The sequence below is a fragment of the Pituophis catenifer genome, unplaced genomic scaffold (assembly GCF_029215685.1).
Source record: "Pituophis catenifer annectens isolate HBS135680 unplaced genomic scaffold, rPitCat1.0.hap2 SCAF_1, whole genome shotgun sequence".
NCBI classification, from domain to species: Eukaryota; Metazoa; Chordata; class Lepidosauria; order Squamata; family Colubridae; genus Pituophis; species Pituophis catenifer.
The window spans coordinates 25,627,520-25,771,698 of NW_027256881.1; the positions used below are offsets into that span (position 1 = coordinate 25,627,520).

Here is a 144,179-nt window from a genome sequence, read left to right on the forward strand (position 1 = left end):
CTAGTTTCAATATAGCACAAGATTCTCTCCAGTATAATTTCTTACTTCAGTGTGACAACAGCTGTGCAGAGGTTGCTGAAAAGCACTTACTGCAAAGGCTAGGATTAAAAAGACTCTTTCTTTCTTTTGCTTTTATGTTTCTGGGGGCATTGAAACAGAATATGAGATTAACAATATGTAAGAGAGAGTGAAGCAGAATAATGGGAAACTTGCCTAATGAAGGAAACATTCCTGTTCCTCCATATCTGAAGTCAAGTTAGAATGTTTGGGATGTTTGGTTTAGGGGAAAAAAGTAAATAAATGGGAATTTATCTTTTTATCTCCAGGTGTCTCAGGACTATGGAAGTACCACGTCATAGCCATTTCTTTCTTTAGCCTTGTATTTTCTATCCCAGCTTTTCACCATCTATTTCTCTTCAGGTGTATTCAGTTTTTATCCAATCCAGGCAGCAGGGCCAGTACTCATACTGATTGTACAGTTTGGGAATGTTAAACATCTGAAAGGCTGAGAAAGAAACTCTCAGCCTTTTTTCTAGCAAAGCCAGTGCTCTGATCCTGAAGGAGCAATCCTCTGAAAATTCTGCTCTTTTTCTGCCACAGCTGTATATGGCAAGAGGGTCAAATAAGTTAAATGTTATGCTAGCCATAGTAGAAAGCCCAATTGTGAGCTGACAAAAACAAAATTGCTGTGAACATGCAATGACTAAACAAACCAATTTATGGCTTAATAATGTGCTAACCTGATTCACACACATATAAAAGACAGTGATTGGTCCCTAGAGCATGGTGAGTCTAGGTTCAAAGAGCCAAGATCTGAGCCTAAGATTTAAGATCTAAGCAGATGTGTGTTTCTCCAAAGGATAAGTATACCAAGTCCCATGTTAGCTTAGTTTAATATATTGTGCAACCTAGTGCTTATGTCTTAATCAGCCCTCAAATACACATGAGCCATGTGTGCAATACACAAATTGTTTTAAGTGGTTTCCTTGGGATTTATTGTATTACATAATTCCAACCAGCAGTTTCACAGTGGGAATTTTAATTAGTATAGCAGAGGGCAGCAATTTGACCAAAAGCTGGGGATTGATATTTTTAACAGTAACAGTATAACAGAGTTGGAAGGGACCTTGGAGGTCTTCTAGTCCAACCCCCTGCTCAGGCAGGAAGCCCTATATCATTTCAGACAAATGGTTGTCCAACATCTTATGAACAAGAATGAAATAACATTATAAATTAGACAACCCATGTTTGTATACGTTACCTGGAATAGGCACATGTGATTAAATGCTGCAGGTACAAAAGACAGGTGGTGACTCTTACATTGATGATGATGATGATGTTTCTAAAGCAACATAATTTTATATCTGCATTTACCAGTTGGACTTATACATTCTGATAAGTCATAATGTGGTTTGATTTCATCTTGACATAATGTGAACCTGACCAGTGTATTCCCTGAAATTTTCTCTCACATAGCTGTATAAACTGACAATTTATTATTAGACTACCTGTTGCTTTGAGTTAAGGAACTCAAAGCTGAGCTTCTTCAAGATTTGCCCCTTGGATTTTAAGCAGTTGTGTGTTTCTCCAAAGGATAATTAAACATGGTAGGGTAATAGAAGACTGTTTGTGTATCAAGGTTGAACTGTGGAGTTGTGGTGCTTTCTGAGGTTGTTTGATTGTATTGTAGAGATTTTATTACCCAACTAGGTAGCATAATATTATCTACTTAGGTAATAAAACATTTGCAAACAAACGAACAACCTCAGAAAGCACCCACAACTCCATGGTGGTGATAGCTAGATTAAAATGCTGGGAAATGTGACCATCCCTTTGGCTTGAAAAGTTTACTTTCTGCTCCTTCCTTTATAATGCATTATCAGATAGGAAGACTGGTTTCACTATCAACCCTTGCTTCTTTGAAGCAAGCAACCAGATACATTTATCAGAATAACAGAGTTGGAAGGGACATTGGAAGTCTTCTAGTCCAATCCCTTGCTCAAGCAGGAAACCCTAACCATTTCAGATAAATGGTTGTCCAATCTCTTATTAAAAACTTCCAGTGTTGGAGCATTCACAACTTCTGAAGGCAAGTCGTTCCACTGATTAATTGTTCTAACCGTCAGTTAATTTCTCCTTAGTTATAGGTTGTTTCTCTCTTTGATTAGTTTCCATTGTTTCTTGTCCTGCCTTCAGGTGCTTGACTCCCTCTTCTTTGTGACAGCCCCTGAGGTATTGGAACGCTGCCATCATGTCACCCCTAGTCTTTTTCATTAAACTAGACATAGCTAATTCCCAAATATCAGAATGGAGGCTTCTAAATCGGCCAGAGCGTATGGAGAAAAGAATGATTGTTATTTGCAAAGGAATGCATCAAAACTTATGTAAAAGAAAAAAAAAATATTTCAAACAATTGCCATTAATTGCCATTTATTTGGTTTTTGTCCGTAAAGTATTTGTGATATAAAGGTGCTAAGCCGCATGGAATTAATATTTGGGGCGGGAAAGTTAAGTTTCGCCTATACGGGGAAAATCGGGGATGAGGGTTCAGATTCTGAAAAGAGTCGGCTGTTCTCATTATCTGCCGATCGTCTTCCTGTTTCTTTTTCCTGTCTGTGGATTTCCCTCTTGTCTTATCTTCCCGTTCGGTAATTTCCGTTCACACTCGTCTTTTCCCGTACTCTTTTTCGTTCCCTCCCGACCACTTTTCGACTATTTCCGCTGTCGGCTTTCGGAAATGACCGAAGACGCTTTGAAGGAACCGGCGGCGGGCGAGGGAAAGTAGGGAAAGCAAGAGGGGAGCAGAGACTTTGTGGGTTGGATTGCTAACTCGGGATCGAACCATCTGCGGCTATCTTGGAGGTGAAAAATGTAGGAAATGTATTGACGAAGGCGATCGAAGAGGAAAACAAGCAGCCTCGTTCTCCCCTTCGAAAAAGCGATCGCTTCTTTATCGTGGGAGCCATTGACTTAATATTGCGGCGGCGTCAGGAGGGAGAGCTAAGCTCAAAAGGCAAGTGGGGCGGGTGAGAGGTGTCATACTATAACTGATGAAGGGGTTGTGTGCGTGTGTAAATATGCTACGTTTTGGAGACTGTCTGAAGAAAGGTTTTAGAGGAGAAGAAAGTGTTCCTCCCCCCCTTTCTTGCAAAATGGTACAGTCGAAAAGCAATGTTGCTCCCGTTTTAGGCAGCTCAGGGGTGCTACCTGGAGTGGTGCTGCAGGGACCCCCCCCCCCCAAATTGAGGACTGATGGAGGCATGGTTAGGACTCCGACGTTGTGAATCCAAGGGCCCTAATTGTGAAGAATCTGCCGAAGGAGAAAGAATTGGCTGTGTTCTTGACAAGTCTGGAGCCAGCATTGCAATTCAAAGAGCTCTCTTGGTCGTTTAATTTAATGAAGGAATTGATATTCCTTACCTGAAATGCTCTCAGGGCATCTCACAGCTCAGAATATATGCATAATATATATATATGTGTCTATGTGTGTATAAGCGGTGTTATGCAAAACACAACAAAGGAATAACAAATAGTAAACTGAAGAAGTTAAAGGTGTGGGATAAAGAAAGAATCAAAATCAGAATACAGCTGGAAGGGACCTTGGAGGCCTTCTAGTCCAGCCCCCTGCTCATGCAGGAGATCCTATACAATTTCAGACAAGTGACTGTCCAATTTTAAAAACCTCCAGTGATGAAGCACTCACAATTTATACCCACACCTTTTATTGTACTTCTACATATTTTTTTCATCCTTGCAACAATTCTTGCTTTGATTATATCTATTTTACCAATTCATACATTTCATTTTGTTGTTTTTTTTTAATTTCTCATCTTTTTTTCAGGAATTCATTGAGAACCTTGACTTTCTTGCTCTTTTTCTTTCTGTCCACTCATTCACTTCCTTTGCTATATTTGTTTTGCACTCTTCATTCATGTGTATATTTGCTTTTTGTTCCTCATTCACTTGCTCTACATGACTTCGAACCACCTCAACTTATTATTATTATTTGTACTGGTCCTTTTTTTGTTCAGCTATACATGCTTAAGTACCCAGCTTCAGACAGTTTTCTATTTTGCTTGACATATCTCTCATTTTCGTGTAACAAAACTTTACATTATTTTATTATTATCTAGTTCAAGTCTATTGCCTATATTGCATACTTTCTCCAAATCAGCAAATATGTATTTTCTTTCTCACATTTGTGCCTTATAATTTTTCCAAGCATTTCTTTTCATTCTTTTTGCTAAATAACACTATACGCTACTATGATAATTCACATTTTTTTCATTCTGTTCCAAGCAGTGTTGACATTTTTTTCTTATGCCCAGTTTGCACTTAATCTATTGAAAGATTAATCTGTTTCCTAGTGCTTCTACATGCCGAACTCATACTTTCACTTCAGTTTCTTTCACTTTCATTTTTAATGTCCATTTTTCTAATAATTTGGTTTGACAGCACCAAATCATGTTCTGTTCACATTCAGAACCCCTCATCACCTTTATATTCATTGTAATTATCTCTGTCCTTTATTGTAAACAGTCACATCAATCTGCTTTTAGATTTATCTTTTATTGCTTCACCAGATAACATATAAACAAACTTAGGCATTAAATCATGTATTTGAAACAGGTATTTTTCTAAGCAGATTTTTACTAGTCAACATTCTTGTTTATTGTGGGTCTGTGAATGGCCCAATTGCTTTTTCTGTTCTCTATCATTTTGTTTCTATGTATCCATTCATGTCACACAACACCATGTTTTCATGGATCTCATTCATTCAGAATGTTGCATTACATTACTCCAGACTTCCTTTTTAGTTCTTTTATTATCACCCTCAATAGCTCTGAAGACAAAGACAATAACGTCAGATTAAAAAAACATTCATAACTAAAACATTCACAGTAAAAAAAAAAATATGCCTTCTAGTTCTTTTTGCATTCAAAAAAGCTTTACCAAATGTAAATTATATATTGATACAATTTAAAAATGCTGAATCTGTCTTGTAAAAAGTCTTGTGCACATTTCAAGACTAATTAATTTATTGTGATTTGAGATTTTGTAGACTAGAGATGGATTGGCAGGTGACTGAGGACTACTGTGCATGCATGCCTTTAACGATGTTGATTATATTCTGAAAGTACTACTACTTTGCTATTTTAACATTGCTGTAACATTTGTTTTTATCTTTTCCCCCTACCAACTGAAGCTGAAATTAATTGTGTAGGTGTTAGACCAGGACTGGGAAAGGCCAGATTCAGGGCTGTCCTCACTGGGTGAATTTCTTAATATTAGTCACTCTCTCTCAGTCCAGCCTACTCATAAAATTATGAGAATAACATGAAGGAAGATCTTTATTTAAACCTCTTGAAGTGCATAGAAAGACAAATTATAAGTAAGTAAATAAATACACACTGAAGGGACTTTGAATTATAGTTGGCAGCACTGTATGTAGACATACTTGAAATAAAGAAAACATCAAATGCCGTTTTCTTTCCAAAGTCTAAATCAAAGAGCTTTTTTTTTTTTGTAACGAAGAATAGAAGCAGCAAGTAAATCTTCTTGGATAAAGTGATCATCAGACAATGCCTTTGCCCATTTCATCTGTCCATCTATTTTCTGTGAGGTTAATACAGAAAATGCCTTGGATCATGTATTCTTGGCAAACATATATTTATAGATGAAGAATTCTTAACAACTGTATTTGTTGGGAGAGGGAACATGGTTTTCTTAATCTAGGTTGTATGGTTAGGGTTAGGGCTAAGTTTGTTTTAATAATGTTTTGTTGAATAAGCCCTAGAAGAGGGCTTCAGGTAATATACCAGAGAAGAGACAAGGGCAAGATATACTTTCATGAAGAGCTCAGATACTGGCAGGCCATGGATAATCAGCCTGTCCTGGCAGAAGAAGCTAAGATAGTTAGTGATAATGGTAGCAATGCTGGAAATGGCAGTGACAGAACCAAAAGGGTTAGGAAGACTAACCACAGTATTGCCAACACCAGCGATAGCCATCCAGAATTCTGCCAGGTAAATGGCAACTTCTGAGGAAAAGCATATGGGCAGCTAGAAGAAACTTTGTGCTAGTGAAGGATAAATTGCCAGAATAAGGCTCTAGGATCAGAATTTTTACAGACTGACTTGTTTGCGGTGATTTTTAGGATGATGCAGACTTGAATCTTCATTGGGTTCTCACATTGTGATAAACCAGGGTTTGTTTGAAATGCTCTGAGGGTAAACCATGACTTTCTGAGTTCATATGACATGCTAAGTGAAAATCAGATAAATCACATTATAACTTACTATTAGATGTTGTGAGTATGTCATGGGCTGTGCTGGCGTTGAAAAGATATTTCATGAAATATGAAAACATTTTGTATTACTTTGTATTATATTAATTTTTAAAATACTGGTATGTAATTCTGTAGACTTTAGCTGAACATTTTAAAATTATACTGAAGACACTTGTTACAGAATAATATTCATTAAAGTCAGTAAGATTTTTTTCTGAAAAAAAAGGTGCACAGCTTTTAAATTGTTAAATTGACTGGCCTAGAGTTTAATCAGATGAATCTAGTCTCTACTTTATGTTATGTTATTATGCTCCTTTGAGTCTGAAGCTTTGCCTTGTATTTTTCTTAGGACTTATCAAATACTTTATTATCATAGACTTTCACTGCTGGATTAAATCAATATTAAATGAACAGATTCAGCAATTGTGGTGACAGCCAAAGGCCCCAGAGTGGGGAATGCTGCGTTCAGCAAGAAGCCTTGTGTAGGCATAACGATTAATATATCTTGTATTTACTGTAATTTTGTGTGTATATGTGTGCACACGCATGTTTGTGCACATACATTTTGACGCCTCTTCAGTTTCATCTTCAAGCACACTCTGAAAGACTCTGCATTCTGTGAAGTCTTGCTGAGTTCTTTTGTTTTGATCTACTTCATTTCTAGCAGTTTCTGTTATCTTCCTTAGAATTCAGCTCTGTACAGCCAAATTGACTTAGCAGTGAAAATATGGTGCCAAAGTCCATGCAATATTGAATATTTTCCTGTGCGCTGCTCCCACTATCCATGCATGGGTTAATCCTTCAGTGCTTGGCAAACAACTGAGTGAAAACAAAAGACCTTTCCTCCCCTTTCCGGCTCCCAAGCCACGCCTCTGTTCCCATGATTCCCCAGTCTTCACTCAGTTGCTGGCAAACACTGTAGTGATTTTGGGAGCTCCACAGTTTCCAGGAAGGTATTGTACCGCTGTGGGGATAGTTCTCCCTCTTTGTTTTTCCTTTCCTAGTTTCTTTAATCTTCCCTTTCCTTAGGGCGTCTAGGCTTTTGATTTAATTTTGAATAGATTGGTTTTTCGCGGCTCCTTTTCTCTATCTATTTTTACTGCTGCACGTGCATCAGAAGAAGGGGGGGGAGCGGAGCTAAGCTGCCCACGCCGCCCGATCGGCTGGATCACCTTTAAAGAAGCTCCTTTCCCGCTTTGGTGCCGCCGCTCTCGCTCGCGCTCCCCAGCTGACCGGCAGGCTCGTTGCACGCCCCTCGCTCACCGCGCGCCGCGCTCAAAGCGGCTTCGCGCTAATCAGCTGGGCGTCGGGGCCGGAGCCTTGGACCACGTGGCGCGGACCGCAGCGCTTCCTGGGGAGCCGCGCTGCGCCGAAAGGACAGCGGCAGAAGCGCGAAGAGGAGGAGGGCCCCAATTCAAGCAGCCTGCCCCTACACTACGGAAAAGGCTTGCAAAGGGGAAACGCGCGGCGTTTGGCGGACCCTCGGGCCGCCATTGTGAGTCCGACGCTGAAGACTGGCACAGCGGGTGATCGCACCACGTGCCAGCGCCATTTTGACGGGCCCTCGGGCCGCCATTTTGGCAAGTGCCTCAGGCCTACGCCTCCCTCATTTCCAGGGAGCCAGCTACAAATCCCCCCTCCTCTTTCACTCCTCGCCTGAAGGGAGTTCTTCCCCATCGGGGGACAAGCCTCAGCGCACCTCCACGCCGGCCCAATCGTCGCTAAAGCGGCAATGTCTCGCTCCCCCCCGTCTTCGGATATGGAGCTCGAGCTCACCCCCCCACGCAAAACCTCAAAAGGGGGGAAAAAGAAATCCAAGAGGAGACACGCGAGCTCGACCAGCAGGGCCGCATCAGAAGGCTCCCTACCCATCCGGGACAGGGACGCCTTAAGGAGGCACAATGCACTCGAGCGGCAGTGGGAGAGAGCGCACAAAGCGACTGCAGGAGCCACAGCCAGAGAGTCCGGGCCTTTGGGACCAGCACAGCCCCCCCCAGGGGAAATAGAGCTGGGACTTTCTTCAGTGGCTGACTTTGCAATCACGCCAAGAACCCCAGATGTGACGAGACCGGGACACGCAACCCCCCGTCTCGACACAGGCCCAGGGACCGGATCAGAGGCCGCATTGACTCCTTCCCCAGCCCAGCTGTTTCGGGCCAGGGAGGCAACCCTCACCCTGTCAAGGGCAGACCAACAGACCCAGGGGGGGGCAGGAGGAACAGCCCCAATGGATTTCCAGGCCATGTTCTCGGCCTTCTCGTCGTTCCTCACAGCAAGCATGCAGCAGGCTTCCCAGGCACAGGTACAAGCCGCACCGGCCCAGGCACGACAGCACCACTCGCAACTCCGTCCTCACCCAGATCAAGGGCAGGACTCGTCGTCTGAAGAATCAGACCAAGCGGAGGAGGGGCCTGAGGAGATGGAGCTATCGGAGGACGAGGGCCTGGCACCGGACACCCCGGCATTTACTGGCCTCTTTCGCCCGGCGCTATTCAAATCCCTACTCCACAAGGCGCGGCTTACAACCAACCTCGGAGTTCCAGGGGACGTCGCAACTACTACCCCGCAAACAGCAGGTCCTCATGACGCGCTTTTCCAATCGTCAAAACCACAAAAGGACTTCATCCCGTGCCCTCAGCTCTTTACGGAGGTCATTCAGAACCCTTGGGCGCAACCAGCCTCCCTGGCAACGCCCAGCAGCCTGGAAAGGAAACTCTACTGCTCAGCCCCGGAATTGGAGGACCTTCTGGCGCTGCCCTCAGTAGACCAACCAGTGGCAACGCTATCCTCTAGCTCCTTGGTCTCCACCGACCCGCTAGACACTCTCAAAGCAGAGGAGAAGAGAATGGAGGGGGCTTTCCGCAAGGCTCATCAGGCAGCAGGCTGGGCAATCAGATCCGCGACCGCCTCTTCCTTCTTCAACAGAGCGTCCCTCATTTGGCTCCGGCACCTCCAGGACAGACTCCCGCCGGAGGACACTAGGCTGCATCAAGATCTTAACAAAATAATAGCTGCCACCGAATACACAGCCGACAGCTCTCTGAACTCTGCTAAGTTCGCTTCTAGGGCTCTAGCCTCAACCATTACCGCTAGGAGGCTGTTCTGGCTTAAGCCATGGAAAGCTGACTTTAAAGCAAAGTGGAAGCTGACCACTTCCCCATACAAAGCGCCAGAGCTGTTCGGAGCGGCGCTAGAACCCCTTCTGGTCGAGGGGAAAGACAAGAGGAAGATCCTCCCCTCGACATACCGGCGCCAGGAGCGCAGATACACACCTTACCCGCTCCAGCAGCCCTTTCGCGCCAGCGCCGGACCCAGGGGGTCCTTCTCTCATCGCTCCCAATACCAGGGAGGAGACAGATTTCACGACAGGCAGCAGTTCCGAGACCGAGGACGACAACAGCAGCCTAAGCGCAACTTCCGTGGAGCCGGCCCTAAGCCCGCCAGAAGGGGAAAATGACTCCGGGCCCACGGGACCCATAGGGGGAAGGCTCATCCTCTTTCATCCACAATGGGCCAGATCGACGTCGGACTCCTGGGTAAGGCGTACGATCTCTTCAGGATTATCCATCGAATTTGCCGGTCTGCCGCCCCACCGGTTCGTCCGTTGCCCAACCCCTCGATCCTCGGAGCTTCAGGACCTAATGTCACAAGAGATTGCCCACCTCCTAGAGGTCGAAGCCATAGAACCGGTCCCGCACAATCAGCGGGGCTCAGGTTTCTACTCAACCCTCTTCCTGGTGCCCAAGAACTCCGGGGGTTGGAGGGCCATACTCAATCTAAAGCGCCTGAACCTGTCCGTTCAATACCGCAGGTTCAAAATGCACTCCCTCAGGTCCATCTTAGCGGGGGTGAGACAGGGCGACTTCCTTCAGTCGGTCGACCTCAAGGAGGCTTACCTCCATGTGCCCATTCACCCGCATCACCGGCGGTACCTGAGGTTCGAGTATGTGGGCCGGCATTACCAATATCGTGCGATGCCATTCGGACTCTCGTTGGCCCCGCGCACCTTTACCAAGCTGGTAGCGGTGGTGGCAGCCAGGCTCCGAGCCGTCCCGATCCGGGTTCTCTGTTACCTGGACGACATTCTTGTCCTGTCGTCCACGCCCGACCAGGCCTCCAGAGATATGAAGATGGTGATGAAGATCTTCCAGGATCACGGTTTCACCATAAACTTTGCAAAGAGTCAACTTCAGCCCACCACCAGACTTCTCCACCTAGGGGCGGTGATAGATTCGTCCAGCGGCCAGGTGTTCCTGTCACCGGAAAGAGTCCAGAGCATCCGAACTCTGATCCTGCAGACCCTGTCGGGGAGGAGAGCTGCACTGTGCCACCTCTCAAGCCTCCTGGGCAAGATGGTATCCTGCTTCGGCATCGTACCGTGGGCACGCAGACATTCGAGACCCCTGCAGTGGTTCCTCCTTCCCTTCCAGCGAACGGGAAGGGCCAACTCCAAGAGGGAAGTTCGTCTCACCCCCCAGGTCCGCCGTTCTCTCAGGTGGTGGACATCCCCATCACTCCTCAAGGGGTCCAGCTTCCTAGAGCCGGACCGCCTGATTCTTACCACCGATGCCAGCCTTCGGGGGTGGGGAGCACATCTCCACAACTTAGTCACGCAGGGTCAGTGGTCGCCTCAGGAACGGCTATGCAGCATCAATCTCCTAGAGCTGCGGGCGATCAAGCTGGCTCTGCGCAGCTTCCAGCCATCGGTGCAGGGGCATCACATCCTAATCCTGACCGACAACATCTCGGCCAAAGCGCACGTCAATAGGGAGGGGGGCACAAGGTCTCGTACCCTGATGCGGGAGGCCGCAGAGCTGTTCAGCTGGGCAGAGAGACACCTACTCTCGATCAGAGCAGATCACATTTCGGGCGCAACCAATGTGAGGGCGGACTGGCTCAGCCGCGAAACAATAGATCAAGCGGAATGGCAGCTCCACCCTCAGCTGTTCCAAGAACTCGCCTCGCGCTTCGGAAACCCGGCAGTAGATCTCTTCGCGACCCCAGCCAACGCCCAACTTCCCCGCTTCATTTCTCGCTACCCGACACCACAGGCGGAGGACCACAATGCACTACGCTGCAGGTGGCCCAGGGGTCTCCTGTACGCATTTCCACCAGTCCCGCTACTCCCACGCCTCATCCGAAAGCTACTGGCAGAAAAAGCAGACCTACTCCTGGTAGCCCCGAACTGGCCCCGGAGACCATGGTTCGCCGACCTGGTGGCACTGTCCGTGGAACAACCATGGGTGATCCCACCACAACAGCTCGTCCTGTGCCAGGGAGCAGTCACGCATCCAGAGCCTCAGTGGCTGCAATTAGCCGTCTGGCATTTGAACGGGTCATCCTGAAGAAGGATAACCTGCCAGACGAGGTAGTTGCCACTATCCAGGCGGCCAGGCGCCCGTCTACGACACGCATCTACGAGTCATCATGGCAGGCGTTCTGTCGCTGGAGTGCCAACCAGCACATTGACCCCACGTCAGCTACTACTCGGGACATTCTGCGGTTCCTACAAGCTGGTCTAGAAAGAGGCCTGGCCCCTGCAACCCTACGTAGACAGACTGCGGCGTTGTCAACAGTCATCACATGCCCGCCGTACCAATCCCTCGCGCACCATCCGCGCATCAAGGAGTTTCTGCATGGGGCCACCAACCTGCGACCCCCCACAGTGCACCGTTTCCCTTCATGGGATTTGCCGCTAGTGTTGCGGGCGCTGACCGAGGCCCCCTTTGAGCCCCTAGACTCAAGCTCGCTGAAGTACCTATCCTTTAAGGTGACCTTCCTTCTGGCGATCACCTCGGCGAGAAGGGTCTCAGAACTAGCAGCTCTTTCAGTCCGCAAGGACTTATGTATCTTCCACGACTCAACCGTGACGCTACGTCTGGATCCCGCCTTTATCCCAAAGGTCAACTCGTGGTTCCACCGGGCCCAGGAGCTCATCCTGCCAGATTTCTGCCCTTCTCCTCGTGATCCCAGAGAAGAGAGGTGGCACACTCTAGACGTCCGACGCGCCGTCCGCATTTACATTCAACGGACCGCTCCCTTCCGTCGTTCAGAGGGTCTCCTGGTCTCATTCAACCCGAAGTCCATGGGTCAGAAGATATCAACAGCCACGGTCAGCAGATGGATCAAGGCCTGCATCGCTTTGGCATATGACCTGTCCTCCAAACCGGGTCCCGGCAAGATCCTACCGCACTCGACGCGCAGCGCGGCCACCACGGCGGCTTGGGCCACACAAGCCTCGGTCGTGGACATCTGCAGAGCTGCGACGTGGTCGTCCCTCACACCGTTCATCCGACACTACAAGATCGATGTGTTCAACTCGGCTGAGGCATCGTTTGGCCGCAGAGTACTGCAGAAGGTGTTGACGGAGGACTCTGGAGGCAGTCAGCTTCCCACCCAGGGAGTTTAAGCTTGGGTATATCCCATGCATGGATAGTGGGAGCAGCGCACAGGAAAATGGACGTTGTCTTACCTGAACGTCCCTTTTCTGGGCGCTGCGTACACTATCCATATCCCACCCGTTAGGGCTGACTGCCCCTGCTTATGACTGAGACTAGCTCCTTTTTTCCATTACGTTAATTCGAGTTAATAAAGTTGAGTTTTTAAGTTACTCATAGTGTGGTTTCTTGTCTGCTGCGCCTTCGTTCAGACTGGGGAATCATGGGAACAGAGGCGTGGCTTGGGAGCCGGAAAGGGGAGGAAAGGTCTTTTGTTTTCACTCAGTTGTTTGCCAAGCACTGAAGGATTAACCCATGCATGGATAGTGTACGCAGCGCCCAGAAAAGGGACGTTCAGGTAAGACAACGTCCATTTCATTACAAAACAAATGTCAGACACCTTTTTTGAAAGGAGAACAAATACAGTGGGAAGAATACTGTGTTGCTTAGATATAGGCATATATCAGAGATAGGGAGCAGATAGAGAAAAAAACTGAATAAATGCAGAATGATAATGAAGTGTTAATTTGAGAACTTTCATCTTTGGATGGTTCTACTTAGCCTACATTTACAATTTCTGATTTTCTTAGATTATGAATCTATCAGAAATAACATTAACTGAAAGTTATTAGTCAGAAATAAGTACTTTTCTCTTATGCAGTATTCTAATTGGAAACTCTTTAAGCACAATTACTTCTGTTTTATACATCTTCAATTTTGTATTAAAATGCTGCGCAGAATTTGTCTCTTGTCTTCTTATCTTCTTTCTGATCAGGATATCCCTTGGAACAGTTTTAATTTTGGAAATCTTGTATTTATTTTATAAACTTTGTCAATTTCTGCCTCAGTACCTCTTCATCCCATTAAAAAAAATAGATAATGTTTGATAACCTTATCTCTAACATCTTTACCAAAATCCTTTGGAATTGCTCTGAATCTCAACCAAAATTGTTTCTCAATTCTAGGAATTAAGAAAAAAAATTAAAATTATGCAAGTTACATTGTCATTTTTTTTAAAAAAAACTTGATGGACAATTTTGAGCTTGGTATGTGGAGCAATTCAAGATAATACATTTATTTTTCTAAAATACACATATCTTTTCCCACAATATACGTGTTTTGATTTTGAAGAATTTGACTAATAAGGTGCATAAAGTAGAGATATTACCAAAGACCTTGTCAAATCCAGTAAGTTTGGTTTATAAATGAAAACCCAGTTCCTTCAGCTAGAAGTTAAATGAAATGCTATTACAGAGAGAAGTAATAGTGGGGGACTGTAAAAAGAAAAGAGTTTTTTGAAAATACTCTTAAGGGTGTAAGATGTAAGATGAATCCCAAACCATTTTGGGATTCAAGCAAAGCTTTCATAAGAGGCTACTTTATACAACATAATAGTGAACTCCAAAAAGAAGAGGCAAGGGAAAACATAAGCTGTTTTGGATGAGATAAAAAGAAAAAAAGAAATTAAAGTTGTTTCCAGGTATTTCTCAACAAATTAAGCTTCTAAAGCAACAATTATCTATGTTAATAGTAATCAATGGAAATAAAAATGAATTATGCAAAACAAAAAAACCCTTTGAAATAAACCAGAGAAGTGGTTGGTATACAAATTATGAAAAGAAAAAATGATATTAAAATTACAAGAGGATGTGAAGGTGTGTATAAAAGGCATAGTGTAGGTTGGGGAGCGTGTGACACAGGTAATGAAGGGTGTGCAAAAAATGCAGCCAGGACACATGCAGATATGTTCAAGAAGCTGGCATGGCACAAGCACATAGGGGCTGTTGTTGGTTTGGATTAAAGAATTAGGTGCTGCTAAGAAATAGGAGCCTTTTAGAGTTAGAAAAACAGGAGCCAAGGTTTGAGTGGCATGGATATTTGTGGTATGTGAAAACTAAGGTTAATATAGATTTCACAAATAACTATGTTAGACATGTCATATTGAGAATATGGACTACAGGTAATCCTCACTTAATGATGTGTCAGTTAGCGACGGTTTGAAGTTACAGTGGACCTGCCCAAAAAGGTACTTAATGGCCTGGCTCCTGAGTTCCAAAGGTGTCATCTCCCTGTGACTTTTTGTTGGAAAGTAGTGTGGTGTTCATTTAACAACTGCAGCATTTGTTTAACAATCACTACAAAAAACTCATAAAATCAGGTTGGTCTCATGGTGCCTCAACTTACAATTGAAATTCCAGGCTCCATTATAGCTGTAAATTGAGGACTACCTATAGATATAAACCCAGGTTGAGCCTGAAAACACCTTTGTGGCTTTCAGCACAAGAAGCATTCTATAGACAAGAAATAATCTGCAAACTCAAATGGTTAATGAATTGTGAGGTGTTAGAATTCTGTTAAAGGGAATAGAGATGGTTTTTATGTTTTCTTTTATCAAGATTTTATTTGCAACATCAGCACAGAGATTTTCACCCACATATTGCTGTTTCATGTTCTACTTTGTCCTTTCTTTGGATTCCATGAATACATCTTTGCCAACTCTTCAGATTAGGAGACACAACTGATTGTTATTAGCTATGAAATGATGCCTTTGGTTTGTATGCAAACTCACCATGAACTAAAAACCCAAGTTCTGGCACTTGACCATGAAAGCTGGAAGAGGAAGAGGCAAAGCAATATGGCCTGGAGTGGTGGGATGCCTTTCCAAATTATAATTATCATATAGTAATATGTGACTGTAGTCACACTGTGTCAACCTTGTTTCTTGATGATGTTTTTTGGGGGGTTTGTTCTCTAGACAGAGTCCCCTGGTGCTCCTATCCTTGTTAGGCTTCAGGAAATCATTAAAAACAGAAATGTTAAGAGAGTCTTTGATTGATAGATGCTATTAGTTGACATGAATGTTGCTATTGATTGTTTTATAATTTTATCTGTGTTTCAGTTTTTAAAGACATTTTTGCTTACTGCTATGTAATCATACTTACACCATGGATGTTTTCTTGTTCTGCTGAGAATCTCTGTTGTGGGAAGCTAAATAAACGAATACACATGCACATGCACATACACATACACACACACACATATATACACATATACAAATACATGCTGGTGGAGACAGTGCTGATGGAGCACATTTAACAGTCTCATCTGTATTTGTATAGATAATGAATGACTTAGAAGTTTTGGTTGCGGTCTAGCTGGATAAACTTATTTCAAAAGAAAAAAAGAGGAGGAGAGCTGATTTTCAACTGCACATCTTTGTTTTCAGAAATAATTGCTAATAAAAATCTCCCAAAGAGAGCAGCTACTATAGTAGCCTGGCTAATTGATATTGAATTGTGAAGCTCAATGAATCCTGAAAATTTTTATAGGAACTGAATAGTTCCTATAAAGGAGGCAATATATGAAACAATTGTATAATTCTGAGGAGACATTTGTCTGGCCTTTTTCAAGATAGTTGTGAAGTTTTCCCATTATTTCAATGTTCATGGAGGTGTAGCAGGTCTTTAAATATCCTTCCAAAATATTTCCTCAGGGGCACTTGCAGTATAATAGTTTCTTGAAGCAAAAGCAACAGTTTCAATCCACCTACCAGACACAAAGACTATATGATAATAAGTGTATTGGTTTTAAAGTGCCAGACTTTAAATAACCTGACCATTTGTTTGGAGAAAGGATGTGGGTGGATAATATTGCCTTGATTACTCAATTAATAATGCAAACTGTAAAGTGTTCCAATATGAATAATACGGTTCTTTTTAGCATTGTACTTCTTGCTAAATAGCTATCAGTATGTGTTGATAGCTACACAGATGTTTATACTTATATTGGCAATTATATTTTTCTTCTTTCTGGCTTTAACTGTCATTCCGATTGGTATGCACTATCACATCAAGAAAATAATTATAATCAAGCATTCAGAATTGATTATGGTAGGTAATTGGTGCCCTCCTAAGCATAAAGTGTATAAATAAATGGAAACATGTAGGTTTAATTCCTACCTTTTCCTCCTTTTTATGAGTCCCATTGAGTACCGTGGGAAGAAACTGCAAAGCGGTGTATTGTTAACATAGTTTTGGAAGGGTATTTCGTACTTGCTTATATGCAGTCTGTATTTTAAAAGTTTTAATTTGCAGTAGGTTTCATTCTTTAATATCAGCTTCATAATGTTGGAAGAAATATCCTTCTGGATTCAGTTCCAGGTGGGGAAAAAGACACTGGATTCATGGAAGTTGCTTGGAAAGAAGGTTTATTGGTGGACAGGATCACATGCCTTGGAGATCTTGGGCGAAGAAAGGGAAGAGATGCTGAGAGTCCCTGGGTTTTATACCTTCTCAGGAAGTTCTGGGGCACAGGAGGAGAATCCTGATTGGTTGCTGTCAGAGGTCAAAGCTAGCTTTTAGGTTGTTTGTGTGTTAAGTTTGGTTGAATCTTGCTGGATGATACAATGAAGGGCAATGAAATGGCTCTGCCTGAAGGAGGTAGATCTTTCTTATATAGAATAGACTGGCCCAGGCCTTAATGGCCCATTAACAAAGGGGGGGGGGAGTTTTTGCCTCCCTTTTAGGGGAAATATTCTCCCTTTTAATAGTTCCTAAAATATTTCATTTTCTAGGAGAGGGGTGGGTTTTAACTTCCTATAGTAACCTCTGCTACACAGTTATTTGACAAGGAAATAGTATTGCTTGTCTGTATGATTTCATAAAAGCAGGTTTATGGTTATTTCACTGGAGACAGTTACATTGTTACAATATTTTATAAGCAGTCCCATCCTCTAGGGATGCATTGTGGCATTTATCTGTTAAATGTTCCTTAAATTCCAAAAATGATGTGTAGCAATGATTGGCTGTTGTGCTTAAGGTATAGTACAGGCTAAAGTAGATAACATGAGAGGAACAAAGGACAAACAGGACTGTATCATGACACAGCATGACAGCTCTTCATTCATTCATTCATTCATTCATTCATTCATTCATTCATTCATTTTTCAATTATATCCTGTCTTTTTACCCAGAGGAATTGGGTAAGAATTTATATTAATAATAACAACTATAGCCATCTGGAGATGGCTATAGTTGTTATTATTAATATAAATTCTTACCCAATTAAATTGGAGGTAGATATTTGGTGAAAAACTGGAAAGGTGGAATTTGGTAAATGTAATATGTAATTGTAGAACACCATGAAGACTAGTTGCATGAACATAAACTCTAGAACTATGCAAGGTAAAGATTGCTAAATGCACGATGATTTAGAGATTCAGTTCACAATCTCGGGTGGTCTTTTGCAAAGCTTCTATTTTGCATGTCACTGTGAAGAGAGGTATTATTTCAGCAAGATGCATCACTCTTACAGTTCATTTAAAGAAAACAACAGCTGTGTTTTCTTTTAAAATTCCAATTTAGGCAATAATTCTGAACTCTTAAGAAGGATCCTGAAATTATAATAAAAGTGCTATGGGAACATCTTTAGTATGATTCAGTAACCTAAAAGAGATCTGCACTTGTTAGGCAATTTTAAAAAAAATATTACAAACTTTAAATAGGCATAGTTTGGAAAAGTTTTGAAAATAAAACATAATTTGAGTTTGCCTGGTCTTGAAAATAATATGGTACAAAAGAGTATTTAAAATTGGGGGGGGGCTGAACTTTGCCTCCAAATTAGGAAAAGTCATATGAAGTGCATATTGTGAGGATGAGGTATTTGGTAGGTTGAAAACACCTGTTTAACTTGCTTTAACTTCCTTTAACTTGCTTTTTAACCTTACCTGGAATTACGGTGTCCCAAAGATGCTTTTTCAGGAGGCAACTGGGCTTTTCTTGTTTTTCTTTTGAAGACATTTCACTTCTGGCCTTGTACTCCCACAGGTCTTCCCTCTGCTTGGAAAGCCGATGCTCATAGTCCTCAGTGAGGTGCTTCTGCTGAGCCGCCTTCTCGGTCAGATCCAATTTGAACTGAGCCAGCTGTTTTGCCAATTCTTTCTCATGGTGGCTGCTTAGCTCCAACCACTGCTTCCTGTTGGGGCCCTAAGGAGCCTGGGCAGGGAGGCAAGGAGTGCTTGGCAGAGGAGGAGTGAGTAGAGGCTGGCAAAGTGCCCCTCAACGCGAGTGACATCGAGTTGGCCATTTATTTATTTATTTATTTATTTATTTATTTATTTATTTATTTATTTATTTATTAAATTTTTATACCGCCCCCTCTCCCGAAGGACTCGGGGCGGTGAACAGCCAAGATTAAAGAACATATAATATAAACATTAAAATACATTTAAAAGAAAAATTAAATCCAAAATGGCTCCCCAATTTAAAACGCCTTACCCATAACCCTATAATTAAAACAAATTTAAAATTTCCACATTTAAAAGGGGGAAGATTTAGGCCAGGCCGGCTTGATGAAATAGAAGAGTCTTAAGCGTGTGGTGGAAGGTGCGCAGATCCGGGATCCTCCGTATCTCCGGGGGGAGCTCGTTCCAGATCGTAGGTACCCCCACAGAGAAGGCTCTCCCCCAGTCACATGACCATCTAGCCACACCCATCCAGTCATTAGGCAGATCATATTAGTGGTTCGCGGGATTTAAAATTATGAATTTAGTGGTCCCTGAGGTCCGAAAGGTTGGTGACCCTTGACCTGGGTGACTCAGAATCGTTACAGAATCAGAAATCATCGTCTCTTTAAGATAGTTTGCAAATCAGAAATTTTGAGAACCTTGTTGGACTCTTCTAACAAAATAGGTTGTGCCCACCATGAAACACTTATTTACCAGAAGCCAGGTTGCAGAACAGGTCTTCAGAATCTCCTTAAACCTGAACACATTTCCTAAAATGCTAGGTTTTTGGGGGGTTATTTCCTAAAGTTCTTAAGCCATTTCTGAAAAGACCATGTTCATTATTTTAAAAACTCAGAACATGTCAGGTACGATGCCCATGGGTACCATGTAGGAAATCTCCTCTAGAAACAGAATCTGGAAAACGTAAGAAGGGTGAGTAAATTCTCTTCTTTTGGTTATTAGTAAGGTTGTGGTTTAAGAAAAAAGTATGATTGGGGGAAATTATCTCTGCTTTTCATAGAGGATATAATAATGGTGGGCTACAAGTTATGAATGTGGTCTGTGGCTTAATAACTTTCAAAATCAGATGAGTTTGATTACAGAACTATAACAGCTAACATAAATGAAAGTTTTTGCCTTAATGTCAAATTTGGATTTCTTTTTCAAATTTTGGAATGATTTTGACTAAAATAAACAATACTTTTCTTGTTAATGCATCCATAAACTTTAATAATTTTCTTATTAATGCATCAGTACGGCAAAAGGAATGGCAGGGTGAAAGAAAAGGGGAAAAAAAGAAGCAGTCATTAAATCTATGTTGAATGTATACCTCTAGTAGCGTAAACTTTCTCTCTTGGCATGGCCCAAAAACTTTTATAAGAAGGGATCTTATGACAGATTATCAGACAGTGATTAAAAAGAGAGAGAGAGAGAGAGATAGGTCTGATTTGAGAAACAGAATTTGCAGTTCCTGACACAATCAGCTCTGAGATTGTTGAGGCACACTGGGGGCCCCTATTAAATAAAAGATAAGGGCCTTCCGGATATCCTCTTCCTAAACTGAATGAAGTTTTAACGATCATGGCTCTCCCTTTTAGTTGGGCCAGGAAAGCATATGGAGGGCAATGCTCTTTCCCATTAATAACTTGGCTGTTGCATTCTTAATAGATTGTTTAGCTGCCAACTGGAAGAGTATTTCTGCTTCTCTTCCTAGAAGAGGAACAGTAAAAATTTCCGAATGCAATTGATGCTCCTTAGATTGTACCAGGCTGTTCCAAAGCATGCCAAGGGATCACATTTTTCCAGTCCTATGGGTTGCTGTGGCTTTGATTGTTGACTTACATTAAATTTCAGTCTCTTAAAATTGTCTAGGGACCCCAAACATATATACAATACCTGGGTGGGGCAGCATTTCTAGGAGGGTTACATAAAAAAGAACTGTAATTTTGTGTTGCAAAGGCTTAAAGAAAGCCTTTAAGGTTTCTGTACTCCACTGCCTGAATTCTTTTCCATTACTAGAAGTCTGGCTCCAGGTCCTTCTGATTGTCAAGTTAGTGAGTTGGCTTCTTAGGGGCTTTCTCAATTGTGGCCCCTTGTATTTGGAATATTTCCTCTTTCCATGAAGGTTGCCTCTATTAAATCTTAAATTTAAATTTCTCAGCCAGAGAATTTTTATAAGTAGTTTTCAAATTGTTTTTATAGCTCTACTACATGTTATTGATTTAAAGATTACTGCTGCAGTTTGATACTAAGTTTTATTGTCTGTGTTTTAAAATTGCATGCTTGAGGGATTTGCATTTACAGGAGGATGTTTAACAAAATCGATTTAAATATATTAAGCCAGTTAGGGATAGATACTTTAAGAAACCAGCGCTTCTGTCTAATTTATATATATATATATATATATATATATATATATATATATATATATGTGTGTGTGTGTGTGTGTGTGTGTGTGTGTGTGTGTGTGTTTCTTCTAGCCAGGTTTTCCCTACGTAGCCAAGGTTTTTTTTGTAGCTCCAGCTACAAAAAAAAAAAAACCTGGCTAGAAGAAAAACACACATAGACCCTACGAAGAAGTAAGAATATATATATATATATATATATATATATATATATATATATATATATATATATATATATATATATATATATATATATTGTAATAATATGATGTGACAAATACCTGCTTCCATCGGATTTGTTGCAGAAAGCTGCGGTAGTGGTATTAATGTACATCCAGCAAAGAGTTCGTTTCTTCATATCCACTCTTTGCTGTAGCTTGCTTATTTGTATCTTTCAGTGAAACCTGGTCATAGCACTCTAATTTCAAGTTTCTGTTATTTTTTTTTTATGAATCTTGAAGCTTTTCCTTTTTAATGGACAGTAATGTTCTCATTTTAAAAGACACCCCTATAAATGTATATTTACATTTTCCTTTCGTTGTTTCCAAGTAGAAGAAATACTAAACAACATTGTAACACAAGGAAGTGGCCCTCTAATAATTCCCTCCTTTTTCTCATGGTACAAGTGTACTTATATTGTGTGTGGGTGGCGGCTGCTGGCCATTATCATTTTTACAAGAAGGATGGCAGAGAGGTGTACATGGAAATAATAGGCAGTGCTGGGCTAAGTGAGGAGGCAGATATAATTTCATAGTTATCTTCAAGGTTGGTGTTGGGACTGTTTTTGTTAAATCTACACATAATTCTTCTCCCCCCCCAAATAATTGTAACTCAGAGCATTAAAATAAACATTTGTGGATTGAATAGATGAATAAATACTTCAGCATATTCAATGGTGCTCTATTGTAATATTGTAAAGGAAAAGAACATGGAGAGTTCTACAATATTGTGGATTTCACACAGTAATCAATAATCAGATTTCACACAGTAATAATATTAGCCTTGTAATGAATTGCCATTGGGCCCTAAACCTCTTGATGCTAGCAGTACTTGAAGCAAAGATCAAGTAGCCTATTTTTAGACATATTTATTTGTCACATTGAGATGATGTATACTGTGTGGCTTCCATAGATAGTGGACTAAGCAATCATGTTTACTATTACATTTAATAATGATAATGCTGAAGAAACACTGGACTACCTGGTTAGCTGCTGCAAGAAGATCTCATAGACTGACTACAAACAACAGCATGACAAAGTAGCAACAATGCTGCATTGGAAGATCTGTAAGAAATAACATTTGCCTGTAAGCGAGAACTGATGGGACCATAAAATAGAGAAAGTCATAGAAAATGAAGAAGCTAAAGTACTCTGGGACTTTAGTTTTCAAACTGACAGGCATCTGCCAGATGAAACTCTAGACTTAACAGTCATCAACAAGAAAGACAAAAAAAGTTGGGATAGTGGACATGACAGCACTTGGAGACAGTAGAAGAGAAGAGAAAGAACTGGAGAAGATAATATAATGCAAAGAGAAGACCTGCATATAGAAATAGAATGACTGTGGCAAAAAAAGGCAAAAGTAATACTGCTAATAATAGGTGCCTTGGTTGCAGTCTCAAAACAACTGGATTACCACTTGAATACCATTGGCATTGACAAAATCAACATCAGTCAATTGCAAAAGGTAACTTTACTTGGAACAGCTTACATCCTGCGATGATACCTTTAACACCAACAAATATCCACATCTACTTATCCCAGGTCCTTAGGAAGGATAAAAATGCCAAATCTAGTCTGAACATCTGGCTGACTGTATAGCAAACCATAATAACAACAACAATGTAAAATCAACATGGGATAGCTTTTATATTTCAGCCACTTTAATTTGTGTCTGCTTAAAATTAGTGGTTTAAAGCAAGAGCTAAAACTTCCTTGAACAACAACATGAAGGCTTTGTTGTGGTGCACGGAAGGTGATGTGGTGTGGCTTGTTGGCAGTAGATTCAAAAGGGTTCATCTAAAACTTTCGCAGCATGAAGTGTTAGCATAATGAAAACTGCATTTGTGTTTTTCTCTTTCCTGCTGCGAATTCGATATTGTTTCTGGAGAATCTGAGCCATTAGCTACAGGCTGCTGCTCCAAAGTAGAAAACTGCAGGTCCACTCTAAGAACTTTGTTTTATTTTGCCTGATCAAAATGATGACCATTTTTCTGAGGTGTATTTTTATTTCTGGACAAAGGTTCTTCAACGTAAAATCGCTCACATTTTAGCAACATCTGTTTCCCCTTTGATCTCTTTTTGCAGTGTATGAGAGTGTGAATGCATTGTTCCTTTTCTTTCCCAAATTCACACTGAGCAGTGATCCATGGATTTTTTTACCCACTGAACTTTACCTCTTTCCTGGGGAGCCTTCTGCTCTAGGTAGGAGAGTTTTAATCATTTTTGCAAGTTGTTTGCTTTATACATTTTTTTAAGCCAGCCATTGGCATGTTTGGGATGATTTCTCACACTTAGAAAGAAGCAAAAATTGTATCTGTGCTCAACAGAACGTGCATAGATTTGTTTTCATAACAAAGAGGTTTTTGTGCTGACTTAGACAGGAGAAAGCACGGCTGCTTTCCAGTCTTTATTTTTTGTTGGATATATTTATGTCTTCAACCTGTAAGGAATTGCAATTCGTAATTCTTTCATTGTCTAAATAATCCCATATTTTAGAAAGAAATCAGGAAACCTTTCTGTTCTGTTTTGGGGAAAACAGGCATGTGACCTCCCTGATAACAGCATGCACTGAGAGTTTTGTTTGGAGTTTCTAAAACCAGCTGAAAAGGAGTGGGAATATGGCAGTGATTAATTACTACTTGTACCAATCTATCTAAGTTAACTGCTTCTCTCTGTGTAACATTACCTAGCTAGCTTAAACTTGTGACTGTTTAGATGTACAATTTTTCTTACACTCCCCTCCCCATTTGGAGATGAGTAAAGGGCTCATAAGGGACGCGGTGGCTCAGTGGCTAAGACGTTGAGCTTGTCAATCGAAAGGTCAGCAGTTCAGTGGTTCGAATCCCTGGTGCCGTGTAATGGGGTGAGCTCCCGTTATTTGTCCCAGCTTCTGCCAACCTAGCATTCGAAAGCACGTAAAAAATGCAAGTAGAAAAATAGGGATCACTTTTGGTGGGAAGGTAACAGTGTTCCGTGCACCTTCGGCATTTAGTCATGCCGGCCACATGACCACGGAGACGTTTTCGGACAGCACTGGCTCTTCGGCTTTGAAATGGAGATGAGCACCGCCCCCTAGAGTCGGGAATGACTAGCACATATGTGCGAGGGAAACGTTTACCTAAAGGGCTCAGAGAACCTATTCTTGCTTCATTCTCCCTGCAAGACCATCTGCTCTAAGAAAAGATACCCCCCCACCCCCCAATTGGTCTCTGTCATAGCCTTCCACAGAGCCTACCCAGGAACACTACAGAAATCTTACCTTATGCTCTCCTGGAATCAACATGCCTTCAGCAATTCAAACTTTCTTAAACCTAGATTGTTATCTGTTCTTCTCCACTAGCTTTCTATGGCTTTCTTGACTGGAGGTTCTCATAACAGGATGGCCAACTGTACTTAAGCTGTCAAACTTGCAACTTATATTTACATTCCACCTCATAGAATTCCTGAGTGGTTGTTGCATTTCTTATTAAACATTCCACAGGTGCTAAGAATATAAGCAGAAATAAAAGTGAGTCTTTGATACACATTGCTTTAGTAGAGAGGAAATAATGCCATTCGTAATTATGTGAGCAAAGGTATTCAAATAATTTTTTGCCAAGAAATAAATTTAATTAGGAAATCCAATTTTCTTCATCAGTTGCGTCAAAAATTCAATTTGCAATAATATTAAGGCTTTTGCTGCATCTAGTGATACCAGGATAATTTATTTCTTATCTTTACATAATGGTAATAAATGCACTAAATCTTTAATATTATCAGAGGCTTGATGCCCTTTCATAAAACTAGATTGTGTAGGAAATATTATTGAAGATAATACTTTTTGAATTTTTGTGCCATAGTAGCTGTTACATAAGCTCCACTGTTGATGTATTTCTGGTGAACAAAATTAGTGTTTTACTCGTGGTTCCTAGAGGCTGCATAGTTGTGTTTTAATCTTTGTCCACCAGTCTGAGATGAGTGAGCATATACGTAGTATAAATAAATTGGCATAGACGTTTAATATTAACTATAGTTTTCACAGTTTAGAGGTCTTCTGCCTCTTTTAAAAATAACTGTTGTATAGGCCTCAAAGTATGAAACTGGCAAATACTTTCAGCAAAATATAAGCCAAGCTCCTAAAATTTTTATAGTATTTTATAGGAATCACATCTGGACCTGGAGCTTCTTCAATTTTCATTGCATCAATAGTTTCAAACATTTTCTATAAAGTTGATGGGATGGCTAATTATGTGGCCACTTTTATTGATATATTTAGTTTTTCATGTAGCTGTCTAAATTATTCAGGATTACATATTTTTTTTATGAATAAACACCCTCCCTATCATGTCATGAAAAGATCTGGAGTGTTGATGGAACCTGGAACTGCAGCTCTTAAAAAATTCTCACATTATCCCATGGATCCCTTTGGAAATTGCTTGCTTGATTCTGTGGAGCCCATCCAAATAGGAGATTGGTGACACCCTCCACTGCTGTTGGGATATTACTCTGAAAGACCTCTTGGGCACATTGAATTGTATGAACCTCCTGAGAGATACTGTGTTTTTCCAGTACTATATATCCTAACTCTTTTTTTTTTCAGGCGAATACCCACATTTAATTTTACAAATCATAATATTTTCTTTATTTTGGGGTGCTTCACTCATTGCAACTACTGAGGTGGTAGATTAATTCTGGCCATTTTTATTTATTAAAATAAATAAAATTATTTATTAAGCAAATTTGTATGGTCTCCCCCCCTCAGAAAAATTGACTCTGGGCGGCCATACAACAATGTTATAAAACAGCACATACATAAAGCAATCATTATAAAAATATAAGAATCAGTATTAAAAGATAAATTTGATTAAAAGTAAAACATATAAGCTCTAGGCCAGAATTCCACAACCTTTCTGGCTTTGCGGACTGGCAGGGGTGGGAGAAGAAGGGATGATTCTGCACAAGCTGCGGGCAACTGCACGCATGTGCAGCTCCATTTGCAAATGGACTGTGTGTGCCCGCACTTTCCCACTGCTTTTGCAAGTGAGAATGTGTGAATGCATGTCCTCACCAGCCACTTTTGCGGCCCAGTTCCGAAGAGCTCAAGGACAGGTAATGGGCCACAGTCTGGGGGTTGGGGACCTCTGCTTTAGGAAAAGAAAAAAGAAAATATTCACCTCAGCAGTGGAGCCATTTAGAAATGTCTCAAGTTCCCTGGAGCCCTCAGGAATGGTGACACAAAAGTTTTGAGGGACTTTCAGAATGTCAAGAGGGACTGAGCTAATATAATTTTGAAGGGAAGAATGTTTTATAAGGTGGGTGCCACAGCAGACAAGGCCTGCATCCTGGAACCCACGTTCATCCCTAACAGATGGTACCCGCAGCATCCTTTCTCTGCTAGATCTAATGGGTGGGCTGGTGCAACTGGAAAGTGGTAGTCTCTCATATAATCTCTTCCCATGTCATGAAGAGCTTTAAAGGTTAAAATCAGCATCTTGAATTGAACTCAGAAGCAAGTGGAAAATGCAGGTTTTAGAGCAATGATGTTCTAAGTGCTGTCTAGGAGCACACGTAACTATTTTCTCATAGTTCTGTTTCTCCCCAGATCCTTCTGTACTGAGTTCTTACTCCCCCCTCTTTACTAGCAGAATCTGCTCCTTTTAAAACATTTATTTAGAGTTCCTGCATTACTCAGTCCAGTATTTTCTTATACCTACTTTCCGGCGCCATTTCCTAGCAATAACTGGCCATAGCTATTGAGCTGGGTGTGCATTTGGAGCAGACAAATGACATCAATTTTATTGTATTTCCTTGCTGTCCTAGTTACTTGTGGTCTTCACTTTTTATCTTAGCATGTCAGTAGGAAGTTGCTTGATCTTGTCTGTTTAAGAATGACTGTTTCTCTTTATTTTCCTTTTTCCTTTTTGAAAGTAAAAATATTTGTTTTTTTACTATTACTCTGACTTTATTCCATTAGATTTGGCTACAATTCTTTTAAGAGATTTTTGGGGAGAGAATGTGCTTGAGGATACAGTAAGAATGAGTGGTGACAAAGTTTGGGTAACTGTTTTGTCTTAATGCCTTGATTATATAAGAGTAGCAGCTTGCCTTGATTACATAAGAAATTCACCTTAAACAGTTAATAGTTTTGAGGAAAATCAGAAGTTTTTTTTAAACTTCCCCAAATCAACAGTCTGGTACTAACATGTTTTATTAAAAGGTATTAGTAAAATGTATTAAAGTCATTAATACAATGTGTTAGTCAGAAAAGATGCTATCAGCTCCTTCTAATTTTGGGCTACTATAGATTAATTTGACATGCCTATGGCATTTTCAAGTATTCATGTGTTTGTGTCTATTGATGGGACTTACCTATCCAGGAAACAAAATGCATATTTTATTTTATTTTTCCCCATAAAGTAAGCTGCTGCAACCTGGTTCTTTCCAAATGTGGTGGATTACAGCTAACATCACTCCCAAAATGGCCGCTAAATATTCTAGTTGGAACTGATCAGTATTTTAGTTGATTCCAAACTGAAGTTCACAGGTTGGGAATGCTGCTGTGACAAATGTATTGGAAGATAAAACTCAATTTTGTATCCCATCCCTTTCTTGTGTCTGCCAAGTGATATTATCACCAATGGGACTCCATTATCATGTATTTTACCAGCTGCTTGCAAATGCAGTACAAAAGTGTCAAGAAGCATTCACTAATAATAATTCAATAATTCCAAAACAATTCAGAAATGTTCTTTTTACAAACAATAAAAACTGAATGTTGAGATTCACAGGATCCAAATTTTACACTGAAACTTAGAGGCTGCTTGAACTTGTGAAATCCACACATCTGTGCATTTCCATTTTTGATCTTTCAACCCCAGGTTATACTTTTCAACAAGGAATGCTGTCATTCCATTTCTTTAAAAAAATATCACCCTTTTTTCTTCATCTCTCGTAAATCCACTTTCTGGCTATATTTTCTCATTGATCACATTTCCAATTTTGACTGCAACTTTCCTCTTGTTCTTTCAGTTGTCTATGGGACACCTGTTGCATGCTTCAGGAGCCCCAATAAATCCAGAACTCTTCTGCAGAAATGTTTGCTGGTTGCTGTAGTGGCATTCTCAGCTCAGTTGCAGCTGTTGGGCTTCTGGACCAGCCTGTACTGTACCTTTGCTCTTGATTACACTCTATTCAGAATTTGAGCCTGTAACAAATATTTTGCTTGTGACATTTGCTGATAGGGATTTGGAAACTGATTCTGCTACAATTTTCAGGATTATGAATGTTATTCTGAGCCTTTGCCAAAACAGCTGTTCCCCTCCCCTGGGAAAACAGCAGTTTTGCTTAGGGCTTTTAATTCAAATGTTATGAATGCAAGGGGCATGTTTGCCCTTGTGTTCTATACACTTTAAAGAGAGGAAGCTGAGCACATCATTTGCAACCCAAAGTGCCTCTGAAAATATATGCTAAGGTCTGATCAATTGAACTAACCCAGGAGGCAAAACATGCACTAACAGACCCGACAAAACATTGTCCTGATTGAGTGCAGTGATGCATTTTGACAGAATGAATCATGTTCCTACCACCATGGAATAACTTCACATTTTGTCAGATTTAGGGAATCTTCTCTATATTAGCTTGAATGTTGGTGAATGACATGTGTCTGCCACTGAACGTCTATTTATGGCCTCTGTCATTGGCACAGTAGGCTTCTAAATCGAGTCGGAAGGCCCTTTGATTTTCACCATACGTCTATGTGGACCTTAAAACACACTTTCTGTATTTGAATTTTCATTTTTCATATATCTTTTTCTCTTACTATAAATCAAAGATTCTAACAGACACATTTCTCAAAAAATAAGAACTATAAATCATATATATCTATGGAGATTCCATAAACCATATAATGAAATAAACCAAGACATACAGGTAACTCTTCTGGTTTTTCTTTAAGTGTTTCAGTTATTAAGAAGCAAAGACTGCATTCAGTAGAAAGCAGAAGTTAGTTTATTGAGTAGGATATTGATTTTTGCTTGATACTTTGTCTGGTAGGATAGACAGGTAGAAGACTACCAGAGTATTGCACGAACACATGGATAAAGGGAAAATAAACATGTTAAAAAGGAAATAAAAAGACCAGAATACATCATTTCCAATAACCAATTCCAGATAAGCAGAGATTAACACTAGACAAACAATTGAGCAAAAATCAATACTCTAATCAAGGAAAAAACCATAACCCTCATCATCACTGGCAGGGCAAGTTATCAATTACGATGGGCTGAATGTATTTCTGCCAGTATTTCAGGTGACAAATTCTCATGTGGGTTTCCATAGAAGTACCACCCAATTCCCATTAAGAATGCATTTTGGCACATATCCAGGAAGACATAACATAGTTATATATTTTGATTGTATTGCTCTTAAGGCTATTGTATTGTCAAAGATATAGTTCAAAGTCTTCTTCAAGCCAAGCTGGACTCTTGATGTTTTAATGAACACCTCCATGTTAATTCACAATATCTTCTCATTTTTGTACTTCTATTATAAAAGAAAAATATTAATTTCTCTACAAAACTCTTTCACCTGTATAATTATGTAAATAGCATTGGCTTCAGTCCCCCCCCCCTTTCTGTCCTTTGCTTTCCAAAGAGTATGGAATATGGTAAATTATTTTACAACCAAATTGCTGTATCATTCTGTGATTAACTATCTTCCTGACTGGAAGAATAGTGCATCTTTTAATATAATTGTGTGCTCATTTAAAAATGTAGTTGCTATTAAATTGTCCATAGAATTAACTAAGGGCTTCAAGCAATTCTCAGCTGGCAGTCTTTTGTGGCTAGTGAGTTTTCCTATGTCTTCAGATCCTCTTCTCTCTCTGGATGTCTGTATTGTGTAGAGAAATCCCAACCCATGATCTCTTTCTGTTTGTTGATCTTGAATCATTCTAAGAGGCACCTCTCTTTCAACACTTGGGCACTGCCTAATTTCACTGGTTGCTAATCATTTTTCTTCTTTTCCTCTGAGTTCAGCTTCAACCAACTACCTTACTTCCTGCCAGGTTTTTCACTCATTTCAGCTTTTCCTGCCCATGAAACTCTGTGTATGAAAAACTTGATCTGATTTCCTCCCACTTTCTCACATTATCACCACAAAGATGGTGTTTAACTTCTCCATTCTGTCCTACTGCTTTGTGTGTTGTCGTCTCCTCCTCCTCCTCCTGGCGTATTCCCACGAATATGCAGGGTCCACATACATACATATAGGGAAGGTTACAAGCTGCAACCATCTTTAGGGAAAATCAAATACACACACACACTCACACAGGCAAGGTTAGCAAGCTGCAACCACCTTTAGGGGAAATCAAAAGGTACAGGTGCACCAATTGACTATCCCTTCCTCTCTTTTTTTGGTCAGTCCAAACCTAAATTTAGAATGACAGCAGGAATTATCTTGTGTGCCCTTTTTCTGAACTTGGAATTATGGAGGAAGCTGAGAGCTAAACCATACAGTTTCGTTGTTCATGTTGTGCTATAACTGATCCCTTTTAACTATAATTTCTCTTCCTGCTTGAGCATGGGACTCAGTTTTCCTGTGATACATGAGGCTGGTTTTCTATAATCCTCTACTAAAATGGGGAGGGCTATAGAAAAAAAAAATCAATAAATGTCATATTGACTGATATTGACTGATAGTGCTGTTAATTTTAAGGGGGATGAATGGAACTGACACAAATTGTTACAATTTTATATGAACTTTGCTAAAACCCATGGTTGTAAATAAACATACTAATAACTAACTGAAGCTTGGAAATTGATTTTACCTGTTTCTTGGAATGCAATGACTGACAATCAGTGGTGGGATTCAAAATTTTTTACTACCGGGTCTGTGGGTATGGCTTGGTGGGCATGGCAGGGGAATGTTACTGCAAAATCCCCATTTCCTCCTTATCAGCTGGGACTCGGGAAGCAGAGAATAGATGGGGGTAGGGCCAGTCAGAGGTGATATTTACTGGTTCTCCAAACTACTCAAAATTTCTGCTACCGGTTCTCCAGAACTGGTCAGAACCTGCTGAATATATTCACATTTGCAGAAATCTCTAGCGGGAGCCTTAGTAATACAGTAGTTTAGGGTAATACAGGGGAAGCTAGGTAATATTTTGTGTGTTGATCAACATCACATTTGCAGATCAGTCTAGAAAGCAAATCAACTGCCTTTGCTCAAATGTCTGAGACCAAAGTAATCATGATATAGCTGTATTTTTAGTCCATATTATAATTAGTATAATAAGTAATTCAATCATTTTTTAAAATCTATGTAGGATTAGGCTTCCAAGTACTTCCTGTGCTGTTTGGTCTGCAATTTTAAAAACGTTCTTTGCTATCCATCTAGAATAGTGTAGCTTTTCCTTTCTCAGAATTTGCATTTAGATTGGCTACCTGGAGTGAGAGCAACATGGATGGTAAAAGAAGGTGCCAACCAGTTTCCTTTTTCCTTGTAATCGCCTTGCAATCAGGCTACCATTTGCATAAAAGCATCTCTCTTGGTTATTGATCAACATGAAAAGCATCCTTTTTATTTTAATTTTTCATGGAGAAGTCCCTCTTTTACAAACCCACAAAAGCTATATCATGATTACTTTGGTCTCATACATTTGAGCAAAGGTAGCTGATTTGCTTTCTAGGCTGATCTGCAAATGCGATGTTGATTCAACACACAAAATATTACCTACCTTCCCCTAGATTACAAAGAAGCAAAAAAGAGGGATTTTTCTCCCTTTTTTTTTTTTGCCCTTTTCTACAGTAATAATTCTGTATTGGTTAGGCACAATTGCAACTCTTGCTAAGAATCTGTGCTGTATAGGTGTAGTAGCAAAGCCTCAAGAAGAGTACTTACTTAGCCTTGCAGAATGTGGGTAGGGGAATATTTAATACCATGCTTTATGAACAGAGGTGCCTTTGGCATGTCAAGATTTATGATCTACGTGTAAAGCAAATGATTCTCTTTATCCTCAGTCCTGATGGAATTTGGTTAAAAGTCAAAGGAAGAAAAAACGTTCTTGACTTCCTTTTCTTCAGGGCCGTATTAAAGAACTGGATAAGTCCATAGACAATTAATTTCTTGACTTAATAGCCAGGGAAAAAAAAGGCTCAGCTTGCTTTTGTGTGCTTAATTTATATTTCATCCATGTTTCAGGCTTGCGGCAAGCGTGATTACCAAGGAATGGAGAATTTTGCTCGTGTGGGAGTTTTACAACCTGTCTTATCTGAGATGCTATGAAATAAAGTAACTAACATCTATGAATCAAGAAGTCCTTAAACTTTGCATAGATAGCTAACTGGAACAAGGCGCTCATTCTCAGCCCTTCTGCCTCTCATATGGGGATATTAAGACTGATTTATATAATGCCTTAAAGTGCTTTGAAGACTTTAGAACACAGTATAAATATTAAGCAATAATCTTTAATTCTTATGCTGAAATGGAGGGATTGATTGTTTTAGAAGTTAAATAGGAAAGATAAGGACTCTTCGGAGCAGGCTTCACTAGCAGGACAAACTTCAGTTAATTTGAGCTACGACAGCCAGTTATCAATACAACACTTTGCTACCTTCTGCAACCAGAGGTGTTATGTCTATATATTACAGGCTTTTCCCTGGATGCTATTACTGTAGTTGGAGGATAGGGCTCCTTATAATAGGTGCTGTTTGGATAGAGCAAAAGCTCCTGCATAGAATTCCAGAGTTTAATGAAAAATGATTTTCATTGTGGTCAGTAGTGGCCAAAATTATGGAAACCTTTTGGGAAAAGTGTATTTTCTAAAACTAGCTAATAATACCACTTTTTTTTTGGAGTAGTACCATAAAATTATATATCAATGGAAAGATAATTTAATCAAGAAAGTAATGCAATAATTTTTATGAAGATTTGCTGTTAGAATAGCAGTTACAGTATAAAGAAAACATAGAAAAAAACGAGATATACAAAAATTATCACCATAGAAAAAATGAGAAATACAAAAATTATCACGTCAGTTAATACTTAGTTGGGTAACCTTTAGCACGAATTATGGCCTTACAATGTCTTCCCATGGAATGAACCTAGTCTTTTAGTTCTGCAGCTGTTATAATGTGAAACCAAGATTGAATGATTGCTTCTATTAACTGAGTTTTATTGCTGGGTCGCTTCTGGCTAACACATTTCTTTAGTCGGCTCCATAGTTTTTCAATTGGGTTAAGGTCTGGGCTATTCCCAGGCCATTCCAGCAGTGGAATATGATCATTTTGAAACTCCAAAAAAAAAAAGTGGTTTTATTAGCCATCAAACCTCAAAAATATACTTTTCCCAAAAGGTTTCCCCAATTTTGGCCACTACTGTACATATATCTTACTGTAAGGTAAGTCATTAGAGACCTATTATGAAAAGCATGCCAAAAAGTGAAACCCAAGGACAATTAAAAGTTTATTAATGAGAAATACTTTTATGGCCCATGTCTGTTCATGTGGATTAGGAGCTCGGATAATAATGGCAGTTTTGTTATTGTCTTTTCCAGTTGCCTGCCCAGCTGTATTGTATTATAACTTGCACCCTTCCCCAGAGAGCCTAGAGGGAAGTCATAATCTGTTCTGTTGGGAATAAAATGGGGCTGGATCTGTGCCAGCATAGTACATTTATTGTCTACCAGTGACAACATTTTGCTGAAGTTGGTTAATTCCCCAGAGGGTCTTGAAAGAAATTTGAAAAGCCAGCAAGCCCCAAATGTGGATAATGGTGGTGAAAAAGAATGAAATGTTAGCATGGGAAAATTGTACTCTAATTCCTTTGCATTTCATTTTGATGACAGACTGATGGGCTTTTAACACAAGGCAGTGACATTAGAGCTTTATTTTAGTCACAAATAGATTCACGGAGGATAAGCCTGCTGGCAATAAGCCACAGAGGCTAGATGGAGCTTCCCTGTCCAGAGGTGGTATGTTTCTCAATACTAGATGCTGGAGATAAAGAAGGGAGAACAGATTCCTTCATGCCCCATTTAGGAACTTCTTGGATAAATCTGGCCAGCCAGGCTGTTGTTAAAAATGGGAAGCTGGAATTCTTATGTTTAGCCAAAGGAACCATTTACCATTTTGGATTTTCGTTCAGGAGCAGACCTAGGAAAATGATCAGTTGGATTCTAAATATTTACTTCCTTTTAACCCAGGGGTGTCAAACTTGATTTCATTGAGGGTTGCATCAGGGTTATGTTTGACCTCGGGGCCAGAGGTGTGGGCGTGGCCAGGGTGGGCATGGCCATCTCGGCATCATTTATGTCGGCACTTGCGGTGGCCCGGGTGGGACGTGGGTGATCCATTGTCTCCAGCGGAGGAATTTCTCGATGCCTCCTTGCCTTGTGAACAAATGCCACTTTTGCTAGTAGTTTGTTTTGCTAGCCCTCTGCTAGCAAAAATGGAGCTCGGGAGGGGCGTGAGTGGCCCCCCTGGGCTCTGTTTCTGGCCATGACAGCCTCCTGTAGCCCTCTGCCAGCGAAAACAGAGTGCTCAGAGTGCGCAGAAGAGGACTGCAGGAGGCCATTGTGGCTGAAAACTGAGCCCCGGGGGACCACACGCATCCCTCCTGAGCTCCATTTTCTCTGGCAGAGGCACCGTGGGCAGGTCCTTCACTGTTTCCAGGGTGGCCCCGCAGGTCAGATCTAAGTACCCCCGTGGGCCAGATTTGGCCCACGGGTCTTGAGTTTGACACCCCTGTTATAACCTATAAAGGGGACATAGTCTGTTGTGGCCCGCCAGCGGCCTGCGCGGATTGTTGCTGATCCCGACGTCGAGGAGGCTGGTGTGGTGTCGCGCCAGCAGCCTGTGCAGTCAGCGCTCGAATTGGATAGCGAGGAGGCTGAAGAAGATATGGTGCTAGAGGCAGGGATTCAGCCAGGGTCTTCAGAACCTCCAGAGGCTCCTTTAAGTGCAGAGGATGAAGAGGAGGAGCCTCTTCTCAATGCACGAGCACGCAGAGCTGCCAAAAGGCAGGAGTGGTTCCTCAGGAGGAGGTCTCCTCGAGAGTAAGGCTTGGGGCTAATTGGCCACTCCCTTAGCCTATTTAAGAATGCACACAGTTTGTAAAAAGCTGCAGGAAACAATGTGTGTTCGTTTGTTCGCTGATCACTGAGTTTGAATTTTCTCTGCAAACCTGGCTTCTGGGCTTTCTGCCAACTCTAGTAAGACTCTATCTTATCTGTGGAATTTCTGGCAGGTTGTTAAGAACGTTTTATTAACAGCCTGCATTTGCAAAAAACTGTGTTTTGAAGTAAACTGAGTTTTGTTCGGAGTTTGTGTGTGCTACATTCTTTGGGATCCGTAGCTGGGGCAGAACATAGTCTGAGTTGGTATGGATTTTGACAGATTGAAAGCAAGAAGTGTCGGAGGCGGGGAGGAGGAGGGATCAAAAACTGGAAGAATGCACAGCATTATGTTGCAGATCCAAAAGACATTAAGTTTAGATTATGACACCATACTCTTCCTCCTGCACATTGTAACTCTTTACCTCCAACTGCTGATGCTCCTGACTGAAGAGTTTGAAGGCTAATAAGCCAATTGCTTTTAGTTGTCGGACTTTTCTTTCATTTTCTCAGCCTGCTGCTTCTTTGTTAAGGATCTAGATAAAACAAGAGCATTTTTTAAAAAAGTATTGGAAACCATTTCGTCTCTAATTTATTGACCCAGTGACCTGCAAATACAGAATTGAAGCAGTTTGTCTAACTGACAAACATGTTTCTTGTAGAAACTAAATTTCATTGCTTTGTGAAAAAATGGGCAAGCTGTGAGCTGCAGGCAGCCCTCAAGGCACAATTGAGAGTGCATAGTTTGTGATCAGCATTTGGTAGGAACCTAATCATTGTCTTCACAGCCTGTGTTGTTAATATATAGTTTATTTGTTTTTGTATAGCATGTTACATGAATTCAGTAATTGTTTTGTTAACCCAGGTTTAAGATTTAGCATGCTACATAATCCCAGTCCCTGTGTGGTCCAGGGAACCAATAAATTCTTACTCATTTTTTTTCCTCTTATCAGGCTCAATAGGGAGCAGCAAATTTCTTTACTGGTATTAATATTAACATTCCTTGCTGTTTGTATCTATTAAAACTAGTATCAAGATTAATGGTGATACTAGCTGCTTTTTAACCCAGTTTTGGATATCTATGGGATTAATTTCTCTTTAATATAAAATCTTTCTCCAGTTATTTTCAAAAGGGTGGTGGGGTAACAATAGTCAATTGTTTGAAAGTATAGTTTAATATTAGACTAATATAATATTCAGAAGAAGGAGAGCAATTAGTGGCCATAGAACTTTCATATCTATGAAGCACTAGATCTGAACTTTAAATAGAAGGACTTGAAAACTCTCTGTTCTTAACTAGTTGCCATAAAACAGGCTACTTGAGTGAAGCAAACATTAAATGCCTCTTCTGAACCAAGTCCAAATATTAAATACCTCCTTTGAACCAAGATCACCATGTTCATAAACATGTCCATGGTGATCTCATGAACATGTTTATGTAATTTTCTCAGCATGATTATGAAACTAGTTGACCATTGTATTCAGGGATGTTCTAAAATCTTTCCAGGGTCCAACACTACATTAGTTTTCTATGGAGGAATCTCATCCAAGTTTTAACTGGGCCCAACCCTGTTTGGAATTCCTGCTGTGACAGTTGGCCAGCTATTACCCATAAATAGTTTATGCCTTGATCTATGATTGGTCTCAGCCATAGAATTCCTGCCATTTTTTTTTTTTTTGCAAAGGGAGGGGCAGGGTATGTTCATCTTTAAGTGTGATAAGGCTATACTGATTTTTGGTATTGTTGTGGCAGACTAAGTGTGTTTATTATGACATCAAGCTTCTTTTGATTAGCATTCATGCTGTGAGATGTGCCTGAAGAACTGGGCTTTGCTCATGTAAAGACTTTACTCCAGTTAATATTGTAATAAATTAATTGGTACAATTCCTTTCCTGAAAAAGCCTCTTAATATTTTTGAAGAAAAAGTATAAGAATGGCAAAAATGTAATTAAAAATGTATATTGGAAACATCAGTGTATTTACCAAAATCTACTCCCCTTTACCGTAAAAAGACCCTTTAGGTCACTCCCCATAGATGAAAACGGAAAAAATATGGAGCCCATTGCATATTTGAGTTCAAAGACGAGTGGAAGAGATTCTGATCAAGATTATCAAGGAGGTTGGTGATTTCATTCTTGCAAACTGCAATCACTCCTGCCTGTTAATTAAAAGGCATCAAGACAAATTAAATTGTTCCCCCTGCATAATCGACACAGTTATATTTATTTTACATTAGGCATTCTTTTGGGGGAAACTCAAAATACTATAGAAACTTTTTCCAATTTCCCTCAATCTCTTTAGAGATTTGTATAAGGCATTCCCTGTATCAGCTCAGATTTATCTTCTTGATTTTAAGCAATAAACTACTGTTTCCCCGAAAATAAGACATCCCCTGATAATAAGCCCAATAGGGCTTTTGAGCACATGCGCTAAAATAAGCCTCCCCCCCAAAAATAAGCTCTCAGTGAAATTATTTAAATGCAGAGCTGGAAATCAGGTAAGACAGCAAGAGGAGCCTCATCTTGCTCCACGCCCCCCAAAATAATAAGACCTCCCCGAAAATAAGGCCAAGCGCTTATTTCAGGATTCAAAAAAATATAAGACAGGATCTTATTTTTGGGAAAACATGTAGCTCTATCAAAAGAAACCAACAAATCTTTTTTAGGACACTGAGTTCCAATCTTTACTACTTTCTAAACTCGCACATTGATTACAGAATTGCCCAAAAGAATCCAGCAAAAAACCTATCTCCAGATTTACTTGAATTTGTTACTTCTTTAGCATCTTTTTTTAAAATATCACCTCAGTGCCATTACATTTCCATCTCTCAACTATGATTTTGAAAATGGGCCAGAAATTGGCTGCCAACTATTGAACAGCTGGGCTTTGCTTATTAAGCCTAAATTGGGAGGTTGATGAATTTGTCTCAGACACAGCACTGAATGCTTCCATCATCTTTAGAAATGTCTTAAAAGAATGCAGGTTTTTTTTTAAACCAAACAAACAGGAAAACAACAGCAGCAGCTCTATTTTCAGATTCCAGATTATTTCCCCAAGACAGGCTATGAGCATTGGAAAAACTACCAGTGTATCAATTTTGCTTTTTTACTTACTAGGTACCTGCAATCTTTAAAAATTGCTCTAGCATACCTGCTTGAAATACTAATCCTATTTGTCATAGGATAAGTTAACATAAAAAGAATCTGATGTTGTGTCACTGTTACTGTACAACATCCTAAACCTATCTGCAGAGCCACAGGATGGAATCTTTTGTCTCAAATAAAAATATCTTTTCTTTTAATGAATGAGAACCAAGTCTATTTGTATTAGGTCAGTGTTTCTCAAACTTGGCAACTCTTAAGATATATGGACTTCAACTCCCAGAATTCCCGAACTGGATTAGATCATGGGTGAGTCTCAGATCTACCAAAAAGGCCTAAATGAACCTTTTATAAATGCTTCATAAACAGAAAGCTCCAGATTTAGTCCTTCACATCTCTATTCAGTTCAAATGACCAAATAGGTAGGAAGTATTGAGAAAGGCGATCTCTGCTTGAGAATCCTACAGAGCTGCTACTTTCAGAGCAGAATATACTAGAATAGATGGGTGCGTAATCTGATTTGGTGTTCTTGGTATTGCTGTGTTCTGCTGGAATGCTTATTGGACGAGGAGCTTTGAAACACATAGCTGATCATTTGACTTGAGCTTTGCGGGGATAAGCCAGCTTCAAAGATCTTCAAGATCTCTTTTGTTTTACTCTTGATATGCTTTTACCAAATGTCTGAATGTAGCGGGGAGTAATTACAAGACGAGCGGAAATAAGAGACTTTGGATTTTAAAACAAGCATAGTGCCAAAAATGAGAACAAGAGCCGTAATCTGTTTCTTGGAGTTCATTTTTTTTCTCTTGCTCATCTTCTAACATTCTCCAGTTTACTGTGTTAGATATGCATTGCTGTAAATATCTGGATATTTAAAGTGCTGCTGCCATAGCTGTTTTTTTTAAAATAGGCAAATCAAAAGCAACCTCAGGACCCACAGAAAAATGGAATGAAAATGCTTCTCATTGTTAAATCCATTCCCAGCCCTCTAGCCTACCGGATCTTTCCAGATGAAATTCTATTGAGAAAATGTTATACTAGGAAAAGGAAATTGTAATATTTTAATGAAAAATCTCTGAGAATCTTTGCACATTCCCTAAGTGCCCACCATCAGTGGTGGCTTTCAAAAATTTTTACTACCAGTTCTGTGGGTGTGGCTTGGTTGGAGTGGCATGGCTTGGTAGGCATGGCTTGGTGGGCATGGCAGGGGAAGGATACTGCAAAATCCCCATTTCCTTCTGATCAGCTGGGACTCAGGAGGCAGAGAGTAGATGGCGGTGGGGACCAGTCACAATTTTTACTACCAGTTTTCCGAACTACTCAAAATTTCCGCTACCAGTTCTCCAGAACTGGTCAGAACCTGTTGAAACCCACCTCTGCCCACAATGTGCCTAGGACCTGCAAAGTTTGGGGATCCTTGGTAAACAGCTTCTTTTGAAATCAGTGTAGGAAAGATTGCAGCATATAATTGTAATACTAAATGCATAAGCACAGCAAGGAAGAAGCCCCCCCACCGAGTAATATGCAGAAGACCACAGTTCTAAATGTACATGGACCTTTCAGGTTCGGTAAGCAAAATGATAGATTAGTACATTAGTTTTTCATTATTGTTGCTTAATGGCAGGTTCTTTGTATGTATGTATATGTGTGTGTGTGTGTATGTATGTATATATATAGAGAGAGACACTTTGGAGATTGCTGTGGATCAGCATACTGCTAACAGATTTTAGAGAACATTTTACATTTTTAAACAACCACATGGCTTAAAGCCCCATTTCTGGGTATTAATGAAAAATATTGATTTTAAGCTTTTTAAAATCCCTGATGTTCAGCATTCCTTAAGGATTATATTCTCCCACACAAACCTGCCTGGTTGTTGCAATCTGCTTTAATTCCTCTGTAATCAGCTGTGGAAGGCTCCAGTTGAAGATGCTGCCTTTTTAAAGACTCATATTATGATTGTGGCTTGGTTTGCCATTTTTTTCTAGAATTCTTATATTTCTGTGTGAAAGTGAAATGACTTCAGATTTTCTAATAGAACAAATAGGAGCACTTGTTGATTTGTACAGCTTTTTTTACACAACTACTTTGCGTATTAGAGCAGTCATTTCAATAGAAAGGAATGGAATTTCTTGAGAATCAATATATAAATCTGGCATGATTTCAGTAGATGTGAATTTTTTTATTTAAACACATGTCTTAATACTCGCTTGCTTTTCCCACTTGAACATTGATTGATTGATTGATTGATTTGATTTATATGCCGCCCTTCTCTGGAGACTCAAATTTTGAGGGATTTACCCTCAAAAATTACTTCCAATGTTTTTCTTCTGCTCAAATTTATTTCATTGAACTAAAAAAATTAAAAGAGACTGTCAACAGAAATCATTCAATCCCTCTGTCTGCTTGCCAAACTAATCTAAATACATTAGCTGAATTTTAAATCAAGAGTATCATCTGTACTCCTCAAATTTGTCTGCCTAGTGATTGATGGGTCATACCTTTCATTATCTACTCTATGCATCCAATATCTTAGCTTCTTTTTCTTGGTACACAATAGCTGTCGGTTTTCTGTTCTTGAATTGCTTGCTTACTACTTATTTTTCTACTGTCCTCAGAATCCATTCTTTTTTGTCTGGCTCACTTCTTAATATCAATTTTCTAGGGTTGCTTTGTTTGCTTGGTTATTTTTTTCCAAACAGTTAACTACAGGTAATCCTTGATTTATGACCATAACTGGGACTGAAATTTTGATCATTAGGCGATGCAGTAATCAAACTGGTCATCACATGACCAGACAGATTTTATGACCATTTTTACTGCAGCTGTTAAGCAAATCTAATTAAAATGAGCAAATAGGTAGGAAGTGTTGGGAAAGATAATCTCTTCCTGAGAATCCTGCAGAGCTGCTGCTCTCCGAGCAGAATGCTCTTGCTTAGATGGCTATCATAATCTGATTTGGCATAAAGCAGATCTTGATGTTGCTGTGTTCTACTGGAATACTGTATTGTAGGTTGGCAGTTTGCCTGCTGGCATGGAAAATCTGGAGCCACCAGACAGCCCTTCCCTACTAGATTTGATAAACTAAGAACAGCAAGGATTAAATGGTAGACCAAACATGTCTGAGTATCTTTCCCACCTTCACAGTCTTCAGTGTCTGAAACTCACTGAATAATGAGAAAGCTCTAAGCATTTCTATTTTTGGTATTGCATTAATTTGAAGATTTAAGTTTCAGTTTGTCTAAATATTTCATAACGTATAGTGCATCTCTCATAATTGATTTTTCCTCCCCTTTCTGCTTAAAGAGTTGACTGATAGAGTTTTTGATTAAATAAATCTGATCTGTAAGGTTATTTGGCAATGACAGCTGTTCATTTTTTAAAAAATGGAAACATTCTTTTTTTAGACTGGGTGTATCTACTGGTATATAGAAATGAAATGAGTCTTGTAATGATCCTGGTGTAATCACAAAAGGTCTTCAGCAGTTCACAAAGATAAGAAATCACCATCATCATATATAAGAACATCATATAAATACAAGTTTTATTTGTTTATATCCCATCTTTATCATTTTTACAAATAATAACTCAAGACGGTCAACATATTCAGACACACCCTCCTCCTCCTATTTTTCCCACAACAACCCTATGAGGTGAGTTGGGCTGAAAGGGAATGACTGGCCCAAAGTCACCCAGCCAATTTTCATGGCTAAGAAGGGATTTGAACTGATAGTGTTCTGCTTTCTAGCCTGGTGCCTTAACCACTAGACCAGGGGTCTGCAACTTTAAACACTCGAAGAGCATTTGGACCCGTTTCCCACAGAAAAGAAAACAACGGGAGCCACAAAAACCCTTCCCATGCCTGACTATTTCTTGAGCTGCCACAAAACTAGCATATGTAGTTGAATTAAACGTTCTGTTTTCTTCTGAAACTTTTCTTTTCTTGGATTTATCCATGGTTGGCCTACTGGAGGTTGAAAAGCTCAATAAATCATGTTGTACATTGGCAGTCGCGACACATATTTTGAGTGACAGGGAGCCGTAGCAGAGGGGTGAAAGAGCCACATGCGGTTCCAGAGCCACAGGTTGTTGACCCCTGCACTAGATCAATTAAAAAGCCCCTGAACCAGGGGTGAAATGCTCCCGGTTCGGACCGGATCGCCTGATCTGGTAGCGATGGCGGCGGGTGGTTCAGAGAACCGGTAGCAAAAATCCCTGCATGCCCTACACCACACCATGCCCAGCTGAGCCGCAGGATCATCAGAGGCTTTTTTTTTTACTTTTAAAAGCATTTTTTCTACAACCTCTTCCGATGAAAAAATGCTTTTAAAAGTTAAAAAAAAAGCCTCTGATGATTGTGCGGCTCAGCTGGGATCATCAGAGGCTTTTCAAAGCATTTTTTTCTGCAACCTCTTGGCCGAAGAGGTGGTAAAAAAAATGCTTTGAAAAGTCTCTGATGATCCCAGCTGACTTCCCTGATCGGCAGAGGCATTTTTTAAAGAGCCTCTCTGACGATCTGTTCTGTTCCCCCACCTCACATAGGCAGACACACAAACAAAAGACGTCTACCAGTAATTTATTTTTACAAGCCGACCTGAATCCTTTGGCAGATAAAAGTGCTGGCAACTACTTTCCAAATGCCTGCCAAGTTTCTTATCATCTCTAGAAACAGGAGTCAGCGTATCTATAGTCCGTTGCTGGGGCAACCAAGAGTTCACAAGGCACAAAAGAGTAGTCAGAAGTCATTTACAAAATCCAAGATATCCTATCCAAAGCTCACGATATGCAGTTTTTGTCCATCACAGAGCCTGCAGAACAACCCCATGCACTTTTATCCCCTGTGGGGCATGGCTCAGTGACTCAGCAATCTTTGACCCTTCCACACCTCTTCCTTTGCTGCGCACGTCACTCCCTCCGACACTGCTTGGGATCAATCCAAGATTGATCTTCATCACTCCCTATTAGTGGGTGCTCCGACATGCCTTCATCCTGGCCTTCAGCTGGAATCTGAGGTGTTGCCAGAAAGGAGGGTCCTGGAGAGGGAGGCCTTGTCAGTTCCTCCCCATCACTTTTAGAGTCATCTTCCTCCGTGAGGACAGGCTCGGGAGCCGGAGTCACAACATGATCCCAGCTGAGTTCCCTAATTGGCAGAGAGGCATTTCAAAGCATTAGAAAAAATGCTTTGAATAGTTTTTTTTAAAAAAAGTTGGTCACACCCACCCAGTCACATTACCCCCCCCAAGCCATGCCCACAGAACCGGTAGTAACAGATTTTACATTTATTTATTTATTTATTTAGTTAGTTAGTTAGTTAGTTAGTTAGTTAGTTAGTTAGTTAGTTAGTATACCGCCCTTCTCCAACAGGACTCAGGGCGGTGAACAGCCACAGTAAAACGCAACATATAAAAAATGTGCCCTGCCCTGAACAATACATGAATTATTACTTGATTTGTATGATTTTAAGTCCCCAATACTTTCAGGCTTTCTCTCTCAAAAGCCTAACTGATCTTGGAACCTGTGGGGCTTTTTTGTGCAAAATGTTATATGAAATATTCTCCTCTATTTTTAATGTAAAATATGTGAACCATGAAAAGGCAAAGATTTGGGGGGGGGGAGTTGTATATATAGTTGGATGATTTCTTAAATCATGAACTTTCTAGATATACAGTACATGATCTCTCAATAGTTTTTTATAATGATATTCCTTTTAATTCATTGGGATAATAGAACCAAATATTATTTGGGTAAATGATTTTGCACAATTCATTTAATTTCCGCCAAAAGGAGAAAATAAAGTATCAATTTTAATTGCCTCCATCCCATCATTGGACATCAACCAAACTTATTTTGCTCAGGGTTTATTTAGCATATTCCTATGCCCACAAGGACTATTGTTCACTTAAATGCTTAGTTTGCAAATACAATGAAAGAAGCTGTCATGCCTGAAAGATAATGCTCAAAATTGCAGAATGGGTTGGGAGAGGAAAAAGAGAGAAAGGCTGATTAGAAGAGGTGATGGCCAACAATGTATTTGCTTGCTTTAGCTCAAAATCAAAGATTTTAAAGTTTATAAGCAAACCCAGTGGATCCCAAGAGCATTCTAACACAATCTTTTTTGTTTCTCAGGGGACCGATTTCAGGTTCCATTTTGTCAGCAGTAAAATCCATTAGTCCTGAGAAGGCTCCCCTTGGTTCCTGTGTGATCCATTTCCATTTCCATTTCTTTTGAGAATTACAGAAGAGAGAATTTCCAAAAGTTGGAGAATTTAGCATTCTGATTACAGCTGCTAGGCTGACTGTCATTATTTATTTATTTATTTATTTATTTATTTATTTATTTATTTATTTATTTATTGGTTCAATTTATATGCCGCCCTTCTCCAGAGACTCAGGGCAGTTTACAATGCGTTAAGCAATAGCCTTCATACTTTTGTATATACCTGCTTAGTAGGGCTTTCAGCCCCCCCAGCGGTGTTCTTTTTTATACAAAGTCAGCTTATTGCCCCCACAATCTGGGTCCTCATTTTACCTACCTCGGAAGGATGGAAGGCTGAGTCAACCTTGAGCCTGGTGAGATTTGAACTTGCAGTAATTGCAGGCAGCTGGTGCTATTTAACAGTACTTTAACAGTACTTTAGTCTGCTGTGCCACCAAGGCTTGGTGGGCATGGCCTGGCATGGCTTGGTGGGCATGGCTTGGGCATGGCACTAAATACTGGAAATTCAGGATTTATTTAACCAGTGGACAAATTATTGAACAAATAATTATGCATGGGAGGCTTTTAATAATGGCAAAAAGATATGAGGAAGAACATTATTTTCCTAATAATACATCTGATCCAGAGGTGGGTTTCAGCAGGTTCTGACCAGTTCTGGAGAACCGGTAGCAGAAATTTTGAGTAGTTCAGAGAACCGGTAGTAAAAATTCTGACTGGCCCCGCCCCCATCTATTCTCTGCCTCCCAAGTCCCAGCTGATCGGTAGGAAATGGGGATTTTGCAGTATCCTTCCCCTGGAGTGGAGTGGGAATGGAGGGTTTACAGTATCTTTCCCTTGCCATGCCCAAGCCATGCCCACCAAGCCATACCATGCCACGCCCACCAAGCCACACCCACGGAACTGGTAGTAAAAAATTTTGAAACCCACCACTGATCTGATCCTGCTGGAATTGAAGATGCAATAGGCATCACTGCTAATTTAATTTCCCTAGAATGTTTATTTACATAAATTTGTTTCTTGCTCACAGAGTGTAGTTTGGTTTATATTTGAAGTGTATAATTCGGATTATTATCATTATCAAAAAATGCATTTGGGGGGAAATTTGTACTCAGAAAATCCATTAGTAGTGACCCTTCCTGAGAAACCCATACTTTGATTATGCTTCAAGCAATCAAAGGTCACAAATAATCTGTATATTTGCCTACATGTCCACCTGTGTATATTTGCTTATTTATAAATGCCTTCATTTGACTGATATTTCTCATTTATTTTGCTGTTCTGCAGCTGTTCTGCTCATCATCTGTTTATGTCTTTGTGGTGCCAAAAGAGTCAAAAGGGATTCAGATTAATCTTTCAGATTAATGGATTGGAGGCTAGTTTGGGGTCTTGGGCTGCAAAATTTGAAGGTAAGATGGTATTCTGTCATTGTTGGCAATTTCCTTTACTTCTTTTTTTTTTCTTTTTTTGCAAAATGATCCAAACTGTTGAATCTTTTGTGGGAAAATGTGTATACTTACTCGAAATGCATCTTTGCAAAAAGTGTCTTTCTTTTGGGTTCTCAGCATTTCTATCCTATTTGCTCTGCTTTTAATGATTATGGCTGCTTACAGACTGTATAAGAAAATTGCTCAGACTGCATTTGTATAATTTATCTGCTGGTCTCTCCTGTGCCATATAATTGTTGCTATGTTGTTTGGGTAGAAAATTTTTGAAAGCTAATGATGTAATTTTTAAAAAAGGATTTTTTTTAATGCAAGTCTTCATAAACAGCTGATTTGACAGATATAAAGTAAAGCTTCAATTTAATGGACCGTTTGTAAATAGAGACTGGATGTACATTAAGCCCAAATGCCATTAAATCTGAATTTATGTGAGTTGCAACAATTTGTTCATTTGAGTAATGACATGTGGCAGATTAATGCAAATACATAAATTATGTCATTTACATCAATGTTTGTTATGTATATAATTATGTAGTGAGGGCAATAATATAAATTACATTGTTAATGTGTACCATTGTATGATTTATACAGACAACATAAATTTATAAAAATGATGAAACTTGTCTGGATTACTGTAGAACAAAGAACTTTATATGTAAAATGCTGAAACATAAAACATGTGTTCATTGTTTCCAAAATTTACTAACCAAAGGTCCATTAAACCAAGGTTTACTGTATATGGATATATATTTGTGTATTGTAATTAACAGTTTTTAAAAGGTAATAGATATTATGATTTATAGACTAGAATATATTTCAGGGGATCCATGCACTAAGGAAAGAATTGAATAAGTATAAATGAATATAATTTGTAACTAATTAATTATATGAAATAATTAATTTTAAATAAATAAAATCTGGATATAATTGAACTAATCATTACAAATTTGAATCTCAAGGTACATTGCTGACTAAATTTATGGTTTAGGATTTTTTTTTAAAATCAAGAACTCTAGCAATACAATTATTTTGCCTTCCAAATCACCTATTCCTGTTTTATCTGTTCAGTCTTCCTTGTTGATTAACATTCCATGGGAGATAGCTCTTCCCCCTTTGGCTTCCTCAATCCATGGAAGAAGAAAGTTGGTTTTAGGGGAAGTTAGGAATTTACTAGGAAGATCATCCTTTGAAGAATTAGTGTTGAAGTAATTAAAATATGTGATTTATTGTGAAGGGCATCATCTATATCTTTTCATTTTACTTGGTTAGTAGTATATCAGAGCAATAGTATAATTTCTGCTCCTTCCACTTATTTTAATTCAGATCCTCTCAGTAGTTTTACCAGGTTCATCTCCTTGGATATTGGTGCAGCTATTTATAGGCTTTAATGCCACCTTTACTGCACTTAGGTAAAGGTTCCCCTCGTACGTATGTGCTAATCGTTCCCGACTCTAGGGGCTGGTGCTCATCTCCATTTCAAAACCGAAGAGCCAGCACTATTCGAAGACGTCTCCATGGTCATGTGGCTGGCATGACTAAACACCAAAAGTGCATGGAACGCTGTTACCTTCCCACCAAAATGGTTGCTATTTTTCTACTTGCATTTTTAGGCGCTTTCGAACTGCTAGGTTGGCAGAAGCTGGGACAAGTAACGGGAGCTCACCCCGTTATGCGGCATAGAAAGATGCAAATTGTAATCTTCGAACATGAGAATTTCCTTAGCAGATACCATATAGTCATGAAGTTGTATGTGCCTTATCTTATTCAGTTTTCATTCTTAGCTGCCTTATCACCTAACATCTATTTTATTCAAAATTGTATTTTCCTGAGCCTATATAATTGCAGCTCTACAGTGAGGGTGTCCATGTCAGATTCAAAGCACTCTTGTTTGCCTCAGATGAGAATACAGAGTATCATGCTCCGAATTTCATTCCATTTTCCTTTCCACTTGATTTCTATTGTTCCCCTGTTTCCCAGTGGTCAGTTGATCTTTGTAACAAATCATATAACATGAAACATCTCCAGCTATGTCCCTGATTACTTCCGTGTGCAGTTTAATGACTGAGAGCATTAGCAGAAAATATTTGCTAACACTTAGTTCATTTTTATAGATTTATATGTCACTGTCCATACAAAAAATTAGGAGTGGTGGCGGGTTCCTGTATACTGAATTCTTATTTGTTTGTTTGCTTTGTTTGTACTGAATTGTATTTTGAGAAATATGCAGCAGTCTAGTGCTAAGAGCCTTGGTAGTACAGGGGTTTAAGGCACCTTGTTATTAAGCTTATTAAGACCAGCTGCCTGCAATTACTGCAGGGTTCGAATCTCGCCAAGGCTCAAGGTTGACTCAGCCTTCCATCCTTTCTAAGGTAGGTGAAATGAGGACCCAGTTTGTGGGGGCAATAAGCTGACTTTGTATAAATATACAAAAGGATGAAGGCTATTGCTGAGCACATTGTAAGCCGCCCTGAGTCTTCGGAGAAGGGCGGCATATAAATCAAATTAAAAAAAAAAAAAAACTTTACAGAAGTGCTAGCTGACAGAAAGACAGTGTCATTAAGTAAATGTCAGCTGTGCTTGTTTGGTTTTGTGTTCCTTGTTAATAATTATAGAGAGGAAGCTACCTATTTCCTCCTCTTTGCCTCCCCCCCCAGTGGAAGTGTTTGGAAGCCAGATATTCTACTCAGGACAGAAGACAATGCTGGCCTTGAACTGCCACCTTAAAAATTACAATTGTACATATATTTCTCTTGAGGCATGCAAGTCATCCCAAGTCTATGGTTCAAAACAGAAGGATGAAGTTAACTAGAATTACTCTCGTTTTCCAATTTGTTACAACAGTGGAAGACCTATTGTGTTTGTAACTGTCATAACAATATATATTTTAGAAATAATATAATACAAATAAAAATACATTTTAGAAAACAGACGAAGAAAAAACCCTGTATAATGTATACACATGCTAGACCAGGGGTCTGCAACCATAAACACTCAAAGAGCCACTTGGGCCCGTTTCCCACAGAAAACAAAACACAGGGAGCCACAAAACCTGGGTGGGAGTGGCCAACTTGACATCATTCACTCCCACCCAGTCACATGATCTCCCCCAGCCACGCCTATCTAGGTTTTGTGGCTCCCCCTGTTTTCTATGGAAAATAGGTATCCCCCTCTCTCTGTCTCTCTCCCTCTCTAATCTCTCTGTCTCCCTCCCTCTCTTTCATCCCTCTTTCTCCCTCTCTATCATCCTCTCTCTCTATCTCCCTCTCCCTTTCTTCCCTCTCTCTCTTTTCTCTTTCTCTCTGTCTCTCTCTCTCTTTCTCTCTCATCTTTCTCTTTATTTCTCCCTCCCTCCCTCTCATCTCTTTCTCTCATCTCTTTTTCTCTCTATCTCCCTCTATCTCCCTCTCCCTCTCCCTCTCATCCCCCTCTCTCCCTCATCACTCTTTCTCTCTTTCTTTCTCCCCCCCCCGTGTGTGTGTGTGTGTATCTCTCTCTCTCGCTCCCTGTCTCTGTCTCTTCTCACTCTCTTTGGAAAGCCCTGCGTGCTCTCCTTGGGGCTTTTCATTACCCGTTTTTCTTTCTTCCTTTTGGAAATCTGGGCTGGGTGAAGAATGAGCCAACCTGTGGCAGAGACTTCTCTCCTCCTCCCCCTCCTCCCCCTTCTCTTCTCGCAAACCCCTGGCCAGCTGTGGTGGTGCTCCGACCATGCCATTGCCGCACAGGACGATGGCTTTTTCATCCCTCTGCTGCGACAGGGTGGCAGGGAGCTGCAGCAGAGGGCCCAAAGAGCCGCATGCGGCTCCGGAGCCGCAGGTTGCCAACTCCTGTGCTAGACAGATCACATTTTCCATCTTTCATTCTCTCAACCATCTTGTCTTCCTAACCAAACTGGAAGTTTGGATTAATAAGAGTTTTGTTTTTCTTTTTAAAAGTCTGAATCATATAAGCAAAGGTTTCTAGTTCTCATGGCAGCAGGAATGCATCTGCCTAGGAAAGTCTCTGAATCCAGTGCAAGTGGGACTTCTAATAATGAGATGAGTAAGATTTGTTTGCTCAGCATGGTTTCTCATCTCTTCACACAACTAGCAACTGCACAGAATGTTTCTGCAGATCACATTGCAGCTCTATTATTTTGATCATATTTTTTTCCCAAAGAAATAAAGGTTCATTTGTATTCATTGGAGTTAAAATTACTGTGTTAAATAGCTGTTACTGCAGTCATTATGAGCTGGCCTGACTGCATCCTGGGGTCTAAACGAAGCTGGTATTCTTGTGAAACCTTTCATTCCTTTTATGGTTCCTGCTTACTTCAGAAATCCTTTCAGCTCAAAAGAAATGCCGGTCCTACCTATCAACTAAATAAAGAGGCTCTGGGCACAGCATAAAGTGCAATAGGGCAAGGACTCTGGACAAAGATCTTGGCTTCCCTTCAAAAAATTTTCTTTGAAGAAATCTTTGATTGAACAGAAGAAATAACAGAATAGAGTAAAGCAGTTTTTAAGACTTACATTTTAGTCATGATGCCCATTATGCAGGATATATACATGGGGATTAGAGAAGGCACAAACAGAACATAGGGAAAAGGCTTTAAGGAGTAGAGAGCCTCATAAAGATAATTTAATTAGCAGACCACCTGATATATGTAAACATATTGAGAGGTAACTTGAAACTTGACTTTAGGTCTGTCTCCAGCCAGCTAGTCACTAGCAGGGTCATTTATCACAGGTCATATTTCAAGGTTTGTAAAATAGATGGCTCTATTTCAGGGATTGGAATGACTTGTCAGATGTCCTACTGATTATTATTTGTCAGGCCCCCAAATGAAGAAATGTGCATTTGGGATTGAATTAGGTATTCATGTACTGTGGTGTACAGAAAGTAGTGTAGGTACATTATGAGAATTTAAAGGGAGTAAAGGGAATGTTATAAAGCCACTGTCCTTTCAGCAGCCTGTGAGTTTTTGTGGAATAGAGTAATTTTACTTGGGATGAAACACTACTGTACTAAACCTTGGCATTAGGACAGCATGAGAGATAGGCCTAAAAGAGGTAAAAGATAAAAATGCAGATGAAGTAAAATGTATTCTTGAACAGGATGAATTGGAGGAAAGGGAAGCATCTTTGTTCCTTTTTGTAATTCTCTCCAGAGTTTTGTACAATTTATTTGTTTATTTTCCCAGGATACTGTGTACTTTATCTCACAGGATTAATTTTTGATGACTTTAGAATAATGAGATTCATTTCAGATGGCTCAGGTTTTTGGAGGCCTTCCCACGCTCTTAAATCAACACTGGAATAGAGTTCTCAGTATATAGCACAACCTCGTCATTAAAATGTTTGAATACTTTGTCCCCAGTTGAGAGTAGTTCTTGTATCATCTCTAGGCAGTGTAAGGAATATGTAATACTGTATAACTGGAACGTTTATTTCAAAGGTAAGCTTTGAATCCCTTGAGCTTCATTTTACTTAGTGATTTTTAAGATTTGTCTATTGTAACATGAACTGCATGTACCTGCCTTTGAATAGTATTCAGAATCTTCCAACTAATCAAAACTGCTGCTGCAAAAGTTCTGCTAGCTAGTTTTGCTATCTTATGCTTGCACCATCAATGCTAGCTATCACCAGCAGCTGTGGTGGCGCACTGGTTGGAATGCAGTATTGCAGGCTTACTCTGACCACTGCCAGGAGTTCGATCCTGACCAGCTCAAGGTTGACTCAGTCTTCCATCCTTCCGAGGTCGGTAAAAATCAGGACCTAGATCAGGGATGGCTAACCTTTTTGCCGTTGCGTGCCAAAAGTGGGGGTCATGTGTGAGTGTGCCCATAACCATAATTCAATGCGCTCCGCTCCCCGCATATACTCCCTATGTGCGACCCTCGCTTTTGGCACGCAATGGCCCGGTGGGCCCATTTTTCACCCTCCCTAGGCTCCAGAGGCTTCCTTGGAGCCTGGGGAGGGTGAAAACTGCCTTCCCTACCCCCCCACCCCAAGGCCATCCAGAGGCTGGAAACGGCTCGTTTCCCGACTCCCGGTGGGACCGGAAGGCCGGAAAATCAGCTGGCCGGCGCACGCATGGACGCTGGAGCTGAGCTAGGGCAACACTTGTGTGCCCACAGATATAGCTCCGCGTGCCACCTGTGGACCTAGATTGTTGAGGGCAATATGTTGACTCTGTAAACCGCTTAGAGAAAGCTGTAAAACACTATGAAGCAGTATATAAGTCTAAGTGCTATTGCTGTAATATGTCAAGACAGGACTATCCCAGCTCAGTCTAAAGTGATGAGTTACCTGAGATGTGGGAACTTCTGTCTTTTCCAAAATATCTGAGGGTTAATGCAAGCTCATTTCAGTTTCCTAAAACATATATTAGGACAGTAATATAATAAGAATAGATACTCAGAAGATTCCATGAATTGTTTTCTTGGCTGATTAGTGAGAATAATTTTTCCCTAATTTATACATTGAAGAGAATGCTACTTTTGTTCCTACTTTTAATAGTAGGAACAAAAGGAGTCTGGGTCTTGTGAGCCTATAATCCCAGTCACAACTGGCAAAGATCCCACTAGCACACTTTGTTGTACCAGTCCTGAAACCTATTTAACAAAATTTGAAGATCTTAAACTACCAATTTATACAACTGAATTTTTGTATGAAATTAAGAGAAAAAGTTAAGGGAGACATTTGTAATTGAGCAGCAGAAGATAGAATTTGAATGTGCAAATGATGAACATGTAATTTAGCAATATACATTATCAAAATGTATAAATTTTCATTGAAATTTGAAACTGAAGAATAACAAATAAAAAGGTATAATAAAATGGGCTAAGAATTTTGGACATAATAAACTGATGGAATAGTGGGAAAATATCTGTTTAAAAGGATTGAAACTTACATCAGTCTATAATCTAAGAGGTTTTTGTATAAAATGATGTATTGTTGGTATATGACTTCAGAAAAATTGTCTAGAATGTATAAAGTTACTTCAAATTTACATTGGAAATGTGAAAAACATGGTCATTTTACCATGCCATTTGTAAAAATGCCAGAAATTTCTGGGTTCAAATAGGCGGAAAAAATGGACTGGAATGGAATATTTAGCCAAGTGGGATTAGATACACAAGGAATTTGTTTCTGGTGCAGAAACTCTCAGTGTGCATGCAAAGCAACAGAGTAATCATCATCATCATACCAATAAAAGGGGATAATAAAGAAGACAACAAGGATAATAATAATAACACTACATCCATACAACATGGGTAAATATACATAGATATTAGACACTATTGTGAGAATTAGATATTCAGCACAGTGATGGCATGAGGGAAAACACCGTCCCTTTTTCTAAGTGTTTTGGCATGCAATACCCTATAGTGGCATTCTGAGGGGAGGAGTTAAAACAGCTTATGTCCAGGATGTCAGGGGTCTATAGATATTTTCTGAGACTTCCTTCTAACCTGCACCATATAAAGGTCTTCTATAAAAGGCAGGCTGGTTGAATTGTTCTTTCTGCAGTTTTTACTAGTCAGAGTCTGTACCTGTCCTGTTTAGTTGCTGTACCAAACCAGACAGTTATAGAAATACAATGACAGATTCAATTTTAATGGCTCTGAAACACCCATAACGGAGGAACAGTTAGCGAAGATAACAGAACTAGCAAATGGCAAAACTAACTTGACTGATTAGAGAAAGATCAACATGTACATTTATCAGTGACTGGATACCCCTGAGAAAAATGAACTTGACATATATGGGTTTGAGGATTAGAAAGGGTAGCAACTTCTTTACATCAGTAAAGAAGAAAATTATGATATAACTTTAGAGAGAGAAGGCAAAATATAAATGTAACTATAACCATTGTCAAGAAGTTTGGCAGTGCCTGTTTATAATCATTTTTTTCCTTTTTAAAATTTTGTATTTTCACTATTTAATAGCTTTGTTTATTTTATTTTATTTTTTCCCTTATTTTCTATACTTTATATTCTTTAAAATTTCTTAAATAAAAATTATATAAATATTTTAATGTTTTATCAACCTTAGCTGGATTAAAACGGAAATAATTCAAAATCATTTTATAATTATTATAATTATATCAGTCTTGAATAATATTCATTTTAGTTAAATATACCTTTCCTGTTAAGCTCAATGAAATTTTAACTATATATTTACAGTAGTGTTCATTGTGATTAAAAATGAATGCTTAAAATCATGAACAGAATTTTGTTGATAATATTTTGGACTTTATATTATGTTTTTAACTGGGCATGTTAGCTACCCAAAGCCTTAACTGATTTGGTTGAGGGACTTAATTATGAAAAATAAACATTTCCCAAATATTTAAAGGAATTCAAACCGCAATTAAACCACCAGTTTTTACAGATTTCTATATTAAAACCCAAGGAAAGTAAATAAAGCAAATAGGATTGCCTCATTGACATTATTAAATAATTGCTGGATAATTATGTAAAATGTACATAAAACATATGTGTATATATATATGTATGTATGTATGCATGCATGTGTTATTGATAAAACGTAGTATATCATCACCATATATGGACAGCTTATGGTCATTTCCAACCATAATTATAATTTAAAATAGGCCAGTGATTCCAATATCAATTAAGTTAAAAATAAAAGATGAGTGTCATTCAGATATCATTATTTTAACAGGGGATATCTTAAGTGAAAATTCCATTTCTAATAAAGGTAGCACAAGGAATAGAATACCATTTTATTTCAGTCAATAAAAGCAGGAGGAAATCCGTATTTAGGAAAATGTGGAAATTCAGTATAGCAAGAAAATGCTATAGTTTTTTCCCCCCTTGAGCTTTCTCTTCCAGGCAGCTTCTGCATTTATTATTGAATACTGAGATTTCTAGTTCTTATTAACTTTACATCAAAAATGCTCTTTTGGAGCTGTGGAGCTCAGTGTTGCTGTTCCAGATGGTGACTGCCAAGAGATCTAAGGGCTCTTGAAATCAGATATTGATGCTCAGAGCAAACTGGCTTTTCAAAATTAAAGAAACAACACTTTTTAAAAACCACCTGTTTTATACTGTTTTATTCAAATGTTAATATTCTAAATACTTACATCACAGTAATATTAAAATCCTCAAAGGTAGCATTGAGAATAGTAATAGTGCAAGGCGATTTTGGCTTATTCTATTTTAAGATTTTCCTTTTGGAGGTGTTTGTATGTGCTGGTGCTACTTTCCTAAATTGCTGTAGAATTTTGCTTTTATTACTGTTTTTTGTAAGCATGGAAAGTGAAAGAGAACAAACAGTTTGCTAAAAATTGCATTAAAAATGTTGCTCGACAGATGGGCAACATATACATTTAATAAATAAATAAAAATATTTGGTTTTGCACAGTGCAGTGGTTTGAATTCATTTGCAAAGGGATGTTTTGGAATGCCCCGTTGCATGAATGTAGCATCTTTTTAAAGTAGCCTCATCTTTTTCCAGGCTTGCATGGCTGTTGTAGAAACTTCTCCCTAGCAGTCATATGTTCCTGGATATAGAACAGTGATGAAATTCAAAATTTTTTATTACTGGTTCTGTGGGTGTGTCTTGGTGCGTGTGGTGTGGCTTGGTGGGCATGTCTTGGTGGGTGTGGCAGGGGAAAGATACTGCAAAATCTCCAATCCCACCCCACTCCAAGGAAGGATACTGCAAAATCCCCATTCCCTCCCCACTCTGGGACCAGCCAGGGGTGGTATTTGCCGATTCTCTGAGCTACTCAAAATTTCCGCTACTGGTTCTCCAGAACCTGTCAGAACCTGCTGGATTTCACCTCTGATATAGAGGTTCCTGCTTTAATGAGTCACAGAGATGTTTCTATTTTCATGTATTATGGAATGCCTCTTTTTAATAAACTCTGAACTACCGCACAATCTTATGTATGGTTATAAGTCTGCTTCCAATAATTCTCATGCTGCATCAACCTTTTAATCTACCGAGATGGCTAGTTTAGATTTTTTTTTTTTTTGCAAGCCTTTGGGTTTTTATTGTTGACATAATTTATTTATTTATTTATTTATTTATTTATTAAATTTTTATACTGCCCCCTCTCCCGAAGGACTCGGGGTGGTGAACAGCCAAAATTAAAAACACACAATACAAATATTAAAATGCATTAAAACAGAATTAAATTATCTTAGGCTTCTCCAATTTAAAACCCCGTTACCCATAAAATTCACCAATTAAAAAATTTTAACCCAGCCCGGCTTGCTGAAATAAAAAAGTCTTCAGGGCCCGGCGGAAGGTCCGGAGATCCGGGATTAGTCGTATCCCTGGGGGCAGCTCATTCCAGAGGGCGGGTGCCCCCACAGAGAAGGCTCTTCCCCGGGGGGTCGCCAGCCGACATTGCCTGACAGACGGCACCCCGAGGAGACCCTCTCTGTGGGAGCGTGTTGGCCGGTGGGAGGTTATCGGAGGCAGAAGGTGGTCTCGTAAATAACTGGGTCCTAAGCCATGGAGCGCTTTGAAGATGAGAACCAACACCTTGAAGCGCACTCGGAAGACCACTGGAAGCCAATGCAGCTCGCGCAGGAGAGGTGTCACGTGGGAGCGCCATGCCGCCCCCATAAGTACCCGCGCGGCCGCATTCTGCAGCAGTTGGAGCCTCCGAGTGCTCCTCAAGGGGAGCCCCATGTAGAGAGCATTACAGTAGTCAAGGCAGGAAGTAACGAGGGCATGAGTGACCGTGCATAGGGAGTCCCGATCCAGAAAGGGGCGCAACTGGCGTATCAGGCGAACCTGATAGAAAGCCCCCCTGGCCACGGCCGTCAAATGCTCTTCTAAGGACAGCCGTGCGTCCAGGAGGACACCCAAGTTACGCACCCTCTCCGTGGGGGCCAATGTCTCGCCCCCAATAGTCAGCGATGGCACCAGCTGACTATATCGGGACGCCGGCAGCCACAGCCACTCAGTCTTGGAGGGATTGAGTCGGAGCCTGTTCCGCCCCATCCAGACCCGCACCGCCTCCAGGCACCGGGACATCACTTCAAGGGCATCGTTGGGGTGGTCTGGGGTGGAGATGTACAGCTGGGTGTCATCAGCGTACAGATGGCACTGCACCCCAAAACCACGGATGATCTCGCCCAGCGGCTTCACATAAATGTTGAACAGGAGAGGCGAGAGGACCGACCCTTGTGGCACCCCACAAACCAAGTGCCTTGAGGTCGACCTCTGCCCTCCAGCCAACACAGACTGCGACCTGTCGGAGAGATAGGAGGAGAACCACCGTAAAACAGTGCCTCCCACTCCCAACCCCTCCAACCGGCGCAGCATGATACCATGGTCGATGGTATCAAAAGCCGCTGAGAGGTCTAATAGGACCAGAACAGAGGAGCAACCTCTGTCCCGAGCCCTCCAGAGATCATCAACCAACGCGACCAATGCCGTTTCCGTGCTGTACCCGGGCCTGAAGCCGGACTGGAACGGATCTAGATAGACGGTTTCCTCCAGGTACTGCGGGAACAATGAACAATAGCATCTTTCATATTTTAAAAAAAAGTCTCTGTGTATAGACCCTTCATTTCAAATTTGTAGACTCATCATCCTCTATTCACTTGGAAACCTGGTTGAATTTGCCAAGATATAAAAGATGCAGAATTAAGTTAGAGAAAGTATATGTTATTTGAATGAAAACTTTAAAGAACAATAAAGATAGCTTTTTAAAAAAAAGCTATGTCTAAGAGCAGGGTTTCCTTTTCCCAGTATCGAATGATCTATATCTGTATTTATTTCACAGCTAAACATACCGATATAGAACCCAATACTGTAGGATGCTAACGCTGTAGTCCTGTTAACCTAGTAAGAGAAGCAAGGATGAAGGACATAATAGCTTGAAAAGTAATATTTTGTGGAATAGAATTGGGATGTATGTATGTATGTATGTATGTATGTATGTATGTATGTATGTATGTATTTACTTACTTACTTACTTACTTACTTACTTACTTACTTACTTACTTACTTACTTATTAGATTTCTATACCGCCCTTCTCCCGAAGGACTCAGGGCGGTGTACAGCCATATTAAAACACATATAAATATACAAAATTTAAAACAATTTAAAATTGAATATATAAAAATTTGGCCCATAGATTAAAACACACATACACCCATTCTAAAAATCGTATTAGGCCAGGCCGGCTTGTTAGAACAAGAGGGTCTTTACATAAATACAAATATGAGTTTGGTTTCATTTTTTTTCTAGGTTAAACTTTTATTACAATATCTAAGTAGAAAAGGAAGGCCTTCTGAACAATTAAAGAGATTCCTTTTGTTTTTCCAGTAGGATGCAGCGGAGGCTGACCCAAGAAAGACACTTGTTAGCCATCAATAACTGGCAAAGAATTTTCCCTTTCCTGGGATCTTAGAAAAACAATGCTAGGCATAAAGAGTGATATAACTGATGAGTGGTGGTTTGAAAAGGTGAGATCAATACTGAAGGAACAAGGAAGGACCAGCAAGTGAGGAAACTCTTGGGGTATAGTGGTTGGGCCACATGGCATCCTGTCATGATTAATGCAGTTATGGGAGCAGGGCAGTGTCAGGGGGAAGAAATAAACTTATTACAACGTGGTTTAAGTCCTGTAGTAACAGTGAAAGAACAGAAAAGGGCCAAGCCCTTAGGAATGGATGTTGAGAAAGCCATTGCAAGTGTTATATGTGAATAACTGCTAAAGTAATTGCCCTGGAAATCTGGAAGTCATTTTTCTGTTGCTTGCATACTAAGATAAGATAACCTTTACTGTCACTTTTTCTGTGTACACGCTGGCATACATTAAAAATGAAATTCTGATGCCCTCTTTCAAAAGAAAAAAATATATACTATATATACATACATACACAGACACACACATATCCATAAGCGGAAAAAAGTCTTGAGAGACTACTATTACTATTTTGAAAGAGAATTGAATTGAGCAACATTTTTCCTATTATGAATATTATCGCAGTGTGGTTATTCAGCAACTCTTTCAGATTAGTTCTCTTCCCAAAGAGGCAATAGATTTGATTTCTTATGTACTTGATAGGTGCAATTATAGAAGCTAGCAAGGAGAAATAGTAGTGCTCATATCAGGGATGACTTGGCTACAACAGCCTCCTCTCTAGTAACCTCCTGGTTAGTGTATTGCACTGCAGTTTATCTTGGTCTGCCTTTAAAGATGATTTAGTGACTGCACCTGTGCAGAATGCAGTAGCCAGCCTGCTGTCTGAAACATACTTTATTGACCATGTCATACTGATCCTATAGGATCAGTATCCTATAGCATTCAGGATTAATCAGTGGTGGAATTAATTTTTTTTTTACTACCGGTTCTGTCAGCAGGGCTTGGTGGGTGTGGCTTGGTGGGCGTGGCAGGAGAAGGATATTGCAAAAACTCCATTCCCACCCCACTCTGGGGCCAGCCAGAGGTGGTATTTGCCGGTTCTCCAAACTACTCAAAATTTCTGCTACCGGTTCTCCAGAACCTGTCAGAACCTGCTAAATAGCACCCCTGGCATTAATTAATACATGTGTTGTGCCTACATGGCATTCAAGTCAATACTGAGTTGCTTACCAACCTGATTTTCACAGGTAAGATTAAAAAACACAGCGATGTACAATGTACGTGATGATGCCATTGGGCAACTTGTTTGCTTTATAGATTTGCATCCCAACATGGGATGCAAATATATAAGTACAAATATACATTTACTTGATGATATTACATCACTTGCTCCTCCATGTGCCCCTCTCACGGATGGTCCACCTTTTCTGGCATGGTGTTTTAGCTTTGGAAAGAGAAATGCACAGGCTCTTTCATGCAGTAGATTGAAGACCTGACTGCACTTGTCACCTGTGAGCACATTGCCGATACGTGTAGAACTTCCGTACTTGTACGGAAAAGTAGAACGAAATATGGGACTCATTTGTACATAATACAGTATATTAAAAAATGATAGCTTATATAAATTATTCAAAATATATACATGCTTGAATTATATTTTCATATTTTAAAAGCATTTTCTATGTGGTTTTTTTTCTTTTATTTGGCAGTATATGTATTTCTCTCATAAGTAACTTTTGTGGGTTTAAAAATTTTTTTTTGTTATTATTTGAAAAGCGATTACAAAATTTTTGGAATGCCTTTTCCTGGGGCCAAACTGGCATTCAAATCATCTTACTTTTTGGTGCTTAGGAGAAATGTTAATTTGCATTTCAATTGCACTATCCTTTCCAAAAAATTTTTGCCTATCTAGTATTAAATCATAGTTCTTAACTATTTGAGAATTATGGAGTAGTGTGTGTTTACCTCTTATTTTACAGTGTATGTATTTTACAAATGTACTCTGTCATGAGATGCTGTTTAGTTTCATAACAATTTTAAAATCTCAAGCTTTATGTGCCTTGCTTGTTAAAAGCAGGGTGTGGCATTGGTGTTTTTCATTCTTTTATATGCCCTGCAGCAAACCAGGGGAGATGGTGTGTAATATAAAATGTACATCTTAGATTAGCCTGACAGATTTGAAGTGTTTGGTGAGTTTAACTTTGCTGCACTCAGGAGGATGGGAATAAATAGGGGAATGTCTCAAGGCCCTTGCATTTAAAGCTGTTGATAAGGACAAAGAAGATTGTTATCTGAAGCTACAAAGCTCTGAATTGCCTTCTTGCTAATTCAGGAGGCCTCTCTTTGGAGGAGGATATTTGGGCAACCCAGGTGAGGGTCCCTGCTGATCTCTTGAAGTTTGTCTCCCTAATTTGGCAATTTGATGCAAGAATTTCTTTTTCTTCAGGCTTTTGATCCTTTTTCCTCAGCGATATCTATTCTTTCTGGTAGCAATGACTCTCCCCACCCCCCCCTTAGGCAGGTCTTAAAATGGGAATTAATGTGGTTAAAAACTGATGTCCTCTACATTAAAAATAAGGACAGCAGCCCCCAAACTGTGAATCCTCCTAAAATGCTGGAGAATCAAGAATGTGAAAAATAGGCTGGAATAAGCTCTGTAATGGAAATACAGAGTTGTAGTAGGGTTGCCTACTATTGTCAGATAGGCAAAAGGTACTACATTAATTCAGTATTGATTAGCTATATATTTCTGGACCAAATTGAAGCACTTGCTTTGGCCTTTAAATCTGGTTTGGGGCCAGATTATTTGAAGAAATCCTTATACAAGAAACGTTTGTATTTATCTGCATTTTTATTTATTTAATCAGATTTATAAATCTGCCCATCCCACACACGTGACTCTGGGCAGGGTACAATAAACAACCAGTTAAAATAATGAAAACAATAGTTAAAAATAATTAAAAACAAATATAGTAACATAAAAAGCAAAACCATGGGAGAACAAATCAGCATCTTAACACTAAGGAGCCATCTTGTGCTCCCCATTTGAGGTTTTTTCCAAAGATTTCCTAAATGCCAGTAAAGTCTGGTCAGGTCTAGACAATAGATTTCACTTCAGCAGTGATAGTAAAATCTGTCATTAGAAGACTGAAGGAGTTAAAAGATTAATAGAAATATATTCTTCTTTGAATGCTGTCTATTGTCTCAGTCATGCTATCTGCCAATTAAAGATGTCTCTGAAAACAATACTAAGATTAACAGCAGTACTTATCTGCTTGCCTTTGAAATTAGTTAGATTGGCAGAAACAAGGAACAGAATTTCAAGTATTGGCTATCTTGTCTTGTGGAATAGGTAATTGGCTTCGTGAGTTGCAATAGTCAAAAGTACAACTCGTTTAAAATTCTTCTTAAACTGCTTCCTGTCAAATTCTGACAGTAAAAGGCTATAAAACCACGTATCAGGTTATACATATTGGTTTTTTTTATATTAAAGGTTTGTTAATATTATATGTCACTGTTTTCAGTGGCTATGATGGGATTTAGCTATCTAGGGGTCCCAAATTGCAGCATTTAAATATTTATAAGAGAGCCCCTGTGATCTATCAGTCCAGATGTTGGATTGGCAGTGGGGACCCCTATTCAACATTATCCTCAGCCTTGAACTCACAGGGTGACTTTTGAGTAGTAAATCTCTTAATCCAATCTGTCTCACAGGGTTTCGCTATTGTGGGGGGAAAATTGGAGTACTGTGTATGTTGCCTTTTGCTCCTGGTGAAATCTGGGATATAAACTTTATATAAAAATATAAAACTTTGTATATATAAAAACCACAGTATTGATGCTGCTCATATGTCACAACATTATTATTGGCACAAATTTTATATTCTTATTTGGAATTCTTTTTTCTAGAAGGTGATCTAACATTTCAGTGCTGTCTAGGTTAATATGATGCTGCCTTTGAAACCGTCTTTGCTTTTTATAGGGACTTTCTAGGACCCCAGTTAAGGCTACCATGTCTACACATTTCCCAAACGCACAATTTCAATAGTGGATAAATTGGTATAAGAACGGAGTAATGGATTCATCAGATATGTGTGTCATGTATCTGTGGGGAATGAGAAAGGAGGTGGGAGGAGGATGGTATATCTACAATTCAGTTAAGTGACATGAGGTGTTATATTTTTATGGCCTTGCTGAACCAATGCATGAAAAGTAATAAAAGAGGGGAAGCAGCCGACATGCTTTGAATGCTGACGGTTCTAGATTCAGTTCTTGGCACTTTTAATTGGAATGATATTTGTTTGTTTAAAGTTACATTCTGCCTCTCTTGCCTGGAAGTGACTCTAGGCAGCTTACAACCATAAAAACAAGACAAAACATTAAACCTTAAATCAATAAATATTAACACTAAAATAAATTTAAAATTGAGAAGATGGGAAGGAAGAGAGCAAGATGGACACGGGGAAGAAGTGGTGATTTATCCATTAATGTCTACGGAGATTCTTAATCATGCAGGTCATAGTTATCCCAAAGGTACTTTTCAAAAGTGAAATAAATATGAAATAAATACGTTTTTATGAAAAATCTACTTTTAATAAATAAAAATAAGAGCGTTGTTAAACTTTTTGCAAATATCTTCAATATCTGTCAAATAATTTTGATTTTTGCAGACTCCTGGTGGAGGGCCTTGGTCTTGGTTCTCCTTGGACCATACTTTAAGAAACACTGCTCTAGGACATGAATATTATAACGCTTCCTCCTGCCTATATCCCCTAGCTACTAGTCATCAGGAATATGCAGGATAGCATATAGACATGATTATTTTATCAATCAGTTCTTTCTAATGAATAGTATTCTGTGCTAGCTTTCTGTGTACAATTTTATATTGCAAGAGGATACATTTGGACATACCAATTCACAGACAGGCCATTTAAATTGGGTCAGACCGTGCAGCTGTGCTTTTAGATAATTGCAAAACTCCAAATATGGTTTGGAGAGATGTTTTTTGCGGTGATGGATTTTGTCTGTGAGGTTTAGCCAATCCCTGTGCACTGAAATAAGTTCTCTGTGTCTCAATCTGCTCAGTTTTTCCTCTAACCTCTTTCCTTGACAGAATGAATGTCAGGCTTGATTCCAACCAGCATGCTGAGACACAATCTTTCTCCAGTCGATATCTAAATAAGTATCACTTTGCTTGGCATTTCCTGCTGTGAATACATATTCCCCAATGAAGATGAAAAGATGCCAATACTGAGGTTTTGAGGCTCGTGTACTCTTTACCAGGGGTCCCCAATCCCCAGTCCATGAACCAGCACTGGTCCAGGGCATGCTAGAAATCGGGTCACGTAAACAAGCAAAGTCCCATCCGCGGGATGCAGGCAGCACATGAAACCATGTCCCCTCTGGTCCATGGAAAAACCTTTCATCATGGAACTGGTCTCTGGTGCCCAAAAGGTTGAGGGGCACTGCTCTATACAGCAGTGGCCAACATTTCTGAGCACAGACATAGAGATTAATATGGGAGTACAAATTACCCTGCATAGTGTTGCAAAGGATCATGTGATCCCCCTTATCTGCTGCACGGATAGGTAATGGATCACTGGTGATTGTTCAGACAGCTTCTGATTTTGAAGGTTCTCACCCACAGGTAGGGACTTGAATCGGATAATACTTGTTTAATCCTGTGAAGCAAACATAGCAGCATAGCAAAGTTTCTGTTTACATTGCCATTTGCAGAGTGCTTAACAGAATGTTTCATCAGATCTTGGAGCTATATTTTTTGGCCAGCCAGAGGAAAATAAACCTTTGGTCTGATTCACGAAACTATGTTCCTTTCCCCGAAGCTCTCTGGTGCTGTCTTCTATTCAAAAGGTTTTGTAGCTTTGAGACAGATTGTAATAGGCTCCAAAAGAACATAGTAAACTACTAGAACACAGTAAAAAATAAAAAAAGAGAAATGTATCTTGGTTAGGGAGATGAGCTGTGTTCAAAATTCTGGATCTGCTGGTGCACTCACTAGGTTTTATATTTAAATATTTGCTGTATTTTTTTGGGAGGTGTAACATGGAGGTAAATAAAGGCTGCTTCTCGCCTTTGAGCCAACATAGTCAGTTGGCTGGTTTCTGGCAGCTGATGTGTCCTGAAGTAAACGTTTTATAACTTGTTTAGATTGGGAAGAGCATGCATGCCATGGAAGAAGCATAGAGCAAAAATCGAGAGCATGCAAGATTTCTGCTGGATTTGCAACTTCGGGCCAGTCCTTTTCTATGCCTTTAAAGTTTATCCTAACTACTCATATTGTGTACTTGCTGGTGAGTGGGAACTTTCTGAGGCTCTCTAAATAGTACTGAATCTGAACTACCTGCATTTTTCACTCCTCACTATGCTTGCTGGAGCTGTTAGGAGTTTTTCACCACATTCCTTTTGAATTGCCCATGAAGAAAAACCAAAGAATGACTAAATCTCCAAATTGCCTAGAATTATCTTAAACCTGGAATATTTTTCATATGCTTCTCACAATCAACATATATAATGGCATTCGTTAGATCCACGACATGTGTTATATAGTATGGAGCCTGGATTGACTGCATTTTCTCCAGGATAAGGCTCTGCTAAGGCTTTAAGTAAACACATAAGTGCAATTATTGTATTAAGCAGCTTGGATGGTCAGCTGTTGGATGGGCACCCCTGACTATAAATTATAGGAATCATGAATTCATTGAGGCAGAAGGGAAAGCAAGTCAAAGTTCACGTTAGAGGTGAGACAGGATGCTAGGGAGAACACCACAAAATTAAACATTCTTATTTTACGGCTTGTGGCAATAGTAGAAATATTTCTCAAAGTCAGAAGCCTGTTAGTTTTCTACAGAAGGAATTTGTTTTCTACTTGCTGCCACATGTTGATTGTTAAAATAAGTACAGATACCTAGTGAGGTCAGTGGCCACTGGAATTTTTATATTTCTGCTCTGCGCCTGGCCTTGCAGTACAGAGTCCATACACTGTCTTACAATAAGCCTTATTCATTTGGATTGAAGATGCCTAATAATGAGTCAGGGTGATGCTGCATTGTCTGCTTTGAATGATAGTAGCTTCCAAGAGTGTCAGGCAGATTCCCCCCTCCCACCCTGTTTCTCGTTCAGCTTCACTCTGATTAGATAAAATCAAACCCAGATCCTTTATGTGTGTATGTGTATATGTATATCCTTGCTGTACAAGTATAGGTACCCATGTAGTTAAATGAGAGAAATGAAAAAAATGGAAGAAATTTGGTTTAAACCTATAGTCTTTATGAAACTCTGGACTGTTAATTGCTGGGATTCTCATACCAATGAAGGAAATGTACCTCATAGGTGCTGTATGTGAATTGGTCTCAAGTTCAGTCCTCAACATTTTCACATTCTCAATGCCAGGATAAAAATTGTGGAGAACAATAGATGGATTAGTCATTTTAATACAAGGCGGGTTTATATAATTTGTGCAGTATATTTGGAGGATAATTCACTCTAAGCAGCTCCATCTCACTCTGGTAAACAGGACTGCAGGAAAGCTATGTTGAAATGCCAAAGCCTTCAACTGCGATAGCTCAAAACAAGAAGAAATATTTCCAAAAATTCCTCTGAATCAGATCAATTTATAGGCTTAATTATTAACTGTCATATTTAGAGATACTCTTACAGGAGAAACAGAGCCAGGCCTGAATAGGTAAATAAAAAAAAAAAAGTGGTAATCATGAATTACAACCGTAGGGTTCTCTCACCATTCCCTTAAACTGCTGCTTCTGTTTAATCCTCGTCTCTAAGATCCTCAGAGTTTTGTAACTAGAGATTTAAGAAACAAATTATTCAGGGAAAATTGGTGGTGAAAAGAGTTGGACCATATCCATGACCAGGTTTCTCTACAAGGACATTGAAGTAAGTGCCTGCCAAGAAATGCTCTATTCCCTGCATCTGCTTAGAATGCGCTATATGATGAGGCCTTTCAAAAACCCACTTTGAGTTCAAGGATAAAAAACCCTTCCAACAGCACTTGGCAGTAGCTTCAATACATAATTTAATCCCTGCTCTCATGCAGTAGCATATTTGATAGCTCCCAAAGGGGCCAGAAACCTAGGTGTGCTGGTTACTTTCTTTCTGCTGCCTTTATATGTTAGTTTAGCACTCTTTGGGGAAACTATTCTTATGGAACAGGTAGAGTAGGCTGTCTCTGAAGCTTCCAAGTAGTTTATCTTAAAGAAGTAGGATTTAATGGCTTGGATGAGCTGTGAAACGGGGAGAATAGTGAGTTTGGGAGGAGGGCAGCATAATAGCTCTACTATTAGAATCTACTATTCTACATATTAGAAACATAAAAGGATATGTTTCCTCTATTGCCTGCTGATCACTTTGAGTCCTTGATATGCCTATTCTTCAAGAATGTATCCAGTTCCCTTTTAAAGCCATACAGGTTAGTGACTATCACCCCATCTTGGGGGTTACTGCATGTCTGTCATTACAGGAAAAATGGCGAAGAGTTGAAAATCAAAATTCATCTTTTCAACATCGAAAAATGATGATGAAGAGTGTTTAGGTTGTGCTAGAAATGCCTGAGAAATTGAAAATAGGCAATCTCTAGTTTTAAGCAGCTGGTGTATGGCTTTTTTGAAAGAGATATAGGAGAGCTGTGATCAGTCAAATTTGATATTTCTGGGCTATATGAATGTATATTCTCATTTGGAGTAGGCTTCAGATATCCTTTCCCCCTTTCTGCTAGAAGTACTTGTTTTCTTCTGCCTTTGAGCAACAGCTGTGGATTACTTTTCACCAAAAAAAGTTAGTTCTCATTCCCTCGCTTCTTCCCCCACTCTCACTTTCACCTTTCTCCCAAACCCACTCCTATTTGTATCTGCCATAAAAGACAAGCAGCTGAAAGATAGGAGTATATTTTATTCCACAGCTAAACTAAGCAATAGTACAGCAATGAAACAGATTCTTCAAGTAATTTTGTTCTACTGCCATATGCCAAGAATGAGGCTGAATATGTGCCTTGTAAATTTTGGACACAAGCATTTGATGCTGAAAATAAAAAGGGCAATGCAGCTGTTTTGAGCCATTGTCAGCAGCTCAAAAGCTTAGCCAGAGTTTTTAATAATGACTTTTATTGTCCAGATCTGTACTCAATAGTCCCCACTTATCGCTCTTCCCCACTTCTGTGCTTTTTGAGGGAAGGAAGAGTTTTAAGCAAGAATAATAGTAAAACATTGTTTTGGGAATAGGAAAGGTAAAAGAAAGAAACAAGGAAAGTACTGGGAATGGTAGAGAGATGGGGGAAATAAGTTTTGTTAATTATACCATGTTTCTCCAAAAATAAGACCCTGTCTTATATTTTTTTGAATCTGAAATAAGCGCTTGACCTTATTTTTGGAGAGGTCTTATTATTTTGGGGCGCTTGGAGGAAACCAGAGGAAATGGCGGGGACCGGCTGCACATGCATTTATATATTTTCGGGGAGGGTCTATTTTCAGGTTGGGGCTTATTTTAGTGCATGCGCTCAAAAGCCTGTTTGGGCTTATTATCAGGGGATGTCTTATTTTAGGGGAAACGGTATTTGGCTGAAGAAAGTTGAAAAGTGAAGGAGAGTGAATTATTTTTGTCATTGAGGATCAATGTGACTTAAAACACAGGTGCTCTTTATTTTTCTATTTGGATTGGGAGTAATTTTGGCCTTCACCTTGAAGCTATCTTGCAGCCAAACTGGAGAACGCATGCTGGAGGAAAAGCCAAGTACCTGCTGAGTTGTTGAAATGTACATTTAGGAATCTGTGTGTAAAAAACTGGTGCCAAAACCACCAATTTTCACCTTTGCTGGGTATAAACTGTCACTAGAGGAAACAGCAAAGACTCCTTGAAGTAAACAGGTTGTGTAATGGAGCAATATACAAGTTTTGTTCAATTTTTTTCCTATTTGGTTTTCTTTCTATTTTGTGTACATTATGGTTTCTTCTCTGATAATTGCCTCTTCTGCTCTTTTTTTCTGTCTTCACTGTGAGTTGTATTGTGTTGGGAGGGGCTGCACTGAGGGAGCTCAACCAATCTCATTGTACATATGTTGTGCGTTGACAATAAAGATTTGAAATTTAGGATAGCCTCTCTCTTTCAGTAATCCATCTCCCTATATTTTCCTTTTTAAGTCATTCAAAATGATATCAGCCTCCAGTTGCCTTTTCTTTACCTTCCACAATCTTTTGTCACCTTTGATCTCCTTTTGTGGTTCCATTGTTCATTTGCAAGAATGCAGTTATTTTTACTCTAAATACATCTGCTACTTTCTCTTCCATTAACTCTTTTTCCACATACTGTCCAGCATATTGAAGGAGATCCATAGTTCAAAAAGACTAGGTTGTTGGGCCTCGGAAATTCTATAGAGTATACTCTAATTGGCAAAGCAATGAATTGCAAGGCATTTTTATGCTGGGGTTCCATAAAAGCTAATATCTGAGGGTCTTTGGCAAGAAGAACCATTTTCTTGTTATTGGGCAGCAAAATATCCTAAAAATAAACCACTTTTTTCACTTTGCCTCTTTTAGGCCATGGAAGACTGACATATGTTTTGGCTTACTAAAAGTTTTTTTTTTTTGTCCTTTAATTGTATCACAGGGAATTCTTCAACTGTGAAAGTCTTTCCATAAGATAAAGTCTTAAAAGAAAACATTTGCAGCTCAGGGTTAAATTGTGGGGTTTTTAGTGCTGTCTAAGCTTTGTGGTTTTTCCTGCAGATGTTTCATTACCAAACTGGGTAACATCAATACTAGAAGGGAGTGAGGTCTGCTCTTATTTTTATATACTAGTGGCTTGCCCTGTCAGTCTTGGTGAAAGTGTCACTCAAGAAGTGTCTGGCAATCAAGAAGCTTTTGTATCGATTGTGAGGTTAGTGTCCATATTTCACTGGCATATGTTAGAGAAAGTAGCACACACTGATTGAAAACGTTTCTCTTCAGGTGTAGGAGGAGGTTACTCTTGAAAATTACGCTTAACTTGCCAAATGCCTGTCAACCACATTTAACATGCCATTCAATTTCCTTTATTGTATCCCCTTCCATTGAGATCCATTGGCCAAGGTATATGTAGTGGTCTACTACGTTTAGTTCAGGGGTGAAATGCTCCCGGTTTGGACCGGATCGCCCGATCCTCAGAGTCTTTTGAAAGCATTTTTTTACAACCTTTCTTCATAGAAAAAATGGTTTTAAAAGTTAAAAAAAATGGCCACACCTACCCAGTCACATTACCCCCCCCCCCCCACAGAACCGGTAGTAACAAATTTTAGATTTCACCACTGGTTTAGTTCTTCTCCAGATTTATATATCTTAAACCCAGATATAATTTTTTTTTCTTTCTTTGGTGAATTTATTAGATGTAAACCTGGTTCTTTTTCAGGTTTATTTTTATCCGAATGGTTCTCCTGCTTTGTGCAGCTCTTGTATGTGTGTTTATAGCTCTTCTGGCACTTGTGAGAACAACATCATCTGCAAATCTTAAGTGTATATATTTAAATAAATAGTCCTTTGGCATGAAAACTGGCTGGGTGATTTTGGGCCTGTTACTTTCTCTCAGACCAACCCACCTCATAGGATTGTTGTTGGGAAAAGAGGAGGAGGAGGAAGGAGTATTGGGTATGTTTGCTGCCTTGAATTATTCATCAAAATAATGAAGGTGAATAAAACTTAAAAAGAAGCATCAATAAGATTCCTTGACTGTGTTTTTCAGGTCACCTGAAGTCAAATTGTCTGTTGAAGCACACTTAACTCATCATGGTTTGACACAATTGCAGAGGTTACAGCAACTTTTGTTAATACAATATTTCACCTTCAGGGAAAGATTTTACAAAATATGTGACGATATTAGCAAAGAGAGGTGGTTTTAAACTCTAGTTTTACTGGCCTTCATAATTGGAGTCTATTGATTTTTGTCCCCACCCCACCCCCGCATCTGTGTTTCCCAGTATGCTGCAATTGTTCAGGTGACTGCTCATTTGGAACAACTAAATTGCCTGTTGCAAGAACATTATGTGATTTAGATTGTTGTCCTGCGTAGCTTGTATAAAGTTAATAACCCACGTTACTTCTCAGACACTGGAATATGGACGTTATGTGAGCATCACTGCCCTCTGCTGGGTGTAAGTTGCTTTGTGATTGATCATATCTGCGAGAGATCTCTTTTTGCCAAGAGGATATAGCTACCATCTTTGTAAATGCATTGTGCTAAAGCAGAATTCAGCAAGCTTTTAGCTTCCAGATTTACGTAAATAAAGGTCAATGATACTAATCATCTGTCACTACGGAAAATTATATCGAGTAATCCTTCTATTTCCCTGGTGTGGTTCTATTTCCTTTCTTAACATATGATGGTACCTGGAATTAATAATGGGTTGGGTGAATAACTGATTAAAACTCAGACTACACAGAAAAGAGATGGCTGCTGTTGAATGATTTATCAGTCAACTGAAGTGGTATTTAATATTTTCTAGAGGCAAGGCAGACAGAAAGTAAAATGTCCCTGGGTTCCCATTCCAGGAGGACCCACTGCTGACTACAAAAGAAGAGAAGGTGTAATTGCTTTTGGATGCTACACAGAGCTCATCCTTTGGAGAACCAAGCCTGTGATGGATCTGACACTTTACTTAGCATTCCATTGCAGCCTGTGACAGCGAAAGCATCTGGACCAGCCTCTACGATAGGGCTACTTAACAATCTAATCATTGCTGTTTCAGGTTATTGCCAGTAGTCAAGTATAGCAAGTATAATTATGAGGCAATCCAGAATATCTCAGTGCTCACTATTGCTCTGTTGTCTGAGTGGACAAACGTGGTTTGGTGATTGATGGAACTTCTGCTGCTGCTCCTTGCTCTGCTGTGTAGGCGCTGGTTAATAGTTTCCTTCACTAACTGCAGATTGAAAGTGGAGAGATTGCTGCTGCTCTGTATTATCCAGCCAATGAGACAAGAAAGAAGCGAGGAACAGTGACTGTTTAGGAGCCCAAGGGGAGCAGGGATTCTGCTTTTCACTCTTCAAGGCTTGCCTTCTATTGCTGATCATTCAACTGTACAATGGGCAATCTAGCAAGCAATCTTACAGATTAACTAAAAGCAGTAGCTGTCTGGGAATCTAAGAGAAGTGAAAGTGAACTGCTAGATAGATAAAAGGGAGTGGGAGGAACAGCTTCAGCCTATAAAAAGGAAACCAAGCAGTTAGAAGTCACTTGCTTATGTAACCAAGGCCACACATACCACAGGTGTCAAACTTGCAGTGTCACGTTGCCGTCATGTGAGGTATCGTGATGTTTTTTCCCTTTGTGGAGCTGGGCTGGGTGTGGCCTACACGTGATGCATCCAGCCCATGGGCCACCAGTTTGATATATACAGTAGAACTTGCCATTAATGAAAGATAAGCTACGATAATTAGCTTTTTCCTTTCACTCTTAGATAAGGAGAAGTGGTGTGGAGACAATAACAATAACTGGTTGTGGTGGACCTTTGAAATGTTTGTTTAGGTTCTTTTAGCAAAGCCAGATATTTTCCCATGTGCATTAGATTTTTGTTTAATAAATAAAGTTTTCATTGGTCTTTTGGTACTTTTAGCCTATTTCACCATTCTGTCAAGAACGGTTTGAATTTTCATTTCTGATTTTTTTGAGGTACTAGCTGTCTTATTATGTGCAGATTTGATGAGCATTCTGTCAACTCTTCATTCACATCATTAATGAACATATTAAAGAGTTGATAGAAGCTTGTTATTTTTCTCTACAGTTTGATAAAGATCCACTGATGAGCATTCAATGAATGCAATTCCTGTGAACTATATGTCAATTTTTTGTCATGTCATTTAGTTCTTTATAAACTAGTTTCCTAATCAATATCTCATGGGTACTTTGTTAAATGCTTTGCTGATGCTAATGTGTATTATTATTTGTACAACATTCCCACGGTATATTAAGGAAGTTAGTCTTCCTAACTTCCTAACTAAAAAAAAAAAGAGGAAGGATGACTGCAAGATCTGCTTTTGACTAATTTATTCTGTCTCTTGGTAATTACCACAAAGATAAATAATAAGCAAAAGAAATTAAATGTATGAAATAAAAGGAAAGGAAGTATACCTAAATTTGATTTACAACAAGAGCATTCATTGTACTTTTCTATCATTGCAAACCATCATGGCTTCCTAAGATCTAATCAGTTCCTCAAATCCCAATGGCTGGGATGCCCTGCTCATGCACACATTCTCACAACAAAGAGTTCAGAGGTTTTTATTTATAACACACATACACACACACACACTCACACTTGGTTCAATTGCAAACCAAACAAGCTGGTCTGGTTCCCAAGTTAGACAAGACTTAGTCTAAGAAGTGCAAACATAGTCCAAAGGCCAGTCCAAGGTCCAAACGCGGGGTCGCAGGTCAAGATGCAAGAAATAGTAACACCAGGGAAGAAACTGAACATATTGTTCCAGCAATGCCCCTTCCTTTGGGCGGGATTAAATAGGCAACGCCAGTACTGCCTCCTCATGAGTAACCTGGTCGACCAGTGTTGCACCTGTCTCCTCTCTGCTCTGCACATCAGGAGGAGGATGTGATCAGGAGGAGATGTGAACTTCACCTGTTTATCCTTGCTGACTGCTGGCAGATGCTCGGTTTCCTGCCTCTATCTTCCAAGCTAACCATCCCAGCTGAGGCTGCTCTGTAGGGCTGGAGTGCCCCGCTCCCTGAACTAGAGCTCTCTGCATCTCCATGCTCTCTTCCCCCAAGATGCTAGGACTCGGCTCATCCTCCTCTTCCTCCTCTGAACTTGCCTCTGGAGAGAGGTTCGGAGGCGAGTCCATGACAATGGCTTTCAGTCTTCATTTTCTTCTTAGTCCATTTGTTCTTCATATATTTGTTTTGTGATTCATTCCTATATATAACCAAACCACCACAAAGTACTCATCTCATACTAGTAACTGAGTTTTGCATTCAATCCATGTTTATTCAGCACCAATTCATTCTTGGCCCTCTCTTTTCTTGTTTTACCACACTTCTTAAATAACTAATTCTCACAGTATTCAACTTCTTTTTATAACTCTCACTTTCATATAATCTAGTGGGACAAAGGACTTCTGCACAACAACCCTTGCTACTTTCAACAAATATTTTCTCATAATAAATCACATTTATGTGTTTCTGCCAGCATTTGTGTGTCTTAAAGTTTCTCCGTCCATTTTCCCATCTTTGGTGGACATTCTATTAAAGTACAAAAATCCGTCTGCTTACTGCAGTTTCCCCCCACCCCTCCAATCTATTATTTGTAACCATTCACTCCATTTCCCCTGTCAAACAAAGCTACCTTGATTCTTAATTTATAAATTTTCAAATCCATATTCCCCATTCCTCATCATATGGCCTAATACTTGATGCAAATCATTTGTGTTCTCAGCCAACAACTGAGAACTGTCTGAATGTTCTCATTCTCATTATATACATCTTCACACACACACACCAGTCAAACCTATTGTAATGTCACACAAATATTCCTTTTACATTTTTCCATAAATATATTAAGCATCTGAGGAAACATTACATATTTTTTTTTTTATTTCCTGCTCAATGTTGATTTATTAATCATTCCAGTTATTTTCAGGGTTAAGTCATTAAGGATTATAGAAATCAAAATTAACCCTCTGATTAGTTGTACTCAAAAACCTACTGGAGGCCAGTGCGGCTACATGGCTATAATGGGCCACTGCAATTTGTATCGACTGCAGTTCATTGCAGCACCTTATAAAGCATACTGCAGTATCTATCCTGAAGGTGATAGTGGCATGACTTACTGTTGTCAAAATATTATAGAAGGCAAAGCGAGTATTTTGCTCACGAAGGCTAAAATATTATAGGGATAGAACATACCTCTTATTAGAAGGGAATCTCTCCTATTGGGTTAAGGGCTAAAATTAAAGTATGGTTTCTATTTGCTTCTAAAATTCAGGCTAGTTAAGCCATTGGTATGTTAACCATTTAAATGGTGTTGTCAATCTACTTCTAATTAGCCCTGAGAAAGAACTCATCCCAAAACCTTCCTACCAGACAGTAGGACATACTCAATTTGTACCTTTTGTGTCTGGGCTTTGGCACATAAGTGAAACCAGGGGTGAAATCCAGCAGGTTCTGACAGGTTCTGGAGAACCGGCAGCAGAAATTTGAAATAGTTTGGAGAACCGGCAAATACCACTTCTGGCTGGCCTCAGAGTGGGGAGGGAATGGGGATTTTGCAGTATCCTTCCCCTGCCACGCCCACCAAGCCACACCACACCACGCCCACCAAGCCCCGCCCACAAAACCGGTAGTAAAAAAAAATGGATTTCACCACTGAGTGAAACGCATCCCCCAGTCCCTCACTCCTCAAGAGGTGGATGATTTGTTCTTTTGGGAGATTGGAGGGAGATATCTGGAGGAAGAGAAATTAACAACAATTGGGATTGGATGGAGAGAAGCAAAAGCTGAGATCATTCTCCTTCAGATTAAGTTTGAAGGCTGGAACTTCCAGAGAAGTTAAAAAAAAACAAAAAAACCCCAAGTCTGATTTAATGAAATCAGAAACTGTGTGTTTGTGTGAGTGTTTGTGTTTGTGTGTGCACTTTCTTATTAATAAAGTTAACTTTTTTTCTGTACTTTGTGAGATTGATTTAATTTCATAGACGAAAGACCTGAATTCTCTAATCATATATTTCAGTACTATATGACCAGGAGGTGATGCAGTAGCAATTATTTTATCCTATGTTTGTGCTTTTATCTAGTAACTGCCAGAAAATAACCCAGGATGAAAAAGCCCTACTTCTGGATTTAGAGGAGAAGATGCTATGTAAGGCACTCTCTAGAAGATAAGAGTTGGTGGTGAGAACTACCAAGACATTTACTCTAAGGGATAGTATGAAGAACCAGATTGCCTTTTGCAGAGGTGGTTCGCAACTTCCTTACTCTGTTACTTTAGAAGCTCCACCAAGCTACTAACAAAGCAGTTAAATTACTAGTATGGGTCAGCAGAAGTAGCCTGCAGTCAGCAGAAGTAGCCTGCAGTACTGTACTCTAACCACTGTGCCATGGCAGCTCTAATCTGCTCAATAGCTTCAAAGACCCCAGAGTTGTTCTCCTGTACTGTTGGGTTGGTGCAGCCAATTTGTTCCCAAACCCTTAGCTTCTAGAGTATAGAAGTAGAGTAGTTCTCAGTCTAGTGGGATCAGAAGCAGGGTTCAACTTTACTTCTTTCTTACTTTAAATATTTATAGATTGTCCTAGAGTTAAATATTATGGGTGATCTACAAGTAAGGAACAATTACAATCAATCTAATATTTCGTTAAAAAAATGGCAACTTGGAATTTTCACTCTGGCCCAAATGCCCATTGGGGGAAAAAAAAAAAGGTCAGATGCCTTTTGAAATGTCAGAACAGTTGGTGGGTCAGCATGTTCCACAGTGCGGAGCTACTATCAAAAAGTTTTGAAAAAAGTAACTACTTGACAGAAATGGCAAACATGGTCTAATCAGAAAGGTGGCAGATTGGAGTAACAGGTTGAGCTTTCTAAAGTAATGAAAATTAGATAGTCTGGGAGGTTCATTTAGATCTGGACTCTTTCTAGAACATTGAAAATTTCTCTGTTTGAACTTCCTGCAGTTCCCCAATAAAGAGCTATTGATTCATGATCTCTTTTTATATCATTTGTGGTGTTAATGCTTTAAAAAAATGGCCATTCTTTTCTCTCAGATTCATGGATAGGTCTAGAACAGTGATGGTGAACCTATGGCACATATGCCAGAGGTGGAACGCAGCACCCTCTCTGTGGGCACATGAGCCGTCGCCCCAGTTCAGCTCTGCTGCGCGTGCACCTCCCACTGGCCAGCTGGTCTTCGTGTCTCTGCCGTGCATGTGGGGGGGCGGGCCCACGCTCGCATGAAAGGGGGGCAGGGCACATGCGTGGTGGCCGTGCATGCACGGGGGCGTGTGCTCAGGGTGCGTGCATGCATGGGGGGCACATGCATGGGGGCCGCACGCACATTGCATTTGGGGGGTTTGGGCACAGTTTGGGCACTTGGTCCAGAAAAGGTTAACCATCACTGGTCTAGAATTTCAAAGTTGGGATTTTAAAGCTTAAACACAACCCAGTCGTGTATATCTGTGTGCTTGAATCATCTGACACATATCTTCTCCTCACACCCACTGTTGCTGTAAATGGAGAATACATTGGTCTAATTTTTAAAGTCAAGAACATCTTTCTTGGCATCTATTGCATGCCTTTTGTGACTAGTTCTGAAGGCCTTTATATAAAATTAACTTGCTATTTAGAGGCAGCAAAGAGGGCTGGTATGGAATTAATGTTCTATTACAAGAGCTTTGTGTAAAGCTCTTTAATAATTTGCTGATGAGCTCTTATTGAAAAAAAATCTGAGGAACAAGGCAGAAAATGAAAGGGTAAAGGGCTAAGATCGCTTCTAGATAGAAATGGCAGAGTCCACCACCTCTTTAGCAACTTTTGAGCTCTTCTGGCTTTCAAAGGAGAGTTTAAAAATCTCTTCTGATATTTATTCTATAGTACTGCAGCTATGTACAACAACTTCCCCATGCTACATATCGAACAGTGTATAGATGTGCAGACTTTATGCTCTACCCTTAAATGCTTATTTTGTAACTGCAGGTATATGAAATAGATATATATTAAACTTCAAGTGCAAACTCAGAAGAAAAAAAAACAATATTAAAAACATAAAATAAATCCATTTTAAAACCATCAGCTGTCTGCAGATGACCTCATCTAATTTTGCTAAAGTCAAAAGTTAATTTTGGCCATAGTTAAAATAGTGGTACAGTGCTAAAATCTGTATTTTCTCGATGCTGGCTGCTGTGATTCATAAATGGGAGGATATTATGTTTTATCAAAAACTAGAAATAGAACTTTCACATCTAGGAAATGTTGGCTATGCCATTTCAAATGCAACATATTTGTTTGAGTGGCAGAACAATCTCAAAACATACCACCATTGTTAACTTAGCCTGAGTTGGAGATGTAGTGGATATTCTCATGTTTTAATAGTAACAGAGTTGGAAGGTACCTTGGAGATCATCTAGTCCAACCCTCTGCTCACGCAGGAGACCTGTACTAGGGATTCAAACCATCAATCTTTCTGATCGACAGGCTCAGTGTCTTAGCCACCGAGCCACGTTCCTCTCCAAAGGAGCACCTTTGGAAGATCCCTCAGTCTGCGACATCTCCTGTTAAAAAGAAGCTTGGTAGGCATGGAAATGTCCTTCTCGGACTCAAATCTTAGGGAATCATTGTGGTTTTCATTAAACAGTTACTATGCTGGATATGATAACCGGTAGTAGTTTCCCATGTTACTCAAAATTACAGTACATCTTTTTAAAAAATTGGTTATTTTGCTAAATAAGTTTTCCAAACCAGGTTTTCGGGCTAAAAAGTAAAATGTTGATGGAGGAACATAATTTGGTCAGTTGAAGAATTTACAGGTCTTAGATCCAGTAAATTAATAGAGAAATTCATGGTATGGTCACTTCCTGGTTAGATTACTGCAACATACACTTCATGAAGCTGCCTTTGAAGATCACATAGAAATTATAACTAGTCCAGAATACAGTGGCACACATAGTTTTGGGTATACCATCTTTTAAATAAATACACAAATTCAGGCAAAGATATCAAGGTGGAATTGTTCACAAAACCTTCAGATGATGAATTGATTGTGAGCAATTATATGACAGTTTTGTGTTACATATCAGATCCTCAGAATTTCCTACCATTATGTATTTTAGACAGAAAGATAATAGTGTGGACTCTGTATTTTTGGATGAAGCCTTAGTTCAAATTATAATTATTTGAATGCTGAGACAAGATAGCAGGGTGTGTTGTTGTTAGTTGCGAAGTCGTGTCTGACCCATCGTGACCCCATGGACAACGTTCCTCCAGCCCTTCCTGTCCTCTACCATCCTCTGGAGTCCATTTAAGCTCACGCCTACTGCTTCAGTGACTCCATCCAGCCACCTTGTTCTCTGTCGTCCCATTCTTCTTTTGCCCTTGATCTTTCCCAGCATTAGGCTCTTCTCCAGTGAGTCCTTCCTTCTCATTAGGTGGCCAAAGTATTTGAGTTTCATCTTCAAGATCTGGCCTTCTAAAGAGCAGTCAGGGTTGATCTCCTCTAGGACTGACTTGTTTGTTCGCCTTGCAGTCCAAGGGACTCGCAGGAGTCTTCTCCAGCACCATAGTTCAAAGGCCTCAATTCTTTGGTGCTCAGCCTTTCTCATGGTCCAACTTTCATAGCAGGGTGTAAAGTCCCCATATAGATGACAGCTAAACATTTTCAGCCATAATGATGCCTATTACTTTAGAACCTGTAGTGTATTAACAGACACATGCTAGATAAATCCATGTAATAATTAAAATGTATTTTTCCTGAAGCTCAGCATTATATATGTTGTTCATTTAAGATGATATTAAAAGTAGAAATCTAAGCCATTTTTGTTTCTTGATCATCATTATCCTTTTGTGGCTTTAGGAAAGTTTTTACTAGCTAAGAATTAACCTCCTGAAAAGCAAGCAGTCACTTTTTTGGACTATTGCTTCCAAGGCAGGCTGCGTACAGTATCTTGGCTCGTCTTTGTAACCCAAAACATGTGTCAGTATTATGAAATCTGGCATCTCACTATTGGAAAATTCTCCAAGGGTTCCTTTTAAATTTTTGCTTTGTGATTTTCTGCTCAAGATTAGTCACATAAAGCATTTTAAAATCCAAAAGCTGTTTTTGCCCACAGTAATGCAAGCAAAAAAAGAGATCTTCTTTTATCTCAGTCTGAGATGCGGAAAGAGCATAAAAATAGAGATTTGAGCAAAATATTCTAGCAGGAGTAGGGAAATATTGGAGCCCTTATTTCAAATATTTTGTCCTACCTTTCAAATATAGGATTTCCAGGTTGATTAATTGTTTTAAATTACAGTAGTTCCTTGGTACTCAACTGCTTTGAAACTCATTGAATTTGGTACTGAAAGCATTTTGTCCCTGTACTCATTGTTGGTTTGGTACTCAATGCACAAGCCAGAATTTAATCAGTGTCAATTACCTTGTGACTCACTATATTATTCCACTAGATGGATATCTGTGCTTTGCTACAAAACTATGTCATGGGGCTTGATAAATCGACACTTACATCTTAACAATTAATGAGTAGTTACAATCGGCCTCTCCTCTCCCCTTCTCTCCCTCAGCCTTGCCCCACAGAAGCCTCCCCTATCCTATCCCCTGGTTGCTGCTGTGAAAGTAAAACTGAAATTGAAACTCCTCTCCTCTGCTTGTGTTTTGCATTTGGAACAGATTTCTTTTCAGGTGGGGAGGGGGAATAGAACTCCTTAGCATCAGAGCATGGAACAGATTTCTTTTCAGGTGGGAGGGAGAGTAGAACTCCTTAGCATCAGAGGGCTGTTTGGAAAGTGAAACAGTATTTGCTGTGTGAGCAAGAAGGAGACAGGAAGGAGCCTGGCCGTGGCTTAGCTCAAGTGTTCTGTATTAAAGCTGCTTCCTGCTGTGAAAGTAAAACTGAAAGTGAAACTCCTCTTCTCTGCTTGTGTTTTGCATTTGGAACAGATTCCTTTTCAGGTGGGGAGGGGGAGTAGAACTCCTTAGCATCAGAGTATGTTAATAATAATAATAATATAGGAAATACTAATGCTCTGATGGCCATTTTGAAAAATCCTTTCTTAGTGAGTACCGAGAAGCCAATACGTGGCAAATTTCAAGTTTGTAGGCTTTACGGTTCTGGAGATTTCGTGATTATGGTGTGAGTGGTTTTCGCTTTTATATATATATAGATATGGGAAAAATTTGTTTGGTTCTCATCGCTTTTGGTACTCATTGCATCTCCCAGAACCAATTAATGATGAGTACCGAGGTACCACTGTATTATACTTTTAAATTTGATTATGGAATCTTCGAAGGCCAAATAATTGGGAGCTGCTAAAAATAAATAATAAATCCTTGAAAACCTGGGAAACTACATCAATTTTTACTTAGGCATAAAGTTTGGAGGCAGGCACTTTTATACCTGAATATCAGCATTGAGACACAACCACTGAGGTGTTGTCAGTAACAAGCCTTTTATAAGACTTCCTAGATTTGTGCCTCATTTGTATTGTCTTACTGCCCAGCTTTTACAGCTGTTAAAAGTTGCAGATGGAAGTACCATTTTGGATGACATAATTCCCTCCTGCCCTTCTTCTTTATAATAAGGGGAATGTCTACTTTATCTAATTCTTTCTTGACTGTTCACATTGATAGCTGTCACTAAATCTTGTGATAATTAAGATGATAGTATTTGCTGTCTGCTCTCAGATATACTCTCTTTTTCTTGTGTGGCCTGAATCACTCATGTTTAATATAACTGGATGATCCATATTGTAGTATTATTCTTATGCCTACCACAAAATACATGAATTTTATTTCAATCAAATTACCTCAAATTACCTTTCTGATCATGTAAATAATTTAAAGCTGCCAGGTATGCTGCATAAAAGTGCACAAAAAAATAAAAACAAGATTATGATACAATAGAGAAGATACATTAGATGTCTTCTTCAGACATGTTGACTTCAACTCCCAGAATTTCCAGCCAGCTGGTATTGAAAAACACTACAGTATTAGAAGAAAAGAGAAAAAAGAGCAGTCCAGCAGGAGATAAAGCTTAGCAGCATTTGGTTTGAGGATCAGAAATAGTAGAGGAGAGGGAGAGGGTTGTAAGAGATTGAAGGCTGTCAGTAAAAAAGGTCACAGAAGTAAGATTTGGTCATAACTTTTTCTCCTGGAATCTCCTCCTTTCCAGGCAGGAGCTCAGATGGTATAAACCAGGGGTCTCCAACCTTGGCAACTTTAAGACTTGTGGGCTTCAATTCCCAGAATTCCTCTTTGCTGGCTGAGGAATTCTGGGAGTTGAAGTTCACAGGTCTTAAAGTTGCCAAGGTTGGAGATCCCTGGTATAAATTGTATACATTTTTAACAAAGCATATTTTGTAACCTTTGTCTTAGCTTAAGCGGCTAGTCCCTGCATACATTCTGCATCCAATAAAGCCCATCTGTTTCATACAGCCTAGGGATGGCAGTAGGACCAAGGGGCACAACAATAACATGTTACTTTGAAGATTTAACAGTTGGACAGCATAATACCAATACCACAATACCTACTAATGCTTATATCAGGACAATAACACAGATCCATAAACAATGTAGCTTTTCAAGAGGGGTCTTTATTTTCTTGAGAGCCAGTTTGGTGTAATGGTTTGAGGCACCAGGCTTGAAACCAAAGAGACAGTGTGAGTTCTAACATAGTCTTAGGCCCAAAGCCAATTTATTTTATTTATTTATTTGATATATTTATTTGCCACCTATCTCACTGTGGGACTGCACTAGGCGGCTTATAACAATAAAAAGGGAGAAATGAGAAGAGTGTAAACAGAACAGTAGTAAAATAATAGAACAATAAAATAAGCAACCCACTTCTGAAAAACCATGTCAAGAAAACTGCATGGATTTGTCCAGGTAATAGCTAGGAGTCAAGGTTGACTTGAAGGCCCCCCCGTCCCTCCCCCAATACCTGCATGCCTCCATTCCTATAACCTACATATAGGAATCCCATATAATATCCCATAACCTTTAATGTTAAAAATCCAGAGTTATTTCATGTTGTTTTTGCAGGATTGTTTCTCACTTTTTCCTTGTGAAATGTGTGTGGATGCCCTTTATTGGCGGCATTGTGAATGAATGGGGGCAGTGTGTTTGCAAATGACTTCGCTGGCATTTAATTCAATTCAGCTGAGTGTATTTTTATCTTGTTTTCACATTCTTGAATTATCCAAAGCAACAACAACAAAAAAATTCTTTGAGTAAGAAGAATTGTAACTTTAGCACATGATCATTTTCGTGATTTAAAAGCCAATCCCAAATAAAGATGCTATTATAATACTTCTGGTGGGTGTTCAGGCCTGAATGTTAGTGAACTACTATGGCGACCTTGCTTGCATCTCTCTGCATTTATTTAACTACAGGTAGTCCTCGACTTACAACCACAATTGAACCCAAAATTACTGTTGTTAAGTAAGACATTTGTTAAGTGAGTTTTGCCCCACTTTTCTTGCCACAGTTGTTCAGTGAATCACTGCAGTTGATAAGTTAGTAACTCGATTGTTAAGTGGATCTGGTTTCCCCATTGACTTGGCTTGTCAGAAGGTCGCAGAAGGGATCACATGACCTTGGGTCACAGCAACGGTCATAAATGACCTTTCTGGGATGCCAGAAAGGTTGTAACTGTGAAAATGGTCATAAATCACTTTTTTTTTTCAGTGCCATTGTAACTTTGAACGGACACTAAATGAACTGTTGTAAGTCAAGGACTACCTGCACATTTTATAATTTTACAACCCTGACTGGGAATCCTAGAAGTTGTAGTCTGATATATATTTGGAGTCCTCTAAGGTGGGAGATTTCTAGCACTGAAGGGGGACCATCAAGAATAGATCACTTAGATATTCTTTTTGTTTAAATGTGAGACTATATCATCGAGCAGACATTTCATAATCTTTTAGTGACTAGTCTATTCCTTTCTTTTAAAAAAACTATTTTATTTCATCGTGTCTTGCAATAAATTCTGTAAGCCAGTTATGATATGTGAGGAAAATCCTCTTAAATCTGCTCCTTTCATTACCTCAGTTGATTTTTTTCCTCAAGTATGATTAATTCCTATCTTCATCCAGTTCCCTTTATGTCAGTGATGGAAATCTGCATCAGAAAACTTTTGCCTAGTAAGGTATAAGAACAGAGATACTTGGAAAAAAGCTCTTTATTAATTTGGTTCTTAAATTCTACTTCAGAAACTTGTTCTTGCTCAATCATTGTCATAAAGTTTCTAATATTTTGCCAAAGCTAATTAAAGTTGAATAGTTATCAAGGGCCACCTTTGCTTTATATTTCAGTATAAAAAGCAGATCTTTCTAGATCAGGGGTGTCAAACTCAAGACCCGTGGGCTAGATCTGGCCTGTGGAGTGCTTAGATCTGGCCCGCGGAGCCGCCTTGGAAACAGTGAAGGACTGGCCCAGGGTGCCTCTGCCAGCAAAAATGGAGCTCAGGAGGGCTGTGCGCCGCCCTCCCGAGATCAGTTTTCGTTCACATAGGATTTTAGGAGGCTGTCCCAGCCAAAAACTGAGATTGGGAGCCCGTTTTTGCTGGCAGAGCACTCGGGCCACCACAGGTGCCCCCAACAAGAGTGACGTCAAGCTGGCCATGCCCACCTTGGCCACACCCCCACACCCCCACGAGGTCAAACACAACCCTGATGCAGCCCTCAATGAAATCGAGTTTGACACCCGTGTTCTAGTTAGATCTAAGAATGGACAGATACAGTATTTATACATTTGTACATTTTATATTTGAATGACAATCTCTGTTTTGCATCAAAGACACTAACATCAGATATACTTTTCAAATAATGTTTGATCAGCATAATTTTTGTAAAGATAGTAGGTAGAGCAGTATGCTATTATTTCTCCTTTGTTGTTCAAATACATGTTCCCATAAAAAGGTTATGCCATTTTTAGGAGTTGCTATTAAGTAAATTATGTTTTCTATCTCATTTTGATAAGCGGGCAATATACTTACTACACTTAACCAATCAGAAATTCTAAACAGTATGTGTAAGAGGAAGACAGTTTTGGCAGGAAGCTCTGTATTGTATCCATTGTGTTTTAAACAATTAGGCTAATGGAAACTTCACTGTTTATATGATCTGATATATCATTGTTGTTTTTTTAGGTTAGTGGACTACCAGCAGCATGATGACGGCGAGGGATATTGATAGCATGGGATTCTTCATGGTTGCCTTGCTTACTGGATGCTAATTCAGAATGCGGACTACAACAGTAAATTTGAAGTGCTCCTTTTGTGTGTATCTGGCCCAGAGAAGACTTCTGATTGCCATGTCAATCCTCTTCTCTCTTGCCTTGCGACACCCAGTTAATTGAAGCTTGAGCGAAGTGTTACTGATTGTTGGTTCCCGTCAAATCAAAAGTTGTATCCTTCATCGCAAGAAGATGAAATTTCCATTCTATTGGCTTTTTGTCAAACAGACACAATAATATTTCCTTCTGGAAATCCTGGGATACAAACTGTTTTGGGTATGGCTACTGATCCCACGTGATAGAGGTGTGTGGCACCAACCTTGGGACTCATGACTGGGTATACAATGTTGCGGAATGGGGGAGTAGGGAATGGAGGCCAACCTTGGATGCTACGATGGTCTAGTCGGATTCGACTCACTTGGCTTAGCTTCACATTATTCATTATCCTGGTCTTCTTTCCGCTCATTGCCCATTACTACTTAACCACCATAGATGATGTAGATGATGCTGGCAAGCGCATCTTTGGTCCCCGCATAGGTAACGAACTTTGTGAGGTGAAGCATGTCGAGGATTTATGCCGAATTCGAGAGTCAGTGAGTGAAGAGCTGCTCCAGTTGGAAGCTAAGCGGCAGGAGTTAAACAGTGAAATTGCCAAGCTGAATCTCAAGATTGAAGCCTGCAAGAAAAGCATTGAGAATGCGAAGCAGGATCTTCTGCAACTAAAGAATGTTATCAGTCAAACAGAACATTCATATAAAGAGTTGATGGCTCAGAACCAGCCCAAGCTTTCACTGCCGATTCGGCTGCTACCAGACAAAGATGACTCTAGTTTTCCCATGCCAAAATCCAATAGAAACTGCCGGCTGCATAATTGCTTTGACTATTCACGTTGTCCGCTAACCTCTGGTTTTCCAGTATATGTCTACAACAGTGACCAATTTAACTTTGGGAGTTCATTGGATCCTTTAATTAAGCAAGCCTTTGAATCCACTGTCAGAACTAACATATATGTTACTGAAAATGCAAACATTGCCTGTCTCTACATTGTCCTAGTAGGGGAAATGCAGGAACCTGTAATGTCTAAACCTACTGAATTAGAACAACAGTTGCACGCTCTGCCATATTGGAGGACAGATGGACATAACCATCTCATTATTAATTTATCCAGGAAGTCAGAAACTCAAAACTTCCTTTATAATGTCAGTACTGGGAGGGCCATGATTGCCCAGTCCACCTTTTATGATGTACAGTATCGTCCAGGTTTTGACATTGTGGTATCTCCTCTTGTCCATGCCATGGCTGAACCCAACTTCCTAGAGATCCCACCCCAGGTGCCAGTAAAGAGAAAATACTTATTCAGTTTCCAAGGGGAGAAGGTTGAATCTCTCCGATCCAGCTTACAAGAAGTACGATCATTTGAGGAAGAAATCGAAGGAAATGCGCCAGCAGATTATGATGATAGGATCATTACCACATTAAAGGCTGTTCAAGACAGCAAATTGGACTTTGTCTTGGTGGAATTTACATGTAAGAATCAGCCAAAGGCAAGTTTGCCCACTGAGTGGGCTCTTTGTGGAGAAAGGGAAGACAGACTACAGCTACTGAAATTATCTACTTTTGCACTGATAATCACCCCGGGTGATACCCATCTTATGATCTCTGCTGGCTGTGCAATGAGACTGTTTGAGGCTCTAGAAGTTGGGGCTATTCCAGTCATCCTTGGAGAGCAAGTCCAACTGCCTTATCATGATGTAATTCGGTGGAATGAGGCGGCCTTAATTATACCAAAGCCACGTATTACAGAAGTGCACTTCCTTCTGAGGAGCATTTCTGACAATGACCTCTTGGCCATGAGGAGGCAGGGCCGCTTCTTATGGGAAACCTACTTTTCCACTTCAGACAGTGTTTTTAGCACAGTCTTGGCTGTCATAAGGACTCGAATCCAAATTCCAGCTGTTCCCATTCGAGAGGAAATGGCGGTGGAGATCCCTCACCGTTCTGGCAAAGCTGCTGGCACAGATCCCAATATGGCGGACAATGGGGATTTAGATTTGGGGCCAGTAGAAACTGAACCACCTTACTCATCTCCTAAATATTTACGCAATTTTACTCTCACAGCAATGGATATTTACAGAAATTGGAACTCAGCTCCTGGTCCCTTCCACCTCTTTCCTCACACACCCTTTGATCCTGTATTACCCTCAGAAGCCAAGTTTTTAGGGTCAGGCACTGGATTTCGACCTATTGGTGGTGGAGCTGGTGGCTCTGGGAAGGAATTCCAAGCTTCATTGGGTGGCAATGTTCCGAGGGAGCAGTTTACAGTAGTCATGTTAACCTATGAGCGAGAGGAAGTCTTAATGAACTCTTTAGAGAGACTCAATGGCCTCCCTTACTTAAATAAAGTTGTAGTGGTCTGGAATTCCCCCAAACTTCCATCAGAAGATCTCCTTTGGCCAGACATTGGTGTTCCAATTGTGGTAAGTCAAATTCAGATATTTCCTTTTTTATTCCTACGAGAAAACTCAAGTTACTATTTATATAAAATGTTGGTCTTCAGTTGTGCCATAAGATGTTCTCAGTTTGCATGTATTTTTACAGATTTTAGAGCAAAGTATGAGATCCAGAAATTGTCCAGGACATTCAATAAAAATATGAGATTTGGGTTACAGTTAAAGCTGCATATATATAATGTGGCCTTTGCTGATAAAGAAATAAAGGGAGACTAGTATAGATCTATTTGAAGCTATTTAGCTCTTATCAGCTAGCCATACCCTTACTCGGATTCAAACTTGGGCTGCCTGCATATTAGGCAGTTTTATTAACTTCTGAGCCACAAGTTCTCCCTTTATCAGCTTGAGCCAGGGGAGAGATTAAGTGTTTATATATATCTATATATATTTCAGTGGTGGGATTCAAATAATTTAACAACCGGTTCTCTGCCCTAATGATGAGCTGGATAAGCGTGGCTCACTGGTTATGTGACTGTTTGGGTGTGGCCAACTCAACATCATTCATGTCGATTGGCGCTACACCTTAGCTGTTACAATGTAATAAGGGATAACCAGAGAGGCAGTTTCTGTAAGCAGGGCGATAAAGATTAGGCTAGAAACAACACCAGAATTTTTCAGTTCCTTACAGGATTAGCCCTGTAAAGTGGGAAAAAACAAAATAAGATTTCTTCCAACAACCGGTTCTCCCGAATAGGTGCGAACTGGCTGAATCCCACCACACACACGCACAAAAGCATCCTAATGTTTGCATAAAACACTTTACATTATGACACGATACACTTTTTGAATAACCAAATGGTCATATAGATCTTTGAGTTTCCCATTACACCTTTATCGGGCCTTCTGATTAAAATTATAATACATCTGACATTTTAAAGAATAATGTATTTAAAGTTTGATAAAATATTTCAACACTAGATTCTAATTTCTTGTGCAATATCACTGAAGTGTTCATGATGTAAGTTTTACGGACTCTTGGTTCAAGAAATTGAGACTGTAGATGAACCCAAAGTACAAGGAATGGGAAAGAGCAATAGAGGGTTTTCACGAAAAAATGAAGTCATGACCATATGCCCACTGGTTTCTCTCAGAGCTTTGATTGGTCCTGAGCAGAGATTACTTGCTCTGCTCCATTTAACATGAGTTCACTCATTGGTTAACTTTTTACCTTCCCCAAGTTCAAGATTGTTTCTCTTGGAATATCACAATCAAGGAGGACAGTTGTCAACAATGTACAGCAATTCTGTTCCTGTTATCCACTATAAAAATTTAAGATTGCAATAATATTAGAAGCAATTTTCCCCAGTATGTTGCTTGCAGTACGGCAGTGAAAAGACAAATGGTTTTGTTTTTTTCAATCACCAAACAGAAATAGATGTTATTATATGGGTATGCCAATAAAAGAGAATATATGTAGCTCCTGGGTTGAAAGGAGGGGTCCTTGGTGCTCTCTGAGTTTCCCAAGCTCAGAGATCACCAGGAACTCCTTATATATGGGTATGTTTAACACTTCCAAAGGTGCAAAAGATGTAGAATCTAAACAAATAGTGGAAAAGATGTGTAAAGTAAAAGTTGCAAACTTAATGGTAGATGGCCAATTTGAATTTTAAAGTTTCCATTAAAGCAATGCTGCTTTTAAAGGCCTAGAATATTATTTTAAAATACAATTTCATGAGTGCTAGTGGAGAATGCTTTTAGGTATTGCAAAAATAAAAGATTCTGATTGTTTTTCCATCCATTGGAACAGGATGGCCCCTTTAAACTTCTCTGATATTGTGCTGAGGGCTGCAAATGTACTTTGCTTCAAAATCTGAGCTTCCCTGTAGATGATGGGGTCTTGTATTTTGTTTGCTATTTCCTAACTAGCATCTTTGGAGCATTGCATCTACTTGAATTGTGATAGATAAAATCATCAATTTTGGGTGGGAGGAGGAATGAATAGACTTTGTGGAAGAGGCTCAACAGAAGAAAGTTAATAATATTCTGCCTTTCTGGGATGATGGTATGTTTGTTGCTTTGAATTCAAACACACGCAGTGTGTGTGTGCATGAAAGAGAGTGTGTGTAAAAACCCAATGATAGAACAACAATTTATTATGTTGTCATCTAGGACCTTGATATCGGGTTAACTGAAATTAATATTTCATCTTGCAGTTTCTAGCTAATGAATCACGCTGTTCAATTCTGACAGCAGTGAATGAAACACTTTTTTTCTGAGAGCAATAATATAAAATACTTATCTCACTGCAAATGGGCATTTGTATTAGGGTTGCCGAATATTTTCAGCAATACTAATATACAGTAAATGGTGACCATTAATTGGCTACTTAGTCAGAAGTGGACAATCTGTTGCCCGCATGCATTGCCCTTCCCCTCCCCGAGACCAAGCCTCCAGCATTTGATGACAAACTCATAATAATGTCTTGCTTTTTATGTGCTGCAAACGGCAATGTGTTAATGTGTGAACAGACCTATTTTGCAATTAACCCCAATAAAACCAAAAGGCTGAAAGGCTTTTCAGTGAAATCAACATACTAGCAAAACAGCTTCCTAGTGGATTGTGGGTACAAAAGGAATTGTAACCCCAGGCTAAAAAAAAAAAAGTTGTCTGAAGATCTATTCTCTTTACTGGTTAAACTAATAAGGGAGGTGAGGCAGATGCGAAGATTATTTGTATCTTGGACATTTACAGAATACATAAAGCCTTTTCCTTGCTCATTCTATGGCTGAATTCACTGAATTCATTGCACCTTTAGATTAGAAGAAACTTTTAAAGTGTTCTGTTTGTTGACCTGGAATCATAGACTTTGTATTTAGGGCTGGGTGTACATTGCAGTCTAATGCTGTTTAGAATATACTTTAGCTTTCAGAAGATACCAGATACTCTGCTTTGTACAGAGCCTTTTCTAGTGTATATCCTGGAAACACATAGATATGTGATAGACATTAGTGAGACCTTGGCAATCAAACTTGCTTAATTGTGTTTCCAGAAATTCTGATGATAAAGAGCTTCATAACCCAAGCTCTCTTCATATTTCAGGGCTCCCATATTGTTGATCTACCTTATAAAATTATTTCTAAAACATTTCCAGCAATACAGTGGCTTTATTTGCATGACAAAATGAGAGAAAAATTAGCAAACCACGTTAATTTAGTGAGTAGTGGGTAGTCTGAACTCAGCCAGCATGGTTATTACAGGGTTCATTGTATCTGAAAATTGGGTTGAAGAAATCATGAAACAGTGTGTTCTGCAAATACAGACCTGAAGTTGATCAGAAATTTTATTTCAAATATAGTAAAATGAACCTGCATTCTTTAATATTCATCGCCCACCATTTTTCTTAGTTTCCTGGACCTTTTCGCAGCCAAATACTTGTTCTGACTTAGGTTCCCTTAAAAAGGAAGCAGAGTCTTGGTCCCAGTAAAACCTTTTATTTCCACGACTGTGAATTACTTTCATTCGCAGTCAGCAAGGCCTGTCCAAACAGTCTTTCAGAGGAATATTTATCAATACACTTTTATCTCGCTTGGCAAGCTGCCACGTAACTTGTTTCCAAACGAAGTACAAGGCAAAATGTGGCACAGAGTCTCTCAGAGTCATGGAACGAACGAATTGTTTCCTGCAAAAGCCCACTCCCTGTTCGCTCCTCTTTTGTTTCCTTTGGGAGGGGCCAATTACCTCCAAGGTGTGGCTTTACTCCCAAGTCGACCCTGCTTCCTGAGTTGCTCTTGTCTTCTGGCAGCTCTGCACGTGCGCACACTGGGAACAGGCTCCAGCTGTTCCTCTGGCTCACTGCTGTCTAGCTCCCTCTCTGCCTCCTACACAGAGCCTTCGTCCGAGCTTTCCCCAGCCCCCAGGACTGGCCCATGTTCCTCCCCAACTTCCTCACTGTCCGATTCTGTTGCCAGCTCTGCTGGCTGCCAGCGGGCCACATCACTACTTTCCAATAATACCCTCTCTGTTACATCCATACTGTCCTTCAGTCAGGCAGGGGAATTCTTTAGAGTTGAAATCCACATTTCTCAAAGTTGCCAAGGCTAAAAACCCAGCTCTAGGCAGAATAGGAAATCTTTTGTATTTTATTTTCTGAGTAGGGACTGTATTGGTAAATCTGAAATGGTTAGGGGGTCGTTTTGGAGGGTGGTACCCAAGAAGCTAACCCTAAATTAGCAATTCAGCGGTCAATATAAATATTTCTTTGAATGCCCTCCATAGAGCCAATGTGACATAGTAGTTAAAGCATTGCATTAGGATTAAGGAGAGCCAATTTCATATCTTCCTTAACCATGGAAACTCACTGGGTGATTTTGTTCCCGTCCCTCTGTCTCAACCCAAATTACTTTGTTTTTGGGAGGGAATACAATTTGAAAGGAATGAAAGATAGGTTAACTTCTAACAAAGACCTAAACCAATCAATCAATCCATCACATAAATAATATAAATAAAAGATGATAAATGCAAATATAGCTGAAAACAAACCAAATGCACTTTAAATAGAATAACTAAATTATTTCAATATACCTGCCTTTCCTCACTGGGAACTGGTGGCTTTTCTTTTATAAACCCTCTAGAAAAGAACTGATCTGCTTTACTTTTTTCTTCCATCAATTTTCCACCCACTCCAAACTTTCCACACATTCCTCACACTCCCCAAATTAATGGCATCTTTCTAAGGTGGGGAAAATAATTGTACCATATTATGGGTGAGTTTGCTGAGTGGATAGTGGTGAACGGAAGACCATCTATTGATTTCATTCAAAAGCTGAAATTTTGAGAATATACTGATTCACAACTCCAGCCTTTCTTAGGCAGTACAGTACAGATTACAAATTCTATATATGCTACAAGTGAACCTAAATCACAGATTTGGCACAGATTTTCATTTTCAATTCTTTGAAATAGTTTATTTGTACTTGCAACCCTGTTTATACTTCCATTCATTGACTCTGAATGCTTTTGTAGGAAAGCATTCCATGTGTCTAAATCCCCATGGGGTTTAAAACCTGATAACTGAAACCAAGGAATGGAACATTCCCCTTTCTCTAATAGAGGCTGTGATGTGTTTTTGTTTCTTTACTTGGCATTATTTTGTTGCAAGCTATTTAGCAAAAGGTGTGAGAGTTAAGAAAGCAAAGTTTTTCTCTAATTAAAAATGGAAGGGGTGGGGTGAACTGGCATCATTTAAAAATTGTTTTCCTATTAACACTAAAACCATTTCAAGCATCATGAGACTGCCAGGTGCAGAACAGTGATAATGCCACCATGACAAAGTGATTACTGATCAAAGCACCTCAAGCAAGTGGCTAATGAACTCCAACAAATTACAGTGTAGTGATATGGAATGCCTTCTGCATTTTGAAGTAGGAGTAACTGCGAAAGTCATAGCAACCAGTACACTGAAGCTACCAATTGGAGGAGAGCCAGTAGTAATGGAATGAATTGAATGCTAAGTTTGAATGCAGGAAATTCAGGATGGATTGAAATCCTTCCTATAATGACTGAAGAGATAGGGATGGAAAGTCTGGTTAATCAATATAGCAAGTAGAATTTCTCTCTTTTTAACTTCTTCCAGTTGAATAAAAACAATTTTCTCCCATGTTAGAGGAAGACTGGATTAGTTAAGGATAATATAAATTGGGGAGAAAAGGATTTTAGGAGATGGGTGGGACAAAATGCTCTCTTTCTACTAGCAGTTCAGTCAACTGAAATGTAACAAAGAGTTTCCAAATTTTGTTTGATTGCAATCACTGTAAGTGGCTTTAACCTGTGAATGTATTTGTTACCGGGCGTTAGAATAATTTCTCTCTCTTTTTTAGAATATATCATATTGCTTAATTTTGTTCTTTATTTCTCTTGGCCTTCTCTTGTACCCTGGGAATTCATTTTTGATTTCCCCTCCAAATACTAAACAGTTCTGACCATACTTAGTTTTTTCTTAAAGATCCAGCAAGGTGAGCTAGCTACTGCTACCTGATGCATTTGTCTGTCTGTCTGTCTATCGTCTCTCTCTCTCTCTCTCTCTCTCTCTCTCTCTCTCTCTCTCTCTCTCTCTCTCTCTCTCTCTCTCTCTCCCTCCCTCCCTCCCTCCCTCCCTCCCTCCCTCTCTCTCTCTCTCTCTCTCTCTCTCTCTCTCATCTATCATCTTGATGGCACATATATCATGTTCTGCCCAATTTTACCCTCACTAAAAAGTCTACCTATGATCTCAATGGATGAATCAGGAATTGAATATATGTCTCCCTGGTCCAAATTGATATTTTATCCACTATGTGATACTGGTTTTCATATTAAATGCATTTCCAACTGGGATAGAGAAATTAGTCCAGCCAATAACACAGATTGAGGCCTTACATAATCCAGTAGCCTGGTATTCTCTTTTTCCCCTGTTTTTTTATTCTGTATGTCTGGTTACATGCATTGATATCTGTGTATTGAATGGTATCAGCAATGTGAAAGGCTGGTGAGTTGGATCCAGTGGTAACAGCTTCACTGATAAGAATAAGCTGTTGAAAGAGAGTTTGAAAGAAGGGTGAGCACTACTTATATCTTGATAATCTGAGTGAGAATTTTAAATGTATGGAAGTAGCAGAGGAACATGGTCTGTCACTTAAAGCAAGGATTTAAACGCATGTTACAAATTGCCTTTTCTTTTCAAAATATCCTTACGCTTCTGCCAGTTAATGGAGTTTCCTTCCATTTAATCCGTTTAACTGAGCAGTAATGTAAAAAAATGTAAAAAGGAGTAATGTAAAAATATTTTAAAAGTAAATGGTTATTTTAGTCTTGTGAAAAGTGTTAAAAGTAAAAGTATTATATGTATGTATGTATGTATGTATGTATGTATGTATGTATATGTATGAAGGGACATGGTGGCTCAGTTGCTAAGACGCTGAGCTTGTCGATCGAAAGGTTGGCAGTTCAACGGTTCAAATCTCTAGTGCTGCGTAACGGGGTGAGCTCCCGTTACTTGCCCCAGCTTCTGCCAACCTAGCAGTTTGAAAGTACGTAAAAAATGCAAGTAGAAAAATAGGGACCATCTTTGATGGGAAGGTAACAGTGTTCCGTGCACATGACCGGCCACATGACCACGGAGACATCTTCGGATAGCGCTGGCTCTTCAGCTTTGAAATGTCGATGAGCACCGCCCCCTAGAGTCGGGAATGAGTAGCATATATGTGCAAGGGGAACCTTTACCTTATGTATATATGTATACACACACACACACACACACACACACACAAAATAAAGTAAATTTCAGTTTTACTTTTTATTATACATGTACTTACATTTAATAGTTCAAGGAATAATGCATAGCTGGAATCTTTAATTTTACAAGAGTTATCTCTTTCCCCTTGCTCATTTTGTTTGTGATCCTTTACTTTCAGATTATTTTAGGAAAAGGCATTTAGCATCTATTGGAATCAATTAGTTGCCAGCTTTTAGGATCCTTTGGTGATAAATGCTTTTAATGTCCAATTCTCTGCCATACACAGCAATTTCAATACTCAGGTGGATGAATGTGTATCAGAAAGGAAAATTGTGTAGTTCTTAAAAGAAAGCAGGCATACAGAGATGTAATTACCTGCCAATACTGGCCATTCCACCCCCCCACCCAAAAAAATTGGTGCAATGCTTAATGCTTTGAGTGTGATTTTTTTAAAAAAACATGGAATTTACTTGTGATGAATATTCTTAAATCTAATCAGTGTAACACCCTTCGCTAAAAGATGGCCACCTTCACATCAGTGACAAAATCCTGGGAATTGAAGTATTTCCTTACTAATTGGGGGATATTGTATTATTTGAGAAAAGATTTATATCAGTCTATTTCTTTCTTTTTTAATATGGACAAGGCAGCGGATCTAATATAATGTGTAGTAAGATATTATTGATAGTATCGATCACACTGGAAGAGGAATAGGGTCAGTTAGTCATGCTTCATAATTCCTCTTTAGAGTACTGCTTTGCAGGCCCACATAAAGTATTGACTCTCGTAATATCCATGTGATGTACCTGTACAGAGCTCTTAACAAGCACATGGTTCTGATAATTTCCATACTCCTCTCAGTTGCACAGGTTAAGGGTGATGAGGAATAAGGGCTATCTTTTCTGCCAAGAAATAGGGTTTTGTATTTAAGAAAGCTTAGGACAGACTGGGATCAGAAATCATCTAGTAGTCACCTTTTCATTTGTTTTATTACATCATTCTTTCAAGTACTACACAGTTATTGAACAGTCTTAACCAGAGGCCTTCAAACTTGGGAGCTTTAAGATTTGTGGACTTCAACTCCTAGAATTCTCCAGCCAGCTATGGCATAGCTGGCATAGCTGGCTGGAGAATTCTGGGAGTTGAAGTCCACAAGTCTTAAAGCTCCCAAGTTTGAAGGCCTCTGGTCAAGACCAGTACTTTGAAGAACATAGCCACGTCAGATGCACCTTCTTTAGAACAGTTGCACAGATCTGCCAGTAAAGTATATGATTAAAGGTCCTCCCACCTCCAGCTCTCATTAATAATACTTTGTGTGGGAAGCTAATAAAAATAATTAGCCCTTCACATTTTTGTGTAAAACCCAGCAAATGTTTGCAGTGAATTTATACATAAATACCTGCTTTATAGATATAACCTCCATTATTTCTTGCCCAAGTCCACTCGGAAAAAAGACTTGTACTTTTTAAAGACATAATTTTAGGGGCAGAAGTTGCCCTCCCTAAAGGTTAACTCAGCCTTCCAGCCTTCCAAGATCAGTAAAATGAGGACCCAGATTGTTGGGGGCGATATGCTGACTCTGCAAACCATTTAGAGAATGCTGTAAAGCACTATGAAGTGATATATAAGTCTAAGTGCTACTGCTATTCCCACTAGAGTTTTACCAAGTGCTACTTTTTATGTTGTAATAAATAGAGACTGTTAATTTCTGCAGGAGAAAATTAGTATGTATACACTGCTAGGATGGAGCTAACATTGTCCCTGGGGGCATTAGATTCTTGGTAGAAGCAGATTTTGAACTCTTACAAACTAAAGCATCTTACCAATACTACATAAACTGAGCTATAGGTTCATCTCAGCCAGCAGTATCTAAGCTTGGATGCTCAGCAGCATCAGATAGTATGTCTATGGAGATTCTCAGTCATCCAGGTCATGGTGGTCCCAAAAGTGCTTTTTCAAGAGGCAACTGGACTTTCTTGTTTTTCTTTGAAGATGTTTCGCTTCTCATCCAAGAAACTTCTTCAGCTCTGACTGGATGGTTGGGAATGGAAGGATTTATATTCCTTGCAGACAGCTGGTCATTTGTATTCTTTTAGAGAGTTGTTGAGGCCACTTGAAGGTTTATCCAGTGGTGGGTTTCAAAATTTTTTACTACCGGTTCTGTGGGTGTGGCTTGGTGGGCTTGGCAGGGGAAGGATACTGTAAAATCTCCATTACCGCCCCACTCCAGGGGAAGGATACTACAAAATCCCCATTCCCACCTCACTTCAGGGGAAGGATGCTGCAAAATCCCCATTTCCTCCCGATCAGCTGGGACTTGGGAGGCAGAGAATAGATGGGGGCGAGGCCAGTCAGAACTTCTCTGAACTACTCAAAATTTCCACTACCGGTTCTCCAGAACTGGTCAGAACCTGCTGAAACCCACCTCTGGGTTTATCTGTGTCCTCAGGGTCATCTCTTGTAATGCTCTCTACATGGAGCTCCCCTTGAAGAGCACTCGGAGGCTCCAACTGGTCCAGAATGCGGCCGCGCGGGTGGTTATGTGCGCAACTCGTTGTGCCCATGTGACACCCCTCCTGTGCGAGCTGCACTTGCTCCCAGTGGTCTTCCGGGTGCGATTCAAGGTGCTGTTTACCACCTTTAAAGCGCTCCATGGCATAGGACCCGGGTACCTTCGAGACCGACTTCTGCCACCAATAGCCTCCCACCGGCCAGTTCGCTCCCACAGAGAGGGTCTCCTCAGGCGCCATTGACCAAGTTATGTCGGCTGGCGACACCCAGAGGGAGAGCCTTCTCTATGGGAGCCCCAGCCCTGTGGAATGAACTGCCCCCGGAAATACGTAAGATCCCCGACCTCCGGGTATTTCGCTGTGCACTGAAGACCCTGTTGTTCCCCCAGGCCGGGCTATCGACATGATAATTTTAAATTGGGGTATTTTAAATTTCTGGGGTTTTAAATGGAGCCAAATTTATTTAATAATTTTAAATTTTAAATTGATGTTTGTCTTGTGTTTTTAAATAGGCTGTACACCGCCCTGAGTCCTTTGGGAGAAGGGCGGTATAGAAATAAATTATTATTATTATTATTATTATTATTATTATTATTATTATTATTATTATTATTATTATTATTATTATTATTATTATTTGAGTAGTGCAAATGGGTGTGGAGCCTTCTTGGAACTGCTGAAAGGACTGTGTTGTAGACTGGAGAGAGATGATGTCGTATCCCTCTCCCTCTGAATAGCCCTCTCTCACAGAGGGGGAGGGATGTGACACCATCTATCTCCAGCAGTTCCAAGAAGGCTCCACACCCATTTGCACTACTCAGGTCTTCAAAGAAAAACAAAGTCCAGTTACAGCTTGGCTGTATCAGGAATTCTGGGAGTTGAAATCCACAGGTTGTAAAAGGGCCACAGTTGCCCACCCCTGAGATAGTATATCAATGGTAGATCATCGAAGAATGCAAGGGCTGTAAATGATTGAATATATGCCATCAAATAATTTTCAATTCCTAGTGACCACATAGATAGATTTTTCTCCATGATGATATGTCTTTGACCTGGTCTTTCAGCATTTCCAATCATGCACTCATCAACATCGTAACTGAGTCCATCTACTTTACTGCTGTACTCACCAGCTGCTTGCAAGGCCCAGTTCCAAATGGGTTGTGGCCCAGTATCGGGCCACGGCCTGGGAGTTGTGGACCTCTGAACTACTATACTCCCATCTTCTCAACATTTTGGCTTTGCCCTATAGAACTGGATGAGAGCTATTAAAAATAGAGTCGCCTCCTTTATGCAAAGCAGACATGCAGTTTAGATATTTTGTTGATATTACAGTACAATAAATTTGGGGGTTTTATGCAAAAGTTGAATATATACAGATGAATACATAAAATAATAAGTGTTCCTCTTGAATTGTTGTACGTGAAATTCAGATTAATTTTTCCTTCTACAGAGACCTGCAGCTTGAACTCAAATAAAAAGGTTGTCCCTATAGAAGAAAGTCAGTCTACCAGTTCTTATTAATCCCTGTGGCCATGAATATTCAAGTTTCTTGCTGTGAGTCATGCATTTTAAAACATTCTATAGTTTTGGATAGTCTGGTGCAACTGCTTAGGGCACTGTGGAGCACAGCATTTCTTTCATTGTTGTGCTATAAATTACTTTTGTCATCTACCACTGGAGTATATTATTGCTTTCCTTGTAGATCTCAGGGGCATACTTGTTTGTGTGGTGTGAATGTCTGTATGCAAATCTGCATCCTATTATGCAAACACTCTGAAGGTTGTGAGATGCCTTGTGGATATTAAGTAGTGAGATCTACAATTTATATGTGTTCAACCTTGCAGGTGAGTAGAAATATTCCTGAGTTGCTAAGAAACAGCATTGAAAATATTACCAGTTATTTATCACAAGAGCAGTGGATTGATGAAGTTACATCATCATTCCTTGTGCTGGTGGAATTCATTGCCATATGAAGTTTTGGTAACCATAAACTGACGGGATGTGTTTTGTTTTATGATTATTGCTATTTTAATTTGTTATTCACTGCTCGGAGTTGATTACTGAGTGGGCAACCATTTTAAATGGTTTAAAATTTGTTAAACAAAAGATAAGCAAAAGCTGTCTGATTTCTTGGTGCTGCTTTGAAATTTATCCTTCTCCCTGTTTGCCCGATAATGTCTATTATTTACCATTCCTACTGTGCTCAAGGTGCCTTGCAAACTCTCTCTCTTCATTTCTGCTAGAAGTAAAGTACCTTGTCTGGAATGGCACAGTTGGGGATTTGGGTTAGGATCATTCTGGCATAAATAAAAATTCCTATTTGTACAGCATATTTTTGGCTTGCTGGAGGATAAGTGCCCTGTTACTCTGAAGCTTATATGGGCATATTTGTACATGTGAAGGTGTATTTATAGCAGGGGTCTCCAACCTTGGCAACTTTAAGACTTGTGGACTTCAACTTCCAGAATCCTGGGAGAATTCTGGGAGTTGAAGTCCACAAGTCTTAAAGTTGCCAAGGTTGAAGACCCCTGACTTATAGGACACACAAACCCGGTCCCTAAAGCTGTAATTTGCTTCCACCATAGCTCTTTCTTAAACATACTACAAAGCTTTGGTGCAAAACACTAAAAAAAACAGCATTTTTTTTTTTTTGCTGTTGTTCAGATTAATGTGATAGGCCTAAAACTGGATTCAAATTATCAAGGGTAATGCTAAATACTCTCTCCACAAATATAAAAACTGGGGAAAATCTTGAAAATTATGTCTCAGTAAAGCATGCCTGTGTGTGCGTAGTATGTGTGAGGAGGAAATAGTTCCCAGTTGCTGAAAGGTTGCCTACTTGTTTCATTATTGATCACTTCAGCTTTGAGAAAACATTGAAAACAAAATTATTTTGAGCTTGTAATCTCAGTTGTTGGATGCAGTTTTTGTGGATGGGAACAGTCCACACTCCATTTACTCCTCTTGATCAGATATGCTGTTCAAGACAGAGAGGAAAATAAAATTATTTACACATTTTTCTCTGTTTTAATAAAGCCCCATAATGGTGGCACAATACCTTAATTACATAGGCTATTTGTTAGGAGTGAAAATGGATGACTGGAGAAATTGTCTGCCTTGTTTCTTTGAAGATGTTCAGCATAGTCATCTCTCATCCACCTATGATATTTGAGGCAAAAGGAAATAGCTTCCTACACTTTCTTTTTCTTTTATGCCTCCCAAAACCAGATATTAAACGCTGATTTAAAGTATCTTGGTAAATACTGCTGCCTTTGCATCATTTGAAATTTTTATTCTGCAGCCTAACTCCATAACTTTCTCTGGGAAGATCGGAGTGCTGACAGAAGCTCTCTTCATCTTTTATTTTCTGCAGGTCCGTTTCAAAGAAATTTCTTTTATGGATGTGAATTTTGTAGCGTTTTAAATATGAACAGATTCTGAAAGAGCTTTTCTGTTTGAGAAAGCTGGTTCCTCCTGTTGTTCGAAAGCTTTTAAACTATTTGTTGCATTTACTGTAGGTGTTAACTATACTCAATCTGGGAATTCAGCAAACCTGAATTATTAACGCCGTTGCTGGAATTTCTTAGACAAATAGCATAGCCTACCTGAAAGAAACTCAAATTTTTCCTTCTTCAGTCTTCAGAATTTTTCATAGTATTTCCATTTGCAGGGAAGGAAAATTATGCTTTTGCATAGTGTTCTACTAAAAATACAGAACAGGTGCAACTACACTTTCTTCATTGCGGTCTCTATAATTTGCATGTACAAGTTATGCACCTGTGTAGATTTCATTTGAAATCTTGTAGCGTTTACAGAGTTCTTGGCAAGAGTCCTTCTACCACCAGCATTCGAAACTGCCGGGATTAACTGTTAGGAATTGGAGCATCAAGTTTATTGCCAGTTGACAATACAATTCCTGAGATGGCCCATGATATTATGATATTGACATACGACCTTTCCACTCCATGCTTTTTGCCTTCAACCACTTAACCACCATGGTTTCCTAACTAATGATGATCATCATTTTAAATAATGATTCTGTAACAGATGGCTTTACATTTCATTGCTTTTACACTTCTAGGACATGTCTGTTCTTCAGGATGTCTCTGCAGGGCAATCCTATTTGACCTTCCCCACTACTAGGGATTAAATATGCATCTAAACATCTTTGAAGTGCCCTAAATTCTGAGGATCTCTCATCATTTCCACTATCATAAGTTTTAGAATAATTTGTAAGAAAGGAATGTCTTTGATATCTCCTTGGTTCTTTCAGGCAAATTTAGGCAAATAAGTCACAGGTATAACCAAAGCCCAGATTAACCCCAAGCATACTCATGCATCCTATGCAAAGTGAGATCTGTAATCTGGAGATTGTCCTGCAAGTTACTCTTGCCTGCTTCCCACCAATTATGAGATATATTCATTGGAGCATCTTCTGTATCTTAGAACAGCTGAGTTGCAACGTTGAACATTGAAGTGTTGTGGAATATAAGGATCAAATTGCTACGGTATTTTCATGAACAAATCTCAGCCCAGTTTCCTTTCAAGAACTATTACATTACTGTTAACAGTTCTATTCTGTTTCTAATGGATGTTTTTAATTTAGGGGTTTTATTTTTAATATATAATGCTTCTCATATGTTGCTCATGGGGCTACAATTTCGGAGTCGCTGGCATTGGCCAGAGTTAGCTCATTGAAGAACCTTGGCAGTGAGCAACAACAGATGGAGTTGCTGAACTGAAAATATTCTGTATAATTGATAAGATGCAACCAAACCAAATTCTTGGTTTGAATTCTTTAAGTCATTTAAATGAGAGGACTTTACTTTTTCAACGGGGCCTCAATAAGAAGTGATAAGACCCTTGAGTACAGATACCAGCTTTGACCTTATCCTGTTTTAATGGTCTGTAAATGGTTATAAATATTTGGCCACATATTTTCTGCTTCCTTACATCAGGAGGATTGAGGAAAGTGAGGGAAAAATGCTAAGAATGAGCTAGGTTCATTGATGATAAATACATATATTCAGAAGATTGGTTTCATTAAATGGAAGTGATGCATATTGGGGTATGAGATTTAGAATATGACAGGTTTTTGAAATTGAAACCTCTTGACCTTGGAAGGACTATTTGATCTTTCCAAGTGACCAGAAGTGGTCTGACCTTTAAAATGTTTTGATCTTGAAGCATTTTGCATACTTTTATGAGAACTAAATTGGTAAGTAAGTTGATGAAAGTAAAAAGAATTAACCCATTTGACCTAAGGATTAAAAAAAATGCTATATGACAAAATAAAGGAGGTGAAATAACTTTTACATGGAGTTAGATCAATGTTATCTTCATGTGTGAAGATTTATGATAGCCACAGATGGCCAATTAAGGCTCTTAAGTTACAGCCTGGCATGAATAAGATGTAACATGGTAGACTCTATTATAGAGGAAGATTCATTTTGTGTAAGGGAGGAGTTACAGGTGGTTACCACAGTAAATGATTGCATACTGAAGAAAGAATGAGGAAAGACAATGAGAAATAGCCATTGTTTATTCTTCTCTGTTTTTCCATTTTGTTCATGCCATAAGGGTTGTTGGTTATCTTGGCCTTGCTGCTTCCCTAAGCCATCGCCTCTCCCATTTTTCCTCTTCCTGCTCTCCTCAGGAAAGTGTGCTACATCACACCATAAGGGAAAGTCCTGGAGTATATCTTTGTGCCCCTCTAACCTCTTTTCAGTTTCTTTTTAGTTGTCCATCTGCCTTCAACAAGAGCATTGTCTTCTCCCCTTTCCCAGGATCTGCTCCCAGGATAAGATCCACACGAATCAATACTGTATGAAAAGCTAGATAATAAGGAAAGTATGGAGTTGTGCTTGTTCTTGACCTTTCTGGACTTTAAATTCTTGTTAATGCAGACAACCTCCACCTTGTCACCCCATTTCTATATCTGAGAGGTGGGGGGGGATCTCCAGAGCCTTTTCAGTAAAGATGTAATGAGTGATTGTACGATTAACCTTACTTTAAGTAAGAGTGTCAAAACACCGTCCCAATATACTCTTTCCCATCACTGCTGTAAACGCCCACAGAGGTGCTGTGGTGTTAACAAAAGCTTTCCTAAGTTGGCAGAGCCTTTTACACAAAGTTACTAACTATGTTTGAATCTTTTGGCAACTCCGCTTTTCTTGCGAAATATTTAGAAGCTCTGCCAAGGGAAGCTTTCTTTGGCACCGTTACCATACGCACCTTGAACTTCGAATTTAAGAAGTGCTTCTCAACCTTTTGCAGAGACAGCTTTCCTCAAAAACAAAACAAAACGAAAAGAAGCTCCTGGCATGAGTGGTAGCCACCTGTTATCACGGTCTTAATGATCATTTAACACCAGTTCTTCTCACTCAGTGCCCTCAAGCTTCAGAGGGCCTTTTTGCTGTTGGCAGCATCTTGTCCTTGCCATTTGGTTAGTTCAACCTACGAGAAGACAAAGTGATGTGACTCCTACCATGCCGCTATTTACTTCTCTGAGCAATGAACTAGAGATGTTTCCTGCTTTAAAGAGGCATATCCTGTGGATCTTGTCTTTGTAGCGGGCATTGTGTGAAGTTATGTTTTTCCACCTCGCTGCTCCGACATTCCACCGATTGGGATACTCTCAGTCTCACTGGACAGCCTGGGTGCCACTCAAACTTCCTCTACAGCTAGGATACGCCCACACCTCCTGCGCATGTCCAGTCTTTTCACTCAGGCTTAGGTGATCAGACTGGTGTGCCTTTTGCGATCAGTCAAAACTGTCAGATTTGGTGTTTTAGTGAAATGTTAGACCTGATTTGCTATTAGGAGGGTTCCGTTTAAAATAACATCCTTCATCCTTTTACTATTTTCTTGAAAGCAATTTTGGTATTGCAATAGCTACTGTGGAATTACCACAGAGTGATCCAAGCCAGCAGTTTGTTCTGATACAAAGAGGGGAGAATGAAACTAAGGAGGCGCAACCTGCTTTGATTTGTTAACAAATCAAAGGTGCCTGTGATTTTCTGTGGAAGAGGGAGAGGCCTCCGTATCCCTTCCCATTTTTTTTGGCAGGAGTGAGATGCTGAGTCACCGTGTCAGAACTCCTCCAAGGGAGCAGACATGTTCCTTGTTCTGGCAGGAAATTATATTTGACATTTAATTTGAAACATAAGCACAAAAATCTCCCTGTGATAATATGATAATGGGACCAAGTGAAGCTGAGTTTTAAATTGGCAGGATTAAGTGCTGTTTTAATGCTACCTTTGAATTTTCTTTTTGGGTTGATTGCCAGGCTAGCCAGAATCTGGTACTGATTAATAGCAATAGCAATAGCAATAGCATTTAGGCATATATACTGCCCCATAGTGTTTATTAGCACTCTCTGGGCAGTTTAAAATGTCAGCATTATTTGCATCTTGCCTCCAACAATCTGGGTCTTCATTTGACCAACCTTGGAAGGATGAAAGGATGAGTCAAACTCGAGCTCTGTCAGAATCAAACTCCAGGCTGTGGGCAGAGTTTGTAATACTGGCACTTTAACCCCTGCACCACCAGGGCTCTTAATAGATAAGACTGGTTTGCTTAGTTTCTTAACTGAATAAAGTTGAAAAAAAAATGCATTGATCAGCCATGTACGACACTGAATTACTCTTTTAACTGGTAATATTAGTTTGTTAGAATTAGAATTAGAAACTTGCTTTGCAAGAAAGAAGGTACTTGTCTACACCTTTCTAGCCTTACTGTTTCTTTTAGACCAGTGTTTCTCAACCTTGGAAGCTTGAAGATGGGTGGACTTCAACTCCCAGAATCCCCCAGCCAGCGCTGCTGGCTGGGGGATTCTGGGAGTTGAAGTCCACCCATCTTCAAGCTACTAAGGTTGAGAAACACTGTTTTAGACTGTTGGCAGCCATTGTTTCCTTAGTCTGCAACAGTTTTGGATCCCATTATTCATCAAGCAGCCACATAGCAAATGTAATTACGTCACAGAACCAAACAAATTTATTTCCATAATGGCACAGTATTGTTAGCAATACTGCCTTTGCTCAGAGAGGAATTTAGATTTAAATGAGGGAATAGAAGCACAAAGCATCACATTTGCAGATGACACTAAACTGGCAGGAATAGCCAACATTCCAGAAGGTGGGCTCAAGATCCAGATGGATCTCAACAGATTTGAACCCTGGGCCCTATCTAAGAAAATGAAATTCAATGTAGCTCTTTCAATCTAGCTGACCTCCAGCAGTGTAGACAACTTCCACAATCTATGACAATTGTCATATTGTCTGCAGAATTTGGGCAGCTGTTTGGGAGCTTGTTTAACAGCAAACCTGGACACTCATAAACACTTTTTACAAATTTGCTGATGAAATCCTGATTTCAGGATCAGATAAGTTCCAATCATACACAACTTGATTTGGATATTCTTGCTTATAAAACAGAAGTGCATATCCTTATCTGCATTGCTGTCACTATAATTTTTAAAGTCACAGTGGGGGAAAATATTAAATGCAGTACTAAATAAATAAAATATTTAGTGTCACATCTGAATTAAATTACAGGAGCCTGGATAGCTCAGCAGACTAATGCATTGTAATTTAACTCCAGCTGTCTGCAATTATTAAGTTCGAATCTTGCCAGGCTCAAGGTTGACTCAGCCTTCCATCCTTTCTAAGGTAGGTAAATTGAGGACCCAGTTTGTGGGGGCAATAAGCTGACTTTGTAAAAATATACAAAAGTATGAAGGCTGTTGCTTAACGCATTGTAAGCCGCCCTGAGTCTCCGGAGAAGGGCGGCATATAAATCAAATAAAAAAAAAAAAGAATTTAAGGTTAGGTGTGGTTTGATTCTGTCTACTTTTTGGAGTTGGTCTATAGTACTCTACTCAAATGTCAAATATGGCCCTTCTTCATTGCTGATGTGTTTCATTGATTCTTCTAATTAGCTGTGATGGCGAACCTATGGCACTCATGACAGAGGTGGCACTCAGCGCCCTCTCTGATGGCACTCCAGCTGTCACCCAATTCAGGTCCGCTGCGCATGTGCGGGTGCCTCCCGCCGGCCAGCTGGTCTTCGGGTCTCTGCCACGCATGCATGGGGGGCAGGGCGCATGCGCAGGGGTTGGAGCACATGCGTGGGGGACGTGCATGCATTGCATTTTGGGAGTTTGGTTGCATGTGTGCGCATTCATGCGCACGCTTTGGGCACTCAGTCCGGAAAAAGTTAGCCATCACTGGCCTATATAATAGGTAATTGTTTTACTAGTGAAGAGAAGAAAGATCCTTATGCCACCTAGATATCAAGAGAAAAGGTTTTCAGCTAGCAAAATCCTCAGGTTTGGTTTATGTTGTTTGTTTTACTAATCTCTTACGGTATATTCACTGTATATTGTATAGCAATAGCTCTTAGACTTATATACCGCTTTACAGTACTTTACAGCCCTCTCTAAACGGTTTACAGAGTCAGCATATTGCCCCTAACAATCTGGGTCCTCATTTTACCCACCTTGGAAGGATGGAAGGCTGAGTCAACCTTGAGCCTGGTGAGATTTGAACTGCCAAAATTGCAGGCAGCCGGCAGTCAGCAGAAGTAGCTTGCAGTACTGCACTCTAACCACTGCACCACCGCGGCTCAATATTGTATGCAGTTTATATGGTATATTATGGCAGATTATTAGTGCAAAAAGTATCCAAATGAATATCTTAGATTTAAATCAAACCTTACTTTTAGTGAATGTATTCAGGATTACGAGCTCAATCTGTTTCCTAGTATCAAGCTGCTTATTTCAGATAGCCTAAGAAAAAAAACCACTTTCTTTTTCCTCAACAGTGTTTTCTGTATATGGTGATCTTTACAAGAAAGTAGCTGGAGAATTGATGTAACTGGTTGAGACACTTGCCTAGAATATATTGATTCACAGGCTTTTTGCACCTTAAATATCTCCAAGTAAATATTCTTTCCTTCTGTAAAAATCAATATAGCTTTACAGGTGCATGATTGTTAGTACAATAATGATTATTGATTGCTACCCAAACTGTGTGGAACAAAAATGTAAAATCTTTCTGAATGCATTCTGTGGTGTAGACTATTTTATATTTAAGATCCAGAAAATATAAGGACTAATTTCGCTTTTTAATTATTTAAAAATTAATTAGCCACCATAATTGTTGAGAATAGAACAGCTGGATATTTTTATGCTTGTGTGATATTACTAATTTCCTTATTTAAAAAATGATACGTTCTATCAAGTCATATGCAGGGGTGGGTTGCTGGGGGTTCGCAGGAGTTCGGGAGAACCTCTAGCTAAGATTCTGTGCAGTTCAGAGAACCCCCAAATCTCACTCCTGGCTGGCCCTTCCCACCCCTCCCAGGAGCCCCCACATGGCCCTTTTTGGATGCAGGTAAGTGCAGGGCATGCACGGAGGCTCAGGGAGGGTGAAAAACTGGGCTTACTTCGGGAAGTTTGGGAAGGCCAGAAATGGGCCTGTTTCTGGCCTCCAGAGGGCCTCCGGAACCTGGGGAGGCCATTTTCGCCCTCCAGGAGGCTCAAAGAAAGCCTCCGGAGGCCAGGGAGGGCAAAAACGCCCTCCCCACCATGGTGCAGGAGGCCGACATGGCCATGCCCACCCAGCAACCAGGCAGAGAACCCCTTGCTAAATTTTTTGAAGCCCACCCCGGGCATATATATGCAATGTGTATCTTTTGCACATAATCTAAAGCTTTGCAATCTTCATAGAGATGAGGCTGTAATAGATGCATGTAGAGCTTTGAATAAATAACAGTTCTTCTATTATTTCATCCATTGCTTCTGGTATTTGGAAGTATTTCGCTTTCTCATCCTTCTTAGAGAGGATAGACCATGCTATAACAGCAGAGGCTTTTGGGAATACAGTGGAACATGTCTTTTTTTTTTCTCATGTCCAAAGGTCAGGAGAACCCAGAGTGGCAGTTCTGTGCATTGGGGCTTAGTAATTGATTAACCATTCTGTTTTTACTGTGTTTTTCCTTCTAATTAATTATGTTTCAGCTTTGGATTAATATTTTCTAAAATGTTGACTTAATGCAGGATCTTAATCATATCAACTGTCACCCAGTTCTTTTTAATAAATATTTTCCACTGTTCAGGGCAGGATTTCTTTTTATGATAGGATCCAAGGGTACTCTTATTTAATGACCTTTTATTGCCACAGTGCTCTATCTTTCTTCGTGGGTATTGCTTGCTTTAAAAAAAATATCACTCTGGTGATTGTGGGAAAGAGTTATGTATGTTTGTAGCAGTGGGAACTTGATATTTTAGAATAGCAGTTTATATACTCTGATTTCCCAAGGAGGCAAACAGTTGCTCTACAATGAATGTATACCCGTACACGATGAACTCACAAAGAATACACTGAGTAGAGATCAGAACCCTGGCTTTCCGTTCAGCCCTACTTGTTTCTTTCTTTGTTTGTTTGCTTGTTGAACTATTTTCCCATTTTCTGATCTGCCCATCTCCCTCAAAGAGGGACTCTTATCCCAAAGAGACAGAAACAGGCAACAAACTCTTTGGCAATTTAGTGCCAAAATCTTTCTTTGAATAAGATATACCAATTCAAACCCTGCACTGTGTGTTTGATATTTTCCCCATGAGAAGGTTTATGCAAATAAACACCCACCCACCCCCCAAAAACTGGCATATTTTGCCCGTCACAATAACCAGTAGACATCATGGGGGAAAGGCAGCATCCAAATGGGAATCTTTTTTTCATGGTCTGTTGTGGAAAGTCCAAAAAGAGCACCCAGATAGATGACTGAGTGATCTTAAGCACTAAAGTTTAGGGAGAGGTCAGGGCCAGCAGGCAAGAGAAGACTACCCTAAGTTAAGGACAAAACTGGAGTCAAGCACTGTCATAACTTCCCACCATTTTTCCAAAACTCTATCTTCTCCCCCAAGAGAAATGTAGTTTACTATTCTTCTGCTATGCCTATATACCATGTTTTCCCAAAAATAAGACCCACCGCAAAAATAATCCCTAGCCTGACTTTTTTGGGGTGGGCCTAATAAAAGCCTTACCCCAAAAGTAAGCTCGGGGGGATGGGCGTGGCCAGCACAAGAGGTGATGAGCTCTGATATATCTTGATTTGTACTTTATGTCATATATCTGCTTAAACAAATTCTGGTGTGATTATATCCATTATGGCCATTATTAGATACGACACCCTAAAGAAAAGACAAAAAAACCAAGTCTTAAGGTATATATATATTTTAGGTTGTACGGACTGAGAAGAATAGTTTGAATAATCGGTTTCTGCCCTGGGATGAGATTGAAACAGAAGCCATTTTGTCCATTGATGATGATGCCCACCTTCGCCATGATGAGATCATGTTTGGATTCAGGTGAGTGAAATCTAATTTTTAATCATCAGCCATTAGTATCAGGTCTGAACTAATTGTCTGTTTCCATCAAGATTTGCAGATATGGAGGATTACAATTCCTGTTATCGTTACTTGCTTTGGCCATTTCTGTGCTGATTGGGAAGTATGGAATTTTGAAGCCAATGTATAACTTTCTTTTCATGTTTGCCATTATAACACTGGTCTTCATGCATTATTATTATTATTATTTACTTTATTCATTAAACATGAAACTCAGTCAACTGAACATTCAAAAATGCATCACAAACACCATTGACTGGTGCTAATGGTTGATACGGGTTGCTGCCAGTGTCCTAGGTATCAACCAAGTACCTTCTTAAGATGTACGATGTTCCAAGTTGTGCAGTTTTTTGCAGTTCCGCTGGTGTTATTGTAGGAAGCTGCAATTTGTTGATGTATCTTATAAAATTCTTGGACATGGTACCAAGTGCCCTGAGCATGTGGGAGGGAGCGTACTGCATCCCTTTTGCCTTTCAGCTCCAGTCCAGGAGCCCTCAAGCAGTCGCATTCACGACAAACCATTTTATACCAATAAAATTATTTAGCTATATTAGCAAAATATAAATTCTATCTATCTATCTATCTATCTATCTATCTATCTATCTATCTATCTATCTATCTATCTATAAGAAGCGATAGACATCACGATCTCCAGAACGTTTAAAAGTTTAAAAATTTTATTTTAAAACTTGTGCTAAGCTTTCGTCGGCCCCTACCGACTTCGTCAGAGTAGGGGCCGACGAAAGCTTAGCACAAGTTTTAAAATAAAATTTTTAAACTTTTAAACGTTCCGGAGATCGTGATGTCTATCGCTTCTTCTATAACTATACCTGGAACTCGCATCTTCAGGACAATTCTTTATATATGTATGTATGTATGTATGTATGTATGTATGTATGTATATATATATATATATATATATATATATATATATATATATATATATATATATAAAATAATAATAATAATAATTATTATTATTATTATTTCCTTAATAATGAGTGTGCAAGTGTTCTATTTATAATATTTTTAAAGCTGAAGAACAAAAACAATTACCTTACGGCCTTGACTATCTTCTCTTCCCTCCCTTCCCTCCTTACAAGTAAAAATAATCTTTCCCAACCTTATAGGATATTTTCTGAAAAATCAGCTTTATGATTGCATTTCTCTGTGTTCTTAACTCCCACCATATGGAGAGACTTGTTTTTAGCATACTTCATTTTTAGTAACAAATTGCTATTTATACCACTATTAAAAGAGCCTGTTTGCTGGCATGACATAAACAGCCATGGGAATATCACAGACAGGGATGTAAGCCAATATTGGAAGACAGAGCAGCAAGAAGAAGGCAGGATTTTTGGATAAAAGTTCCCATGCAAGAAAAGCAGTTCTTTTCAAATTGTTAAAAGCAACCAAATTGGTTCTGAAACTTTGACAACTGCTTCAGAAAGATAGAGAAATTTCGTTAAAAATGATGTTGCTGCTTTAATGGTTTGAAAAGAGGTGCTTTATATTCATTCCTACCATTGTGAAGCACCTTTTTTCAAAAGCTTTACACGCTCTCTTAGTGTTGAAATGTCTGAATATAGCCTCAGTAGGCTATAGGACCGTGATAGCGAACCTATGGCACGCGTGCCACAGGTGGCACATGGAGCCATGTCACCTGGCACGCCAGCTCAGCCTCTCTAGGAGTCTCTGGAGGCTGGGGACAACAAAAAAATGTCACTTCCTGTCCAACCGGAAGTTGGGAAATGGGCCGTTTTGGGCCTCCGAGGGGGTAGGGAAGGCTATTTTTGCCCTCCCCAGATGCATAGAGAGGATCTGGAGCCAGGTGAGAAAGAAAAACGGGCCTACTGGGCCATTGTGTGCCAGGAGCGGGGGGCGGGGAGGGGCAGGGTCATGCATGCATGCGCAGGGCGGGGTGCATAGAATAATGGTTGTGGGCACATGCACGCTCGCAAACCTCCACCGCCCCCCCTTCCTGGCACACGATGGCAAAAAGGTTAGCCATCACTGCTATAGGAGATGGTCTCAGGTTTCACTGCCAAAATAAACAATTAGAATTTGGATTGTTATTTGTGCTCAAGATCAAGCAGTGAAAAAGAGAGTCAAAGTGTTATATCATTTCACCAGTTTTTCTCACAAAAAAAGATTGAGAGTATTATTGTAGTTTAATGCATCTGAACTGGAGGCCCATTCATTCCAATTCTAGAAAGTGGGGGTGGAGGAACCCTTTAAACCTTTCTAAGTTTTAAAAAATCTAAATGTGTAATGTAGACAACTCAATAATAGGGATCATGCAATAGCAAACATCTCTCTGTTTCTTGTCTCTCCAGCGTGTCCCACCTCTTCTCTGCCTGCTTTAAGTTATTTTGTTTGTCTTTGTAGGGTTTGGAGAGAAGCTCGGGACCGCATTGTAGGATTCCCTGGGAGGTATCATGCATGGGACATCCCTCACCAGTCCTGGCTCTACAACTCCAATTACTCCTGTGAACTGTCCATGGTGCTGACGGGGGCTGCTTTTTTCCACAAAGTAAGGGGCAAATCCTTAGAGAGAACCGTATTTCATGATGACTTAGGCCAAATACTTGCTCTAATGAGGAAAACTGCAAGATTACTAGTTGTGGAGAATTTAAGTTTTTCCTTAGTTTTCCAACGCAAGTGTAGTCTGGAAATAGTGATCTCAATCTGTGACCAGGAGCATTTCTATGTGCTCCAGGAGCATTTCTATGTGCTATGTGTTGCTGTGCAAGTATGTTTGGCTTTGATGTACTATGTGTTGGAAGTAAAGGAGGACAGCTACTAATAATCTCTGTGTTGCTGTTCCCTATCAAGGGCTACATTTTACTGTATGACCATTTTGACCAATCAAAATCCTGGGTTTGGACTGAATAGGGTTGTTTGCTCATCGGGATTATTGAATTTGAGTCACAAATTGCCTATTGAATCTCTGATTCCTGCCTTATATCCAGACTCATTCAAATTCTGTTGTTCCAGTGAGAAGATGTATCTAGAGATAATAAATTCATATTTCCACTTTTGGTGATGTCACTTTGCCTCTTAAAGAACACATATGTTAGCTGTCATGAAAACTTTATTATACATGTGTATCTTGGTTAAAGGGTAAAGTTAGTATGCATATCTAACGTCATCGGATAAAAGATTTTGCTTCTACTTCTTCAGTAACATTTTTGTACTTTTTAAATGTGTGCTCATTTTTCCTTCTGTTTGTAGTACTACGCCTACCTGTATTCTTATGTGATGCCACAGGCCATCCGTGATATGGTAGACGAATATATCAACTGTGAGGATATTGCCATGAACTTCCTGGTTTCTCATATTACTAGGAAACCACCAATCAAGGTCAGTGCTTGCCGAAATATTGAGAAAGGCAGATTTTTCCCAAGAACATGAATATAATATGATCATGTTTCCTGCTTTCTTGTGCCCAGGTGACTTCCCGGTGGACTTTCCGTTGCCCTGGCTGTCCTCAGGCACTCTCTCATGATGACTCCCATTTTCATGAGCGGCACAAATGCATCAACTTCTTCGTCAAAGTCTATGGCTACATGCCCTTGCTGTATACGCAGTTCCGTGTTGACTCAGTCCTCTTCAAGACCCGGTTACCACATGACAAGACTAAATGTTTCAAATTCATTTAAACAGAAGACACGGCTGTGGATGTCTGGAACTGGCCTATGGACAAGGCAGAAAGGTCATTGAACTGGGGGACAGTTGCCCCTTTCTGTTTATATTGGGACACAAGCTCTGCCAGAACTGTATGGCACAGGACTCCGTTGAACGAGACAGCTTTGACTCACTTACTCAGAAAAAATAAAAGACTTTCTTTAGATCCCCAGTAAGTTGTTTCACCAAGGGTATAACTGGGGTTTTAAGAATATTAATTATTATTTAAAATGAAAGTGTTTTAGATATACCTTTTAAGACCTTTTGGGATGGGGGGGGAGGGAAGTATAATTTGATTTTCTTTTCTTCCCAGCCTAATGATGCTTGTAGGGAAGCAGAGACCTAAGAAATTCCTGTATTCCTTAGTGAGCAAGTTGTGCAGTTGGGAAAGTTGGATTGGTCACCAGAGGCTCATAACTGCTTGCTCTTTGGTCTAATGTGCTTCAGATCTGGATTTCACAGAGGAAATTATGCATTCCCTCCACCCAGAACTTGTTTCCCTTAGTAGCTCCAAGGAGCTCATTGCTATGGTCAAGCTTTTTCCTTTTTCTCTCTCTCACTGACCTCGTTGTAAAGCAAGGTCCTCCCAGAATGCTGCCTGTCCTGTGTGCCTGCTGATGGATTATCTCACAACACCACGGTGACTTCCTGTCTGTGCTCCCAATTTATGGCTGCTAGTTGCCTCAGAGGAAAGATAGCTGGAACCCCCTTTCTACTTTTCCTTCTCAGATCCTAGATGCTGCTTTTTCTGCCATTAACAAAGCTCTGTTCCACTGTCTCCCTGGCCTTGGAAAATTTGGTTCAGCTCAGAGGTCTTGATTGACAGATTATTTATTGATTCTGTTTTCATGCCAAGTTTCCTTATGGTTAACTGGACCATGGTTTTATTCAATTGACCCAATTTTCTGGGTTTGCATGACATACTGAAAACACAGACTAACTGCACAGGCTGAGTTTGGGCAGCATGGGAATCTAAACTGGTGGATTGCTAGTTTGTATTTCAATGTGTCATGTGAATACAGCCATAAAATATGGACAACTATGTTACTTATGAGCTTAGTGCCAACAGAACAGGCTAAAAGAAGCAGATGTGTCTCAAAGATGAGTGAGATCTCTGTGAAAACCCTTTGGATGAGGACTTGTAGTGAATCTGCCATAATTCTACACCTCCTGCATGTGCGGATATTTTCTGTCCCCCGTCTTCCTTCTATGTGGTCGTTCAAGACAAAGAAATGGTTCTGGCTTGGTAATGGAATTTGTATCGATTCCAACCTCTGGGATCAATTCTGCAGACACAGGCATGAACTGAACAGGTTTCTGTGGCCTAGTTTCTTAGCCCTTTTCCTCCCGGTATCCCCTTTTCATTTTAACTACATTCATAGCCGTTGTTAAAACATTCTGGAAATTTCTTGTTGGAAATGTGTGTGTAGGTGTGTGAGTGAGTCTCAACTTATGTATAAGCTGCATTTTTTTCTACCTTTCATACCCCAAATTGCTAATTTTCAAAGAGGTCCATTCCAATACACTCTTCCCAAAATAGGCCACCAGTAAACAGTTTTGGAACAACTGAGAAATGGGTGTAATAACTGCTGTCATTTCTAAACCCCTAACCTTAATTGAGCTGTTTCTTTTCATTTGTGGAAAGATAATTATTAATAAATTACCCAGATTCCTATAGCATCTATAAAAAGTTGGCACTCCTGTAACAAATGTTTCTGAGGGAATATAATTTCTATGTGCCTCTTCCCCCACGGACCATTTGGTAATGCCAAAACTTCTGTAGAGTTGCACTGCTGATTTGTAGCTTAGCTGTACTGAATGTTACCATATTTGGGCAGTATTAACTACCCATTTCCTTATTTTCCCTTTTTAACATTTACTTTAAATTACAAATGCTCAGAGTTATCAGTTCTATCACAGTCTTAAGGAATGGCCAATCCTAGGTATATAGCCTCTCATTTGCACAAGAACAGCACAGGTCTCTCCTTGATAAAGGAACAGAACATGGTGCTGATCATTCCTCACTGAAGTGGGTCCATGCCTCACATTTAGACTGCAGTTATTTAGTGATTCTGCTGAACTCATAGGTGGTTGAATGTCTCCCAAAGAAAAGGCAAAAAGAAGGGCAAGTTGGAAGTATTTCATCAATCATGTTTGGTTTAAGTTGAGTTTGACTGGCCTGTTGTGATCTCTTTTACACATTTAGGTTTGCATGCACATACAGACCTAAATGTATTCAGGGCATTGTTTGTTATACTTAATTTAAACTAAGCCTTTTGGGGGTGAAGGTAGCTATGCGTTGATGGTATTTTGTCTTATTCTGACTCTTGTTACTTGCTCAGAAAATTACTTCCTGGTAAATATGTGACTCATCCCATTTTCCAGGCTGAGCAATGCATTTGCTTACCCAGTTCTTTCAGGCATCAATTTTGAGTTGAGATTGTATTTTTTTCTTAAGCTTGGAGTGTTTACGCTGCAACAGGAGTCCTTCCATCTTTGTGTCACAGCTTGCAATTAATCCAAGTTGTTCCCCTCAATAGATAGGGCTATCCTGATCGACCATAGTAAACTGTGATGCTTCCAGACCTCTATCATGTAAACTCATATTACAACGCTAATATGCTTCAAAGACATAAGCAAGTGCCATCTCTTCATTTATAAAGTTTATAACACACGTACCCTCTCTTGGGTTTTAAGTATCTACTGGTGATGGATACTCACTTTAAATATCATCCCAAATATGAATTTGGAAAGGCATAGAATGTGAAGAAGCTTAAATCTAGTCTTACTCTACTGGATTTCATGCTTGATCTGCTGGGAGAATGAACATGTTGCTTTTTATGTATCATTCTTCCAGTGAAAATAAGAAGAAAATAAACAATCATATGAATTGTACTTTTATCAGGCCTTCAAATCAATCAGCAGATCTCATCATACTTTGATCACACATGATAAAAATTTCCAACCGATAACTCTGCTGTAGTTGATATGCTTTTCTGTCAAAATGGTGGATTTCCTTTCCTTTGAGAACAGGATGGTAAAACAGAGGGAAAACTTCCTATTTCATGGCATTCTGGAATGCTAACCACTGTAAATGGCCCTTCCTTTCTCCCTACTTTGCTACAGGATTTTTTTTTTTTTTAAAAAAAAGCTTGGTGAGTGTCACATTTTAAATAATGGTTTAAGAAAAAAAAAAAGTGAGTCTAAAGCCTTGGGGCTCTAAAACCTTGAGCACAATACTCATATGCTGAATTTTGTAAAAGAATAAAATAAACACTGAGTTTACCTTGAATGTGTCTAATTGTCAGCCATTCACAATGAAAGAAAGTTGATGATGGAAAACATGTGAGCCATGCAGATTGAAAACCAATGGCCCCAAATGCTCCATTGTCAACAGCTGACCTTTCTGGCACAGAACTGGCCATGGTGCTGAATTGAAAATCAATTAAAAAAATCCCTGAGCCATTGAACGTCTTAATTACATTTGCTTTGGTTTGTGCAACTCTTTTATTATTACTGTTACAGTGGTTATGTTGGCTGTGGTGTTAGTGATAATGCTATTTGTGGAAATGCACAGATGTGAAAAATAAAATGTTAATTTTATATTTTAGGCAGAAGGATGAGAACTTGTATTGGATTTGGACTACTAAGGATTTGATCCTTAACTCACAGTTGTACATATGCTGGCAGTCATAAATCTACATGCTTTATATTTTCAAATGGGAGGAGGGAAAACAGGGTTCAACATCTCATTTGATCTTTACTTGCTTCCTACATGTTCCCACTGTTCACAGAAGTGGCAGCAGTATTCCTAAGAGGATAGGGCCTTCTGTTTTACCCATATTGCAGCTGTTGGTTATTGCCAGGAACAGAGCTAGTAGAATTTGTAAAAAACAAAACCAAACCCTGTGCAGATAATAAAAGAGTTTGATGTTTTTGGAAAAACATCTGTATTGAGTAGATCAAAAGCAAATGAGACTGTAAAGCAGGGGTGTCAAACTCAAGGCCTGGAGGCCAGATCCGACCCATGGGGTGCTTAGATCTGGCCCGCAGGACTGCCCTGGAAACAGCAAAGGACTGGCCCGCAGTGCCTCTGCCAGTGAAAATGGAGCTTCTGAGGGCTGCGTTTCACTGGCAGAGGGTTGCAGGATGCTGTCGCAGCCAAAAACAGAGCTTGGGAGCCTGATTTTGCTGGCAGAGCATGCGGGTCACCACAGGCCCCCGACACAAGTGAGGCCAAGCTGGCCACGCCCCTCCACCCCCCCAAGGTCATACACAACCCTAATGAGGCCCTCAATGAAATCGAGTTTGACACCCATGCTATAAAAGCACATATTCTATAGAAAGAATTCAGGAAAAATGTTTTGATTCAGGTTTTAAGGAAATACCCAAGGGAGCAACTAAAAAGATGTGCTTTGGCCAGCGGCTTTAATGATTTAGATACAACACTATTGCTGTGTTCTATCTGGAACAGCCATCTTACTGCTTACTACAAGCTGCGATTTTTTCCTGGGAACTGTGATGAAGTTGAAGGGACAGGAGGAACAAATAGTCCCTTAGGAGAACTCATTTCACACTTGTTGTTTTGGTATCAATGGGCTCTCCATCTGATGGCTCTGTCTAAAGAGGGTGCAAAGCATCAGCCCTGGCTAGGAAAAAGCAGTGTGCACTCAAGATAAAAAAAAATCTATCATGACTACCAATTTGTGATTATTATTTTTTTTTTAAATTTCAACATTAACATGAATCTAAACTGTGGAAGATGATTGGGTCCTGAAAAACTAATTTTAGAGCCTTCATTTTTTAATTTTATAGCTTTCTTTACTGCACGTTACCCTTGTTTTTAGACAAAGCTTGTATCTTAAAATGGCTCACATCAGTATTAAAAAATACATCTTGCCCTCTGGCACAAGGGAGTGGAAGTGGAAGGAAATGAGAAAGTTCCTCCAGGTTAGAAACAGGTGTTAAAAGATATACAAGCATATTCATGTTGTTCCTGCTGGATTGAGCTTCCCTTCCATCTCACTTGAATAGTGATTGTTTCAGATACGAACAATACCCTTCCTTCCTTCCTTGTTATGGCTGAAGCTTGTCTTATAACAGCGCTCTCTAATTTCTTTGAATGCTGAGCACATTTGGAATGTTAAAAGCATATTCTTCTCTTTCAAACTGGCTGGTGTGAAGGGAGGATGTGTCCATTCACAAAAACAATTGCAATAGGTCAAACTAGCCACAAAGCATTAATGAACAATAATGTTCACTATCGGTTTTTTTTTTCCTGCTGGGAAAGTTAATTAACTTCCAAACAAAGCACTGGATTGCCGTCACTTGCCCATTTTAATTTTTTTAAATAAAACATTTGGATTCTGTTTGTACACTAGATGCAGAAAATAAGACCTCCCCGGATAATAAGCCCAATCGGGCTTTTGAACACATGTGCTAAAATATGCCCTCCCCTGAAAATAAGCCCTCCCTGAAAATATTTAAATGCATACGTAGCCGGTCCCCATTTCCTCAGGTTAGGGTTAGGGAGACAGAGGTGGAAATCAGGTAAGATGGCAAGAGGAGCCCTGTCTTGCTCCGCATACCGCAAAATAATAAGACCGCCCCCGAAAATAAGGCCACGGGTTTATTTTGAGGTTCAAAAAAATATAAGACAGGGTCTTATATAAGACATGTTTCGGGGAATCATGGTAGATTTTTTTTTAATAGTCTTGAATTATATTGGAGATATCTTTGCAGAGTCCAGCTTCTACTTTTTACAATGCTTATTTATATATAAATATTAACTTACGTGGCGAAGAGCCTGGGACATGCCAAGAGAGCCTAGTCCTATTGACTTTCATGAGAATTATTGGAGATTTCAGTGTTAATATTATTTATTACACTTAAAGAGGCAGGGCTGAGTGTAAAGGTACTCCAATTTTCAATGAATCTTGTCAGGCCCTCCCTCCTCCAGATGACCAGACCTGTAGGTGGGTGAATGAAATCATTTAAACATACCTTCGTATCTGGATCAGGGAGATAACCGTTCTAGACTGTAACATAGCTAGTCTGGAATTCCATATATATATAGATAACAGGATCTTGTGACCTTAATCAGAGCTTATTCTGATAATGGAACTAGCCTTTTGGTTTGAATCAATGTGTTGATTGCATCCGTTAACTATAAAGGCCTTTGCCAATCAAATTTGACTCATGGTGATTAGTTTTGTATCAATAAATTTCCACTGGTGCTTTTGGGAATTTCTTAAAAACTTCCTGGCCTAGCCTACAACATTGTGCTTTCCAAGTATTAACTAGCTCTGGTTAGTCTTGTTTGGTTTTTTAATTTCTTTTTCTTTTTGAATATTTTTTTTTATTTTATTCAGAGAGTTAAGGTAAAATACAAACTCCCCCCCCAAAAAAGATTTATTTTTTTACAAATATATTATCCTCCCTCAGTTAAATACCAAATGTATTGCAACAATATTGGTTTCCCCCTCCCTTGCAAAGCAGGCCCAAAATTTATAAACTACTACATCTACTTGTTATCAGTTTGACCTGCCATCCATCTCCTATATAAATACAAAGTAATTAACAGGTGAACCAACAACAAAGTTAAAAGAGCCTTGGTAGTACAGTGGTCTAAAGCACCCTGATATTAAGACCAGCTGCCTGCAATTACTGCAGGTTCGAATCTCACCAGGCTCAAGGTTGACTCAGCCTTCCATCCTTTCTAAGGTAGGTAAATTGAGGACCCAGTTGTGGGGGAAATAAGCTGACTTTGTATAAATATACAAAAGAATAAAGGCTATTGCTTAGCGCATTGTAAGCTGCCCTGAGTCTCCGGAGAAGGGTGGCATATAAATCAAATTAAAAAACAAAACAAAACTTCAAAGCCCTCTATTAACAATCTTTTATTGTATTGGACTTATAGAAAGACTACAATGATTTCTTATCTACCATAGATCAGTCCGGGATCAAATATTCTTGTTTGAATCTTAATAGAATAACTTTTCCTTAAGATTTTGGTTGAGAATTTTCCTAACAATTGTATCTTCTACCCCAGAATCATAAATCTGTTGTCGATCCATATTCCCAAAAAAGTCCAGTCCAAATTGTTTACTAGTTATAACACCATTTCCCAGTCACCATTACCTTTAAGTTGATGCATTGTAGGCAGAAACATAAACATAAAAGAAAAACTCATCCATCAAACATTTAAAAAGTTAATATGTATATATGTGTTAGGTTTTTTTATGCATTTTTACAAATATTTGTTTTGTTCTTTTTTTTAAATTGGACTTTACCTTTTTGAATGAAATAAAAATAGATTTTAAAAAAACTAAGACCAGAGCTTTTTAAAAGTTAAGAAAATGAGAAATCTCTGCAGTGAAAACCCAACGTAAATGTAAACCCAAACAAGTCACTTTCACTACCCAGAAAATGTCCAACTTCCATACAGAGAAAGCGAAAGTAATTCAGAATGGCAGAATAAAACAGTTAAAAAATGGGAAGGGATTGGAGTAAATCAGCATTCAGCCAGTCAGTTAACTTTTAAAAGAAAGATTGAGATAAAAAATTCAAAGTGTGCAGTTAAAACCAAGGTATGCTTTAAAAAAAAACCCAAACAGCTGAAAGGAAAGATGGAGATCCAATTTTCCAATGGCTCCTTCTGGGAATTGTGATCCTCAAGATTCCTCTTCCTGGGTAACTACACCATCATCCATGTGTGGGGTAGTTCCTAACTGTTCCCATTCAGATCTAGGGAGCAGGCTACCAAAGAACCAATATTGGCAGCAAAGTCAGCTGTTTGTTGGCAAGAGAAACAAATCTCCCTACCACTCGGCATACCAACTTGGGGGAAGTTTTATTTGGCTTTTTCAAAACATACAAGGTTGTCTTAAGTATTGCTACTTGGTATATTACTCAAATTAACTGTGCACTATTAAATCAGTTTTAAGGTCTTTTGCATTCAAAAGCATTGGGTAAATCCAGAAAATGAGTTAATTCAGTAACCAGATTAATTGCATTGGTTCATTAATAAAGAATATATGTAGTTCAAGGCTAAACAGTTGAGTTCTTGATTTTCTCTGAGCTTGGTTATTTGCAAACTTATATACTGGGTTGTTGTCCTGCAGTAATATCAGCAACCTAATCAAGCCCACCTCAGCCAAAACTGTCAAGGCAAGACATGCATTATATATATTGACAATCTTGGTTGGGGTGGGCTTGCTTAGGTTGTTGATGTTACTGCAGGACAACAACCCAGTAAGAGAACACCAAGAACCCAATAATTGTATTGTCTCAACGCAGCCAAATAATGGCATTATGAAAGACCCGGGCGCTCGGATGCAGTCTTAAGACCCTGTCTCTTAGGGGACATGCAGAAAGTGACTCGTTCAAAGCAGGTTTAACCTTCTCTACCAAGCATGCTAACTGGTTTAGTGCTTTACATTTCCATTCAGAATAAAATGTCATCATTTGCCTATTTGATAAAAGCCAGTAAGAGCAGGGGTGGGATCCTACTGGTTCAACAACTGGTTTGCTAAAAGCACGCTTCGCATGCATGCTCTCGCTATGCTCGCACGCACCAGATGCACACTGTGCGTGCGTGCACAGTTTGGAGAAAACTTGCCTTCCGCATTGCTGCCGGCAAGGAAAACAGCTGAGGCGCGGCAATCCACTCTGCCGCGCCGATCAGCTGGGCTTTGGAAATGGAAATATAGGTGAGTATAATGCAGGGGTGGGCGGGTAGGCCCACTTCAAAATCAGAGCAAACCAGTTCACTCATGGCTGAAAGTCGGAGCTAATGGTTCGCCCGAACCAGTAGAATCCTAACACCGAGTAAGAGGTACATGCTGTCAAGGAAAACAAAGGCGTATTAAAATCCACAAAAACTCAGCCCAATCTACCGTGTTTCCCCAAAAATAAGACCCTGTCATATTTTTTTGAACCCTGAAATAAGCGCTTGGCCTTATTGCCATGCGCTCAAAAGCCAGATTGGCCTTATTATCAGGGGATGTCTTATTTTGGGGGAAACAGCGTACTGTTAAGAGGGAACACTGAATGCTGTCTTGACCATCTACACAAAAGGGTGGGATATAAATCCAATACCAAATAAATTCCTTTTCTGGCTCAGGCACTGACGATCTGCCTAGTTCTGCCACATTGCTAAAAGTCAAGCCACCCTGGAGGCTTCGTGATGTACTCCTGCCAGGTTTTCCTGCTAGAACGCTTTTAAGTCCACACTTCTGGCATATCTTGGTGGTCTCCCAAATCCAACTTCCAAATCCAGCAAAAAATGAACTTCCATGCTGTTGACTGCTGTGGCATTTAAGTATAAGGATAATAGATTAAACGGCAAGAACAAGATAATGAAGAGGCTTCACAGCTAATGATTCAGAAACAGTCCTGCTACGTGAAGGATGCACTCTGTGGAACTTTCAGATGTTCAAAGCACTTTAATGACTGCTAGGCAGGTATTAGAGCCTCTAATGATCTCTAGTCAAAGCTCTCACTGACTGCAGAGATCTGTTTTGAAGACACACAGCCTTCAAATCCTGTAATGGAAAGCTGCATTTTTTTTCTAGTGCTTTATTAGAAACGGGAGCAAAGCAACCAATTCCATGTCCAAACACTAGTTGTCTTATTCAGAATCCACCCCTAACCCTAGCCCATCTGCATTCACATAAGGGTTAGGTGGGGTTTTTTTGTATTTGTTTATACAGAAAACAATGATTGTCTGCTATACAGATGTTGTATATTTTCTGTCTTTTTCTACCCACTGAGTAAAATCCTGGGATCCTCGTACTGCTGCCCATTGAATTTTCCTTTCATCTTTTTTTTTTATATTATTATTAACACAACTAAAAGCTAAAACCAGGTCTGCTTTCCCAAGATGAGAAAACAATTACAGTTTAATGGAACTGGGGAAGAAAAAAAAAAAGACCTCACCCCAATTTCGGGGACGGCTGACATCCATCTGCCAAACTTAAAGGGATTGCCCATTGATGGAACACAGTTTTTAAAGACAGAACACAATTTGGGAGGAAAATTGCAAAACCCAGCAAGATACAGTAAGAGGGCAGGTGGGGGTGGGGGGGGGCAATGGGGCTGGTGCTGAAGCCTTTTCATTTTGTGCCTCTGTTTATTCATTCTCCACTGTGTTTACTAAGTAATTGCAGACTTGCTGTGGTCCCCAGTGGGAAATACGTTCCCGCTTTCAGACATCGGCTTTTGTGCATTGCTTCTCGGTAGGGGAGGTCTCTGGCCCCTCGCTGTTCCAATTTGTTTGCATCTGTGTTATTTCAATTTAACATAAATGTGATGGGCATGTAACCTGCGTCACCAACTGTTATAAGCGATAATAGCTTTTCTTTCTCATGCTCTGTAAAGCAGTTGTCATGTCTCAGCCACAGGCAGTCAAACCTCTCTCTGTGGGCTTTACAGTACTTTGACATAAAGTGTGCAGAGGCTGTATCATTGCCTGGGGAGGGTGGGGGGATAATGATGGGAAAAATCCCTCAAGTCTCTTTCATTTGGGGTCAATAATAAAACTAGTGCTTGTTTTAGTAGTATTCACAGATAAGCCAAAATTTGCCCTTTCAAGAAGCAAGGGAGGAGAGGAAAAAAAGTATATTATGCAGGGTCTGTTCAGGAATGAAAAGGAGAAGATTAGCAGGTCTTAAATAGCTATGCTGGGGCCAAATTGTGACCTCAACAAGCAGCAACTGCTCTATCCTTTGATCATTTAACTAAGCTTTTCATTGTAGCTGACCAGATATTCATTTTCTGCATGATTGGGCCAGGAATAGAGGAAGTAATGCAATTCACAACTCCTTCCCCAAATGAATGTTAGAGGATTTCTTTCTTTTTCTCCAAAAAAGAAAACAAAAAGCAATAGGAGAAAGTCGTGCATTACGACTAGTCTTGTATAATCATAATATTTCTGCCTGATCAACTGAGCCAAAAAAAAAAAGGAAAGTATACTTAGGAGCAGATGCTATTGTAAGCAGGGCACTACTTAAGGGTAAGACTTACAACTACCGTGTAAGTTCCAATATACTTTTAAATAAAAATCATGTTTATGATGCATGAGCCAGGAGAGCTTGACATGAAATGATTTTCAGGCTGTGGTGGGGCAGTGGTTAGAATGCAGTATTGCAAACTAATTCTGCCGACTGCCAGCAGTTTGATTCTCACCGGCTCAAGGTTGACTCAGCCTTCCATCCTTCTGAGGTCGGTAAAATGAGGACCCAGACTGTTGGGGGCAAGAGGCTGACTCTGTAAACCGTTTAGAGAGGGCTGTAAAAGCACTGTGAAGCGGTATATAAGTCTCAGTGCTATTGCTTGATCTCTGAATCTAAAGAAGAGAAAAGTGCTCCATAATCTGAACTGGTCAAACAAGTTTCATGAGATTATGGAAGGAACTACATGAGTGACATCAGATTTGTAGAATACCAAGTAGAACACTTTCCCCACAACTGTAATCACATGGAGAGTGGTGAACAGTGGTGGGTTTCAAATTTTTTTACTACCGGTTCTGTGGGTGTGGCTTGGTGGGTGTGGCATGGCTTGATGGGCATGGCAGGGGAAGGATACTGTAAAATCTCCATTCCCACCCCACTCCAGGGGAAGGTTACTGCAAAGTCCCCATTTCCTCCCAATCAGCTGGGAATTGTGAGGCAGAGAATAGATGGGGGTGGGGCCAGTCAGAATTTTTACTACCGGTTCTCCAAACTTCTCAAAATTTCCGCTACCAGTTCTCCAGAACTGGTCAGAACCTGCTGAAATCTGGTGGTGAACTCATACAAAGTTCCATTGCTCCCAGATCTGATAGATGATTGTCATCTCTTGTTTTAGTTCTGAGGAACAGTAGACAAATTAAGAGCATGCTTTCAAATCTGAGGTGAGGTTGGGGGAATTGGATATTTGTTCTATCGTCGATGCTACTTCTATACATGTGAAAGCCACTGCAGCTTCTGAATAATCTTCAGCTAAGAAGTAATTTCTTAGCTTTTTGTTTATCATGTATTTAAAATGAGCCCTCAGTTAAAACAAAGCAGGTCTGTATTTTATTCGGGTCTATATCAGGTCTGTATAAAGAACTTCAGTATTACAAAGTTTAAAAAATAAAATTAAACTTGAAACTAAATACATCTTTAACATTTATTTCTCCCCCAATTTTAGTAAAAAAAAAAAAGGACAGATGGCAGGAAAGGCTGTTCATAACTGTTCTGGATTCTGCTGCAGTTGTAATATAAGCCAAATCCCATCTTCTACGCTGCAGTTAATAAACAGAAGGGCATTTTTATAGCAAGGTATCTAGATAGAATTAATCGGGTCTCCTTAACTTTGGCTCCTATAAACAGTGGTTCTTATCATCTTCGTTTCAAGAGAGAGAGAATAGCACGCCTACCTGTTGAGTCACTCACAAATCAAAGGCGGGCAACTGCAGACATGGTTTTCAAGCTTGCACCCCGACCTTGTAACCCCAAATCCTTGGTTTAGGCTTCTCTCTCTTCAGAAGGCTAAAGAGAGCAGGGTGTGTGAAGTTTGGCAGGATAAAGTCTAGAATTTCTGCAGGAATTTGAGGACCAGGTCCTGCAGCTTCACCCTAAGCGACTCGTCATTCTCACACATGATGTGCGTCGAATCTTCTTCAATGCGGATTAGAGTTTCCACATCCTGGAATAGCACCAGATGCCCTTTCGGGGTATCTTCCACTTTGATGTCGCTGAAGCCATGCTGTAGCCACCACGGACAAGAAGAAGAAGAAAAAAAACAATCCGCCCCAAATAGGAGCTATTTAAAACCCTCCATCTGATAAGCATCTGGTTAATATTAGTCTGTGCCATATGTTGTTTAGGAATATGAATTATATCTTTACATATGTATTCAAAATAGACAAATCACCACATTTCTTCTTTTTCTTTGTCCTACTTGCTGCAGTCCAACATTCAGTAGGCTCTTTAACAGCCTTCTTAATTTTGCATCCTTCAAGTGCGCTAGCAAAGAACTCCTCTATGTTTTTTTTTCCCCTGGTTGGCACATGGCTGGCTAGAGGATTTGGCACTTGCAGTCCAATATATCTGGAAGATGATACGGGTGGCACCAGGCTGGCAAAGGCTGCTCTTATTTTTTTTTAAAGGAGCAAAACCCAGGGTAAGGCTATGTAAACTGATGTGGTTTGATGCTCAATGGCTCCTGCTCAATTATGTGGGACAAGGTAAGCAACAAACAAGTTAAAATTGCCTCTTTCTTTTAGAAATGAGGCTCAGAAAGGATAAGGTTAATAAACCATGACCTTTGTAGCTCTGTTGGAATTCTTAGGAGAACAGTGAAATAAATGCTTTAAAAATAAACACTGATCAACAGGACCAGCTTCTTAGCATTAGATGCTTAGCCAATCGACCAGGTTTTTTCTATTAGTATTCCCTTTTACCTTTTCCAGAGTCTGTACCAGTTGGTCTACTGGGATAGAGCCACTTAGGAGAGGTTTGGTAGGCTTGAGTTCTGGCACGTCATCCGTTACTCTCTTCCTCTTTTTGCCAGGCTGAGGCTGGGGAGGTTTTGGCGGGAGCTATCAATAAAAGAAGATTGGAGATGAAAAAGGTAAAGAGCATCTACGTAGCTAAAGCTTTACACCAAAGCCTTCTACTAGTCTGCAAGCCTCAAGAGGCCTGGGAACAGATACCCTCAGCCAACCAAGCATTGGGGAGTCAACCTCTTATGAATGGTCAAGCCATTTAATCAAGACAGCCGTGCCCATCATATATAACATATAGACGTCTTAAGGCATAAATATTTGTGGATCATATAAAAACAAGCAGTGGGCAAGGAGTTTGCCAACCCCTGGTCTAGGATATAAAATCTGTCTAGAGGTACATCAACAAAACTTCTGAATACTTGTTTGCAGAAGGGGGCTAGTGTTTTTTTTTCTCTTTTTCTTTCATACATTAAATTATTTCCTTCTCCTTGCCTTCCTTTTGTTTTTCCTTCTGTCCCGTTGCCTATCCTTACTCTTAATCCTCTCCACATCTTTCTGTCCAATCTCTGTTATCTATCTTTCAAAGAAGCATCCACTTAATTATTAATTTGTTTTAATTGAATATGAGCAATCATTATACACTACCATTGGTTTCAAGTATTGTCTAATCTATCAGTTTTGCCCAGACTTTTTTTTTCTTTTTTGCACAATAGCAGTATAAGGCTTATATACCAGTGGTGGGTTCCTCCCGGTTCCACCGAGCCGGTAGTGGTGACAATATGATGTCACTGAACCGGTTCTGCCCCTCCGCTCCCCCTCGCATTATTCTTACCTTTTATTTGGTCCCACCCCCAATCTATTGCTGCCTCCTGAGTCCCAGCTGATCGGCTAGAGGGGAAAAAACTGTTTAAACTCTTGCCGTGGGGCTTCAAAGGGCCGCCCTACAGCTGATCAGTGTTAAAAGAAAACAAATGAGTAGACCGATGCCTGCAAAAATACATGAGTAGACCAGTGCCTGCAAAAATAAATGGGTAGACCAGTGCCTGCAAAAATACATGAGTAGACTGGTACAGCTTTGCAAGCAGTTAACAGCCTGGTAGACCAGTACCTCTGCTAAATCCTAAAGAATTGTCACATGACCATCAAGCCATGCCCACAAAATAAGCCACACCCACAGAACCGGTAGTAAAAAAAATTTAGAACCCACCCCTGTTATATACATATCTAAAAGCGAGCAGGTTTATCATGTAAATTGGAGACAGAGTTCCACAGCAATATAGTTGCTAAAGAAGTGGCTTGGGTGATCTAAAATAAAAAAGGAAGAGGGGTCAGACTTGCCTATCGTTCACTGGGAGATTTCCAAAAAGAATCCCAGGTGTTGGCTAGACTGGAAAACCAACAAATTTTCATGGGGGGGGGGACACTTTTCTAGAAAAACAAGATGAACATCAATCAAAAAGATTAAAATAAAAAAAGCTAAAGAGTTCCCTGTCCAGTTATGTCTGACTCTGAGGCCCGGTGCTCATCTCCGTTTCTTGGCCAAGGGAGCTGGCATTGTCCAAAGACAATTTCCAGGGTCATGTGGCCAGAATGGCTATACGCCAAAGGCGCACAGAACACGGTTTTCTTCCCAGCAAAGTGTTACCTATTTATCTACGTGCATTTGCATGCTTTTGGACTGCTAGGTGGGCAGAAACTGAGGCAGGAATGGGAACTCACCCCATTACCCGGAGCTCGGGTCTCAAACCTGTGCTGTCAGCTCTCCAGATGACAAGCTCAGTGTCTTTAACCACTGGGCCATCACACCTCTTTGAACAAGGCAAATCGTGCCCCTATGAACTGGCAAATCTTTGGAATCCTCCACTTCCCCCCAGCTTTCATGCATGACCACCCCACAGCACTAGTCACATCATACCTGGAGCACATGCTTGTTGTCTTTAGTGTGCAAAACAGCACTAACAGTTGCCAAGGAAATACCTGGTTTCATCTCGGTGGGTACCAGTGAATCTGCAAGCTGAAGCAAAAGATGAGTTAAAAATAAGCCAGAGCATTTTCCTTGATGGAGAAAAAAAAGTTTAGCACAGCTGGCCTGGTAGTTTAGAAAGAAAAATTCTGAACATGAATACAATATGACCGTCTTTCCCAATACAAAATCCTTCAAATGTTTGGAGTTACAATTGTCAATGTTCCCCAGCTAGCATAGCCAATTGCATTAGGTTTCTAAAATCACACGTGACATGGTGAAAGTGGTCAGAAGGAATTTTTCTTTTCTTCCTCATAGTTTAGGACTTGGGCAATGGGTCAATAGAACTAATTAGCAGTTTTATATAATCAATATAAGCAGCTAAAGAGAAAGAGACCCTCATATCTATGAAACTAGTTAAATGTACAGTGATGACCACTGGTCCTGTTGGCCTTAAAAATATAGACTTTAATAGAATATGGGGCTTCATAATTGGGAATTCTAGACATCTCTGATGTAATAGAGGATCTTCAAGCTTGCAGTAGATGGACATTACAGAATATATTAAATATATTTGCTATACTAAATTTAATTAATATATAAACCTCTATGGTCAAAGGCAATATATCTGAAAATATTTCAGTGGGGTACCTATCTTCAGCCCTGTGCTCTTCAACACTTTTATAAATGATTTAGAGGAAATAAATGAGATGCGCAGTAAATGCACAAATTACACAAAGCTGTGGGTGTTGGTGGGATTGTTTATACTTTCAAAGAGACACTGAAGATTCAAAAGGATCTTGATGGACTTGAATGTTGGGCCGTATCCAACAAATTGCTCCAATGTAAAAAATGTTACATTTCATGCACTTTGGTAAGAAAAACTAGATCCACAAGTACAAAAAAAGTAATAGTTGGCTTGGCAGTAGAACTTGTGAAATGGAACTGGCTGTCCTGGCAGATCACAGATGAAGCATGATCCAGTGGTGTGCTGCAAACTGCTAAAGAGCCAAATAAATCCTGGTTTACATCAAAAGACTTAAAATGTAGAGATCTAATCTATAATGTGCTGGTCAGGCTGTCGCTAGAATATTGTGTCTAGTTTTTGTTTGCACAATACAAGAAGGATGTTGAGGATCTGGAAAGATTCAGAGAAGATCAACAAAAACAGTGAAGGGCTTCAAAGCTAAATCCTATGAACTGGGTTAAAAGAACTGCGGCATGTTTAGCATGAAGAAGAGAAGGCTAAAGGGATACTTGATAGCTGTCTTCTAATATTTGAAGGACTGCCATAGGGGAGAAGGTGTGAATTTATTTTTGGTAGTGTCCAAGGGTAGAAAAAAAACCCAATGGTGGAAACTTTATAGGAAGAGATCCAAATCTACAATAAAGAAGAACGTCTTAACTATCAGAGCTATGAAGCCGTGAAACAGTCTTTCCCTTGAGTTGTGGGTCCTTCATTACTAGAGTCCCAAAGGTGCTTTCTCAAGAGGCAACTGGACTTTCCCGTTTTTCTTTGAAGACATTTCTCATCCAGTTGCCTCTTGGAAAAGCACCTTTGGGACAATCATGATCCAGATGACCGAGAATCTCCCATGTTCATTACTAGAGGTTTTTAAACAAAGTCTGGATAACATTTGGGATTATTTGAGTATTCCTGCTCTGGGAAGGGAGTTAGACTGGAAGACCTTCCAATCTTTCCAACCCATGATTCTATTAAAAAAACCTTTGCTAGGGAGATGTTGTTGGTTTCCTGCTCCATTTGTGGATTTCCCAAGAGAAGATGGTTGGCCAAAGTGGGCACAAAGATGTTGAATTGAGACAGCCCCTTTCTGATCGAATTACTGCAACAAGCACATTGTTGGAACACCTGAATGACTAGGTTGGGGACTGAGCTTTCTGGAGAAAATCTGTGTGGCAATTTCAACTTGATAGTACATCAATCAAGCAATTCAGCTTCCCTTTCTAACCTTTTCGTTGAATCTATCTGAGTCTCCACTATTTAAAGATTCCTGCAGCTACACCATGCATTACAAACCATATTAGTATTCAAACTATGTATCGGAAAAAATAAAAAACACCTTTCTGAGAGTATCATAAAAAAGGTGAAGATCCTAAACAGCAGCTGTGATGACTGTCTTCAATAAAAATGTGATGTGCCTCAGGGCCTCCAACGCACTTACACCCCAATAAATAAATCTATTAACAGCCAGGAAAATTCCTCCCTAAAGCAAGGAGAGTAAAAGACAGTTGGCTTCTTGCTTTATTTTATTTATATGGGCTGAGTTTTATTTATATAAAATATAAATCCTTTCCTGGACCGAGATGACCTTCGCACAGTCACTCATGCCCTGGTTACTTCCCGCTTGGATTACTGCAATTCCCTCTACATGGGCCTGCCCCTGAGATGCACCCGGAGACTCCAGCTGATCCAGAATGCAGCTGCACGGGTTGTTATGGGAGCCCCTCGTTACTCCCATATAACACCCCTCCTGCGTGAGCTGCACTGGTTACCAGTGGTTCTCTGGGTCCACTTCAAGGTACTAGTCCTCACCTATAAGGCCCTTCATGACTTAGGTCCGGGATATTTGCATGACCTTCTCCTGCCTGCCTCTCACCGTCCTGTTCGCTCACATAGGGCCGCTCTTCTCAGGGTTCCGACGGCGAGCCAATGTCACCTTGCTGTGCCCAGGGGTAGGGCGTTCTCTGTGGGTGGTCCCACCCTCTGAAATGAATTACCTACTGAGCTCCGGACGGCTCCTGATCTCTGTTCCTTCCGTCGGGACTTGAAGACTTGGCTTTTCAAACAAATAGGCTGAGACTGATTCCGGGCTTTATTATTTACTACTAATTAATTATTTGGATTAAATTATGATTTTATTGTACTTGTTTCTTAACTTGTGTTCGCCGCCCTGAGTCCTTCGGGAAAATGGCGGAATATAAATACATGTAATAAATAAAATAAATATATATATATTAGATCAACAGATAGAAGGCAAATTTACTTTAGCTGCATGAGTTTCTAACTAATCTTCACTTTTGCCATTCCTACACCTACCCAAAATGATACAGGGAGAAAGAGAACATGGGCCACTAAAATATGGACCTTGACAATATTGGCCTAGGCCCTAGGGCAGTGATGGGAAACCTATGGCACTGGTGCCAGAGGTGGCATGCAGCACCCTCTCTGTGGGCACGTGAGCCATCACCACAGCTCAGCTCCACCGCGCATGTGTGTGCACCTCCCATGGGCCAGCTGGTCTTCGGGTCACTGCCGTGCATGCAGGGGGGGCGGGGTGCATGTGGGGGGCACATGTGCATGTACGGGGGTGGGGTGCATGTACGGGGGTGGGGCACATGCATGGAGGGGCAGGGCACATGCAGGGTTCGTGCGCATGCAGGGACGGGGCGCATGCAGGGGGCGCACATTGCATTTGGGGGTTCGCACGCACATGCGTGCATTCGCGCACACACGCTTTGGGCACTTGGTCCAGAAAAGATTCACCATCACTGCCCTAGGGGATTAGCGGCTTCAAGGCACTGCTTCCTTTTCTATGCCACGATGGAGTATGTTTAAGGAGCTGGACCAAAGCAAGGCCTAGAAGTTTTTTCTTGGCCACTGAAACTCACTGTATGACTTTGGGCGGATAACTCTCTCCTGGTCCAGCCTACCTCTCAATGGTTGTTCTGGAGAAAACTGGGAAGATGAAGAATTATATATGTTGCCTTGAGTTCCTGGATAAAAGATTGGATATACTGTATATCCACTCATAAATAAAAATAAGTAAGTAACCAACATTATAAAGGAGAATATGTGTAGCTCAAGGTTGAAATGAGGGGTCCTTGGCTCTCTTTGAGCTTGGTTGTTTTCTTGCAGATGTTTCATTACCCATTCATCAGTTGTTACCTAGTTTGGGTAATGAAACATCTGCAAGAAAACAACCAAGCTCAGAGAGCATCAAGGTCCCCTCAATAACCAACTTTCTTCTACCGCTAGCATTAGAAAGAAGGTTCCTGTTTCCTGTTTTTAAGAATGAAAACAAGAAACCCAAGTTGACTAGAGCTCTTGCCAATCATCTACTAGGCCAGTTAAGGCAGAAAACATCTGGGGCTACAAAATAACCTCTCCCCCACTACCAAGGGAATCGTCTTGAGATGACCCATTCTGCACCTTGGAAAAGCTTAGTGAACATGCCTCATTCCAGGTTCCAGAGACTCAAAGTGAACTCTGGGTCTCCTGAGAGATACAATTTCTTTTCCCCGGAGAGGACCTGCTGTGTTGGTAGTGAATGTTAAAGAGAAATGTAGGAGGAGAGGAGGAATGAAGAGGTCTTTCATTAAGGCAAATTGTCACCATCCAGTTCAGTGGATTCCGTCAGAAGCAGCTGAATCCAGTCTCAGGAAGTTTAGCAGGCATGATTACCCCCTTTGCTTTTATTACTGAAGCAGGAAGCGTGGTGGGGAGGTTTTTCATTTAACAGCTTTTCATCCTGGATGTCATTAAAGCCATTTTGGTGCTGGAGGGGCTGTAACGAGCCTCAAGGGGTTTCTTGAAACATTTTAGAGACGAAGTTGGGAGCCACCTTCACCTATTTGCAGAATTCTCATAAACCCATAGAAGTTCATTTCCCAAGGACACATTTTAAAGGACTGATGTCAAAGAAGGCAGATCCAGAACTACAGACCACGTTAGAAGGCAAAGTGATCACAATCCGCCTTTAAATGATGGCACACTCACCAGGGCGCTTTCTGTCTTACTGCAGGGGCTCAATGCCGCTGCACTGTCATGTGTGGCAAATCCGGCATTACAGCCTTAGCCAGAAGCCTTTTTACTTCTTGTGAGCCATGCTGCTTTTAATGCAAGGTTAGGGGGCATTATATCCTCCAGAAATGGAAGTTATAATCCCTGGTCAGCTCTATTTGAAGACCGCACTAGGTGAACGGGAGCTAAGAGACAAATGAAGAACTCAAGTCAGGGGTGAAATTCAGCAGGTTCTGACAGGTTCTGGAGAACTGGTAGCGGAAATTTTGAGTATTTCGGAGAACTGGCAAATACCACCTCTGGCTGGGCCCAGAGTAGGGTGGGAATGGAGATTTTGCAATATCCTTCTCCCAGGAGTGGGGAGGGAATGGGGATTTTGCAGTATCCTTCCCCTGGAGTGGGGTGGGAATGGAAATTTTGCAGTATCCTTCCCCTGGAGTGGGGTGGGAATGGAGATTTTGCAGTATCCTTCCCCTGGAGTGGGGTGGGAATGGAGATTTTGCAGTATCCTTCCCCTGCCATGCCCAAGCCACGCCCACCAAGCCACACCACGCCCACCAAGCCACGTCCACAGAACTGGTAGTAAAAAAAATTGAATTTCACCACTGACTCAAGTGTCCTCCAGCCAGCACAGATAATGGCTGGGACTGCAAAGGTAATATCAGGTGAACCTAGAGAAGCAAGGCTGGCATTCCCAGCTGCTGATTTCTTTGATGTTTGGGGGTTTTTTTTAACAAAAAAAAAGGTAGGTCTATGGTAAAAAAAGGTAATCTATGGTAGGTCTTTTTAACAAAAAAGACCTACCATAGATGTATTAACAAATCATGTACATTTAGCTTTTTTGGCAAAAAAACCCCCAACGGATGAAAGAAACAGGTCTGTGAAATCCTCCTGCTGAATATTTTGTCATCATCACATATTTGGCTAGGCGGGGGGAGCTCCAGGGATGACAGAAATCACAAAGAACCTACCACTGCAGGAGAGATTTTAAGAAAACTTGAGTGGGAAAGGGACAAAATTTGTTGGGTAATTGCTGTGCTTAAGTTCTAAACCGGGGGTGTTAAACTCGCGGCCCGTGGGCCGGATGTGTCACACGCTGGCCACGCCCACACCCAATTCAACGAAAGGGGAAAGAGTTGCGGTATGTCATGTGATGACGTGAGTTTGACACCCCTGATCTACGCAAATGAGAAATTGTCCTTGGATTTAACGCTCGAGATATTAGAATCTTTCAAGCAAATTTAAATCAAAAGATTTGAGAATTAAGTGCGTGAACACGAACCGCGATCCAGAGAAACCTAGCAGAATCCCTCTCTATGGGACAACTTTATTCAATATACTGCCATCAACAACAATCACAATGCTCTATCTTAGCAGAATCTGATTAATATTCCCACTTTAAGAGCTCACTGAGACACTGCAACTGGCACAATCCTTTCCCCACTTAAAAGACACTCCTGGACTCCAGCTGCTGTTCAGGCTAATGGGCTCTTGGCATGCAAATCAGAGCTCCCTCTTCAATTGAATGGGGGCGTCTGGGGGCGGGGGCAGGAGGAATGGGGGAAGCCAGTATTTGTTCGGGAAGCAGCTTAATTGTACATGCCAGAGTGGCTTGTGGCTTTGTGCTGAGTTTTACATTCTATACTAAACGGTGATGCTTTGAGCTGCACTAAGGAGGGAGGTTCTTACCACCTTAGGTGGTTTCTTTCTAAAATGCTCGGCTTGCGATAGGTTTTTCCGTGTTTCAGAACAGAACACATCCTTTTCTTTCAGGAGCACCTGTTGTATTTGAGGCTTTCAACAAGGCTGGATACATGACTTGACCCCCCCCTATCACCAATGCACACCCCCAATGTATTGTTGTGCCCGACTGCTGTGAAAAACAAATTACACAGAGGAAGGGCTCCCTCTTCAGGCTTTGATGCGCTCAACTTATGGGAAGAAATGGACGCTAATTGGCAGATGGCGATGCCAGGCACCTGGGATGCAAGGATGGGGACCAAAACTGATTCTGACTGGCAGAAATGGGTACCAGAGGAACTGAAACTAGCACTTTGGGCTTTGGATCACAGTGAAACTACCTATGTTATAACACGTTTTATATTCTGCCCTTGAAAAACACACAGACGCACAACCCAATAAGTGGTAATCAAGTCTTTGCAATCCAGAACAAGGTATCAATTCCACAGCGTACTAGTCTTGAAAATTTTCTTGCCTGCTCTCCCATTATTTCTGCTCAACTGATAGTTGAAGAAAAGACCACACGCTCGGGGTTTCAGTCTGATATCAAACAGAAATGTACATGGAAAATCCGATGGCCTGGACACAAAATCTAGGAAAGGCTTTGTTGCATCAGACAGAAGCCACTTGAGCTCAGTAGCATCTTCTTTCCAGCAGCACAGATAGAAGTTGGTTAGGAGGATAATAGCTTTCCTTTGTTTTGCCTCCCCAGTGTTCAATATCATGAAATGTAAGTTTCTAGGAGACTGACCGATTTAACCACGATGGAAAATGGAAGCATTTCTGAGAAATAATACTAGCCCCAAAGTCATAGAGTAGAAACATCCAATTTTCAATACTTGAATATACAGCCCACAAACATTAGAAGTCTTTATCCCCTCCCTTTTGTAAAACAAAGCTGGATCAAATGAAAAAAACCCTACAATTATGTATCCCAGATAGGGTAGTCAGATGCCAATTCAGAATGAAATATAGAAGCCCCCCCTCTTGTCTATTCTGTTTGTTATTTTTCATGGACTATTGTTTTTATAATACACTGACAAATGTTATGCCCGTCACAGAATTTTCAATTTTTCCGAAATACACATCCTCCATTTATACCAAAGTATCAGTTCTCATTTATAAACTCCCATCTAATTCAAGTGTTATTTGATAAAAGGCATTGATCAATGTGGAACACTATATTATAGGACAACTACCATGTTTTCCCGAAAAGAAGACCCACCCAAAAAATAAGCCCTAGCCTGATTTTTTACCATGCTCCTAATATAAGCCCTAACCCACCCATCCCAAAATAAGCCTGTTAAAGTCGACATCAGCTGGTGTGTGTATGTATGTGTGTGTAGCACCAGAACTCTGATCACTGGAAGGGGGTGTAATTGGAAGAATGGAATAGCACAATTAGCACATCATCAAACAAGATTTCAGACATGGCAATCAACTAACAAAGAAACACAAGAAGGATTCAAAAGAGCTTCAAACCAATCACTAGGAAATAATTTATTTACCCTAATTAGTTGTCCAAAATGGAGTTCTCATGCACAATAGCAAAGCTAATAGGAACCTTAAACAAAATATTGATATTTTCTATTTTCTTCCACCTCAATTAAAACTGGACAATGTGTTAAATATTTCTGTATATATCCTGTAAGAGAGAGGTCCTTTATTTTATTTTATTTTTTGGCTGGTAGCTATGCTTGGAATATTGACATTGTGCCTAGGTTGTATAGCTGCCATAAAAAATGGGCTAGGCCATTGGTGGAATGATTAGCCATGATCATTTAGCTAGTCTCCAAACCAGGGGTCGGCAACCTTAAACACTCAAAGAGCCACTTGGACCTGTTTCCTACAGAAAAAAAAAACACACCGGGAACCACAAAACCTGGGTGGGCATGGCCAACTTGATGTCACTCACTCCCACCCAGTCACCCAGTCCCACCCAGCCACAAAACCATTCTCTATGTCTCTCTTCCCCCTCCCTATCTCCCCCTCTCTCCCCCCTCTTTCTGTATCTTTGTGTCTGTCCCTCTTCCTATCTTCCGCTCTGTCCCTCCCCCCGTGTCTCTCTCCCTCTGTATCTCTCTCTCTCCCTCTCTTCCCCTCTCTCACCTGCTCTCTATGTCTCTCTCTCTCTCTCTCTCTCTCTCTCTCTCTCTCTCTCTCTCTGTATATGTGTGTGTGTGTGTGTGTGTCTCTCTCTCTCTCTCTCCCCCCTCCCTTCAGCCGACTGTCCTTCTCCTTCCCCCCTTCTCTTGTAACTCCCTGTCTGGGAGCAAAGTGCAGCAAAGGCCCGTGTGGGGTGGGCAGTTGCTCACTTCAGGAGGATCTTAACAGGACACGGCTTCTCTCCTGTACTAATGCTCCGGTCATCGCCTTGCCATGTCATCGCCCACCCCCGGCAGTTCTTTAGCCGAGCGCAGAGGGAGAGAGAGAGAACACGCATGTGTCTTTCCTGAGGGAGTAATTTCAACTGTGTTGAGGCAGCCTTTGCTTCCTGCCGCTTCGGGCTGGAGTCCAAAAAAGAAATGAGGGGCGGGGCCAACCAGTGATGGGACAAGGAGCTGCATCAGAGGACCCAAAAAGCTGCTTGTGGCTCTGGAGCCGTGGGTTGCTGACCCATGCTCCAAACAAACCATCCCGGTGGGAATGGTCATTGTAAGGGCAGCAAGAAAATTACCCAAAGGCACATTGGTGCATGTAGCCAACACACTGGTAATCTCAAGGTGGAATCTGTTACAAAACTAAGTCGGAGCACTGATGCAAGTAACCCAATTTTGCTTACTAGAACTGAAAGGTTCTAGAAAGTTTGCTAGAAGAGAAAGACATATAACAGACTTTTTCCCCCTGCAAAATATGACCTCATTTCAGCAACATCAATAGCAACAGCTATTGGTCTTTGTTCTCAAGAAAATCTGAACAAAACATATCTGTGTCTTGCTGACACCAGTTACAGTATGTCAATCAACAACATCTTGGTGCTCTATTCATGCACTTCACCCATTGCTTCAAGGCCTTTCACTCCCCCTCCCCAAACAATCCTGAAGAGCTCTCTTATCAGTCCCTTCATGAGCCCACCTTTCATTCCTCACCTCTGGGGTGATTTCAATCTTCTCATAACGGCGTTTGAATGGAAGAGTTAGCACCTCTGCTCTACGGTAGGACATGGGTGGAGGCAAGCAGTCAACCATCAAATCTGTGCGATGGGATTGGGTTGGAGGAGGCTGAGTATATTGCTCAGGACAAACCACATGGAGAGGCTGTTAAGAAAACAAGGAAAGCACTCCTGAGATTTTCAGTAAGATACAGTGCAGTTTCAAAGTGTGAAAAAAAGTTTTTCACACACTTTTTTCAAGATTAATTAATTAAGAATATATGCTAACTCCCAATGACTCCATATACAGTTTATATATTGTATGTAGAAGGAGGTGTTATTTCCAAGGCTTTGCCTAATAAAACTTACAGAAACTAAAAAATAGCATGTCAGGGAGAAAATGTCCAGACCAGTCTGTTTTCTGCTTGGAAAGGAATGAAATAAAATAATAAAATAGGACATATTTCCCCCCTTCCATCACCACCCCCTCAAAAGTCCAGCCTACAAATTCAACCATTACAGGACCATAAGCCAAGACCTGAGTCTTGTGACAGAAAAGCTATTCTGGGAAGATCTGCAGATGGGTGAATTTCAAATCCCAGAGTTTTTCACCTTACGGGATCATTACTGAGAATTCTTGGAGGAAATGTCCATGAATCTGGGGAAAACTAGAAAAAGTTGATTATACTGAAAAACTGAAAGAAATGGTAGCTTGTCTCAAGATTTCAGATCAGTTCATGTAAGGTTTATATTACAGTTAAACTTGAAGTACACCATTGGGTAATGCAAATGTAGATATATTGTAAATTGTTATCACTTATATTGTGACACCATTACACAAATGATACCAAAATTACATCATTTAGATAATGATGTCATCACACAAATAACATAAATGGATACCAATCATACCATTATGCAACTTCCAACTGTATTTTGTCCATTGTATGTGGCTCCCGTTGAGCTGAGATGTGGAAAACTGGGGTTTTATTGTACTACTACAGTTCTGGTAAGACACTATGCTTTAAGGAATATAATATTCGAAAGATGCAGCTGTCTCATAATGACCTGCTAAATTCTGGGGGGCCCTGAGGACTATACTTTAACATGATGATGCTAAGTGGGTGAGAACAAGTCATACAGACATGACAGCAGTATTCCAATATCTCAGGGGCTGCCACAAAGAAGAGGGAGTCAAGCTATTCTCCAAAGCACCTCAGGGCAGGACAAGAAGCAATGGGTGGAAACTAATCAAGGAGAGAAGCAACTTAGAACTAAGGAGAAATTTCCTGACAGTTAGAACAATTAATCAGTGGAACAACTTGCCTGCAGAAGTTGTGAATGCTCCAACACTGGAAGTTTCTAAGAAGATGATAGATAACCATTTGTCTGAAGTGGAGGGTTGGACTAGAAGACCTCCAAGGTCCCTTCCAACTCTGTTATTCTGTTTTTTCTTTATGGTTGCGTTTTTTTCCAACTACTGTTAAAATTATTTTAGAACTTACCATGTCCCATATGTTCCTCATCTCAAAACGGCAATCAGCCACATGGTTGATTTTGGACAATTGCACTGACAAACATAAATGACAAGGAGCCCTAGAGGGCTGGAAAAATGGGGTCAGGCCAACCTAGATTGGAGGTTGGAATGTTTTCTGCTTTTGTAATACAAGTCTGTATTATAGGAGGACGAATGTCAGTTACATGCTCAACAAAACTTCACATAATGCAGTCTGGCAAAAATCCAGTTTCTAAAAAGATATTAGCCTCTTTGGAAGTCTTCAAATATAGTTAATAATAATGTTTTGGGATTTTCTTCACTGAGCAATAAATTGACATAAAGAATATTTCTAGGCACATCTGCAAAAGCAGAGGTTTTCATTAAAATGATGTTAAAATTAAAATGACGAAAGCAACCCTGGACCATTGCAACATAAACTCTACCACAAGAACACATTTACAAAAGGGATGGAATTTGTGTCCTGGTGGTGTGGCACTGCTTTCATCATTTCTCCAATGCTTGAACCTCTCCCCTTCGCCCCCCACAGGTGCCTCAGTTCTATCATATATAGCAGAATAAATTTTGGGGGCACCTATACTTGGGTTAAGTATAATTTGGACTTGCAGTAAGCAAATTAAGATGAGTAAATTTGATTACCTGTACTTCTTTGAGTAGTTTGGACACCTGGATAAAATTCAGCCTGGTGTCTATAGGACAATAGATGCACTTCATGGCCAGTGGCTGGTAGGGGGCCAATGCATCCAGGTAAGAGAAGTCAGGCTCTGTAAACAGGAGAGGGAAGAGGGAGAAAGAAAGAAAGAAAGAAAGAAACCTAGTGTTTAATGTTATGCCAAAACTTTGTCAAACCACACACTCCTCTATAGGACTAGGGACTTTGATTTAAACCAGAAAACAGGGACTATATGGCTTGGGGACATCTTAATGATCAAGATTTCAAGTCCTGAGACAAAGAGGATGCGTAGAATAAACAAAGGCAAGGCAAATAAAGAGGAGTATAAGAATCAATTTTGTGTAGTAGCTAAAGGCACTGAGCTACACGGCAGGAGACAGTGAGTACTAATTCCACTTTATGCCTGAAGCTAGTTGGGTGATTTAGGGCCAGTCAATCTCATTCAACATAGGAAGAAGACAAGGGCAACCCTCTTCTGAAAACGTTGTTAAGAAAATTCAGTGTGGGTCACCAGGAATCAAGTTTGACTCAAAGATACCCAAAAGAAAAAGAGGGCTGGTGACAGGGCTTATGCATTCATGGAAAAGGAGAAAGTGTTGGCATTACTCAAAGCCTTTGTTGATCTAAACAGTCAAATTCTGACAACTGAATACAGATGCACGAGGGAATAAACCACATTGATACCGAGCTTCCCTGGACTGGATGGTTGTGCCTGCTAGCATCAGTTTTCTTTCCCACAATGCCCCAGAGCAATGCTATAGCAGGATCTTGGGAGAAATTTACATTTAGAGATTCCTGCATATTTGCTCAGGGATTTTACTACCATCTTCTTTATTATGAATCTGTCAACTCTCCAACACATTATTTTAAGTAATTTAATTTTCCCTTCTTCGCACTCATCACAGGCTCCTGATTTGAATGAAATCACTTTGACAGAAGAATTCAACAGGGGAAAGCTTTAGCCAAGACGCATCTACCGTGTTTCCCCAAAATAAAACCCAACAGGAAAGTAAGCCCTAGTATGATTTTTCAGGATGCTCGTAATATAAGACCTACCCCAAAAATAAGCTCTGGTTAAGATCATCAGCTAGATCAGTGATGACGAACCTTTTAGTCACCGAGTGCCTAAACTGGAAGGCGTGCGTGCACATGCGGGCACACACAAGCACCAGAAACCCAACGAGCAGCTGGCTGGCGCACATGCGTGCCTCAGAAACTTGACGACCAGCTGGCCGGCATGCATGCACACATCGGAAACCCAACGACCAGCTGGCTGAGCTGGGGTGACAGCGTGCATGTCCACAGAGACAGCTCTGTGTGCCACCTCTGGCACGCGTGCCATAGGTTCGCCATCACGGAGCTAGACAGACGTATTCAGTACCGTCTTTCCCCGAAAATAAGATCTAACTGGGAAATAAGCCCTAATGCATCTTTTGGAGCAAAAATTAATATATATAATGACCCAGTCTTATTTTCAGGGAAACACAGGTACCTCCCAACATTTTCAAACAAAGTCCAGAAGCAGTACAACTATTCCCATTAAGAATTAAAGTTTCTTGTCATCTGGCTTTTACAACAGCTTTGTTAATTGAAGTTGCCATCTGATCCATAATTCTTCTACAACATGGTGCCTTCCAGATATTTTGGATTACAATTCCCATCATCCATATGGGAAGAGGCAAGGTGAGGAAAGTTATTGGATGGACTGATTCTCAGGCAATTCCCACCAAATGTTTTGGGACCTAATTCTGAGTAGCCACAAATAGGATTGTCCCATAATAGTTGGGCCTGAAAATTGGATTATCATCAGATTTATATATTAAATCTACTTCCACCGCAGTGCTTGTCTAAAAAGTAAGGAGCTGTATAACACTATAAAAACAGGGCTTCTACTGTATCTTCAAATTTAACATAAATAAATAAAAAGGTGCTCTTATTCAAGGACTTCAAGGGAAAAGATATCTAGTTCAGCTTATCTCTATCTGTTGACATCCCTCAACATGACATACTGAATCACAATTCCCATTACCAACACATCATACGAAAGATACCACGGTAGGGAAGGCTAATCTAGTTATTTTCAGATAATCAATAGAAAATTATAACAATTAGTCTCATGTAGAACGACAGTAGCAATTCATCTAGAAGAATTATCACTTCTTTCCTATTGGAAATTTAATCAAGATGCAATGGCAAGAGGTCGGGGGGGGGGATGGACAGATGAGGAAACTATGTCTTGCATTTAATTAAATTTTCTATTAAACCAGAGTCAGATTTGAAATAGTTCATTCTGCAACACCGAAATTGAATTTAAAAGAAAGTACTCCTTAAACAGTTCCCTATCTTTGAAAGAAAACGTTGATACAATAGACAGCAATATTTCTTCATAGCTTTCCAACGTATAAATAGAAAGTTGTGGGCTTCAGCCCAACATATTTTTCCGAAGTTACTTTAGCAGCCCTGTTTCAACTTCAGTATTAAGTTATGTAAACTGAAGTAGGAAGTCTTTTCTCTGCGTTATAGCAAAAACCTAAAGTCCTGTGGGAAAATCCAGAATGGCCAGGCTGTCTGGGACAGTTCCCACATATCTAGACGTAACTACAGACAAGATATTTTAAGTAAAGCAGAAAAAAACAATTTCTGAGAACCCACGTAGGACATTTAACTGGCTAATGTTGAACTCCAAGTGCTGGACTGATTTATTTTGGGTCTCATTCAGCAAACCTGCTTTTTCTTGAACACACTGTCACAAAACATGATTTGTGGGTCTGCCCATGGAGATGGTTCTAAAGTGTCGCTTTCAGCCAGAAGGATGCCAACATTTTAATTAGTTGTTCAAACTTGATCAATTTCAGAAGAACTTTATTAGCTACTCATTTCCCTTTCAGGCCCAATTAAAACTGCTGCTCTTTATTTTTAAGACCCCATTTACTTTCCATAATGATAAAATGTCTCCGTAAAACCATATTGGTTTTTATTGGAAGTGAAGTCTCTGTGGGCTTGGTAAAAAGATGATGCATACAGTCTGTGAATTACTTACCCAGGTCCACACGTTAGAAATACAGCTCTGTTTTGCTATTAATTACATTCGAAATCATACCTGTAAATATAACGGTGTTGAGACTGGATTTCCCCCACAGTTCCATGAAATGCACCACATCGCCAAACCGAAGCGAGGGATGACCAGTGAACACCACACAAGGCTGCTTGAAGTCATTACTAAAATCTCCATGGATGCTGGGGTAATGCTTCAGTTTGTTTGACTGGATGAGCTGGTATTCAGAAGGAGGAAGATGGTTATTTGCCTTTTTCAGTGGCTGTTAAACTGGCTCTACACTAATGGTGAAATCTGAACCGGTTTACTACCAATTCGTTGATGGTGCTTGTGCCAAATGCGCACTGTGTGCGTGCGCAGTGCGCACCAAAAGGAAGCTTGGGAAAGTAAGTAGAACAGCGCACCAGGGGGGTGATCAGCTGTGGCGCGTGTGGGAACCTTTTTAAAAACTTTTTAAAAGAATTTTTTTACTACTGGCTCGGGCAAATAGGTAATAAAAATGTTTTAAAAAAGTAAAAAAAAGATTTCGACGATTGCGCGGCACAGCTGTGATTGTCGGAGCCTTTTTTTTTACTTTTTAAAAGCATTTTTTACTACCTATTCACCCAAGTCGGTAGTAAAAAAAATGCTAAAAAAGTTAAAAAAAAAAAAGTTCAGACGATCGCGTGTCGCTCAGCTGATTGTTGGAACTTTTTTTTTTCATTTTTTATTACCAGTTCAGCGAACCAGTAGCATTTTTTACTACCAGTTCGGGTGAACCGGCCCGAACCGGTAGCATTTCACCCCTGCTCTCCACCCTCCAGCCTCTGTTCCCAGAGGATTAAAAATGGAATTTGTGCAGTGTTTGTACATATTTACAAGATATACATCGGGTATATTTCACATTTAAATTGCAAAAAATAAGCATACCCTGACATCATAATTTTATCCTATTATTTAACCATTCGTTAACACTGCACTTCTGATTTTAGTAGAGATTTGATGTTTTTAATTACAAAACTAATAAAGTATATTTAAAAAATAAATAAATAAAAATGGAATTTGGTTCTGCTTCTCAGTTTTCCAGCTAAGACCATGTGGTTGTAATATCTGA

General features: G+C 40.0%; 2 protein-coding genes and 1 long non-coding RNA gene across 3 annotated transcripts in view; 2 read left to right on the forward strand and 1 right to left on the reverse strand.

The window, feature by feature from the left end:
• Nucleotides 1-2,907: 2,907 nt before the first annotated feature.
• On the forward strand, nt 2,908-84,470 carry LOC139319379 (uncharacterized). Its single transcript, XR_011600620.1, has 3 exons — nt 2,908-3,013; nt 46,049-46,170; nt 84,404-84,470. It is a non-coding gene; the product is annotated as an uncharacterized lncRNA (long non-coding RNA).
• A 264-nt stretch (nt 84,471-84,734) lies between these two features.
• EXTL3 (exostosin like glycosyltransferase 3) lies at nt 84,735-113,076 on the forward strand. Its single transcript, XM_070947225.1, has 5 exons — nt 84,735-86,966; nt 108,959-109,086; nt 111,514-111,658; nt 112,360-112,488; nt 112,578-113,076. The coding sequence occupies exons 1-5, from the start codon at nt 84,819-84,821 to the stop codon at nt 112,785-112,787; spliced, it is 2,760 nt and encodes a 919-aa protein (XP_070803326.1). The 5' UTR covers nt 84,735-84,818; the 3' UTR covers nt 112,788-113,076.
• An 11,806-nt stretch (nt 113,077-124,882) lies between these two features.
• The window catches only part of INTS9 (integrator complex subunit 9), an 82,668-nt gene continuing 63,371 nt past the window's right edge, over nt 124,883-144,179 (reverse strand). Inside the window, exons 12-17 of the mRNA XM_070947239.1 lie at nt 143,132-143,303; nt 139,998-140,122; nt 137,841-138,008; nt 128,202-128,300; nt 126,242-126,379; nt 124,883-125,544 (exon numbers count right to left, since the gene is read on the reverse strand). Of these exons, the coding sequence (XP_070803340.1) occupies nt 125,368-125,544; nt 126,242-126,379; nt 128,202-128,300; nt 137,841-138,008; nt 139,998-140,122; nt 143,132-143,303 (879 nt within the window). The 3' untranslated portion in view covers nt 124,883-125,367. The remainder of the gene's footprint in view (nt 125,545-126,241; nt 126,380-128,201; nt 128,301-137,840; nt 138,009-139,997; nt 140,123-143,131; nt 143,304-144,179) is intronic.

Bases quoted from the DNA above. Each gene is read 5' to 3' on its own strand.
- EXTL3 (XM_070947225.1), top strand. From the start codon at position 84,819: ATGACTGGGTATACAATGTTGCGGAATGGGGGAGTAGGGAATGGAGGC. The intron at 111,659-112,359 runs GTAAGGGGCAAA...TTCTGTTTGTAG, and splicing joins GGGCTGCTTTTTTCCACAAA to TACTACGCCTACCTGTATTC. The intron at 112,489-112,577 runs GTCAGTGCTTGC...TCTTGTGCCCAG, and splicing joins CTAGGAAACCACCAATCAAG to GTGACTTCCCGGTGGACTTT.